At 39.2% G+C, this 118,304-nt stretch overlaps 3 protein-coding genes across 7 annotated transcripts in view; 2 read left to right on the top strand and 1 right to left on the bottom strand.

Moving 5' to 3' along the window:
- TMEM192 (transmembrane protein 192) overlaps positions 1-14,398 on the bottom strand; it is a 16,163-nt gene extending 1,765 nt beyond the window's left edge. The window contains exons 1-5 of one of the 2 annotated variants that reach the window (XM_069855824.1): positions 14,263-14,398; positions 11,446-11,592; positions 7,266-7,530; positions 5,046-5,180; positions 704-806 (exon numbers count right to left, since the gene is read on the bottom strand). In XM_069855824.1, coding sequence (XP_069711925.1) covers positions 704-806; positions 5,046-5,180; positions 7,266-7,530; positions 11,446-11,592; positions 14,263-14,310 — 698 coding nt within the window. In that variant the 5' untranslated portion in view covers positions 14,311-14,398. Of the gene's footprint in view, positions 1-703; positions 807-5,045; positions 5,181-7,265; positions 7,531-11,445; positions 11,593-12,837; positions 12,871-14,262 lie in introns of those variants that run through there. The other variant, XM_069855825.1, reaches the window with a different exon arrangement.
- Positions 14,399-33,227: 18,829 nt separating this feature from the next.
- Positions 33,228-97,054, top strand: KLHL2 (kelch like family member 2). 4 transcript variants are annotated; one of them, XM_069855806.1, is made up of 15 exons: positions 33,228-33,390; positions 35,727-35,852; positions 40,219-40,325; positions 44,836-44,957; positions 69,032-69,194; positions 80,607-80,716; positions 81,880-81,996; positions 82,988-83,137; positions 84,062-84,179; positions 84,824-85,021; positions 90,340-90,441; positions 91,392-91,520; positions 95,706-95,846; positions 95,991-96,134; positions 96,754-97,054. In XM_069855806.1, exons 1-15 carry the CDS (start codon positions 33,368-33,370, stop codon positions 96,780-96,782), a joined length of 1,779 nt encoding a protein of 592 aa, XP_069711907.1. In that variant the 5' UTR covers positions 33,228-33,367; the 3' UTR covers positions 96,783-97,054. The 4 variants fall into 4 exon arrangements, with proteins under 4 accessions (XP_069711907.1, XP_069711908.1, XP_069711909.1 ...); XM_069855807.1 differs by lacking the exon at positions 33,228-33,390 and adding an exon at positions 34,678-34,696; XM_069855808.1 differs by lacking the exons at positions 33,228-33,390; positions 40,219-40,325.
- Positions 97,055-101,761: 4,707 nt separating this feature from the next.
- MSMO1 (methylsterol monooxygenase 1) lies at positions 101,762-110,045 on the top strand. Its single transcript, XM_069855800.1, has 5 exons — positions 101,762-102,102; positions 103,070-103,218; positions 104,086-104,212; positions 105,938-106,092; positions 109,106-110,045. Exons 1-5 carry the CDS (start codon positions 101,848-101,850, stop codon positions 109,308-109,310), a joined length of 891 nt encoding a protein of 296 aa, XP_069711901.1. The 5' UTR covers positions 101,762-101,847; the 3' UTR covers positions 109,311-110,045.
- Positions 110,046-118,304: the final 8,259 nt, after the last annotated feature.

Here is a 118,304-nt window from a genome sequence, read left to right as displayed (position 1 = left end):
CATTTTAGCAATTGGAAGACATTCAAGCAGTAGGAAGGTGCAAAAAGAACAAGAAGCAACAAGTCTGTGTTTGTGAGGTTAATGCTGGATAATTTCTCTGTTTTGCTGAGAACTTCGTTAACTCTTAATTGCTCCACCCACCTTTAAAGTTTCTTCCCAAACTGGAAATACATTCCAAATCTCTTGCTAGAATCTCATATCCAACTGCTGGTGCAGAACAAAGCTGCAAAGTTGTTTTCTTCATTTATCAACTGTCTACAATGTATTTCCTTCCCTGAAGGGATTGGTGGAAAAATCTAGGCTTCTGGAGACATACTTTAAGTAACAGTATGAAACACCAGTATCTTGCTTCAAACTCCTACAGAGTCAGCTAAACCAGATTAAGCACAGTTATTTATAGCACTTTAAAGATTCATGCAACCAGCCATAAATGGTCAAATCATTTGTCCTCATGTTTCAGGATTTCTGTATCATTAGGAATTGCCATTACTACACTGAAAGTATAAGACTTTGCTGCTTCTCATCTGTGTGTGTAAAACGGCAGCCTTAAGTTCTGCAGGAAATTAGGCTATTATTCTCACCTCTGCTTCAGTCGACTGAATTAAGATTGTATGTAAACCTACATAAAGTAATGCAGTTACATTAGTCAGTATTACCTATATATCATGCCTGAACATAGCAAGATTAATACAGAAAATCTTACCTGAACCCAATCTCTGAAGTAATGTGACTAGGGTAGGCATACAATTTTTCTTCTTCAATTATGTCAGGTCTTGGCTTCCCACGATTGAAGTTGCTTATTTTCACTGCAACAAAGTTTTATAAATTAGAAAGTAACATGAAAAAGCTTTATCACCAGGCTCCAAGTTAAAAACAAATCTATAACTTGATTGTAAGATTGCCTTAGGATCTGAGATGGAAAGACAGTATGGGAATCCAGGGGTGAGGAGAGAGGGGGGCGGCGGGGGAAAAAGCAATCTCTGCTCATTTCTGGAATGGCTTTGATTGTAACCTAGTGGTGGTTTGGTGGTTTTCTGTTTGTTGCTTTTTTCTTCAGCCCCACTGCTTAAAAAACCCCAGTGAAGACCTGAATGGGGAAACTTGAAAACACAGCTCAACATCTGCAAAGTATAATCTGTCACCTAAGAGAGGATGAGTCCTTAGTTGCCTTTGAGAGAGTCCTGAGATTCAGTCTCCAAATTCAGGCTATAAAGCAACATCCCATTACAAAAAATGTTAATACTAGTATCAGGGTCAGAACTTGTAGCTTGAAATAGGTTTTCTGAAAGAGCTTAACTAGACTACCTGCAATGAGGCAGCAGCTTGTCTGCCTGCTCTAAAACTAGGGCAAACTTGCTACAGGAAGTCACTAAGTATTCAACCCAGAGCAGCTCTGTAATCACCTTCATATTGCGAACCTTGCAGTGTTGGCTATCAAACCCAGAAGTCATTCCTGGGCACCTGTGAGTTTAACAGATATGGAATGGGGATGACTGCAGATGGGAAAAGCTGTAAGCACCTTCTGCATTACTTCTGGAAGGAAGCTAAAAAAAATATTTGAAGCCATACAATATCAGATCCTGTTTAAGGGAATGAACCAAGAGATCCAAAGTACGCATTCGGGACTCTGCAACAATACATTTAATGCCACATTACAGTCTGGCTCTGTGAGAAATCCACACTAGTGCAGAGAAAGACTGTCTTTAGAAGTCAATAATATGATGGGGTTTATTACAGGTCACCCTGCTAAAACAATGCTAAGATCCTCCAGATGTTAACTACAAGTTAAGCTCAAAGGTTAGTTATTTCTGTGACTGTATTCCTCCACAAAACCAAGAAGGAATGGATGTGGAATTCCCAACATTCATTATTTGTGGGAATGTTAGTCTTCTCCTCAAGTGATGTTAGAAGTATGCAAGGAAGTCATTAAAAACATATATTTAGTAAACCTTTTAAAGCTTGACTCCCTATCCTATCAATAACAAACTTACAATAGTAAGCTGACATTTAGAGTTGTCTATTCTACTTCATTCCATGCACATTTACCTCACTTGAGCAATTTATATGTCAAGTCTGTTATAGGTCAATCACAGCAATTCCTTGTAGATTTTGAAATCCCTCCCTCTGCATCCTAAAGCCATATATACATACACTGCCAAGAAAGGCAGTAGTATTTCACAGGACACAGGCAACATGTATTTCATACAATAACTCCAACAAGCAAGAAGAAATACCTAGAATTACAATCAGGTATTCCATGGAATCACTTTCATTTAGCAGTATTATTTAAATCAAAATAAGTCAAGTACATAAACCTTCTACAGATAAGCATTTATGCCTCATTCCAGTAGTTAAGAAATAATTATTCAGCCATGAAGAAACAATGTATGAACTGGTGCTACCTTCCATGCAAAACCTAGGAGTAACATACTAACATGAGAAAGGGTCTGATCATGAGTTGCTAGTGTAAAGTGACCCTAATCTCCCCATTGTTTCTCAGCTTCATTAGCTGATACTATCTTAACAGCAAGTGGTATGTGCCAAGTGCTTGCCTTGGAGAGGGGCACTGTAACCCTGAGTGGAGGACAGCCCTTATAACTGTCCTACTAGAGAATACTAGAGAAGCTTTATTCTTCCATCCAGTCACATCCTTTGCTCTGCTTGAGAGAAGAAAAAAAAAATCTGCATGCTAGTAGATCTACATATTCTCAGACTATTTTCAGAACTAGCCAGATAACTAATGCTTTGCCTCAGCAGCCCTTAAGTTCGATGCTTATAATGTTAAAACCTAAAAAAATAAAAATAAAAACACCAGACCATCACTACAAAAAAGCAACATGCATGCAGTCCCTTATCTTACCTCAATAGGTATTGGGATGGAAGACAAGAAAACAATTAATACTGCCCACAGGAAAAGGCAGCCTAGGGTGACTGGAACTCTTCCCTAACTTGAGGCAAGTTACGTAAAAGTTAACCCTGAATTCACACACCAAGCTTTATAGAATGAAGCTTAAACTGTTGTTTTGAGGGTGCTGAGGAAATAAGGTACTTGCCAAAATTAACTGCCTTATTCCTTCCTAGCAACAAAGCTCTGGGCTTCCTCCAGCTTGGTTCCAGGACTGACTGGACCCCTTCAAGCCTCTTTCATCTGGAAAGCAAAACATCACACCCCACCGCTTCCTAGCATATGGTTAATGGATTGATAGGTACATGAACTGTCACAGTACAATCTAGGAAACACGATCCTTTGGGTGACATGAGTAGAAAGAGTTTGAGAGCCCTCATGGAAGTCCAGGCTCAGATCTTACTCCTATGAAGGTCAATTTTCTTGCAGTTGCTTATCCTTTTCTGACAGGTTACAAGACACCATGTGACTCTTCAAGCTTCAAGAGGCCTCTGGGCAAGAGACAGCATTGCACTGGAACTCCTGATGTTCTATTAATGTTTTGCAATTCATCTCTTATTTCCCAAGCTTCCCAGGAAAGTAAGTACACATATATGAAGAAATTGTAGTCTTCGGCATTCTTGGAATAGTTCTCTAGGACTACCATGCTCCTGTTCCCCATTATTCCTCCAGAAGACAGATAGTGTACTTGAGCCATGCAGGTCCACTCAGAGAAAAGCCTGACAAGCCTACAGCATTCAGGCCTCTGTAAAGTTCTAAGACGAAGACATAGTTTAGAGCTGGGACCTTATTTCTTACTGCATTTTTATTTCACTGTTGTTGCAGGACAGTCAAGATCAGGTTATACTTCCTAGGCGACCAGTCTACAGGTAGTATTTCTCTGTCATTATATTGCTAATAACAAGTTCTCTTCTGAAAGAAAAGACATCCTAGATTAATTACTAATTACAAAATCACAAACTAAGTCAGACTAGCACAAATACTGACCACCACAGAAATGGCTTTCTCTTTAAGTTTCAAGCTTCATTCAGTCCTGAAGGAGGTATTTCCACTCTCCTTCCTCCTGTCTGATTAGGAGTCAGGAGCAAGCTAAGTTTTGCCCATTGGTTTTGTTCTCCCCACCCCAGAGAAACTAGTGCTCCTGAAGCTACTTAGCTAAGATGTCACCTCTGTTTCTAGCTTTAAGCAATCAGAAAACAGTATCTCAGAAGCAGGAGTATAAACTAACTCAAGAGCAGGAACCACATGTCATATAAACATACAGACTTAACAGTAAATATCTCTAGTGTTCTTTAAGCAACCAAAGTAACTGCATTTTAGTGTCTTGTGCCTTCAGTGTTTGTTTTTTTTTTTTTTTAAACCCAGTTATTTTCATTTGAGTCAATGCAAGTCATGAATCCAAGTAGTTTAAGGCAAGATCAGTGAAAACTATTTGGTTGAAGCATTTTTCTATCAACATTATAGATAGTTCTGCAATAGTTTAGTGGAAAGAGGTTTATCAAGTTTTGTTATGTTACACCAAAGCTAAAAGCAGTTAACCTTACAAGCCAGCAGTGACAGTACAAAGCGATGCCTCACAGTTCTACAAAACAGTATTTTAATACTAGCTCAGATTCCAAAAGCCATAAATTTTTAGAGGGCATCTTCCACTGTACTGAAAAAGAGGAACTAAAGTTTTTGGGGTGGGACCCCAAAAGAGGGTGGAAAAGAGGAAGAGCTTGGAGAGTAAGGCACAAACATACTATCAACTATGCAAGTCCCACGTGTTAAACTCAGAAGCAGTTCTGATTAAGCCAGCTAGTAATTACTGCTTCACAGCTTGTGGTGCATCCATTTGAGAACACACTGCTAAACAGACAAGCCTGTTCACTAGACATGTGCAAAACTTATGCTTTTATTGCCACTTCACTGGAACAGCAGCTTTGAGGTAGCATGGAGCTTTCATTTAGCAGCACTTGGAGACCAAATCAAGCCTGACAACCTCCCATTTGTTTTGGATTTGCCCTAGTTGTTCTACAAGTTCAGAAAAATTCTGTATTTATAGTTGCAGTTAAATGTCTTGGGGTATCCCAAGTGATCTAGTCTGAGGGCAAATAAAAACAGCTGAGTCTCACTCAAGAAAGCAATAATAACCTCTCACCTGTGTAAATCACTAAGCATGTCAGGGAGCTAATCAGCTCCAGGCCCAGGACTCCAAGGATAAGATACAGGTACACTTTACTGTGATCAGGAAAGGAATGCTGCACTGACAGGATCAAAAGCAGGGCTGCATTACCTGGAAAACAAGTGTTACATTTTACAGAGGTAAAAATTTAATTAGCTGTTAAAAACAACTTTGTATTCTCTCATCCCCAGTATTTGTATTAGGCTGCAACATTTCAGTAATGCTTTTCCATACATAGCTTAGTTGTCTCTTTCACTACTTTCCTTAAACATAATACAGGCTTACAACTGCTGGCAGCAAAATGAGGTTTCACTTCAACAATTGATTGTAATTGTAGGAGAATGAGTTTTCTTAAACATTTTTCCAACTTAAAGAAGAAAGGGAGAAATAGCTAATATACATGTACAGACTTAAACAGTTCCTAAATTTGTTACTGCTATGCATCTCCAAAACTGCCTGGAGACCAATAATTTCCTTCCAGTCCTATGAGATCACATCAGTTAATTCAAACTAAGAGAGCGTTTTCCTTCAAGTGGTAGATTTAAGTATTTAAATAAGACTAACAGAGCAAGAAACTCAAACACCTTCCTCTCACAGGGAGATACTTGCAAGTATTGAATTACAGACATAACAAGCACTCTTAGTTCTTTATACAGTATGGAATGTTTCGGGTTTTTTTTCTTTCCTGTTTAAAAGCTATGTAGAACTAGTGTCTGGACAAAGCACTTAAGCACATTAACACCATTAAAGTAGCTAGGGGACTGTATAATTCTCTCACACAGAGTTAGGCAACTGAACTGTCAGGATAGAATTGGTATCAGAAGTGGTTAGTATGGCAGGGAGTTTGCAGAAACTGAGCCAGCCACCTTCTGAACCACAGCAGTTGTACATCAAAAGTCTACAGCACACAACTGATGGCACCTGAACGTTTACACATGCTTAGTTTGTCTGGCAGGGGAGAAACTGGCTCCATCCAAGACTGATGGCAAGTCTAAATATTCCAGATTACACTGCAATGAGCCGAAATAGTTCTTTGCCTCTCTTCTGAAACACCCTTAAACCTGCAGCAGCCCGATTTTGTCACTGCACTAAAAACACATCTTCACAGCTCCATCTAGTGACCACAATCTGAAGTTTTGCATGTTCAGCAAGCTGACTAGCGAACTTCTATTGATTGGATGGAAAGAAAACTAGGGTTTTATATAAAGCAGGGCCATCTAACAAGTTCTAGTGAAAAAAAGAAAAAATTCACTTCATTTATTATAGAAAAGCCGTGGATGCCCTATGCCTTGAAGGGTCTCAAGGCCAGGATGGATGAGGCTTTGAGCAACGTGGTCTAGTGGGAAGGTGTCTCTGCCCACGGCAGGGGGTTTAGAACTAACTAGGTGACCTTTTAAGGTCCCTTCCAACCCAAGTCATTCTATGATTCTATATAGAATATTTACAGAACAGAGATGGGACTATAAGAGGCAGGAACACTGTAAAAGCCACTACCGTTCCCTTTTCCTCTGCTATTTCTGTGTGAAAAAATTCTCTCATGTTAGATGGATTTTAGATTCATTGAAGTAGTTTGTCAGAAAAACTATACCAGCTAATAGAATAAACACTCCTTTTCGCTTCACTGGCCAGTGATGTAACATGAAATATAGAGTTAATCCACTCCCATACACCACCCTTTGCCCATACAGTAGAAAAAAGCAGTCAGAAGCAGACCTGTGTTATACAGCCCCACTGAAGATCAGAAAATAACTTACTTGATTTCAGGCAGTTGTCAAGCAACAGGCAAACCACCTGTCTCAAACAGAACTGCTGAGCTTGAACAGAAGAGAATAGCACACTTTGGAAGGACTGCTAGTCTTGCCACATGTCCTACTAGACAAATGTGCATGCAAATCATGATCACTAGCAACCAAAAACTAGACCTTACCGGCTGAACATTATGTCTTAAGACTAAATGCAACTAACTAGATGTTTTACTCAACTTCATGCTTGTGGGCATTTTTCCACTACAAAGTTCTTTACAGCACGCATCTGGCAAGCTAGAAAGGTCAGTTCACCTGACTAAAATAAACTATAAATGCTTATAGGCAGGTTTTTAGAAATTATAGAAACATACATTTATATATAAACTGTTCACTCTGTTGTGTCATAGTTCAAAGCTTTAGAATAAAAAACAGTAAATCAAGTTCACTTCACCTGTGGAGTGTATCAGCAGTGGAAGTCTTTTTAGATGTCTTGTTGATCGGTATATTGAGAAGTAACCTCTGCTTCTGACTTTACTATGGTGATGCTGGACGTATCGTTCAAAACAAACATGCAGAATCCACAGAATTACTTTTGCAATGATTATGACAGTCTGCACTTTGAGTGGGTGAGTATAGTTTCCAGGGCACTTATCTTGATTTGGATTAGGGTAAGAACAAAACATAGCTGCTAAAAATGCTAGAACAACAAAAGCAACCTGGAAGAAAAAGGGGAAGAGACTCTTAAAGTCAACATTTAACCATTAAAAAACAAGCTTCTGTAATTTATTCATTATGCATTACTTTCCAAACTGATTTTATTAGAGTTGAGGTAATGTACAAAGCACCAGACACTTCCTATGAACACTACATATCATTCTGGGAACATACTTATGACAAATCACTAAGAAGTGTGACTGAATTCAAGGTGGACAGCCAATCTCCACCTGAACACAGCTACAAATCACCACTCTTGCCAGAATTTGCTCTAAATCCATTTTATTGTTCCCCAAGCCTCCTCTTCATAGTGAATGTCTTACTTCTGGACGCTCTTCATTTTTTTTTTTTTTTTTTTTTTTTTTTTTTTACTTTGGAGTATAGATCAAGTTCCCCTTAAAAAAAAAAAATCACATTTTTTTGACTCATTTTATTACACTTACTACTCTGCAGAACAGCCTCATGTGTTATTGGTACAGTCTACACGTCTTTAAACTTTAACTTCATAATTGAAAATAAACCCTTTGCTAAATCAGTTAAAGATTATGTCCAGGTTATAACACGAGAAAAAAGTTAATCATCATAGTAACTTATAACATGAATTAACCCTGGGTAGGCATCTCTGACAGTTGGTAGTAATTCTTTAGTATATTTACTATCAGATTTTTCCATTTTGCTCAGAACTCATATCAGAATGACCAGACTACAGTCAGATTATATATACTTATTTCAGACTAGGACCATTATGCCATAACTTTTCCTGTTTCCTATACTTTTCTCCAAATTTTCAGCATCAGCAGTGAGCATCTGCACTCTTTTGGCCAACTAGTAGGCAGTCTTGGCTGCATGTTATCTGGAGTATATGCATACACACAGGGCTTTTCTTTAATACTTATAAAATGTTTGTCATAGAAAATACCGTCTCTACTGTTTCCATTCAGAGAATAAGAAGATATGGTACTTCTTCATTCTGGTGAATTCTACAGAATAGGAATATTTTAAAACAGAACTGAAAACACAAGTAACTCCCACCAATACAGAGGCTCTCAATTTACTTCCGTTTCAATTAGCTTCAAGTTTGCTGAAATCAAATACCTCAAATATACTTACCTTAAAACAAGTGTCCAGTGTTCTGCATCTCATAAATACAACACATCAGAACGAACTGAAGATGGAGGGAAGTGTCTGATGTTCACTTGCTACCTTCTTTTTCATACTCAATTCTATAAATATCAAAAAGAAGGCTGCCCCTTCCCATCCCTTGAACTCATTTTTCATATTTTTGTCAGTTGTCAAGCAACTGTCTTCACAGACATTAGCCTTTCACAGCCACTTAACTATTGATATGAACTGTCCTTATCTTGCTGTGGCTGTGAATAGAATAATTGGGAAGGGAGGATGAAGAGGGAATAATTTGCACACAGTCATCAATACCCATGACAGTAGAGGACAGACAGGACAGGAGGTGGGAGGAAACAAAGGGAATGTGTTTTACATTATCCATAAGACTATTACTTCAAAGGCAAATTAAATCACAAATTATCTTGAGATAATCTTGAGACAAATTATCTTGAGCTAGATTAAGTATAAAACAAGGAGGATTATCAACAAAACATTTAATTATTTTACTACCTTTTCTTACAAAGCTAAGAATAATCCATCTAACCCATATTTTATTTAGTCCATTTACTATTTGGTTGGCTTCTTTAAAACAGCAGCACATTTAGTTCTACTCCCACCACGTATTAGGACTTTATTTCAGCACAGATAAAGACTACGTTAGACTGAGTCTAACAGGAATGGCTGAGCATTGCAGCTCTAATCTACTACAGCACTGTATATAAGATGAAACAGGCAGCTGGCATTCAGAGTGGTATTCATTGAAGATATTTCCCTTGCATTGCAGGGCAGTCCACCAGGTGCTTCACCCCAGTATAGGGGACTTTTGTATACAAAAAGTTATTCTTAAGAGTAGTATTTAAGTTCAGTTTTGTGTATGTGTATACACAGAGGGGATTAAGGAAAGACAGGGTTAATATAAAGGAATTCATTTTAACCTGTAAACTTTACACTGCTCTCCAAAGTATAAGAATAGCCAGAAGCCTGCAGAAAAGCAAGGCTTGGCAAAAGGAAAGCCACTCAAAAACGCAGTCCCACCTTTCCTGCATATCCTACCCATATATCCCAGAATTGTATTTGACTAGGCAGCTGTACCTAAGCTACTAAGCAACTATTTGCTGCCTAAGCCAATTTCCTGGTATAGGAGAAGAAATATCTCCAAGTCACATGCAAATTACGTTAGAGATGGATTACAACTCTACCACATAATATTATGATGGCTTGACTTCTCCAGCATACTTGCACCTTTACCAGGCTTTGCATCAGAAGCTAACCTGGTGTCACCATGTCACAGAAGGTTTGCACACACTTGCAAAAGCAGAAGGAAAGGAAATCCAATAAGCTTCTTTTCCCCATCCACCTTTTCATCAAGGGACAGCACACACCATTAAGTGGCAATTAAAATGCTATATTTAACCAATATAAAAGGATAATTCTTTTTGCTCTGAGTACCAACCAGCTACTGCAGCAGATTAAACAACAGTGGAAGGACTTCACCTGGAAAAGTGTGTTGATAGAGGCCTCAATAGTTTTCTCTTCACCTCCCCACTAGTAGAAGGGAAGTGATGGGGGCAGAAGAGGCAGAACATTCCTAGGATCCAGGTGACTGACATTTGGCTACATCAGTTATGGCAGTAAGGCCCTAAGGCTAGATGGAAAAACATTTACTGCTCTTCTACCTTACAAAGGTAAGCTTCCAGAGTTGTTCTAGGAGGGGAAGGGAATAAGACTGGACACAGTTTCCATTTGCAGTTTTAGTAGTTTATTCACTATAAGAGCAGAAGTCTTTCCTAAGTCTACTTGACAGACAGATATTTCCTATTACTAAGAGGCCCACAAAGCATTTACTTCTGAAATTAGAAAGCCAGGGCACAGTTTGAATAGCTTAGTGGAACTGCCATGAGACAGACCTTAGAAGCTGGTACATGCTTTTAAAGTTCTGTCAGAGACAATGTTTTGCAGAGCACTGGGCACAGTATTTTTTGTTCCAGATCAAATGAGGCTTTAAAAAGTCTAGAGCTACACACACCTTGTGCACTCTCTAGCTTTACACACACACTAACTTCAAGTCAGTTTTAATGGCATAATGCAAGTACCATTTCAATTAGATCTTGGGATCAGAGCTCTTCACCCATCCTTCTTTTCATTTGGTTTCCACATGCTCACAAGCAACCACCACGTTCAACTTACCAAGGATAAACACACAAATAGGCAGGAGTGTCTCTGCTTCTGTCTACCAGCTTCAAAAAGGCCTTCATGCTATTAGGTACAAGATCTGTCCTTCATCTGCACTTTTCACACTTAACCCCCAGAAGTCAGAGCAGGAAGAAAAACATTTGGATTCCTTGATCTCTCCATTTGCTATCATGAAAAACCTTGGAGCAAGTCCACTTTTCCTTGTTTAGTTATCATAAGATATACCTTGTCTTCCCTGTGTGATTAAGTTGAGCCCCCAAAAGACATCGCATCAAAGTTATCTTAGCCCCCTATAACTACTCTAAGCACTTGCACAGCAGTAATATTTTGAAAAGTACATTTCTAACAGCATAGAAGAACTGAGACTTAAGAAGCTTTTCTTCCTAACAGGATGTGTCACAGCATGTTAGTGTGGGCAGACAATCAGAACGAGAAGACAAGTACCATGTAGCATATGTTAACAAAATTCATTGGTAAATAAGGCTTCTCCGGTTTGGAAAAACATCATATGCAAGTCTCAGGAGATTTTTGTCCACCTGAACAGTAAATTCAGAATAGACAGCAAATTTTCAGAAGGAAATCATGATTCTTGAAAAACTTACATGTATCAGCAACAGAAAATTGGCAAGGAGCACTGCTGGGATAGCACGAAATTTTGGCCTCAGTTGGGAGTGCAATGTATGAGATGAAATAAGTGGTGCATCCAGTAGAGGATCATCTTCCAAACTCTGTGTTATTTCCAAGGAACCCTGGAACAGAAGGGAAGGGCAAAGAGTAGTAACAGATACGCTCTAAAAGTAAAGTAAAAAGTTTTAGCTATTACCTGTTAGCAAATCAAGCTTTAGGAAAAAGCTAGTTTAGTATCTTGAGACAAGCTCCTAAATTTTAGGTAAACTCTCATCGCATGTTTATGTAATAACTTAATCCCTGAGGCATTCAACACTGATCCACTTCCCAACATCACACTGAGTCTTCAGGAACTTCAGTCTTTCAAATACATAGAAGTATTTGAGCATCATTCCTAGGAGGCCACAAGTACTAGTATGTTTATGTGAAAAGGTGGAAAGAGTGACAATTAAAGTCTCTCACATACGTTAAACAGGTACTCCTAAAATCCTTGATTATTCTTACTTCTGAAAGGCAATAAAGCTGCAGCATACTAGTAACAGTTTCAAGTGACTCAGCCACCAACACTGACACATCAAGAGGCTTGCACAGTAATTCAGACTGAACCCAGGCAAGCAAGAAGCAGCAGTTCACAGAGGGAAGGTGATGCTATCGAGGGCTGGGCAAGATATTCTCTGCCTTCACTAGACAGCATCAGCCCTTACTTTTCATGTTGGCATCTAGTATTGGGGCTTGGACTTCACATTCATCTCAGATATTTTGGCGAGGTACGTTTCCAGAAGTACCTCTTACTTTTATTTTTCCCCAATTAAAAGGTAAAACTAAGAATGGGAAAAGCCTTTCCTTGTTGACAAGGAATCAGACCCACTGCTATGCATTTCTGTTGCTTCCAGGCCATGGTCACTCAATACATCTTAAGCTGAACATGCACAGCCACTATGAATGCTAACATTATTCAAGTCACGCTCTTACACTTCTGTTGTATCTCACACTATGACTTGCCTACTTAAAAAGATAACAGAACTCAAGATCCTCAATCAAATTGTGATGGCTCTTCTCCTGAGCAATACCAACAATAGCCCAGAAGAAGCAGCAGACAAGCCAACCACTTCAGATTTCTGACTATTCAGAGACACACGCAGGATTCAATGGGATATTTACCATTTTTGAACTGAAGAATGTCACTTCTAGATACTAGGACAAGATGACAGAGATAGAGTTTAGAATTACAGCCAGGTTATACTTTATATTAACCGTGACAGTGTGGATTTGCTCTCCAGTGTTATTTCACATATAGACAGAACTAGTCATCAAGGGTTATTGCAGTCAGCAACCAGTTTTGGTTCAGTACTGTAAATGACACTTACCCAGCCATAGAAGACCATGCACAGGACTCCCTCACTGATCTGACACACTCTAATACACCTGGCCTTTGACTGTAAACAAGCCTTGCTGAAATACCTGCCTAGTAAGATGACCTTTTACTGCAGGCCTAAAAGTTAATAAAAGGCAGTCCCTCTTACATCACCGATTTAAAATCCAGAAGCAAGAGTACAAGGATGCCGTTTGTTCCTCATCCCCCATTTTCAGGGGCCAGGTATAATTTTAAGCTCTGAAAGCAAGTGTGCAAGACCGACACTCCAGCAACCAAAACATCTTGCTTCATTCCTCCTCCACACAGATTTAATAGCAGAGTTAATAGCTCACACCTCTCACAGAGATAGTGATCCTCCTTAAGACAATATCCTTTGTGTCATGGGAACATGCAACCTCATCACTCCTGCAGTATCATGACAAATCAGCACTCCTTCACAGACAAAGCTTCATCAGAACACGTCTGACCATGTCATTTGCTGTGAGACCAGCTACAACCCATCCTTGAATCTTGAAATACAGCTAGCATTTGGAAGCACTGGGTGATAACCTCCCCAAGTACATATTACCGAAAACATGGCAAGGAGGGGGACTAAGGTAAAAGACATGATGCCATGCAGTCAACTCGACAGTAAGAAAACCCATTAAGTGTCCTAATTACATCATACACAGGTTTCATTTAGAATCACAGATTAGTTTGAGTTGGAAGGGACCTTAAAGATCATCTAGTTCCAACCCCCCTGCCATGGACAGGGACACCTCCCACTAGATTAGGCTTCCCAAGGCCCCATCCCACCTGGCCTTGAACACCTCCAGGGACGGGGCAGCCACAGCTTCCCTGGGCAACCTGTGCCAGGGCCTCACCACCCTCATGGTGAAGAATTTCTTCCAAATACCCAATCTAAACCTTCCCTTCTCCAATTCACAGCAATTCTCCCTAGTCCTATCACTACGTAGCCTAGCAGAAGGACCCTCCCCAGAGGGGTGGGACTTAAATAAAATGAACTAACCCCGGAGCTGTTAAAAACCAAAACACCTTTCCAGCGCGCAGCTGGTAAACCAAACGTTACACTTACAACAAACTCCTGGGGGGAAAAAACTCCAAACAAATAAACCAAAAAGAGCTCCACAAGCTACACGAGCAGCCTCCATTAAGTTCGTTATCTTGATTAAAAAGAGCCCCCCGCCGAAGTCACTCAGGGGTACCCGAGGCACGGCCGGGGCTGGGGGGGCGCCTCCTCGCTTGGAAGCGGCCGCGGACGGGACCCCTGGGCCAGCGGCTGCCCTGGAAGAAGCGGACAGAGCCTTGGGAAAGAACGCGGCAGAGAGGGGGAAGGAAGAGAGGAAGTAGCTAGTGAGGCGCCCTCCCTGCCGGGCGGCGCCCACGGCTAACGCGGCGGCCCCAGCCCCGCGCTCACGTTGTCCAGATCCTGCTGTTGCCGCCGCCTCCCCGCCGCCAGCGCCATCCCAGCTTGCCGCCTACCCGCCGCGGCTCCGGCCTTATTTAAGCGGCGTCCCCGCCGCGGCCTCCCCGCAGGGTGGCCGGGAGCGCCCTCCGACCCGCCTCCGACCCGCCTCCGACCCGCCTCCGACCCGCCTCCGACCCGCCCCGCCGTTAAAGTGTACTCGGCCCTGGTGAGGCCGCATCTCGAGTCTTGTGTTCGATTCTGGGCCTCTCACCACAAGAAGGATGTTGAGGCTCTGGAGCGAGTCCAGAGAAGAGCAACGAAGCTGGTGAGGGGGCTGGAGAACAAGTCTTACGAGGAGCGGCTGAGAGAGCTGGGGTTGTTTAGCCTGGAGAAGAGGAGGCTCAGGGGAGACCTCATTGCTCTCCACAACTGCCTGAAAGGAGGTTGTGGAGAGGAGGGTGCTGGCCTCTTCTCCCAAGTGACGGGGAACAGGACAAGAGGGAATGGCCTCAAGCTCCACCAGGGGAGGTTCAGACTGGACATCAGGAAAAAATTTTTCACAGAAAGGGTCATTGGGCACTGGCAGAGGCTGCCCAGGGAGATGGTTGATTCACCTTCCCTGGAGGTGTTTAAAAGATGAGTAGATGAGGTGCTCAGGGACGTTGTTTAGTGATTGATAGGAATGGTTGGACTTGATGATCCAAGAGGTCTTTTCCAACCTAGTTCACCTTCTGTGATAGGAGCCCACTCAGTTTCAGTTTCTGAGACCAAATGTTCTTTTTTTCCTCTTCCTTATCATGCTTCCTCTTTTTTCCTGCCTCACAAGAACACAAATCCTACTGGTCAGCAGTCAGAAGAAAAGGGTTTTCTGTGGCAGTGAGGTGAAGCCAGTAATTACTGGGCACTGTTCAAGTGAGCAGTGTTCTTTGTATAATGCAACTTACCTTGTACTGCCTTTGTCTGAGCTTTTGCTCAGCTTAAAAAATATGAAGTCTTTAACTTTTGTTTGTTTTGCAAGGAGCAACAATGTCTATGTTCTGGTTAACATGTCTGTTCAGGAATAAACAGAAATGCTACTGCATGGTATGTTGTATCTTATCCCGCAGCAAAGAAGCTAATAACAGTGCCACTTAATGGCAATGGCTAGAATGTCTATTTTTTTAAACTATAAATACATATATATTGATTAAAAATACTTTATGGTGGTTTATTTATTAAAAAAATTAAAATAGCATTAAGCTTTTTTTAAAACTGAAAAAAACCGCAAACCACCTCAAAAAGTCTTTTACAAAAACTAGCCACATATCATCTTGAGCTGTTTAGCTGCTATTGCTTTCCTTGATGACTAAATAAAATGCTGAGCTGCACATTTATTTCTCTTGTTTCCCTACATTTTGTTTGCTTGCTTACATGCAAATTCAGGATGGGAATGATGTGACTGAGAGCAGTCCTGTGGAGAAGGACTTAGGGGTGCTGGTTGATGAGAAGCTTGACATGAGCCAGCAATGTGCGCTCGCAGCCCAGAAGACCAACTGTATCATGGGCTGCATCAAAAGAAGCACAACCAGCTGGTCAAGGGAGGTGATTCTGCCCTTCTATTCCTCTCTTACAAGACCCTGCCTGGAGTACTGTGTACAGTCCTGGAATCCTCAACGTTAGAAGGATATGGAGCTGTTGGAACAGGTCCAGAGGAAGCTACAAAGATGCTCAGAGGGCTGGAACACCTCCCATCTGAGGACAGGACTGAGAGAGTTGAGGTTGTTTGACCTGGAGAAGAGAAGGCTCCGAGGAGACCTTGTAACAACCTTCCAGTACCTACAAAAAAGCTGGGGAGGGACAGCTTACAAGGGCAGCTTACACAGGACTAGTGTCAATGGGTATAAACAGGAGAGGGGCAGATTTAGACTAGACATAAGGAAGAATTTCTTCACAATGAGAGTGGTGAGGCACTGGTTACCCGGGGAAGCTGTGTCTGCCCTGTCCCTGGAGGTGCTTAAGGCCAGGCTGGATGGGGCCTTGGGCACCTTAATCTAGCAGGACATGTCCCTGTCCATGGCAGGGGGCTTGGAACTAGATGATCTTTAAGGTCCCTTGCAACCCGAACTATTCTATGCTTCTATGCTTCTATGCATGCTTGCCAATGCATACATGGGTTTGTCCTTTACTATGGGGGAGTTTGGATTCTGAATTTGGCAAGGATGATATTTGAGGGGAAGCAGTAGGGGGATAAGAGGTATAATTTTAAAAATGAAGTGATTTAGAACAGTTGTTCAAAGAGTCAGGAACCAGGAAGACTAAAATCAGGGATTTGATTCGTCACTTGGATGCACAAGCTCAAGTAACTACCAGTTTATTAAGCACATTAATTTCAGTTGTAGAAGTACTCCTCCTTTTGCCATTCTCAGTAAAATACTACCGGCTAGTGATAATCTTGATTTTAGCCTGTTTGTTTAGCTATCCAACACAGCAAGCGAGAAAACCTACTTTGCCTACACTATATCAGCAGCACACTATTTTAAAGGTGAACACAGTTGCTGCTAAGTAGTTGCCATTTCTTTGAGCTTAATCAGAGTTAATTTTCCATCAGTCTCAAATTACTCAGAGCTCTAGAAATTTGGTATAATGTATAATCCATTATTGCAAACTACTCTATACTTACAAAACACATCTGCTCAATAGTTTGCATACATGTATGCAGTGTGCATGATGCATGCCGTTAGAAAAGTTTTTGAGATAAAATCAAATAAATAAACAATTCTCAGTATAATTTAGAATCCTAAAGTCCCAGGAAGTGTATATTTATCAGCACTCATTTGAATATGTATAATCCCATATATAATTGTAAGTATTGTTTCTGCTGAATAGAAAATGAAGTTTTCTTAATGAGTCACTGAAGAGCACAGTTGCAGACAAACTGCAAATTTAAATATTTGAAGTGCATAAATATTACCATATACAACATGATTTAGCATTTTTAGAAATACATAACTGCCAGTTTCATAGAATCATGGAACGGTTTGGGTTGGGAGGTACTTTTAAGAATCATGGAGTCCAACCCCCTTGCAGTAAGCAGGGATGTCTTCAATTAGATCAGGTTGCTCAGAGCCCAGTCCAATTTGACCTTGAATGTTAGCAGGGATGGGGCTTCTGCCACCTCTCTGGGCTACCTGTTCCAGTGTTTCACCAACCTCATAATAAAAAATTTCTTCCTAATATCTAGTCTAAACCTCTCCTCTTTCAGTTTAAAACCATTACCCCTTGTCCTATTTCTACAGGCCCTGCTAAAACATTTTTCCCCGTCTTTCTTGTAGGCTCCCTCTAATAAGCTATCCCTGGAGCCTTCCCTTCTCCAGGCTGAACAACCCTACCTCTCTCAGCCTTTCTTCATAGAAGAGGTGTTCCACCCCTCTGATCACTTCTGTGGCCTTCATCTGGACCTGTTCCAAAAAGTCCATGCTTTTACTGTGCTAGGACTCCAGAGCTGGATGCAGTACTCCAGGTGGGGTTTCACCTGAGTGGAGTAGAGGGAGAGAATCACCTTCCTACTTTCTGGGCTGTGAGTGTATCTCACAGTCTTGTGTCCAGCTTTTCATCCATCAGTAAGCACAAGTCCTTCTCGGCAGGGCTTCTCTCAATCCCTTCATCCCCCAGCCTATATTGATATCAGGGGTTGCCCTGAACCAGGTGCAGAACCTTGTACTTGTCCGTGTTGAACCTCATGAAGTTTACACAGGTCCACTTCCAAGCTTGTCTATGTCCCTCTGGATGGCATCCCATCCATCAGGTGTGTTAACCCTACCGCTCAACTTGATGTCATCTGCAAACTTGCTGAGGGTGTACTCAGCCCTGCTGTATCATTGATGAAGGTATTAAACAGTAGCAGTCCCAATGTGGACCCCTGGGAGATACCACTTGTTGATGATCTCCATCTGTTTTCTCACAAACAGAGTTCATTACCCAATGTGCAATAAGCCTATCTCACACACTGAGACAAGATATTGTTGCATTCCTGTGCAGAAAAGGCAATAAAGTAGTAAATCCACAAAGACAGCACAACTGAACATTCCCACATGCTTTGTTTACGCGTAGTAACTCATTTGCCAAGTACAACCTGTGACTTCTGATTGGTCAGTGATTTACATACAGTTACATCATTACAAAGGATCTTCCCCTAGGACAGGATTCCTTATTCTGTGAGCATGATTTTTAGCATTATGATGACATTAAGATGAGGATAGTTTACTCTCCGTCACTTATGTGGTTGCTTAACTTGTTGACTTGCAAAATGTTGTCTCCTTCAAGGTTGGCCCATTCTGAATCACCAGCCACCTGTGACAGACTTCAGGATGTTACATCCTGGTAAATGTGCAACCCTTTGTTTAAGCAAAACCCTGTAATTTCTGTTTCTGGTACATTCTGCATACTTGCAAGATTTTAAACAATAGAAGCCTTAAGCAAGCAAAGGACACAGCAGAAACAGATCAACAAGTAAAATCAACTTTGAAACTTAACATAATCTCCTACATATTGATAATGCATCGGGACATAGAGCTGTTGACCGCTACCCTTTGGATGCGACCATCCGACCAATTCCTTGTCCACTGAACAGTCCAACCATCAAATCTGTATCTTTCCAACTTAGAGAGAAGAATGTTGTAGGGAACTGTGTCAAAGGGTTTAGAGAAGTCCAGACAGATTACATCCACAGCTCTTCCCTTGTCCACTGATGCAGTCACTCCATCACAGAAAGCCACTAGGTTGGTAAAGCAGGACTTGACCTTGTTGAAGTCATGCTGGCTGTCTCAAATCACTTCCTTATCCTCCATGTGCCTTAGTAGCTTATAGTAAGATCTGATCATGATCTTCCCAGGCACAGAGGTGAGACTGACAGGTCAGTAGTACCCAGGGTTCCCCTTTCTACCCTTATTAAAAATAGGTGCAGTTTCCCCTTTTCCAGTCACCAGGGACAACTGGCTTACCTAAAATAGGTATATAATCTTAATAGTAGTAGACTACTTTTGTTCTTAGTAGATTACCCAGTCTGTGTTTTGGTCTTGATATATTGTTTTAATTACTAGATTCACAGGTAATTTTTATAGTGAGAGGTTTTAATGATGTAAGTAAGGTTTTAATGAATTAAGATTCTCTTCTGCTGAACTCCTGTCCCATCTTCTGTCAGATTTTGCAGGCATTATCATTTTAGTTCACATGACTTGAAATTCTGCACCTGAGGGCTGATCTAGTGCTGGGAATTCTAAAACAGATTAAGATATGGCCTGTTCTTAAATTACTTCCTCTGCAACTCCATCAGTAACAATGAAGGTATCCAACAAGGGTAAGGTAAAAGCCCCTGAAGATAAGGTAAAGCCCCTGAGATGTCTAATGTATCCACCTAGACAGAAGTGGCAAAGAAGGAAATTTCAGTACAGGCAGTAAGTTGCAGCGAGTGCCCATGCCCTTCTTCTAGAGAAAGGCTAAGTACCTGCATAAGGTGCGCACAGGATGATGATCTGTTACATCAGGTGGCTGAGTTGCACAAAACAGTTATGAAGCTGCACAATATTAAAGGAGCTGAGATGGAAATAGATAGATGGTTTCATAACCATGTTCCTGTAATGGACACCACTGACAATGAGGCACCTTGGACCCTGGTGACCCACAAAAGGAGGACCTTGCTTCAGTCTCCACCCTCCAACATTGCAATCAGAAACAGGTAGGAAGCTTCAACACCTGTAGACACCCACTAGCAAGGTGTGCACAGAGAAATTTTACCAGCAGCCCACAGCAGAAAAAGAAACAACAATGGCTCATAGTGTGTAACTCTCTGTTAAAGGGCACTGAGGCATCTATCTGTTGCCTGACAGGGAATCACGTGAGGTAGGCTGCCTTCTGGGAGCTAAGATTTGAGAAGTTGCTGAGAGGCTGTCATAACTTATCAAGAGCACAGACTACTATCCACTGTTACTCTTTCACGTGGGCATGAATGACACCACAAGCCAGAACCTAGGCAGAATCAAGGAAAACTATAAGGCCCTAGGGATGCAAGTGAAAAATATTGGTGCCCAATTTATCTGTTCCTCCATTTTACTAATTGGAAGAAAGGGGTATTCAGAAATAGACATGCATATTGACTTCTGGCTGTGTGGCTGGTGCCATCATGCAGGTTTTGGCTTTTATGAAAATGGGACATTCTTTGATGACTACACCCTGTTAGGGACTGATGGAATCCACCTTTCTAGAAGAGGAAAAGGAATTTTGGGCAGCAGGCTGGCCAGCTTGGTGAGGTGGGCTTTAAAATGAAGGACTCAGGGGGTGGGGGTCCAAAATGACAATGCTCATGCCATTGCATCCAACTACGGAGTAAGCCAGCACAACCAGGACAGTGACAAATGTTCCTTAGCTGCCTCCCATGGTGGGAACCAGAAGGCCAAACATCTCAAGGGTGTGTATGGTTATGGTGGATCCCCCTGCACCCCTCCAGGGAAACCTTCACTCACAATTACCTCTCTGAAACGCCTGTATACTGATGCACACAGCATGAGGAATAAACAGGAAGAAGTAGAAGTCAGTGTGCAGTTGTAGGGCCATGATCTCATTGCAGTTATGGACACACAGTGGGGTAGCTCACATGACTGGAATGCTGTCCTGGATGACTATGTACTATTTAGGAAAGACAGGAAAGCAAAGCAAGGTGGTGGAGGTGCTCTTTATGTGAGGGAGCAACTGGAATGCGTCAAGCTTTGCCTAGGGATGGATGAAGAGTGAGTTGAGAGCTTATAGGTTAGAATTAAGGGACAGACTAATATGGGTGACACTGTTATGGGTGTTTATTACAGATCACCTGATCAGGAATAAGAGGTACACGAGACCTTCTACAGGTAGCTGGAAGTAGCTTCATGATCGCAGACCCTGATTCTCATACAGGACTTCAACTATTTTTGCTGCAATATAGCAAACTATATTTGCTGCAAAGGCAACACAGCTAGGCACACACATTCTGCGAGTTCCTGCAAAGCACTGATGATAACTTTTTGACATAGATAGTGGGAGAGCCAATGAGAAGAGGTACACTGCTAGACCTTGTACTAACAAACAAAGAAGGACTGTTTGGGGATGTGAAGGTTGGGGGCAGCCTTGGCTGCAGTCACCATGTGATGGCAAAGTTTAGGATCTGAGTGGTAGAAGCAGGGCAGTTAAGTAGAATTACAGCCCTGGACTTCAGAAGAGCTAAATTTGTTCTCTTCAAAGACCTGCTTGGAGGAATCCCATGGATTAGGGCTCTAGGAAGTAGGGCAGTCCAAGACAGCTGGTTAATATTCAAGCACCACTTCCTCCGAGGTCAAGATTGATGTATCCCTAAGAGCAAGAAATCAAGCAAAGTAGGGAGAAGGCCTGCATGGATGTGCAAAGAGTTTCTGAAGAAATTCAAATGGATGAATGAAGTTTGCAGGATGTGGAAAAAGGGATACTTGGGAGGAATATAGGAATGTTGTCAGAGTATGCAGGGAGGCAACACGGTAGGCTAAAGCCCACTTAGAATTAAGTTTGGCAAGGGATGTCAAGGACAACAAGAAGAGCTTCTTCAAGTATATCAGTGGCCAAAGGAAGAATAGGGAAAATGAGGGCCCTCTGCTGAATGAGATGGATGCCTTGGTGATGAAGGATACAGACAAGGCAGAACTACTCAATGCCTTCTTCACTTCAGTCTTTATTGCTAAGACCAGCCCTCATTAATCCCATATCCAGGAGTAAAGAGAGAAAGCCTAGAGAAAGGAAGACTTCCCCTTGGATGAGGATGATCAGATTAGAGATTGTTTAGGCAAACTGGACGCCCATAAATCCATGAGCCCTGATGGGATGCACCCACGAGTGCTTAGAGAGCTGGCAGATGTTATTGCTAAGCCACTCTTTATCATCTTTGAAAGATCATGGAGAACAGGAGTGGTGCCAGAGGACTGGAGAAAAACCACTCCAATCTTCCAAAAGGGCAAGAAGGAGGGCCCAGGAAATGACAGGCCGGTCAGCCTTGCGTCCATCCCTGGAAAGGTGACGGAACACCTCATTCTGGTTGACATCTCCAAGCACCTGGAGGAAAAGAAGGTTATCAGGAGTGGTCAACATGGATTCACCAAAAGGAAATCATGCTTGACCAGTCTGATATCCTTCTATGGTGGCATATTGGTGGATGTTTTCTGCCTTGACTTTATCAAGGCTTTTGACACTGTTTCCCGTAACATTCTCGTGGATAAGCTTAGGAAATACGGGCTAGAGGACCAGGCAGTGAGATGGATTGAGAACTGGCTGGATGGCAGAGCTTACAGAGTTGTGATCAGTGGTGCAGAGTCTATTTGGAGGCCTGTGGCCTGCAATGTTCCCTGAGAGTCAGTACTGGCCCAGTCTTTTTCAACATATTCATCAATGACATGGATGAGGGGACAGAATGTACCCTCAGCAAGATTGCTGGTGACAAAAAATTGGGAATGGTTTATACACCAGAAGGCTGTGCTCATTCAGCAAGACTGGGACAGGCTGGAAACCTGGGCAGAGAGGAACCTAATGAAGATTAACAAAGGCAATTGCAGTCCTGCACTTAGAGAGGAATAATGTGCCAGTACAGGTTATGAGAAAGCAGCTCTGCAGGCAAAGACCTGAAAGTCCTGGTGGGCAACAGGTTAACCATTAGCCAGTAATGTGTCCTCATGGCCAAGAAGGCCAATGGTATCCTGGGATGCATTAAGACGAGTGTAGCCAGAAGATCAAGGGAGGTTATCCACCTCCTCTGCTTTGCCCTAGTGAGGCCCCATATGGAGTACTGTGACCAGATCTGGGCTCCCAGCTCAAGAAAGACAAGGAATTACTGAAGAGAGTCTGGCAGAAGGCTGTGAAGATGATTAGGGGACCGGGGGATGTTTCTTATGAGGAAAGGCTGAGAGACCTGGGTCTGTTTAGCCAGGAGAAGAGATGAGTGAGAGGGATCTCATTAATACTATAAAGATCTAAAGGGTAGATATTAGTAGGATGGAGCCACTCTCTTCACTGATTCCTAGAGACACGACAAGGGGCAATAGGCACAAAGTGGAACACAGGTAGTTCAACCTGAACTTGAGGAAAAACTTCATTACTGTGAGGGTGTCAGAGCACTGGTACATGCTGCCCAGAGAGGTTGTGGAGTCTCTTTCTCTGGAGATATTCAAAATCCACCTCATGTGTTCCTGTGCAACTTGCTCTTGGTGAACCTCTTCAGCAGGAGGGTTGGACTAGATGATCTCCAGAGGTCACTCCCAACCTGGATCATTCCATGATTCTGTGATTCTATGTGGTATAGTCCCACGATACCATGCTACGATGTCCTTATTTGCCAGCTGCCCTTAAGGAAAGCTAGCAGAGATTAGATACCCAAAATGAAATCCTATACTTAGGCATAACCTTTTTCATATCAGTAATAATTACAGCATTCGGGGACCAACTTTCACAATTGTATCCTCACAAAGAGGCCTAATATCTACTTTTCTTCTTCTCAGTTTTGTTTAAATTTTGGCATGAATGGAAACAGGATTGGGTTCACAACCTTTTTCACATTCAATTATAAGGTATAATTATTATTACTGTTTATTATTCATATTGCAGGTGCAATTAGTACTTAAACTGTATTCAGCCCTATGTAAAGAATACAGTCTCTGCCCTGAGACTATGGGGTTGTGACAGATACCAGCATGACTAAAAATACAAATGGGAAGTGAAAAAGTAAAAATAACAGTAAAGACATTTTTATTTGCATGAATTGGTTGTAATAGTCCTGACAATCATCCTGCAGTAAGTACAGTCTATATTCTAGCTTCAAATTACAGATGCTTCACTGGTACTTGTTTTATTTCCAGCTTCTATACATTTTTTAAATCCTATGGAGGTTAAAAAACAGTTCACTGCTGAATAATGTTTTAAATAAAGGAACCTTTCATTCCATGTATAGTTTCAGATGCTACCATGTAATCAAAAACTCTCACTTGCTATGAAGCTTTGGATTCATAAACAAAATGCCCATCAAAAATTCAGTGGCTTCAAATGGAAGCTATTGAAAAGGGAAGAGCATAACGTTGGTAATAATAAAAACTTTTTCAGTCTTCCACTGATTGATATACAAATTTGAATACTGGAGGCTTAGTGGGCCATTGGTTAATTCAGCTAATCTGTTAGTACAAATCATTTAGCAATATGTCCCGTAGGTCTGTAATGAAGTACAGAGATAGGGCTGATGAAAATATGTAGGTAAAAGTTGATACAGCTGTAGAAGGAGGATTTGGACTACTTAATGCAGATGAGAAGGAGGACATCATAATGGTTGGACTCAATGATCCGGTGGGTCTCTTCCAACCTGGTTATTCTATGATTCTATGATTCTACGATAACAGTAAATGGAAGAATTGTGAACAACAGAATGGGTGTTCTAGCTTACTTTTTTAATTTTACTGAATTTCTAATTATATTCAAAAGCAAATAAATTGAAGTTAAAAAAGGGATACAGTTCTTGGTTTTGTATTCATTTTTAGAAACATAAACTAGAAGTATAAATCAAACATTGAAACAGTGTATCACTATGAATCTTATTTACTTTGCACTAAAGTTGAGTTTTAATGGTTTTAAATGGTTTAGGGCTTATGCAAATGCCTAATTTGCAGAGCAGAAGGTTTTCCATCTGCGGAGTAATTTTTAACTATGGCTTTTATCAAATTTTTGTTTATCTTGTCTTATAAATCCATCACAATATAATAAGCCTTTACTTCAACTATATGAAGGGAAATGCAGAGCTGTTTCTGAAAATATTTAGGTTTAGATCATATACCATCTAGGATTATTTTCATTGAAAAAGAGGAATATTTGAGGTAATCTGCCTTGAGAAAACTACTGATAAAGACAGAGGATTACAATTCGAGGAAAAATTAGGGTTCCCCCCCAGTTTCTTACATTTTCTAAGTATTTTGTCTGAAAATCATAAAATTAACATTCCAAGAACTAGCTTGCATAAACTGACTTTTTAGGCCACATGGTTAAATATTGCCATTCTGACAAAGGGGTCTTCTGAATATTTTAGATTCTGAGGACACCTGTTTTTTCCCCTGGCATATTAATCTATATCATAATGTTCTTCTTTTGCACAGAAAAATTGGCAAGAGACCTTCCCTGATGCCAGTGAAAACTGTACTCCAGTAATACCATAATAAACTACTCATTGTATGAGCATCTGCTTGTATCAGAATTACTGGACTAAACCTTTTCATACTTCTGTCTTTAACTTATACTTCCCCTTCCTTTTTTTTTTTTTTCATTTACTAGGAGTCCAGTTTTACTATATATTCTGCATAGTTAAGTGTACTGATCCTGAGCTCTTTTGTTAATCTTTACAATGACTTTGCAACAACTTCTAGTCTTTCTTACTAAAAAAAAGTTTATTCCAAAGAAGGATTTATTAAATTTCTTGAATAGCAGGATGATATGCTTTTTGATTTCTATAAACAATTTATCTGTGCAAAATTATATGCAGTAACTATACTTATGTGATTTTATTGTTATGACTCCCTGAATACAATCTTTTAATATTTTTACATATTTGATCTCATTGTCTTTTTGTACAACAAAAGAACTGGTAAAATGTATGAACTGTATCCCACTTGCTCCTTCCCAGTCTAGAGTACTTTTCATTTTTGCTGAATGCCCCTTCAAGTGCTGTAGACTCCGCAAATACTGTTCCTCCAGTCCTATTTATATGCATATGAAACAATATATATACAGATTGATTCTTTCAGCATACTGTATCACTTTTCACAGTATAAATAGCTCCCGGTTACTGTCCTTAGGTAAGCTCTCTATATGCATGACTACATGCAAACTGGTGCGTTACCTATTCTTTTGGTATACGCCAATCACAGAAAATCAAGAACTATTGAAGTAATATGATTTCTCTGCATAGTTGTGTATTCAGTAAGCACTAGATGGCAGTATGTAAATTTTTAAAATGTAATTTTAATTAATTAGCTGCAGCTGTTTTCTTCTCAAAACCCCCCCTGTGTAATAGTTGATTGAATTGGTTAGGACTATCTTATAACGCTGTTGTTAGCGTGGAGGATAATTACGATGGAGCATGAGTACACTGACTTTGACAGACTTGCACTGATAGGTATAGTACTACACTTTACAGTTATTATCTATAAAGAAAACTCATTTTGCTTCATATTTCAAGAAAATGGTGTTTTGACTAGTTAAACAAGTATGACTGAACATAAGAGTAATCTACACTCTTTTTAAGTAAAATAATTGGGAAAAAACCACCAATGACTGAGATTATTTCTATGATCAACGAGGCTACCATAAGTCCTGCTTATCCACATGATAATACTGTTTGCTGAAGACTGTATCTTGTAAATCAGCTTTGCCTGCAGCTGATTGGGATGGTCCAGCTTTCTCTGAGAAAACCCTGCTGCGAGTTTCTGCTGCTACCTTTGCATCATGTTGAAGTCGTCACATAGCTACAAGGTGAAATCTAATAATTTTTGATTGGTTTTCTGATGGTTCAGTGAGTAGAACCCACTCAATATAGAGAGCTGATCGCCTTATTCAGTGCACAGTAAGCAACAAGAGCCTACAGTTATGAGAGTAGGAGCTGGTCTATCTCTTTCACAGCCATCTCAAGGACACACCATATATGAAATTTAAACCTTCACAGTACTGGGCCTCAGCTCTGCTCATTGAGATCTCTACTTTGTGTTTTAGTAATCTGCAGTACTAGTATATGCTTGCTTCCATTCATAATGTTTGCTTGAACTAGGACTTGCTCCTTCCATGGCACTAAATCTACAGGAACACCACACTGTTTGGCATTGACCACAAAGATATGACTTCTCCACTGAGCAGAACTCAGAAATTTTGTACTATTTCCTTTTTATTTGACCCTTCTTCTTCAAGACTAGGATTGGAGTATTTAAAGCCTGTTTACTGCACTGCATGCCATACCAAGTCTTTTTTGAAATTACACGATATCTGGTTTTGAACACCAAAAAGCCAGTTCTTAGTTATTAATTTTCATATTCATATAAGGTCCATGAACTTTACAGAGGAAATCTTACTGTTCATCTATTTTCATTCAGCAGGTATCATTCTTAGTGCTCCAGCAACTGCTTACACACAAGAATAGTGCTAGAAAAGACTAAATATTTTTATCTATGCTTAATTGTATTTAACTGATTTTGGTCACAGTACAATTTATTTTTTGATAGCAGCTGCTTTGCTATTCCTTATTTCAAATTCTGAATTTACACGCCTTATTTTTTCTCTCTCTGCCTACTCTCCAGTACATATTCCTCTGCAATCTGGTCCCTTTCTCAGTCTGCTGCATGCACTTTCTTGCCTTTCCTTTACCATTACTTTTCAATGTAATTCTTATCAACTGTGTTCATGTCCTTAGCTCAATGTTTCTCTGAAACTTTAAATATTCCTTTTTTGGGGGGTGGTGGTGGTAGTGGTGAATAGTGTCTTACACTACAGTAAAGGTTTTTAAAATTAGTAAATGCTGGATTAATGCTGATATTAGTGCTTAGACAAAAGAATGCAGCATAGCTAATATCTGTGTAGACCTCAAGTCCTGTCATGAACTTCACACAGGTCCTTGTGGGTCTATTTAGATGCAGGGGCTGGATGGTAATGTTACTGTGTTGAAATGCACAGGAAAAACAGAGACGTTTGCCCTGGATGGTTTTGGATAAAAAGCATACTTATTTTTACATAAATTTTATAAATAAATTACCCACAACTAAAATCAATAAGATACAAGCATAATGGATAACTGCTAACAAAGCGAGGAAGGATCTTGTTTTTCTGTTTGAAGCGTTAGCAATACAGAGCGATACGTAAGTCTTCCATTCTAGCCCCTTTCCTTCTTCTTCCTTTTTCATAAAAAGAATCCCAGCCTTAGCAACATCTTCTCATAAGCATTCAGCCCAAATAATTAAGAAGCTATGAGTTCTAATATCTTAAACAGGAGTAAACATTCTACCAAATGTATTTTTTGACCTTGGAGAAGTCTTCCTAACCTGCAGTTGTCAATTTAAAATACTAGCAAGAGCTTTTTTCAGTGTTCATTGTGGCTAAACCTAGCACAGATTTCTTCCCATAGGACAATGTCATCACGGTGCAAGACAGTGTTACTTGTGGAACTTCCTTGCTAAAAGGCAAGCGTATGTATGCCAATGTATAGTATCACTATTTCTGCACTGGTAAACTACTTCTAGTGTCAATATATTAGAAGAACTGTGCAATCATTAGTAAGCCCTGGCAGCATTCTTTTGGAGCTCTCTAACACAAATGGGAAAAGACTGAGAGTTGTTGCAGTGGCGGTCCTAAACACAACAGCGATTTTTCCCAGTAAATGTAGTGATTTAGTACAGCTACAACAAAACTGGCAGCTGTTTCATCATAGCTGAAAAATCTTATTTCCTTTCAAAACTGTATATATATACCCCCAGAAATACACAAATATTTTTTTTCTCTAAAAGGTCTTTTCTAAGAAAAGCTATCAGATCAAGCAGAATCCCATAAAAATCCCAACATTGTATTTATAGGATGTATTTTCTCATGGTTAGATAAACAAGTTATTTTGCCAAAGCCACATAATGTATTTTGGACATAATAATTATGGCTTCAGATGTTTATGATCCTTTCAGAATTACTGAAGTACAAAGACATAATTTGAGAAAAAAAGTAGAATCCTGCCCTTTTTGTGCTTCCTTTTGATGTTCTGTATCACAGTAGTTACTTCAAGTACTGTTATACATTTGGCTCAAATGCCAAACCAACACTGCAATAAAATGACACAAGTCAAGGATTAGATATGCTTAATGTTCATTTAAGAACTGATGTCATTAACAGTTCTGACACATTAACAAGGGACAGAATCTGCAACTGCCTATGTGCATGCAGGATCTACATGTAAACAGTGTACAAAACCCACCATCACCTTCCAGACAATTTTACATTTACTTAATAGTCTAATGTGGACCCTTAAACACGGTGCATTCTGTAACTACTCGGCACTGGTGAGACCGCTCCTCGAATACTGTGTTCAGTTCTGGGCCCCTCACCACAAGAAGGATGTTGAGGCTCTGGAGCGAGTCCAGAGAAGAGCAACGGAGCTGGTGAAGGGGCTGGAGAACAGGCCTTATGAGGAGCAACTGGGAGAGCTGGGGTTGTTTAGCCTGGAGAAGAGGAGGCTGAGGGGAGACCTCATTGCTCTCTATAACTACCTGAAAGGAGGTTGTGGAGAGGAGGGTGCTGGCCTCTTCTCCCAAGTGATAGGGGACAGGACAAGAGGGAATGGCCTCAAGCTCTGCCAGGGGAGGTTTAAGCTGGACATTAGGAAAAAATTTTTCACAGAAAGGGTCATTGGGCACTGGAACAGGCTACCCAGGGAGGTGTTTAAAGGGCACGGGTGGATGAGGTGCTAAGGGGCATGCTTTAGTGTTTGATAGGAATGGTTGGACTCGATGATCTGGTGGGTCTCTTCCAACCTGGTTATTCTATGATTCTAAGTAGTAACATCCACTTAAGCCTTCTGGATCAGTAAAAGATAGGATCCTCATCTTACGAAGTAACATGTATACGAGTTTAGTCTAGGGTACAAAAACCCGCTCTTCTGCCCTAGAAAGTAACCTAATAAGTTTTGCAGAATGCAAAGTAATTTTTCTCCCTGAGGCTGAGGATTAGTCTTGTTGCCAGGATGATGCCCACTGCCTGTGGTCTTACACTGGCACTGGGTGTGAACCTGACAATGCCTGGGCTGGTATCTCAGCTGCTTTCTAGCGTCCCTGGGAAGGTCCAGGTGCAGCACTAGCAGGTAGGAATGGTTGGACTCGATGATCCAATGGGTCTTTTCCAACCTGGTGATTCTATGATTCTATGAATGTGACAATTATCAGCAGCTCTCTGATCTACCCAAGCCAGACCTGCTTATGAACTCATAATTCACTGACACTGTTAAGACATCGAGCCAGCTGTATTTTATACCTTAATTTCAGAGCCCATTATGGCTAGCTGGCTCTGTTGGAGCAGACTGCCCTGTAAGGAGGTTTTCCTGTGTCCTTCAAATCTATAATAAGTACCTTGTCTTCTCCAATATAACCCAGAAGCGATTCTAGTTGCAAAGCACACACTCTGTAAAAACAGGCAGTGACAGTTGTGATTATTTAATTTAGAAAATTCCCCAGTGGAAAGCTATTGAAAAAATTTTGAAGTGTTCCCCAATCAAACATCACAGTGCAGTGAAAAAGAACCGGTAAACTGAGAACACTAAACCAGCATTTTTCAAATGAGGAATATCACTAGAGATGAGCAAACATGAAATAATAAATTAAAATACATTCAGTTTTAAGAATCTGTGATTTTATTAGAAATATTGATGAAGGATTTATGTATTCATCTATAGTACTCTTCACCCAAAATGCACCTGCAATTTTCTGCTTTGCCTTCTACTTAAAGTTTGCTGTCCTCAGACTCCTCTCACTCTTAGTCAAATGGTTTTGGTCAGTTGGTGAGAGATTTATTAGTTTAAGATTAACTTCCTCAATGTCATATCTCTTGTGAAAAAACATTTTATTTTTACAGACTCTATCACTTAAATACTCAAATTGTGTTCAGCTTGCTAAGCACATCTTCCACTAGACAATCTTTGGAGATTAAGAAGTAACTTAGTACAGTACATTCTCCTCAAATGCCCCAAGTCAGAAGTTGCTAAATGTATTTATTACTGTTTAATCTGTGTTGCTTACAAAGACATGTGAAACAGATCCTTGATGTCTTTCTGGTTCTTTTTGCCATACTGCGTCATAGAAGCTGCTTAAGCAAACATTAAAACATGAGTCAAGTACCTAGTGCCAAATGTCAGTGATGCTGTGGCTGTACGACTACAGGAAGGCAGCTGTTCTGAGCAGCACAGTCCCCGTTCTGCTGCACTAGAGCAAACCAAAGCGGTTGAGATCCAGTAGGTGACTGTGAACTGGAGCAGCAACGCTGCAGCCTGTTTAAACTGAGCACCCACCTTTTCCATCCTGAACTGGTTTTGGGCTCTGCCTTGGTCCCTTCTCCCTGCTGCAGCCATCCATCACAACCAGGTGTCAGGCCAGATCATGGACCACCTGGGTTGGCCCTCCACAGAAGGTGGGTCTACTCATAGAGTACACCTGGGATACCTTTTATTCTCTTTTCCCCAAATAGAAGGAACAGCCCCATTTCCAGGGCCTAGAGCGCATCCAATCCCTCACACCGTCCTCCCTGGTGCCGTGGACACCCTGGCCTGGATGTTCCATGGGTCACAACCCGTGCATGATGGCTCTCTGTTCTGCTGCCAGACCCTGCCCTGAGCCCTGCTCTCCTGGGATGTGGGAGATGCACACTCGAGTGTCCTAGTCATACAAGAAGTAGTTACTATTACAAAAAGTGGAATATTTTTTATTTAAGCTAAAGCAGAGTTAAGTTTCATCTAACTAATTGTGTTCCTTGAACGTTAGACACAGCGTCCCTCTCATAGTGTGCTTTCTTTAAAACAGCGTTTTTCAAGACAATGTTAATTCTTGGAAGATGATAACATCTTAGGTTTGGTATGATCTGTGCTGAATAGATGTCACTTCTTCTGTAGTCGCCTGTTTGCAGTATTTCCCTATCTCAAAGGCAAGGTGAAGCAGAGAGATGGAGCCAGCTCCAAATTAGCAAGGGTTTTTACTGTTGCAGTTTCATAATAGCATTAAAATTAGACCTTGGGAAGTAACAAAATATTTATAAGATTTCTGGGGAAATTTATACATATGCCTGTAAGCGGGAAATGGATACTATAACCAGCTTGTCTTGTTGCACATGATTGATGATCATTTCCGCATTTGTACAGGCCTGATAGAAGATGCTTGCTTTCTAAAACTCCAAAAAGGGTCAGCATTTTTGGTGTCACTAAGGCCAAGGAGGCATCGGAACCAGGCTTATGCCCCTCATAGTCATAGAATCATAGAATAGTCTGGATTGCAAGGGACCTTAAGGATCATCTAGATCCAATCCCCCTGCCATAGGCAGGGACATGTCCCACTAGATCAGGCTGCCCAAGGCCCCATCCAACCTGGCCTCAAACACCTCCAGGGACGGGTCAGCCACAGCTTCCCTGGGCAACCTGTTCCAGTGCCTCACCACCCTCATGGTGAAGAAATTCTTCCTTATGTCTAGCCTAAATCTTCCCCTCTCCAGTTTATACCAGCTCCCCCTCATCCTATCACTACAAGCCTTTGTAAAAAGTCCTTCCCTGGCTTTCTTGTAGACCCCTTTCAGGTACTGGAAGGTCGCTCGGAGACTTCTCTTCTCCAGGCAGAACAAACTCAACTCTTTCAGCCTGTCCTCATAGCAGAGGTGCTCCAGCCCTTTGATCATCTTTGTAGCCCTCCTCTGGACCTGTTCCAACAGCTCCATATCTTTCTTATGCTGAGAATTCCAGAACTGGACACAATACTCCAGATGAGGTCTCACAAGAGATGAACAGAGGGGCAGAATCACCTCCCTCGACCTCCTGACCACACTTCTTTTGATGCAGCCCAGGAGACAGTTGTCCATCTGGGCTGCGAGCGCACGCTGCCGGCTCACGTTGAGCTTCTCACCAACCAGCACCCCTAAGTCCCTCTCTGCAGGGCTGCTCTCAGTCACACCACCCCACTTCCTGTACTGAATCCGGGGGTTGCCTCGGCCCACGTGTAGGGCCTTGCGCTTGCCCCTATTTAACCCCGCGAGGCCCTCCCGGGCGCGCTTCTCCGGCCTGCCCAGCTTCCCGGGATGACACCCCTAACCCCCAGGCCCCGCGGGAGGCTCCGCCGCGGCACAGCACGTGGCCGCACGCCTCCCGCCCTCGCTACGGCGCCTGCGCGCTCCCGCCCCCGCCGCGGGCGGGAACCCGGAAGTGGGCGGTGCCGAGGGGCGCCGGGCGGTGGAGGCTCCGCGGGGCGGGCGCGGCCGGTGCCCGCGGCGGGGCGGCGGCTGGCATGGTGCTGGCGGCAGCGCGCCGCGCCCGCGTTTGCACCGAGGAAGCCCGAGCGGAGCCGCCATGGAGATGCTGCTGCCGCCCGTGTGAGTGCGAAGCGCGGGGCCGGGCCCGGGCGCGCCGCCGCGGCGGCGAGGAGCGCTGCCCGGGGGCGGTGGCGGAGGAGGGCGGGGGGGGAGGGGTCCCGGAGGCGGCGCGGGGGCGACCCGGTCGAGGAGCCCGCAGCCGGTGTCCGGGGCTCCTGCAGCGGGCTCGGCCGTGGGGAGTGGGCTCTGTACCCCGGCGCCTTCCCGCTTGCGGGGACGGGCGCTCCTCCCCCCTCTCGCTCCTTCTGTTTCCTCCGTATGTTCTCCCAAATTGCGCCCTGTTTGACTCAGCAGCCGCGCTCATCGCGTTCTCGGTTTTCTCGTTATTTAGTTTAGTCATCTTTTCTAGTAGCGGGGAGCTCGGCAAGCCGCGTATTTTCAGTTGGGTTCATCCAGTATTTTACATGCTCCGGTTCAGCGTAGCTTCATCCCGCACCTTGAGGAGTTTGTGCTTTCAGGTACGCTGCGGGTCACGGTCTTGAGAAAAAAATCAAAGGGAACCGCTTGCAGACAGCTTTGACCCATCTGGTGAAATGGTAAGGGAGACTCGAGTAACTCCAGGCAGAATAGCGGTTCTCAAAATAGAAGGCGTATGACTGACAGTTTTGTAAGGTTCATTACCTTAAAACTAAGTCATCCTTTGTGACAAACGAATGAAACTGAGCAGGTGAACTTACTCTTCATAGGAGCTCCTCCATCTATCCAGGTCACTTGGCAGCTTTTGACAGGCACCTCTTAGTGCTTTTTTTCTTTGCAGATCTGTTAGTGATGTGTATATAGTCTGTGATTGTATACACGTATGTACACGTTGCAGTCTGATGCATTGCTTTGGGATGTAAGAAAATGCCATAGAATAATTGTGTTTTTCTTGGGCTTGATGAGTCAGAGTTATAATTAAAAGCTGGGTCTCTTCCTCATGGTTAGGTTTTGGTGTTTTGAATGTTTCCTGAAGTTACTACAGTGTAGAAAGTTGGTCATAGTTTTGAGTTCTGTAGATGGACTTTACTTTTTTAGCCGTTATTTTGTAGACTTTCTTTATTCCCTTGTTGCTTGATGCAGTTTTGCTTCACAATTTTGTAGCTAGTTTTGGAATAATGAAAAGTAGAGCCAAATATTTTGCTTTGCTTGTTGTTGTAGTGCACAGAATATAGAGTTGTAGGTTAAAATCTTATACTAATTGTCCTTGATTTTTTCTTTTAAGCTTCTTTAGGCACGCCCAAGTAAAAAGTTTTAGGATTGTAGAAGAGAGGCTGGAATTCCGGGAGTCAATGCATACATTCAATTTGACTGTTCTTATCTAAAGTGAGTAAGATTGGGTTTTTATTTGAAATTAGCTCTTGGATGTACCAGGGTCAGTTGCTCTCTGACTTTGCTTATTTCCAGCTCAGAGGTTCAGGAATATAGTTATAGTAGTGTAGGTGAAAGCATAATTGATGCTAAAACGTATGGAAACGTAACTGATTTTCGGGACAATGGTGTAACTTTCCTTGTAAGAATAACATAGTGATTGTAAACAAACATCTTATTGACTTGGCATGAAAAAAACGCTTGTTGCTTGGACAGCTCTAGTGACTGAAAGGTATACATAGTTGTTTTTGTACAGAAAATAGTGTCTGTGGAATTTGGGTTTTTCTTACAGAAAAGTAATTGTAATGATTTTTCACACTGCTTAGTTTTTTTCTCTTGTTAATTTGGGTGGGGGCTTGAGAATAAGAAAAATGAAGAGGCTGGTCACTTAGGCTTCTCAAAACAGTGAGTAGATCTGCAAAACTATCCGTTTTTTCCTCATACTCACCCGTGTCTCGTGCTGTTGCTAGGGAAAACCTGGACAGTTACAGCAGTCATCCTCTCAGATGAACTGGGAGCTGTGTGAACCCAGTAAGGGAGGGCCTTGTGGAAAGTCAGAGAGTGGCTTCTATCTCTCAAGCGATGAAGGTGTTGAGAGACTGGGGTGATGTCTGGTGTGTTTTGCCATTGATCTATGTAGGCACCAAGCTAAAAGTTCCCAAACCTCTGCTTCTCCCTTCACTTTAGACCTTACTGGAAATGTTCTGGGGGCATTGTCTTCATGTTCTCTTTAGGGGAGATTGTTAGCTCTGAGCGCCTCTATCAGCCTCAGTAATGTTGGTCACCAAGTTATCATTTCCTCGGGAATTCTACCTGCTCCCCTCTACACTGTTGGTAATAGGCAAATCAAAATTGCTTGGGGTAAAGATAAGCTGTAGTGCAAATCTTCTCTTCCTTCCCAAGATGAAGGTGGAGAAAGTAAGAGTGACAGAACTGGAGATCAGACAGAAGTATTAACTCTTCTCATTTTTTTTCCTCATTCTTTCCAGATGTACCAAACTTTGCCATCAGAAGCCCTTGGATCTGAAAGATGATAACACTGAAATTCACTGTCCTGTTACAGTAAATCCATGGCACATGAAGAAAGCTTTTAAAGTTATGAATGAATTAAGAAGGTATTACTTCACTGTTTACATCTGTCTGCAGTCCATCATATATTTTTACTTTATTTGTATTTATTAGATTAATAATAGTTTATTTATTAAGAACATGCAATTCCAGAAGTGTATCTGCTGAGGAGGATTAAAAATATACAATGAAGTGATAGCTGAATCATAGTCACGCAATGATAGCTGTAATGCATATAATACGTTTTTGTCCTTCATAAGTTAATCAAAACTAAGCAATTACAGCTACTGATCCTGTGCTGTATGTTTTTGATCCTGGATAGATGAAAAGTGACTTTTTAGTTTAGCCTAAGGCTCTTTGTAAGCCTGTTGCTGATTTTTGTGGTGGGCTGCAAACTGGAAAAATGCCAAAATTTTCTAGTCCGGAGACATAGGTCACAGTCTAACAAATGTAAATCAACTGACAGTGTGCTTTATTTTCACCGTTATCTTTTGCTTGCCCTGGGAGAAATTGATGAACTCCCAAATCAAATGTTTAAAGTAACTTTTCTCAATAAAGGCTTCTAAGACCTTGAGTAATGTACTACCATCAGTTTCAGCAAAACTGGGGAACTAGTGCTGATGCTGTTCTTAGCTCCCATATTTGATTTTTTGATTTAAGCAAGTAGGTGAGATGGTGTTGAAAACTGTGACAGCTGGTAATTAGAGCTCACAACTGAGCTCTGATAATTAGAACTCTCAACTATCACTGACAGTAATTCAGCTTTATAACTAACAGCAACAATGGAGAAATAAAATAAATAAAATGGTTCTCTAGCATAGACAGTATGGGTGTGTGTGAAAATCCTCTAGTCTTTTATTATTTTCCATATAAGATTGAAAACTGGGAGACTTCACCTGAAAAAAAAAAAAAAGCAGCTGATTCCCTGTTAAAGCATAGCTCTGCCTTTGATCTTTGCTGTTACATGTGGCTAAATCTTAAATGCGATGGTAGATCCTGTGATCAGGTCAATGTATGTATGTGGCCATGATGATTTGTATTGGAAGACTGAAGAAAATCTTATGCTGACTATAAATGACTTAAATCCAGCTCAAAGACTCCCATAGTCTGAGGATCCTGGGATAAGAGCAGAGACTATTCTACTATGCTAACAACCTAATTACCCTATGCTGGAAGGACTGGTCCTTGTTGCTTCACTTTACTTACTCCCTTGGCTTTTTCATGGACCCCAGTAACCAAATTCGGTGCCTCAGGAGTGTAATAGGGCCTGACTAGAGCCAGTAGCTATGACTTTCTAAACAATGTGCAAGAGTTTAGATGAAGAAACAATTTCACAGAAAGTGAATGAATCTTAGAACAGTTTCAGAAGTCAGAAACCTTTTCTACATTTTGTTGTGTTGCAAATAAAATATACGTGGTCTTCCAGCAGAGTGCATTGTTGAAGCCTATGGATCATTTTCAGAATATACTTAAGTTTCCATGGTTACTTAAATTTGAATTGCTGTAGGAGCAATTTGAGCAATTTTAAACCTGTATAAATAGTTAAAGTTGGAACAGGATCAGTGCTGTGCAAACCTTAACTGTATTTCTTATTTAAGAAGGTAGTTGGTACAGCAATGTTGACTGTTTAGGCTGAGTACAGCTTTTAAAATTATAAGTGCTAATTATAAGTGCTCAGATTATAAACACAGTTGCATTTATTTATTTGAAACAATAAATTTAATATTAAATGTTTCAGACTTCAATACTATATATGAAGACCTAATGTTAATTGTATTTTTGATTTTATTGACTGTTTTTGAAGGGCTTTTTTTTCTCACTTCTTTTTATTAGTTTAGCACAAAGAGGTATTTGCCAGAGGCATACTCTCCAGAAAATGGATAACTAGTGAAGAAATTGTCTATTTACGTATCTAAAATGCATTGTGTTTTAGAATGCTTAAGTCTACGAGTTTATATTACATTTTTGGCTGCTATCAAGTTGCCTGATTCTGCTAGCTCCTAAGAGTTTTTCTGTGCCTACAAATTTTGACAGGTTTGAGTAATTTTGTCCTTGGTAGTTTTTGTCATTTCATTAGTCACCATCACCTCAACACTGAGTCAGAAAGATCATTAGGATAGCTAATTAGTTCTTGACATATGAAGAAATTGCCCTCTGATGCCTATCTTTCCTCTTCGTTATAGTTTTCTTCTTTAACAATGGAGTTTAACCTTACCTGTTTTTGTTAAAATTGTGGTTATTGTAAACAGGATTTACCAAAATCTTTTGAAGGTGTGAGTAATGACCTTTCTGTGTATAAACCAATGAAGAATAAACTGCTAGCTGGTAAACTGTTACTGTTGTTAAATTTATACTTTTTTGCCCCCCTCTGCCTTGAGATTTTTCTCATTTGCTTTACCAGGATGGTGTACGCTCTTCCGTTCATTGAGTTGCTCTGTACAAGCAAATTGTTACAATATTGCTCCAGAACACAAGCTTTTTTTAAAATACATTGATGTGCCCTCATGGGCTGTGGAAGCCACGAGATGCTTGGAGTAGAGTACATGTTTAAGTTTATAAGCTTGTTCCGTTATTTAGTAGCTTATTTATCATGTCAGCTTTGTAATAACACAAGGCATGTTCATTCACCTAATGCGGTTCCAGACTAGAGATGTGTCTGGGCTATATCTGTATACGTGCAGTGTAATTAGTTAGCTGGAGTTTTGCATTCATCTAATTCTGTTGCTTCTGGCTTCAGAGTTATCTTTGCCAATTTTGTGAAGCTAAGCATAAAACCATTTGTTCCTGCTGTCATAAGTGCAGATGTCTGAAAAAGTGGGGTGTCTGAAACTGAAAGCTGCATTTAAGAGGTTGATCAGGTTTTGTATCATGTAATGGTTATTCTCAAGCTCCTCTGGATTTTGTTTGATCTGGGTATGGTCATTACCTTATGAGACATATCTCTTTTTGACAATAACCATATTGCAGGCTGAACTTATGAGGGTTAGACAGTTGCTATAGATATTAAGAGCTAAAAGAGGGAATAATATTTTAAGTCCAGGACTGCAATATGGTTCCAAAGGTTAATTGTGGCCTCCAAATATTTTGGTGTGTGGTCTCTGCAAAGCCTTCTTACTTGAGGCTGTGCTCAAAGGAATTGGATGATTGCAGAGGCTGAGAAATTATGGTGTTTTCTTGGGACTGGGGTATCTGGGCAGTCTGAGAACTCGGGCTGTCTGCTTGAGCAAAATGCAACTCACCCTAGTCTTTACTACAACTCTGCATGGTAGTCGCAAATTATCAGAAAATCTGCTGTCTAACTGCAGTATGTATTCAGGAAAAGTAAAAATTTATCTTTTTAAAAGTGCTGAGAACAGAGATCAGTGGCTTGACATACAGCTCTAGCTCCATCCCTAAGAGATATGTTCTGTTAAGTAGTACTTTTTCCTCTTCCATGTGTTGCCTTGGCTTGAATTTTTTTTGATTGTATGCTACTAGTACAGGGACAGTGCTAGCATAAGGAGGAAATAAAAGGCAACCGTGACCGGCAATTTAAATGCTGGGAAATTGCAGTCTGTTGGTGTTGTGCTGGATTATTTTTTTTTATTTGTTTCTACCTTCACCCCCTTTCCATCTAGAAAATTGGATTATAAAGAGAACGCAGGGTGGTGGGTTTAACTGGAAGAGCTATATTCAGTTGCTGTAAACTGCATTGGAAACACCTGTATTATAAATGATTGAGACGCTACATTTTGCAACAAAAGAGGGGGGAAATATATATAATAGTTGCAAAGGATAAGAATGGAGGAGCAAGTAATGAAGATAAAAAGTCAGGCAAGATATGAAGTTAACTATAATAAATTCTAAACTAGTCCAAGTAGATAAAAATGCTTGTGTTGTGTGTATGGTCTGTGTATGAAAATGTTTGGAAAACAGTAAATATAGAGATGAACAAGTAGTGATTTTAAACAATTAAGTAGGCATGAGCTTCCAGTGTAGTGCAACACAGACATCACAAATGAAGATTGGATTTTTGTTATCTGTAAAGTAATATTTCTTACCTCAGTCTTTAAGGGTTTGTGTATATCAAATTCTTTTTCTTATCACAGTCACTCAAAGAGGCCCAGACTTCCAGTGAGAAGATTTATAAACTGAGCTGTTAAAAATTTTGGTTATTCGGTGCAGAAAACAGCTATGCAAGAAAACACAATTCAATTATTTGAGTTTTAGAAAGTTCTGTGTACCCAAGTACCATACCACCTGTAATCTGACTGAATAATAGCCGCATGGTTGTGTAATGCATTTAAAAACAATGCTTCATCAACATTGTCTGCCTGCCTCTTTTGAGGGTGTGGGAAAAGAAATTGTGATATTATTTGTTTTTGTGTTTTAGTTCACTTATGTGAAATTGCCTTCTCTGATATTTCTAAATAGTCAAAACTTGCTGTGTGATGTGACGATAGTAGCTGAAGACATGGAAATTGCAGCGCATAGAGTTGTGCTAGCCGCCTGCAGCCCCTACTTCCATGCCATGTTTACAGGTACCAAATGTTTCAATGTTTTCTGTGTTCTAATGCAACCATATAAAGCACAAAATTAAAATGACTTTTGCTTTTTAGTGTCTCATTTAATTTTTAAGTAAGCCAATGGGAGCATTTGGGTTTCTTAATGGTTTTTTTTTTCAATGTAAGAACATGCTAGCAACTTAATGCTTTGTTAGCATGATGAATGCTTTAAAAAGTCACCTTCATTTGAACAAATTTATATGTTAAGTAAGCTGAGAATTGTAGAGTTGTTATATCCTTTAAGATTCTAGTAATCTTACTTGTGCAAAAAAAGGTTAAAATAACTTTCATGTCAATTTTTGAGTAAATTATGTCCTTTAGCAACTACTGCTGCTACGTTTTTCAGATCCCAAGTACTCTAGGCTGTTAGTAGATGTGAAAGCTTTCTGTGGCTTTGGCAGCGTGTAGCTGGAGTGCATGTTTTGATATTTTTAGGGTAATTCTCTGTGACAGATGTACTCTGCATCATTGTCACAGCTTTTCTGTGCAGGCTTGATTCTGCCTCTGCTTGCTCCATGCTGGCCAAGTTACTGCAGGCTTGCAAGGCTAAGATAGGTTCAGGTTCATAGGAGCCTCCAGCTGAATTCTTGTGCTCTGGGTTTATTTCCATAATGATTATAAATAACATTAAAAACATGTGAAATTCAGTGTCTAAGTTGAGAATGCTACTACATGCATGTTGAAATTAGCTTCTGAAGTTTTGCTTGTTCATTCTCGAATCTTGTGCCAGTTTGGTAGCTAATGTTGGCTGAAATGACAAGAATTCTCTGCAATGTATTGCTTCTGACCACCAGCTGAGGTGGAGGCAGAAATGTGACTCTTGGCCTTCCAGTATATAAGCAAACTGGAGTTTTAATAACTTCAGCTGTAGGTAACTGGAAGATTTATGAAATTTGAAATACTTTTGTGTCCTAGGGAAGCAGCTGGTTGTTCTTGATTTTATGTTCAAGTATTTTTGACAGCAAGAAAGCTAGAAATATAGTTGCTACTAACAGCAACAATGTTTTAAAGCTGTGTGTAAAATTAAATGTGTGTTCATCTAGTAGTTCTTGAAGTTTGCATTTGTGGTTGAGACAAACGTTGCAGATGACTGATACATTCTTTCTTAATTTTTACTCTTTCTTTAAAGTTGGAATGAAAACAGCTGTTTCTACAGTTCCTTTCCATCACCTTAGTAACAGAGATCGCAAGCCTCTTACATTATTTCTGTATTAAAATTTACTGTTGTCTGTCACACTCAAAATATTCTCTACTCAGACTATTAGTTTTATGTTATACTTTGTGGCAGACAAGACATTTCTGCTTGACCTGACTGCCCTTTCTGTGGGAAGTTTGACTTGTTAGGAATACCAGTGCAGTGGAGTCCATAGCAGCTCTTCAGATGAAATTGCTGAAATCTTGGTCCTTTCCTTGCTTCAGTCCCTTTTAAAAATTTTTGCTTGTTTTATGTTTTTAAATGTAGGTGATCATTGACCCCCAGTGGTGCAGGAGGTGGGAATGCTTACCTGAGTAATGGGTGGAAAGTGTTTAACCCATACATCTGTGGCAACATTTGTGTAGTTGAACTAAATTGTTGAGAGTTCAGCTATGGCTATGAGATTTATCAGTAGGCTTTATACTACTATCATAGGCTGTTTTCAGCAGGGCCCACCTGTAGTATTGGTGCATTTCGGCACATCTTCGTGGGAGAAAATCCTGAGGTTCGTTGTAACTGTTATGTCTGTTAACCCTGCAATTCAAATTTCTCAAATTTCCCTCTGCAAATCAAATAAGCGAATTTGATCCCTTAACCAGCTACGACCGAATAGAAAAGTGTATTCCTCCATCCAGAATAAAAAGGTGACTGAAAAGATAGTAAAAGAATTGCACTTGATGCTTCAGTGTTACTTCTTGACTAGAAATTAGAAGCTTATATCAAGATGCATGTTTGCAGGTTACTCCATCTTTCTCCGAGTCATTAGATACTGACTGCTGTGACAGCTGGGATATGGCATGCTTGTGGGTTTGGGTTTTTTTTCCTCTGTTTGCACTTCTAATGGTAGAGGTAGCCCTATTAAATATCCAGAAAGAAAAAGTTACTGCTTACAAAATTTAGTACTGTGTGGAGTGTGGGATTAAACATCTGGGACTATGTTACTAGGGATAGTTCTTCCTTCTGTATGCAGTGGAATTATTTAGAAAAATGTATTGTCTTCTGAATTAAATACACCTAAGTGTTTGGAGGAAGGGATTATGAAACATCGGTGAAGGGACACTTCAGTGGTTGTAGGGTTTGGCTTGGGGTAAGAATGACCCCAGTTTTCATTTTCTCTTCTGCAGTGGCAGTTACCCTTAGGAAATTACCTGTTCTCTTTGCTTCTGTTCTCTGTTTGTAAAATTCTAAAAAAACCTCAAAAAACCAAATGAAACCAACACAAGCCAACCCCCCACCCCCACCCAAAAAAGCTTTCCTTACATTATTTATGAGGAACCATATGAAGGTTTTTACATAATATTTTAGGGACTTTAATTCAGCTGGTGCTGTAGCTGCCTCCTGCTTGGGAAGTTGGACCAGCTCACAGCTTTCCTGTCTATTAACGATATATTTTCCTGTCACTGACAACTTCTGTGGTGCAACTTCCCAGTCATGAACTGAGTTGTTCATTGGGTTGAAGTCTAGACTGAGACCTCCTGGTGAGTGAATCTATAGTTTCCAGTATATGGTCTGTCCGACAAGTCTGGATCACAGGAGGACTCATATAGAGTCATGGTAAGACTGCATGTCTGTTTAGAATGAAAGGTAGAATCAAGTCTATTTCATTTTTTTTGGGTTTTTGGGTTTTTTTTTGTCAGAATCTGGGCTCTGTTGTTAAACAGAGAGAATGCCTATCCATGGCTCCAGAAGACTTGACACAAAATCTGAAAACAGAACTAATGTGCTTGCAGAATATCAAATGCTGCCCTCCCACACATATGATTTTCCCAAAGGACCACCTCCACAGTAGCTTGCATAATAAATAACTTGCAGCATGCATGCTCTGAAGATCAATAGGTTTAATCTGTGTCAAACTAGAAATGGAAACTTAGTATACAGGGCCCTGCAGAGAACATACTGCAATCATCCTTCAAAGGTGTAGGGAAAGATTTTGGAAGAGCAGGTGAAAAGAGAAAGTTTGGGGCAGGGAGGGGGCTCAACTTTGCTGGTTTTGATATGGTTCTTAATGAGTTTTCCGGAATATTGGTGAACTACGTAACTGCTGTTATGTAGTAGTACATTGCTGTAGATAGTCTTCTGTACTTCCTGCCATTTAAAGGGTTGGTTTAAAATGCCATCCCTCAAAAAAAGGCATGAATAACAATAAATTTCTCAGTGACAATCAATTTGCCAAATGCGCTGGTGGGTAAAGTGCATTGCTTGGCACCAGTCCTGGACATCACAGGGTAAAAAACAGTGAAAATACTTATGTACTTCGTAAGGAGATATCGGCAATGATAAGCATCTTCTGATTCACTTCCCCATCCGTTCTGCTTCTGGTTTTGTTGATGTTGAATTTATTACCTCATCAATACTCTTATCTCTGGATGCCTGAAAGAAAGAAATAAGAATACATCCAATACAGAATAATGAGAAATGGATGTATCCAGAGGTTGGGATATACTTTTCCAAAGTCAAAGTTGATGTATCAATCAACATAACAAGGGTAATTTGCTTCCCACTACAAGTCAATACAAAAAGGGTTAGAGGTCTGAGATAACCACATGTGTGTTTGGTGATCATGGAGAAAGTTATAGTCGTTACTTCAAAATATATCTATGGGCAATTATTTTAGATATAAACAAAATGTTATATTTTGATAAACTTCATATTTTAGAAGGCAGAAGGTATTTTGCAGGCCTTTCAGTGAAGATCAGTTGTGGCATATGGCTAGTATGTCAGCCTCCATAAAATGAGATCCAGCAAGTTTTTGCTTGCTTACCACTTTGTCTTAGCTTGAGTTTAAACTGTTAAATCAGATCTGTAACAGAGATGAAATTGCTAAAGGAATAATAAGTAGGCAAGCAAGGAAACATGTATGTTAATTCTTCTGTGGGGATAAAATTTTTCTTGTTTAGATAAAATGATTCCAGACTGCATTTGGTATGCTTCTTTGATTAAGTAGTTAATAAAGCTAGAGTATTTTAATAGCTTGCTTTGGCTGCAAAATGTTTTTTGTATGCATTTGAAGAGTTTTATTTAGATCTGGTAATATTTTCCTGATTTTTTTACACTGGAGAAAATAGGTCACCTGAAGTAAGTGTTAACCCAGTTAGCATTCATGTGGTAGTAACAACAGTGTCTTCCCTTCTCATTGGACTATGGAAGGAAAGTGTATTATTTGAGTTGTTTTTCTGTCACAACTGATAGTACACAAAAGGTTCTGCTGCTGGTAGGAGAGCAATTACTGTTCAAGTTTTATGTATGTGCTGTATTTTTGTCTAATTTACCTGACTAATAAACTGTTTGCAGGTGAGATGAGTGAAAGCCGAGCAAAGAGAGTTCGGATAAAGGAAGTCGATGGCTGGACTCTAAGGATGCTTATTGATTATATTTACACTGCTGAAATTCAAGTTACAGAAGAAAATGTGCAGGTAGGAGTGAGAATTTTTTCTGCAACAAAAGAGATATAATATGCAGAGTAATTTATTTTATCAGTGTGGTTTAACGCTTATGTGGGAAATCTCATCTCCAAACTGCAGTTTTTTCAGAACTTGTACTTACAAAGCAAGTAGTCATATTTAATTTCTGGGTCAAATTCAAAGATGATTGAAGTAAATGAAGAGTCAGTAGACTTTAATGGGCTTTGCAACCAAACCTTATGTAATAAAATAAAATAGATGGTCTGCTGTGCCTAAAATTAAGGCTGACAGCCACCTCTATAACACCCCCTCTCTGATACTTTAGTGCAATTTGCATAAACAAAGTAGATTTGTTCCTAAATGTGAAGCATGTTCTCCAGTTAAGCCATTCTGTTTGAGTATTGTTTTTTTCTACTAACCTGCAGAATAAAGTACTTGGTCCTGCTCAGCCTCTGTACCTTGCCAGTGGCCAGTTATGCAGAAATTTTTAGCTACTACTGTTGTTTTTTAAAATCATCCAGTATCTAGCATGAAGGTTTTGCCCATCCCACACAGAGCTGATTAGTTTTTCTAATCAGCAGTATTGTAAGCGGAAAGAAACTTCAGTTAGAATAAACCAAGAACAAGCTTAGGAAACATAGCTTCCTGCCCTTAGTATTTTATAACCGCAGTCCTGAAGATGGGCAGAGTAGATTTTCTTTCCACTGTCTTTTGAGATTTGGCATATAAGTTAGGTAAGTTTAAAACAAGTTGCATAATAGGCGATGTATTTAATTGTCTTGGTTTCTTCTGGCTCCTATGCCCTGTTTCTGCTTTTCCCCAATGCCAGGTTACTAACAGTTATTTTGCTGCTTCTGCAAAGGATAAAACCACGCTGCTGTATTTGGCATTAAAAGCTTGTGTTGCAGTTGCATATTCTGAAATTGTCTTTATTGGGTGTTAGGTTGAAATTAATAGCTTCTTATTGGTGCTGACTCCAATGGGGTCACTGCTAGTTTTAGCTATGCTTGATTGAAGGCCTAGAATATCACCAACTTGAAACAAAATATCCTGCTGCTGTACGTTCCATATCTTCAGCTGTACCACAGGTCTTTAAATTCTACAAGGTTTTCTTGTCAGCTGCTTCTTAAAGGAGTTGTTTACTTCTAGTCTGATGATAGGTGTTCATAGTGACAAAACTGTCTGAAAATATGTTGTATCTTGCCACATCGCTGTGTCACTGTGGAAGACCTTGGACAAAATCCAAAGGTGTCAGAGATTCCCTAGAAGATCTCCTTTTGCTTGGTCGTGCTGGCTTTTCGTCCTTAAGGCAGAATATTCTGTCTTGCTGACACACCTGAGTGACCTTAATGTTATACTTTTGATGCGTAATAGCAGATTGGACTTAACAGGCAACCTATTGTGTTTTGGCTGTAGGTCCCGCCTAGGAGGATGCGTTTTAGCCCATCATTGGCAATGTTAACTTTTCTATGTTTATGGGGAGGAAAAGTCAGTGCTATATTTCTTCTTTGTGCAGGACTTGGTAAAGGCCAGATAGCTCCAGTTTTAAAGCACTTGAGTCTGATAGGGCTTTCATCTACACAGCCCCAGATTATCTGTCTGAAGGTATTTCTGATGTTGGTATATCTGAAGGTATATTGGGATAGTAAAAGAAGTAATGTGGTGTGATATTAAAGTTTGTGATTACTTGAGTACTGAGGATACAATCTGGCTTTTAAGTGGATTTAGACTTTTTACAATACAGTCACACTTTAATGTTGATACTGAATATATTTGTAGTGTGACTGTCAGTTTCATCCTTTTCGCTTTATTACTACTAGATATAGAATCATAGAATCAAAGAATGGTTTGGGCTGTAAGGGACCTTAAAGGTCATCTAATTCCAACCTCCCCTGCCATTGGCAGGGACATGTCCCACTAGATCAGGCTGCTCAAGGCCCCATCCAGCCTGGCCTTGAACACTTCCATGGAGGGGGCATCTGCAACTTCCCTGAGCAACCTGTTCCAGGGCCTCACCACCCTCATCATGAAGAATTTCTTCCTAGTGTCTAATCTAAATCTTCTCCGTTCCAATTTAAAGCCATTCCCCCATGTCCTGTCACTACGCACCCTTGTAAAAAGTCTCTCCCCGGACTCAAATGCAAATAAACACTATGTAGTCTTTACTTGCATTGTGGCAGAAGGAAACACTATGGATAAAAATAAATACACTGGTGTAAATCCTTTTCCTTAAGCTTGAAACCAAGGTGGGAAAATTGTTACTGTGAATTTCTGAAAACTTTGAAACCTAATACAGACTGTCAGACCTCAGTTAAAACTGTATTCTCTCTATAAACATGTTGCATGCTCTTGGTATTAATTCTAGGTCTTAATTTCATGTCTATATGACAGGAATAAGTATCACTAGAAGGTATCCTGAGATTTTGGTAATGGTTAAGAATTTGTCTTGTAGGAATATAGAACCTTGAAGACCTAAGGTACCATGCAATATTGTCTTTTTTTTTTTTTTTAATGTTTGGGCTAATGTACTAAACTGGAGCTTCAGCTTCAAGGTATCTGATTATGTTTCTTATTCAGATACCCTTCATTGGATTTCAAGTGCATTATTTTGTTTCTACAGGTTATACACAGTATTGAATTACTTACTAGTATGTGATACAATGTTTGAAAAAATCTTGAGTACTTCTTTTTGAAGTAATGTGTAATTGCTAATCCATTGGTATTAAAATAGCTACATTTATAATTAGTTTTTAATAAGTATCAAGTGGTATAGCCAAGATTGCTGGTCTTTCTCAAGGTGCAGGCTAACCATGAGCTTCTTTAATTAATATTTTACTTGAGCTAGATATGGGCAGGAGATTCCTCCCTTATTGTGCCTTTGCAACTTCTGAGTAAGAGCCATTCATTTCTGCTCCCCACTGTTGCATTCTCACTTGTCTGTTTGCAGGTGGGGCTGGGATGCAGGTAGCAAAGTCAGGGGTAATCAACAATTGAGGAGAAAACCATACTCATTTAGTGCATACAACGTCAAAATGGTAGGTCCTCAGCACTGGTTATTACTACATTAGTGAAATACAAAAGAACATTCGTTCTTTTCTTCAGCTCTTGATTCAATAGGTTTCTCCCAGCCCCCAACAGTAAGACAGCTGGTATATCAATGTGTACATTTGTGGGGTTTTTTTTTTAGTTGTGTTTGTCCTTCATTTAGAATGGGTTATTTTATCATTCATCTGTAATGGCACTCACTTTGCAAAAAGCTATACCAGTGTTTGTCATATTTACATATTATGTCACGTTTTCCTCTGCTCTCTATTCTCTGCTCTTCCTTCTTCTTTTCTTTTTTATAAAGGAAATTAAATGTCAGATTTAATGCAGTATCACTTTTTTATGTTTTAAAAGGGGAACATCAAAGTTAATATTTTCAGAGGGCAAATCAACTTTCTTGCACATCAGTTTTTTTCAATTTCCATAGAGCTATTAACTACACTCAGTGTACAATGTGGGAGAGTTAGTTACTATAAGAAGCTCATGCGTGAGTAACTCTCCCACACTATGCGTATGCATTTCAGCATGTATTTAGTCAGCTGTATACCTAAGGCCTCTAGTGAGCATAAATATATTGGGGAAGAAATTCCTGCAGTGGTTTGTGGACCGTGGATTTATGGGCTTCAGAGATCAGGCTATTACAGGCTGAGTGTGATGTGATTGGGGTAAACATGGGATAAAGTTGGCTGTGTGCCTTTCTGATTCCCTGCCACAGTTCTTTGTTCCTGTAGTTGTGCTGATACAAGTATTTGCTGGTATAAACCAGATCACTAAATGTACATACAAACATCCCACAACACTCCTTTTCCAGCCCTCCCTCACCCAGTAGTCTGGGTTAGTGTATTGAAGTGTGGGAACATACACCTGTGTTGGGAGGGGATGTTTCCCTCCTGCCTGGAGATAATATTACTGGTAGTAATGTTGTAATGTCCAACATTTTGGACATTACAATAAACATGGTATCTTGCTTTTGAACAGGAAGTGTGCACAAGAGATAGGAGAAGAAAAAAATCAAACACAATGATATTTTTATAAAGCTCTTCCTAGCATATTTTTCCCTTTAAAGAATTTTGTTAGGTACAACCAAAGCAAACTCAAAAATCTAAACAGAATTCTTTTTAAAATATATCAGTTTCTTTGTTCATTTTCTTAAATGATTCAAGAACAATTTTTGCATACTGATAAGCATATTATTAACACATGAGCACACAATATGGGTGTATCTTTCCTTTGTGATGCTTATGGTTTATGCATGGACTGCTATCTAAAATATTACAGATGCTTCTGTGTGTATGGTGTCATGGGCATAAGAGTTGACAGCACTCTTGACTTGAGGTGCCGTCCAAACAGAGCCTGAAAAAGCAGCTGATTTCTCTAAGAAATCTTCAAAAAAAAAAAAATAGATTCTGATGTTTTCCAAACTTTCTACTAAGGCAGTCCTCCTACAGTACAATACTTGGTAATATGGGCTTTGACTATTTGTGCTGCAACTTACGACTTGTAGGGTCTGCTGGCTGAATAACTTTACAGGGTTGTTATATCCTGAAAAGCCCTCTGGTTGGAAAAGGAATGGATACGTCATGCTAAAACCCAGAGAAATCCCATGGCTTATGAAAGCAGGCATATGCTTTTCAGGATGGTCAGCTTCTGAATTTTGTTTGCAGTGTGACCCGCAAATGGTTGGATAGTCAAGTCTGTGAGGGTATGTTAAAGGAGCACAAAGGAAGAAAGTTACATGGAGTACTATGAAAGATAATTGTTATTGAACTCAAGTGAAACGGTGGTTGCATGTATCTAGGCTTGGCAGAGTATCTTTAATTTGACATTGGAAACTTTATAACAAGGTATGTAGTTTGTTCCAGTTCCCTTAGTAGGTTTTCTAGTTAAGAATACAATATCTGACTTAAATCTTCTTTGGTCTGTACTAGACCAATTTCGGGTACTTCCTTTTGCTGTTTTGTAAAGCAACTTGATGCTAGTTTTGCTGTAGCACTCTTAAGTGTTGAAAGACTCTTCTCATTCATATAATTTAATTTTTTTCTTTTAGACTGAGTGTGGTAGACTTTTCTTTGGAGGCAAAGCTTTCTGAATCTTTTACGATTGTTTTTGCTTTTCTAGACTCTATTTCACCTATATCTACTTTTTTAACGTGATGGCAAAAATTAGACCCAGTAATCTATTGAAGCCTTGTTAATGCAGACTAGAATGAAATTATTATCCTGTGAGTAAAATACAGGGCTTATTACTTTGTCATTGGGTGGGCTTTTTTTTCCAGTAACAGCACTGATTCCAGCAGTCACTTTCTTTTTATGCCACTGGAGAGAGAGAGAGAGAGAGAGAGAGAATGAGAACATGAAAGTGATCATAATGCACTGGGAGAAGGGATGTGTGCTACCTCTTAATTTTGATAAATACCAATTTGAGAGATTTATTGTAAGTATTTATGCTTATTAGCATAATATTTCTCGTAGACCATAAATGGATGTGTGCAAGTTTTAAACATGTTTGAAAGAAATGTGTAGAATGTCTTTTGAAGGTGTTGCACGGAATAGGATGCAGAAGAATGAATAATCCAGACTTGTTTCTGTTGAGGAGAAAAAAACCCAGCAAACCACCAAGGAGTAGATATTAGTTCCAATAAAATCTACTAAAAATGTGGACCATCAACAATAAGAGGTCTGTGTAGGGTCTATGTTTGCCGTGCCTCAACTTTACTGGATACTAACTGAAAGGCAAAAATAAAATTCTGTGCAGCATGTAATGTTCCTTATTTGTTCTGCTGAGCACTAGGGTAAGCTCAGATCAAAAAATTCAGAATAAGTTGTGTTATATTTAGAAGTGGTCTGCCTATGATGCATCGTGTGCAGTCTTATGTGGGTGGGACATGTGAAATGACCTCTGTTTAAGGCTTCCAGTTTCTTCTGAAACTTTTATTATCAAAATAGCAGATTTGGTAACAAAGTTGGTGGTGTTTTTTTTTTTTCTTCTCTTATGCCTCCCGTGGTGGTTTCAGATTCCCTCCTTCAGTACCCTTTCCAATGAGTGATGGGTATACCAGTTTACAGGAATTTAATTAAAAGACGGTTTAGGATCATGATGGAATTACCAGTTTAATAACTTAATACAGCAGCAGCTGCCTGGGTGTGCTTCTAGCTTGAAGAAATAATAAAATGACTTATTATAAGCCAGTTTCTAAGACTTGTAGCTTTACTTGGTATTTGCCGCAGTCTTTAAGCACTTACATGATCAAATTATTATGGCTTAAATTCCAGTAATCTTCAGAGCCATAGTGTCTTTGTAGTTGAGCTGAGAGTCAAAGTACTCCTAGGAATATTTTGATGCTTGCCAGGCTTTATCCTCAAAAGAAATATTTTGTGTATACAAACTGATGACTAAACTATCAGTCTTTGTGTGAGTTAGCGACACTGTCATATGTAAAATGCCTAAGCGTGTTTTTTGAAACTAGCTTCATTTTAGATACCTAACTTGGAATGTTTTCCAAGAGTTTCTGAAGCCTACCAGTAAATAAATAATACTCTTGAACACTCACTGAAGAGCGTCTCTTTTCCCTTATTTGATCAAAACATGTCCCTAAACTTTCATAAGTATATATTTGGTTTTCTCATAAACATTGGAAATTTTCTGATTTAAATGGTGTAGACTTTTCTTTTGTAGAACCAAAGGCTGACTATCCTTTACAAATGATTTGGCAGAGTAAAGAGAGAGTTAATTTTAGTACTTAAACAGAGACATATATTCTGTGTCATGGAAGTATGCCTGCTGCTGTGTAAGTGGGTGGGAGAGATAAAAGAAATATTTATTCAACTGAAATGAATGCTGTGAAATTTTCACTGAATCTTATCATACAGTAGGTTCTGTTTTAAATATAACATCTTATATATTTTATATATACATATAAAAAATTACTTTGAGACAAAGTAATGCTGAAATTGCTTCTTGGAGAACTTGGCCTATGAAAGAGATGTCTGAAAAATTTGATTTAGGAACCTAAAAAGGGCAGGAAGGGACTAAGTTTGGTCTTGATGTATTTGCAGATGTGCCTCTCTAGGAATGTCTTCCTTAAGGACTTTTTGATAATCAGGAAAAGTGAAACTGGTTAAATGAAATTATATCTTAAAAAGAGAGTGCTAAGTAGGCTGGATCTAGGCAATTGCAGCCCTATTGGTCATTAATTGGTGATTAACACCTTTCAGGTCACTAAGAGACTGAAAGATAACTAATATAGGTCCAATGCCTCCCTAGCCTTTCACCCTGTCAAAATGCAGGGCTCCTTAAGAAGAGTTTATCCTGAATTAACAGCAATTGCTGAATGGTTTTCAAATAGACTAGTTTGCTAGCCAGTACAGTTTGACAGTATGGGTAATTATAGCAACTTTCTTGGCTAGAAACAGTCACAATCCTTCTAGCAGATGCAGGTAACTTATTAAAAGTACTACTGCCGTACCACAGGTTAAATTTGGTGTATCTTAATTTTGCAGGCTGGTTGTTGATAAAGGCCTTTTGTTTACTTTCATTTGGTTCTACTTACTGACTTCCCATTGAAGTCTTTGCCATATTATTTATTAATTGAATAGAAGTTTTGAGTTCCTAGAAGCATGTTTTAAGCTAGTGCGGTTTCCCCCCCGCAGTTCTTTGTACAGCTGTCCTCATGCATCTTCACAGTACCTGGACAGCCACTTCTTAGAACTTTTTCATCGTGGTTTAGTTTCTGATGTCTTTCCATGGCTGCTTGCATTTTGGTGATGGAGACAGAATCTTGGGCTATGTAAGTATCCTTCTGGGCTGGCTTCTTACTTATAAAAAAGAAAGAAGCCAGATAATACCCATGCTATTGAATGCAACAGTGATGCTTCTTTTTTTTCGTTGGCTTCTGGAGAACATTTTCTTGGAGTGAATGACTGAGTTGCTTTTCTTACTGTCCCTAAAGACGTGGAGCAGTATTGCTCTGATTTCTCTGTCAATAGCTGCAGTAGATTTTTTTTTTTTATGAAAATAATTCTGACTTTACATTAAAGCGTATAGATTTAATTGACCACATCTTTGAGCTGCAGTCTATGAATTTCTTTCCTATGATTTAAGTTTAACTTGCCAGAAACTCTCAGCAAGGTGTCGTGGTGCAGCACATAGTTTTTTAGACAGAATCTTAGGCCAAATATTCATTAAACCTGTGCTGTTCACATAATTTTATTTTTCTGAGCTGATATTGAATTCTGATATCCAAATCTCCTGTGAGCCTAACTTTTTGGACAGATTTGGCTGTGACAAATGAAATCTTGTTTTTATGTTTTGACCTGTTAAGACTTGATAATCACAGTCATATCTGCCCCTGCGACAAGTACATGTGTATCAATTTTTTTTCTAGCTCAAAGACCAAGTGTTAAACCATATACCTGGGCTCTTTATTACTTCTGTGAGATTCTGTAGGTGGAGGATAATTTGTCAAGATATGACAAATGAATTACAGGCACATCATTTCTCATAAGTTAAATGCAGGTTGTACGGTGACAGCTGCTTTAATTTTTAGATGAAATACCATTGTCAAAAATGAGTAATTAACACTGTTGTCTGTGACTGCTGCTTGAAGTATTGGACCATGCACTTAGAATTGGGGTTAAAATTTAGGAATGCCCCTATAAAATCTTTCTTCTATGACTTAAGTGTGTCAAGACGTTTGAAGACCACATGGTGCATCCCAGCATGTGGAGCCATGCAACTTTACTAGTGATTCTCTTTCGCTGCAGCTCACAGATTATGCGATTGTGAGACTGTTTCAGGAAGGGAGGGCAGAGACAGGTCAAAAGACAGCTGTATTGTAGAGGTCTGAAGGACAGAGGGTATCTTGACTGATGCTTTCACCTTTCTAATTGATGTGACAGCTATAGTTTTCCTTTAGTTATATGCTGTGTGATAGTTCTTGTAAAATGTTTGCAGACAGCTCCCTCCGTTCCCCCATAGTATATGACAAGTAAGATGTTAATTACTGAACCCTGAGGTGACAGGTTACACCATGCTTGATTTTGAGGGAATTAAAGTATTTGTCTTGACCTTTGACTCTCTCATCTTTCACATCTTCCACCAGTGGGTGTTTGCTGGACTTGGCTTGGTCCTGAAACCTAGAAGACTTTCTTATGTTTTCAACCATCATGCTTCACCCTAGCATCATGTTTTACGCTGCCTTCAAACCTAGAACCTTCTGTCCATAAACTAATTTTTTTTTCCCCTTGCAGTTTCAAGTAATCAAACTAATACTTTGAAAGCATTTTTTCTTTACAAGAAGTATTTTATGTAATAGAGATACTGAGTGTCAAAAGCTATGAGTAGTTTGTGATCTTATTTCCCTGACACAGATATTATTAAAGATTTAGGAGGAGATTGAGTTCTTTATTGGATCACCTCATAGAGCTGTATAAATAAATAAGCTTTTGGTCTTACTGCTCATCTCCATTGTGACTACTAAATTCTGGAAGTTCTCACAAATACTGCAGTCGTATCCAGAGTCATTCAATTTAAAATGTTTTCTAAAACTAGCTCATTGTAATGGCTTCATTATTAAAACTAAATTAAAAACATTGGTTAATCCTGATGTGTGTTGAAATCTCTCTTTACATGGTAATCCAAACTTTCATTTATATTTTTTATGCCAGAATGATATTAGGGGCTTGCTGATGCTGGAGAGAGGTACTAAAATCCAAGCTGACGTAAGTTTCATTACAAGCTCTACTCATGGAAACATTTAAGTCTTACTGGGCACAAATTTAGTGTTGGGCTGAGCAGCCTTACATTTGCTGAAAGAGTATCAGTTAAGTACCACTGTGCTTTGCTATTGTACATATTTTGTGTTAAGCCCCAAGCAACCACCTGGTTACCTCTTTTGACCCACTTTTTTTTTTCTGTATTTGTGACAGCAGCTTTGAGGATTTTAATAACAATTAATATGTGGCTTAGCTGGAGGAGAGGCAGTGACACACTTTTTCATTTTATGTACATTTTAAGACATGTCAGGCAGTGGTGAATGATCTAATTTTTACAGTGAAATAATCCTACTATGCTTTCTTCATTTGCTTATATATGCCTGCCTGTCAGGAAAGCAAGTGTAGGAGGGAAGGGAAAAGAGGAGTGTGATCTTTCTACAGGCAGATTTTATTACCAATACAAGCTTCATTAATTTGTGCTTTAAATGACTAAGCTTTGCATAAAAGAGCTGCTGACCAAAATACTAAGCAAACAGCTTTGTGGGGAAACTTATATTTTACTTTCAGTCAGTTTTTAATGCATATTGAGTAGTATGTATTTTTCTCTACATTTTTTTTCCCCCCTCATAGCTTGTCTTTTATGACTTTGGCTATTATGCATGTGCAAAGTAGAAACTGCCTTGGTTATGGAGTGTGATATGCTCTGCAGAATAGATATGGTTACTATATTGTCACTCCCCTTTCTATGTTTGTTTTTCTTAAGACTGAGAAACTTTTTTTTCTTTAGTTGAAGTTTTATTCCAGAGCTTGCATCTGCCTGATAAGACATTATAGTCCTGCATGATAGCCCTGCTAAAAGATTTCCTTTTCTTATTTGGCTTGCTTGGTAACGTGTGACAAAAGAAGATTGCACTGTGTGTTTAACATGAGGAAAGTGTTAGGAATTGCTGAATCTGGTAACCTGATAACAGCAAAGCAGCTGCAACTGTGTTCCCAAGCTCCAGCTGGTAGTGAGGCTGAGCATGTATTTCCAGTAGGTACATACACAATCACATGTATATGCACACATCAAGCAGCCAGCCATGCAGATCAGTGCAGACAGAAACACTCAGCTGTCATCTCCATTCAATCTTGAGGGGGATATCCTCCTAAAAAGTCTCTTGTGCATATCTGTTTAACACCTTGATTTGCTTTGTGATACTAGACCTCGAGCAGACCTTCCCATATTATGTTTTAAGCTAAGCTGAATAAAGATAGTTCATACTTCTTCATTTATGGATTAAATTCTCTGTGTTTTCACCTTGTTTATAGATGGTTGGATGAAGTTCCAGGAGGTAGGTAGCACAAGGAGTTTGTAAAGAAGGCAACTGCACAGCTATAGCTTTGGTTAAGGCAGAGAGAAAAATGGTGGTAGGAGAAAGAGCTGTTGCATAGGTATGACAGCTACTCTTTTCTGAGGTATTCACATTTTTACGTGCCTGCCTTTTTTTTCTTCTTTCCCTTTTCTGAAGTTACCTTTCTGCTATTTCTGTGTGTCCTCCCAAGTAATGCTTTATTTGTATTTTGCTGGCATTTTCCAGCCAAGGAAACTCTTTATGAAACCGCCCCCCCCCCCCCCCCCCCCCCCCCCCGCTTTTTTTCCTTTGGTCTTGCTGGATGGGGGACCCCAGGACTTTGTAAAGAAAACTGGGTAGGCAGAAGGATATGAGCCTTGTAAGAATGAAAAGATACCTGAATGGAAATTCAAACTGTTGTATACCAGCCTTTAGGTGCTAAAGAAAATTATGTGAAGAAAAAATAGGCACAAGAGTGAGCACTAGAGATAGATTAATCTAAAATGTGGATTTAAAGGTATGAGGAGTGAATTAAAGTTGTCCCGAGGCTGTCAAAGACTGTCTTGGATTATCAAGTGTGTATGGGACGCAAAGTCTTGAACCTCTTCTGGAGAGAGACTGAGGTCTTATGGACTGAATCACAGATTTTTCCCTATCTCAATCTTAGTTCCTTCAGAAGATGTTTTGGGGGGAGTGTGTTAAAAAAACACTTTTCTGCTTATTTGGAAGAGAGACTTCTGGGCAAAGGCGGTGAAGAGGCTTGTAGCTTGTCTGAGTCAGCATGATCTAAGCAAGAGCCAAGGAATGAATCAGAAACCCATGGAGGAGGTGATGGGGTGAGACAGGTGGGGTTGAGGCAGGAGTGCACTGTAGAAGACATACCGATCTGTAATGCTGCGCTTCAGAAGCATGTGATTCTGGTTATTGTGGGAGGTGAATGGGAAGTCACTGGGGGATTTAAACAGGCATGTTTAATTTCAATGATAAAAAGAATAAAACACTTTTACTCAGCACTGCAGCTCTAAATTTAACAGCTGTTCATTTCCTGCATATTGTTTCTTTAATGAGTGATACAGAAGAGCATGTAGGCTGCCAGAGCAAGGTGCCAAAAACTAATTAAGGTAGAAAGTCCCAGTTATGCCAACAGACTGTGCAAGGTTCATCCTCAGGTAGGGGGATTAGATAAAGGGTCAAAAGATGAGGTGCTGGAGCAAATGAATATCAGATCACTAGGGCAAATAGGATATTATAGACATGTATTTAAAAATGATACTTGCGTACCCATAAAGAAGAAACTTTTAAAGTTAGATGGCTGATGCTGTATCAAAATGTTATATTCTCTATCTGACTATTCCTTCTAGTTGTAGTAAATCAGTAGGATGTCACTAGTGATATTTAGTATTGGAGAGGCTGTCAAGGATTTTTTTTTTTTCCTTGGTATCAGGTAACATAAGGTAAGTTCAAGCTTTCTGTATGCTTTAGAATTCCATTTGAGTTGTGTATAGCTCCTAAAAACCTCCTGTAATTCTTTGAGTGGTTCAGAAATAACCATATCAAAGGCTTTTGAAAGTCAAGTTATAGTTATAGACCCTCCTAAACTGTCACATGATGAGCAATAAATAGATCAAAAATCCTTAGGAAGCACAGGAACAAACAGGAATAAATAGTTGGTTTTCACTGTATCAAAATGGTTGTAATGTGTCACAAGCTTCCAAAGAAGGATGGAATTTCTTTACTTTTGAAAAGTAGGTAGCAAGAGATATAGGTGCTAAAATTGTTTAAGGATCTTTTTTTCAGGACCAGACAGAAATAGGAAATTTCACTGCTTTCTAGCTAAGCTAGATGTCAGGCGAGCATGATCACAGAACAAATTTAATGTTGGAAAGTGTAAAGTAATGCATGAAAAGAAAAATCTGAATTACTCATACATATTGCTGTTTTACATTAACAGCTTTTATAGAATAGAATAACATACTGTATTCACCTTAGAAAAACTACTCATTGTGAAAAAGTGGCTTTAGAAAGGAGTGTAAAAAATGGCACTGCAGCATCTGTATGTCATTGTATAAATCTACGTTCTCACCTGTAACACTATGCTGGATGGTCTAAAATATGACAAGAATAGCATGCTTTGGGGAAAGGCTTAGAGCTGTTAAAGGCATAGAAAAGCTATCATTAGAGAGAGAGAGAATTCAGGCCTTTTTAGGTTGACTGAGAGATGACTAAAGAAGGACTCTATTTTCCTCCAATATATCTTTATTTAATATATCTTTATTTCAAAGACTCCATAGACCCCTTTTAAGGGTCAGAGGGTTATTTGGTTATGCTGAAAGATAATAAGCTTTTCTTTAGGATACCTACAGAGAGTAGCACACAAACATATGTGTGCATATGTGTAATTGTAGATATTAGGCATCCATTCTTTAAGTGTATTGAATAGAGCATGTCACTGCAAAATGCATGAGAGGTGAGCAGTGTGTTTTTCTAGGTGTACTTGTTAGTTTGGAAAGGATTATCTGTGAACTTTGGGTTACCATTAGATAGACTGTGTTTCAAAGTGTAAGGTTTACCTCCCTAATTAGGTGAGAACATATTGACATCCAGGTCTGGGCTGGGTTCACCTGCTCTACTTTCCTCCATCCTAGGTTTCCTCTTCCCCTTTTCCTTGGAAGGGGTGAAGACAGAGGAAGGGATGGTGCTGATAGAAGCAGAGCAGTCCTTTGAAGCTTCATTTCAGCAAATACTGTGTTTAACCATGTACTGGAGAAGGGAATTATGTCTCAAGCCAGCTGCCAAACTTCCTTCCAGTGTGGCTGAGACTGTTGAAGGTCCTTAGCTGTGGTGCAGGAAAGCTAGAGAAAAACAGTTGTAAGGGCAAAATTTTTGTTGTTTCTTCCTGTTTATCTTCTACCTCTCACCTACTCTTACACCTGCATCCCTGACCCACAATCCAGAACCATAGCTGTCACCACTAAATTTTACGGTCCACTTTCCAACCTGGAAGACTAGGCTCTTGTCCCATTGCATCCTTTACGTTTATTTACTTGCAGAGCACTGGACACTGCCAATTTTTCGCAGGTGAAGTCTGGTTTTAACTAACTATAAATGCTGTTCTGAAAGATAAAATGTATCCTTGTGCTTCAGGAGCAAGCTATTCCTTATGTTTCAAGGAAGTTTTCTCTGGTGTGGTTCGGTGAGGTTTCACACACTTGGGTAGAGTTTACAGACTTGAGTAGACTGTTAAAAAAAAAGAGAGAGAAATGGAGATATGATGACCCAGAGGTAATGAAGACTGAAATAATGAATTTTCTGATGTCTAAACCTAGTGCCTTCATCCTACCTTGCTAGGATCTGGTTGCCCTTTGCCTAGACATTAATGAAGAAGAACTTACGTACATAAACTGCCTTCTTAGACTGAACAGCTTGTGCAACTTCTCCAAGTCTGTGATCTTTAAAATCATCACGCTGCTAGGCTGTGTTAGAGACTTTTCTGTGAAGATGGATGAAAGCAACTACCTTCGTCTCAGATATGACCTTAAACTTAGGCATCCATGTATCTATTTCTGTTTATGACCGCAATACTACCTGTGGCAAAACCTGAAAGGCAACCCATGGCAACTTAAACAGCAGAGGTAGTTTGCTCATTTTTAAAGCATTTTATGCAAATGAAAGCATGTGTGCCTGTCTGTAAAATTACCTGCCTGTAAAATTTAAGGTGCTTATTATGAATAAATTAAGTCACTTAAAGAAGAAACTGTGTGTTTTACATCTTGCTTGCAAATAGATTCAGCAGTATGTTGCTCCATATAAGTTGAAATTTATGGAATCTGAATAAAGGCTTTCTTGAAAATGTTTGTTTTCTTGATATTGGTCATGCTTTAAATGATGAAATGTATGCATTAAAACTTCCTCTGGAAAAAATTTCAAATGAGAGGCTAGAGATACCATTTGTGAGATTTCTGCCCTATGTACCTCAATTTTATAAGCACAATGACTAGATTAAAGTGATTATGAAAATTGTTGCTAAGCCTAATGCTATCTTTTTGATGAGGTATTCCCCAGTGACATTTCTAGGAAAATATAAATATCGTCTGCAGTAGGAAACTGAATGATTAATAAAAGATTATCTCAATAAAATATAAAAACATAACTGTAATGCTAGAAGCTTGGAGTCCACTTAAGGGCCATTTATTGTTTGTTAGACGTTAATCTTGACACAATTTTGTGTTGAAGAGAAGCACTATGCACGCAAAGCATTTCTACTTCATGCTATTTCTGTTGTTCTCAGTTCCCGCCTTTGTATTAGTATACAACCTGATAGTATGAATGCATCTTCTCTACCAGAGAATTGGATAATAGAGAAAGCAGAGTTTCACAATCTACTATCCCAGTTTTGCTGCTGTTGTTTCCAGCATAAGCTTTAGGGTTTTGCAAATGCTGTTTCAATCCTTCTCTAAGATTGGCAGCAAATATGCAGTTATACTAGGAGAACAAGATTTGTTTGTTACAAGTTGGTTGTTCTGTAATGTAGAAGAAAAAAAAAGAAACAACAAAAAATTCCTTCCTCGGTGTCCTGCCCCTTAGAACCCCTAAAGTAGTCTCTTGTTCTTTAGGAAACAGAACATGTGAACTTCTAGATTATTTTGTCAGAATTTTGTCTTTAGTTTTAGGGGATATTTTTTAAATATGTCTATCACAGTAATCTTTGGTATAAGCAAATTCAGTATATGTCAGTGGGATCTGAATCTGAGGGTGGTCTGTTATCCAAGGTGTGAGGTATTACAAGTAAATCCTATAGCTTTAGCACACTAGCTGAAAGCATCAGCTGATGCAGCAGTTCTTTATGTTGGTCAGCCTTTACAGAAAGATTGAAGACCGCGTAGTGTGAGTTATGTTATCCTGCCTAATTAATTTTTCCAGCTTCTTTTAATCCTTCTTGCATGGGAGCTTTGTACATTATTTGACCAGTTAGCACTTCAGGCTCCAGTAGTTAAAAAATACATTGGTCTGCATGACAGAGTATCAGCAGCAGTATCTGGCTTTGTTCAGACTCTAGTTAGTATGGTTTAAATTATCTTGTCTGTAAGAAAATATGAAAGTATTTTTGTGTAGCTGTATAATCTTACAAGCACATTTACAGTGTGATAAGGGATTCTGAGCTTTTGTTTTAGATTACTTACTGTACTTATGCTTAAATTCAGTGACCAAACTTCAAATCAAACCGCTTTGTTTCTATCAAGTCTAAATGGCTATGATTTTTTCCACTGAAATAAAAACCTAAAGTTCGAACTAAAATTATTTTAGCTTCAAGAATGTTTCACTCAAAGTGAGACAATATTTCTGTTCTATTTCCAGTATCTTTTGACAGAAGTCAAGGATATAAAAGGCTAAGCTCATGACTGTTAACAAAAATAACCATCGGGATAGAACAATCAATCTCTTGTGTGGAGACTTAAGCCAAAATGCGCTGTTACATAGTGGTTAGGGCACTGTCCTGGTAGAGAAGATGTAAGAGAACCCTCAAATGAAATAAGACAGTTTGGTTCTCCCCTTTTAGACCAGATAGACGTGATTAATTATGGTGTGTTACTTGATGAAACTTAAACTTCTGCTACTTCATTTGCTGTGTGAGTCTTGCTTCTGCACTGCTGCAACCCGTAACTGCATCCTGTATCCACCTCAAAACTTCTGCACCCGCCCCCTTCCAAAAAAAATTATAAAAAAATCAAGAAATCAACAGAACAATCACCTTCACCCCAAATGTATTAACTAATAATTACTAGTTTGTTCTGATTAATCTTCTAAAGTGGTACCTCTTTTAAAGCCATGTTTTGAGGTAATCAGTTGCTTCCTATAAATCACATCTCACTGTAACTGAAGCGGATGCTTAAGTACAGATTATTATGCTGGCTGAAAAGCAGTTATGTTAAAGCAGTTACTTTTTCCTTTTACTCCATTTTAGTCTGTCACACTGCTTTTAAAGTTGGGAGGTGCTTAGTGTTTTGTAGGTCATGTCAGTCTTTCAAAATATTATGTTATCATGATTGTTTGCTTATTTTCAACTGGAACAGCGCTTAACCAGTTTGCGTTTAGTCCTAAGGGAATGTGAAGACTCTGTCTTGATTAGCAGTCTTATTCCTTCCTCCTATACTATAAAACTGCCACCTACACCTGATTTTTGATTGGATAGTTCTCATTAAGCTGAAGGATAAATTTACACATCTAAGTCTTCACATAGCCTATAAAGTCAAGAATGTTAACGTACCCAAAAGTGTATTTTTTTTAAGATAGGTTGTTATGTTCTAAACTTGCATCTTTAAATCCAGTACAGCATCTCATTTGTGTGTGTTTTAACACCGGAACAGTGTGCTTGACTTGTACATGTTTGTATAGAAATACTAATAGGGCACTTCTACATTTTATTCCATAGATGCAAGAGTTAAAATATTTGTGTCTACATTAGTACTTTTAGATGCATACAGATGATTGTAAATGAGAATAAAAAAACTAAGATAATTTGGATGGTCTTTGACCACTTCTTTAATTTCCTTTTTCTTTATGCCATGTCAATATAAACAGCAAGTGAAGGAGTTTAGTTAGCTGAAATGGTTATTTAAAACTTAAAAATAGAGGTTAAACTACTGTATTTCATCCAGATTTGCTTAATAACAGGCATTAACATAGCTGCTGCTCTCTGAAATTGATTAAATTTTAATATCATAACTGATAATATGGAATATCTGAAATTAACAAAGATGTAATTTGCTCTCTTGTGTGCTTCTACATTGCACTGTACTGTTTGGATTCTCACAGATCTTCTTTCCAGGGTAATCTGTTTCCTGTAGTTAATGATTTGTTTTCTTTCCCCTCTGTGTGGTAGAATAATTTTTTAATTTTTGATAGCAGATTTTTAATTTTTATTGGTATATACTGCTTCGATTTTTATTGGCTTATTTGCTTGCAAGGTACTTTAATGTTCTGAGAAATTTCGATTTTGTTTATGCTGTGGGATCTTGTTCCCAAAACCTGTAATAGGTTCTTCTGTTACTTTCATATTAGCATTATACTGATCTTAATATATTGCTGATGGGTGCTAATTTGAATTTGGGTAGGAATTCATAACAGTAATCTTAAAGGAATTCCAGGAAATTTAAAAATAGTGGACATGAAAATATTACCTTAACCATCTTCATACTGCACATAGCACAATATGTTCTGGCTAAGAGAATCCAGTAAAAAGAGGAGTGCAAAGATGGTAGCATGTATTGATGTAAAACTACCAAATTGATTTGATTTAAATCAGCAGGCAGAAAGCTATTTAAATATAACTTTAAAATGAGATTTTTAAAAGCATGTCCAGTTAAACAAGGTTGATGGGCCTGTCCAGTGAATTTTGACTAGGACCAAGCATGGAGATTTTACAGGTTCTTGAGGCAACTTGTTCCGGGGCTCAACGACTCTCATGTTTTAAAAAAGTAGAACCCAACACAAAATAACAAAAAAGCCACCTAAGCCTTTTTCCAGTAAAATTTTCCTCTTGACTCTTGTCCCACTGCTATACAACTTCAAGAATAGTCTGGCTCAGTCTACTCTACTCTCCCACTAGGTAGTTTTGGACAGCAGTGAGATCTCCCCTTTGTCGTATCCTTTACAACGGAACAAATGTGGGGTTCTTTCCTTGTTCAATCCCTCTGGTCATCTTGGTGGCCCCTTCTACTGGACATGCTCCTTCATTCTCAACTAGCAAGACACTTACTAAAAGCTTGTGTAGCATAAAGTGGTAACAACTTGTGAGAGCAAGGGTCTGTGTGGTGGGGAGTGTAGCACTGAATTTAGCAAAGCTCATGTGAAAAGATGCCTGTTAAGTCATCTAGTGGCCTTCAAGTAGAAGGAACTCCCTTGTCTGGTGTGGAGACATTTCAGGGCAGCTTCTCTGACCAGCTGCTTCTAAATAGTCCATGAGGAGGGTTTAATACTTGCTATAAAATTTACTCATTTGAAAATACGTGGTATGCTATATTTTGTTCTAGCAGAGAGATACAGCAATATAGTGAAATCGCAACACAAGCAAAATATAGCAATTGTTGTATATATCTGGATCACTATGCAAAAGTGATTCTCTTTAGTGGTTTCTGTATGCCTACTGTCAGGATGTTGGGCATCCACAGTTCATTAGGAAGTGAAAAGCGGGATAAAGCCAGCTCAAGGCCAGAACTCTCCAAAGAGAGTTCCTTCTTTTGGTTGCTCAGTTTTTATACTTTGTGTTGGGCTGAGCCACATATATGCCTGTCTCTGTAGTGGTCTGGCCAACTAAGGAAGATGTTACACTCTACCAGTTATGTCGAAGAAGGCTGCTTGTACAACCTGGTGACTCACTGGTTCAGCTGTGTATTGAAAACACAGGTTATACTCCAGTCCCCCTTGTGTTAAGTTCAGCTTTCTTTAGTTGGTGCTCGTTCCTTACATTTCTTCCTGCATTCATCTCTGAGCCATCTTCCATTGTGGCTACTCATTGGTTGGTCATACAGGCTGTATATCTCTGAGACTGTTGAAATCATCTTCCTTGTGAACTGATGGTCACACCTAACTGGAGATGTACCTGCCTCTACTAGCTGCTCCTCACCTTAGAGCTCAATGTGTGTATGTTTTGGTCACATGAGGTAAATATTTCCAGCTGCACAAAGGTGAGCAGAATCATGATGCTGACTGTAAAAAAATGGGGAGAAAAGCTACAGGCAACATTGGTACCCTCAGCCCTCAACATACTGTTGGTATGTATCTGAACCACAAGAGAATGCAGCAGTCTTGAATATGGGTTGACTATCTAGCCGAGTTATTCTGAAGGGCTTGAATCTGCTTCAGTGAAAACAGCACACAGGTTTAGGACCTTAAATGGATCCCTCCTGACTGTACAACTAACCCTGCAGGTGGATTTTAAAACAAATATTTGTACCTGATCATGGTACTTTTTGTCTTACTGGAGTTGGAAAAGTGTATTTGGCATGGCAGGTGCACACATCTTTGGGAATAGGATTGTCACTTCAGGGAATAGTTTTCAAAGACTTATAAGGGTTAAATGATCTGCTTTAGGAAGTGTGGCAGTCATTCAAAGGTTCCTTACTGCAACTTTGACAGAAAAAAGAGAATATGTAATTTCTTAGTTGCCATCTGTAATAATAATCTGTTCAGTTTCTTTGATTATAAAAACAACAACTGAGATGAGGATATGTTTTTGTAGAATTAGCTATTGGAGACTTCCCCTCTCCCATTTTTTGCAGTACAAAGCAGTATGCATATTAAAATATTTTTCATTTTTAAAGGGAAGTTATGGTACCCTCTGCTGGCTGGTTTTGGAAATAAATCTGATCTGTAGCCTATCAGTTTGGAGTAGCAGTGGTTAAGCTAAATCTGTACTGCAGTTTTAATACAGAATTTGTGGGTTTGAGAGGAGTTTGGGTTTTGGTGGTGTATTGCGTCTGGTTCCTCCCCTTCTCCCTGCCCTGCTTCAGCGGACTGAATCTGCCTGTGATGAAACCTGTATTTTTAAACACAGGTTGTTACAGCTTCCAGGCTGAAAGTTCTGTAGGTACAAAAGGAAATAGCTAGATGTTATTCCAGCTCTTGTTGCCTGGTAACTAAAACCCCGTGTATAATTTCAATGGGATTAATTTGGTGCACTTTGTCTCTCTTTTCCTTTTTAGTGTTGGAATGCACATAAATATATTTATATTTAAATATCTTATTGTCTAATAACTAAATTGTGCTGAAAATATAACTTTTCTAACTAAATTACAGTGATTTAAGAACTTATGTAATTTTCTCATAATGAAGTGATCTTGTAGTTCTCGTAACATGGGTTTACTGTTCATGTAAGTGAGCAAGCATTTCAGTGTGACCATTTGTGTATACAAACCTTAAATTCTTTTCTGCATTTCTATTTAGTTTACTGATTTGATAATGTTTTACATAGTTTTCTGCTGAATTCATTTAAGCATTTATAAGGATTGTTCTCAAAGGAGTTGAGGACTGTTCTCAAAGTTATTTGCTCAACTATACTGATAACTTGCCTAAAATTATCTAGGACTGTGTTTGAATTAGTTACTGAAGTTGTAAGCAGGTGTGAAATGTTTGCTTCAGTGAGACAAGTTATGTAAATAAATACTTGTATTAGATTTCTAGGCCTGATTTTTGGTATGTGATTTCATATCTTATCCTAGAATTCACTATCAAATGAATTATCCACTCACTATAAATAATACTGTAGTTCTAGTAATAGAAATCATATTACTAATATTATCTTCACATATTCATTAACATATGCTAAAGTAAAATTAGTTCACTGCACTGATTTAACCTTGTCTAATGTAACCTTTAAGCTTACTAAATTTCTTTTGAATTGTGTAACTTCGTCTGACACTTGTGTTTATTACATACAGATCTTATCCATTTATTTTGCTGCTTACTTGATACTGTCAAGGATTATCTAAGATATAAAATAGTTTTCAGATATTTTGTTTAGCAGCAGTCTGTGTTATCTCAGTGCAATCACATTTGTGGTTTTCCCTCACTTCTCTTTCATTAACAGTTCATATTCAAAGCACACTCTTGTTACATATATAACATATATAATAGTCATACATAGTAGAAGCAGGAACCAAAAAAAAAGAAGTTTCAAGCAGACATTAGCTTTTCAGGGTTGTATCACCTAAAGTCCTTTTTGTTTTAATAAAAGTAGCTCTTTAGAACCCAAGCAGATAGATGCTTAGGAGATGATGGCAAATATTTGATTCTACAGACAATTACAATGATTAAAACTGCTTCCAAAGAGTAATTATGTATCAGTATATTTTGCAGCTTTCATGTAGTGTTACACAATTTATAAATTGTTTTACTCTTGCTCTTTCAGCTCTTTTTATTCTTCCAGTTTTCTTCCTGTTTGACTCTTTAATTTTACCCAAGTAATTGTTTAAATGAAAAACACTAAAAAGAATGGTGCAGTCATTGTGTTTTATGTATTCTGTGCTTGCGTATTATTGATGCAGCTTTATAGTACATATTTTCTCTGTATCTAAGTGAACATTTGCTAGTCTTCTGTGTTAAAATCTTGCCTGTTGTCATCCAGTGAAGATGCAAGCTAATATTAATTTTGTACTTGAATGTTCTAAAATGGAGGTCTCATTAAAGTAACTGTCAAAAGCACAGAAAATTAAAATATTGTGAAGAAGAAATTGTAGATAGGAGTATGGAATTACACTCAAAGGCACAATTATAGTGAACCTAAATTTCACGTTTAAGTTTTACTGGGCAAAGAAAATGTACATTATACATTTTCTTAAATTCTTCTTTAGATTTTGCATGCTTTGTGAAAATTGGAGGGCAAATATCATTTACGCCAATTTCTTACTGATGTGGATTTTTTTTATGAGTTACAGAATATTCATAGAATCATAGAATTGGTTGGAAAGGACATCATAGATCCTCCAGTTCCAACTCCCCTCTTATGGGCAGGAACACCTTCCGCTAGACCACGTTGCTCAAAGGCCCCATCCAGCCTCTCCTTGAACACTTCCAAGGAGGAGGCACCTGCAAATTCTCTGAGCAACCTGTTGCAATGCCTCACCACCCTCACAGTAAAAAAATTCTTCCTAACATCTAATCTGAATCTCCCCTCTTTTAACTTAAAGCCATTACACCTTTCCCTGTCATTACACGTCCTTGTAAGAAGTCCCTCCTGAGCTTTTCTGTAGGCCCCCTTCAGGTACTGGAAGGCTGCTTTAAGGTCTCTCCAGAGCCTTTTCTTCTCCACGCTTAACAAACCCAACTCTCTCAGCCTGTCTTCATAGGAAAGCTGCTCCAGCCCTCTGATGAACCTTTGTGACCCTCCTCTGAACCCACTCCAACAGGTCTATTTCAGCCTTACCTTGGGGACCCTAGAGCTGAACGCAGTACTCAAGGTGGGGTCTCAGGAGAGTTAAGGGGCAGAATCTCCTCCCACAACCTGCTGCTCACACTTTTTATGGTGCGGCTCAGGATACAGTTGGCTTTCTGGGCTGCAAGCGCATATTGCTGGTTCATGTTGAGCTTCTCATCCACCAGCACCCCATAGCCCTTCTCTTCAGGGCTACTCTAAACCTCTTTATCCCCCAGCCTATATTTGTGCTTGGGATTTTGCAGGACCTTGCACTTGTTCTTGTTGAACCTCATGAGGTTCACATAGGCACACCTCTCAAGCCTGTCCAGGTCCCTCTGGATGACATCCCTTCCCTCTTACGTCAACTGTGCCCCACAGCTTGGTATCATTTGCAGACTTGCTCAGGGTGCACTCAATCCTGCTGTCTCAGACAGAGATGTTAAACAACACTCTCCTGATATGAACCCCTGAGGAATGCCGCTCATCGCTGATCTCCACACATTTTGTCTGTTGAGGCTTCTAGGTGCATGAGTTGTCATTCTTCCAAGAAGGTCACGGACTTCTTTGTAATCTGAATTGAGTCCTGACTGGAATCAGTGGGGCAAAGGTGCTTATTATTTATGCTAAAAAATGGCACGATGTCCAGTGCTTGCATGCAAACAAGATTTATATATTCTATCATGGTTTAGAAAACTTTGATTTAAAGAACTACCTAATGCTGAAGATTTGGAATTGTTATGTAATTATGGAATGGTGGGAACAGTAAGAAGAGAACTTGTGAATGATTACTGGGAAAAAACTTACATGAAATATGAGAATTATAGTCTGTTGAATGATTTCCCCCTGAACACAGCAATAGAGATGTTGCTTGTTACTTTGAATCTTAAATGGTATTTGCAGGGAGGTAAAATAAAGTTAGTGTGGGGTTTTAAGTTCTTCAGTTGTGTAATGCTGAAAATTTCCTCTCTGTTTTAGTATTTTTATTTTTTTTTGTAATGGATTATTTTGTTTATTGATATTGAGAATGCTCTTGCATAAGCTCAGAATTGAATTGGGATATTAACCACTTGTTGCTTCTTACAGGTACTGCTCCCAGCAGCTGGTCTATTGCAACTGCAGGATGTGAAAAGGACTTGCTGTGAATTTTTGGAATCCCAGCTTCATCCTATCAACTGCCTGGGGATCCGTGCTTTTGCTGATATGCATGCATGCTCAGATCTCCTGAACAAGGCCAACACGTATGCAGGCAAGTCATCATTAGTATAGCATATAGCTTGAAAAATGTGTGTGTGAGTACACACACGCAGGTTTCATGTCCATCCAACCCCACCCAAAGCAAACCAGATTTTACCTAGAATATTGCAGATGTGTCTTGTGGCAAAGATTGGTTTAGTATTTGATAGGAATGGTTGGACTCGATGATCCAATGAGTCTTTTCCAACCTGGTGATTCTATGATTCTACGAAAGAGTGCATTTGATACGAGTGTCTTTAAGATAAGAAAAGTCTCCTGCTTGGAACTTAGTTATTATAATAAGCATTAAGTGGCAACATCCTCAGGGCCATACAGGGTCTAAGTAGTTTGTAATTCAGAAGGTAGCTACCTTGATGTTTAAAACTTTACACTGATACTTAGAGGAGGAAATCGGGAAAGAAGGATTAAAATTCTGCCACAAGCCAAAGTCTGTAGGAAGTACAGGGGGGAAGAAAGAAGATGAGGGCATGGAGGGGGGTGCTATCTCTATCCACTGAGCTGTACTGGCTAAGAAGCAGTAAACATACCACGAATAGTGTGTTGTCAACTTGTATTCTGAAAATCCTATTCATCCAGCCTAAGACTTGAAATTTTTTACCATAAAGAGTACCTGTAGTCTCATTCGTCTGTCTTGACACAAAGCAGATAGAGCTGCATCTTCTAACTAACCATATATATAGCTCAGCCATTAAAATTCTACTTTCCTTGTAAAAAACACTTGCCATTGGATTGTTTGTCTTTTTTTTTTCCCAAAAAAATCAAGAACTCCATGAACTATTTTTATTACTAAAAGTGCATCATCACAGTCATCTTAGACGATGTTGTTCATATTGTAAGAGGACTGACTCATATCGAGTCTTGGCATTTTTGAAAATTAGGTTCTCTTTTTCCTTGCTGTTCTGAATGAAAAAGCAGTTCTGTGGTGAAGTAACAGTAGAGTTGTATGAGGGAACAAAGGAAAATAATTATTCTCTTTTTCTTGATGCTGGTGAGGCCTTAGGTAGAAAAATACTAAAACAAACGTTAAGAAAGGTGCAAAACAGTTGAAGTTGAATCCACGGAAGTCTAACATAAACATATTTGGACTTCAGTAAAGCCTTTGACACAGTTTCTCACAGCATTCTGCTTAGGAAACTCTGCCTCTGGCCTGGACAGGCGCACACTCTCCTGGATGAAAAACTGGTTGGATGGCCGGGCCCAGAGAGTGGTGGGAAATGGAGTTAACTCCAGCTGGAGGCCAGTGACAAGTGGGGTTCCCCAGGGCTCAGTGCTGGGTCCAGCCCAGTTCAATGTCTTTATCAATGACCTGGATGAGGGGATCGAATGCACCCTAAGTAAGTTCGCAGATGACACTAAGCTAGGTGGAAGGGTGGATCTGCTGGAGGGTAGGGAGGCTCTGCAAAGGGATCTAAACAGGCTGGACTGCTGGGCAGAGTCCAGTGTCATGAGGTTCAACAAGGCTAGGTGCTGGATCCTGCGCTTGGGGCACAACAATCCTATGCAGTGCTACAGACTAGGAGAAGTCTGGCTTGAGAGCTGCCTGGAGGAGAAAGACCTGGGAGTGTTGGTTGACAGCCAACTGAACATGAGCCAGCAGTGTGCCCAGGTGAACAAGAAGGCCAGTGGCACCTTGGCTTGTATCAGAAATGGTGTGACCAGCAGGTCCAGGGAGGTTATTCTCCCTCTGTACTGGTGAGGCCGCACCTTGAATACTGTGTTCAGTTCTGGGCTCCTTGCAACAAGAAGGGTGTTGAGACTCTGGAGTGAGTCCAGAGAAGAGCAACAGAGCTGGTGAAGGGGCTGGAGAACAAGTCGTACGAGGAGCAGCTGAGGGAGCTGGGGTTGTTTAGCCTGGAGAAGAGGAGGCTGAGGGAAGACCTTACTGCTCTGTACAACTACCTGAAAGGAGGTTGTGGAGAAGAGGGAGCTGACCTCTTCTCCCAAGTGACAGGGGACAGGACAAGAAGGAATGGCCTAAAACAGCACCAGGGGAGGTTCAGGCTGGACATCAGGAAAAATTTTTTCACAGAAAGGGTGATGAGGCCCTAGCACAGGCTGCCCAGGTAGGTGATTGAGTCACCATCCCTGGATGGGTTTAAAAGACATGTGGATGAGGTGTTCAGGAGCATTGTTTAATGGTTGATAGGAATGGTTGGACTCGATCCTGGAGGTCTTTTCCAACCTAGTCATTCTGTGATATTAGGAGAACAGATTGACCTATGACAAGTACTATGGGCGAAGAATCTCCTTTCAGGCAAGAAAATAAAAGGCTAGGAGGATGAGGAGGAATGCAAATCTTCTGTGCATAAAAATGACTGAGAATGATTAAGCTTGACTTGTGATTGATCTTTTAAAGTCACTTCAATATATTAAGAAAAAATTTGTCTGTACAAGTAACACAGATCAGGCAAGCTGTTTGTGGAAGTTATGGACAGCTGTAAAAAACCTGGTTAGACTAACTTCTGATTTAGGTTGTTCTAAATCACGTTTGTGTCAAAAACTTGATGATTTTAAATTTTTTCTAGTTTACATTTCTAAAATTCTGTAAAGGCTAGCATAGTTTTTAAAAAATTTATATTCCAAATGCATTTTGTGCTGTTGGAGGTTAATATACATGTAGTTTCAGAGATGGTATTACTAAATTGGTAATTTTTAACAGAATTGATTAGAACCTTGTTTGACTACTCTTCACACTGAGAAAGTTTCCATAATGTGGATTACTAAAAGGTAAACAAAAAAATTGTCTAACCTTTTAAGTTTTTAGCATAACATTTGTTAGGTGGCAATGATCTTACTGTTCTTTTGTGTGTAGAGTGCCTTGGACTTTTGATGTTTGAGTTGAGACTGAAGATGTTATGCAGGGGAATTACTTTTTGTATTGATCAAAAGGCCCCTCTTTTATGCGGTTTAACTTACAGCCAGCAAGGTAGTATCTTTTGAGTAGAGCTTTGGTAGTGAATGTTCAGAAAGTGGAACAAACCTGTTTGGGAATTCAGAGGTTGAGTGTGACAGTCAGGTATTCCTTTTTTGCACTGTCTGCCCAATCACAGGTTTTTTTCCTGTATTTGCAGTGTCTCTTGGATGTTTCATTTCTACTTCAGGTTCAGCAAACCCAGACTCCTTTCCATCTAAACATCTTCCCCTTCTCCCTGTCTTCCTCTGTCACTAGTGACTTCTGTACTCTCCCTGTCATCCAGGTTCGTAAATTTGACAGTTTTAACTCCCCTCTGCCATCATGTCTTAACTACTCAGTTGCATGTTCCTCTGTTTTGTTCCTTCCGTCCCTTCCAAATCTACTTTACATCATGTTTCTTTCCTTTTTGCTTCGATGTAGTTCTAGCTCTGCCATAAATTCCTCTCTGCCAATGTAATTTTACTACTTTTGCAGTATTCTTTTTCCCCTAGATCAAATTCCAACTTCTCATCCTTGGCTTTTCTACTTCAGCAGAATTACCCTCACTTGAATCTTTTATTTCATATCTCTCTCTCCTACTTTTGTGCTTGGAACTAACCTTCTCTTTCCTCTGTAACCAAACCTCCTTCCATTTCCGACAGATTCCTCCAGAAAGCACTTTCCTCGTCTATGCTTCCCTTTTTGTCATGATATTCTTGGAGTCCTGCTGGCCCATACCATGAGCTGCCAGCTCAACTCCTACTGTGTTTTTTCTGTATCTGTGTGGTGAATTTTCAAGAAATGCACACTCTGTTCTTACTCTTGAAATAAATATGCTGTGAGTATGAGCTACTTGACTGTGTTCCACTCTTGGTGCTGCCTTCTTTAATCCTTAGCACTCTGTCAGGCTTAGTGCAAAAGCAATACAGAAAAGAGAAGTAGAACCAAAATATCCTGATAAGGCTACAGAAAACATTTGTATGATTGTATTCCTTTTCATAACTTTTCTAAAATGTACAGTGATGAGTTAGCATCATTAACAATTAGTACAGAGGTAAACCAGAAGCTTTTCCTGAAATAGAGGACTAAGTGCTTCAGTTCTTCTGTCTAGGTCAAAATAATACACTTTTTACTTTACTTGAGTAAAGTAAATTACTCCTTAAGTAATTTTAGACCTCATAAAAAGAAGGATTTTGATGAATGCTTTGAATTGTATTAATTCCTAGAGATCTGTGTTCCAGTATAGATTTTTTTCTTTTTTTTAACCAATTCCAGGAGATTATAGTGTCTGTCAAGAATGGATGTTTCAGGAAAAGAATGGAAATGCAGCAAACTCATGATTAGGTGTCTGTCAACAGGATCCTTGGTTGCCTTCTTAAGTCTGAAACTGAGGTATACAAATCAGCCATACTCAGAAATTTTTATACTCGTGAAATCGTATTCAGAAAACTTAAAAGCTGTTCAGGTTGTTTTTGAAAGTACTAACTTTTGTAATGCGTGCCTTACTCCAAGTTCTAGTGTGTATGTGGCTGAATGACTTTGATAACTGTATTTAGGCTATTAAGCAAAAAGTTTTAATTAAATCTTTTTGTCTTTGAGTAATATAATAACAAATCCCAAAAAAGCTACCTTATTTCTGATCTTTTATGCATTAGGAAACAACGCTTACATTTATTAATTAGAATTAATTGTCAGATATTTAATGTTCTAGGGAACACGTTTTGATGTAGCGCTTATTTAATTTTGAATTTTAAACTGATCCGACATCTCAGTGTGTCTTAGTAACTCCAAAACTACTTCAGTTTCTTCTAAACAATCTTTGTTCAATTTAGTAGTTGAAGCTAATGCTTATATAGTTTACTTTATAGAAATATAAAATCTAAGAAAGTGGCAAGACCTTGAGTGCAATAATTGTTAAATGTGTTTGAGAGCACAGGAACTGTGTCTAACTTGTAGTCCTTCCTCTCTGGGTCATTTTTTTTGTTCAGGCCCCAGAGAGTCTCTGCAAGCAGCATGTAGACAAGTGAAAAGGATGAGGAAGCTATTTTTTGGCTCTAGCTGGGACTTGCTAGCTATTAGGCTGAGCATTGGCATGCTTAGTACTCCTAGTAAAAGCACCCAGGGAGGAAGGGTTGGTCTGCATTTCTCCTTGGAACAAGCTGATCATAGGTGCTGCTGGATTTCTGTCTGACTCCCTGATTTTCTTCTGTACAGTTTTATACCTTTTCAAGTCAATGTTTTTCCTCTCAGATTTTCAAGCTTCTTACTTGCCTGTATCTCAGCTATCATAGCTTCTTTTTCCTCTGTTCTTATCTCAAATGACTCTGTACTTTGTAAAGGCTCTTCCATACAACTGAAAAAATCTTCTCAAAAGTCTGAGCCAAAGATACATGGCTGGGCCATTTCAGAATTGGGCCTTGTATCACAGACAGCTGAACTCCCAGGAGCAGACATTTTGGGATTAAGGCTCCAAAAACTAGAATGAGTACAGAAGAGGATTATTATACTGAAAAAGCAGTGAAAATATTTCCCTTGAGAAAATGAAAAGTATTTGGATGTTTAACTCCTCCCCATTTTTATTTTGTTACACTTGTTTTTGCGTTTAGGAAAAAGAGGCAGGGGTATGCTTTTGCTAATAGTTAGCTAATAAAGGATGGTAAACCAAATATATGCTGGTGTAGATCAGAAGTTATTACTAAAGTGAAACTTTGAAACTTCTTCCCGTGGAGATAAACCTCCAACTTAAATTAAAACTGGAGTTTCAAAATCCGGTGGTGAGGTTGGTCCTCCTGTAGCAGAACATGAGATTTCTATAATTTAGGAGTCTTTTATATGTATTGGTGATGCCTATGGAGAGACCTGAAAATAGTGGACAGTTGATACAGATTGCTTGGACTGAGTTTCTGTTGCAGTTAAACTTTCTGAGATGCTACCTCTTCTAGTGGTGTTCCAGAAAGCAGTCCTGCTCTGAGCCTTGTCACACTTGCACAGGGACTACATAGAGCTGAGGCCTCTCATCTTTCTTGTGTGACAATTCTTACAATGAGTATGTGGCATGAGTGTTGCTAGTCCATCCTCAGTTTTAGCCAGGGATACATCTTATATAGTCTTCGAGGATGTTCACAAAATAATGATTTTTCCTGAGAACATGGTGCATTTTATAGTTGTTGTCAAGTTATGTACAACCAGAAGATAGATTGGTAAAGCCTTTTAATAAAGAGGGGTATGCATCCTTGGACTAGGGAGACACATGGGGAGTGCTTAGGCCTTGACATATTTCTTAGCTATAACCAAAGAATGATAACGTACTTTCACTCACTGTGTAGGCTGGTATGGGGTTTGGAAACATTGGATCTTCCTATGTCTTTTGACGGCAAGCTTTACACAGCAAACATTCTTGGCTTTTAGCATTGTGCTGAGAAGATGTTGAGGAAATGTTTGTTTGGGAACCTTAGCATGTGTTGTGTAGCAGGGATTGCTGCTTTTTACTTTGGGATACAGCATTCTTGATTCTGATGCTTCGAGTCTAAAACTTTGAGCCCTGACTAGACTTGGAAGCACGCATATCTTCTGTAGACTATTCTTGTGTATAGTCATGTATGAGATTGAAAGGATGTAGTTAGCAGAATTGTTCGTATGATTCTATTTTGAGTAGCAACGTCTGTTGCTACACTTCTTTTATCTTGGCTGCTATGAATTTCATGGTGTTCTCAAAAGCAGCTATTTAATCATAAAAGTGACAAGTAAATCAGACTTTAGAAAAAAAAAAAAGATTCTGCAATGTTTAGCTTCTGCTGGTTCTCCAGCAGCAGAGCTTGTGTCTATCCCCGTGTAATAAGGCTGGGGTTCCTGCTTGACCAATGCCTTATGTTAGGCCATTAGCAAAGACCTTTTGTCTCAAGCCAAAAAATCACAATGTGACATTGTGAATTGAAGCAAAAAATTTTGAAAAGTAGTTTTTGCTCAATGTTTTTGCTTCTTCTGCTTGAAAAATTTTTATTGTTCTTTTAAGGGAACATAAGGCCTAGATCTTTCCAAGCTCTCATGATCTTCACTACTCTAAAACAAGAGGTTGTCATGTCAGAAAGAAGCTACGCTTCTGGAAGGTTCCAGCTGTTTTTGTAGCATTATCTCATCAGAAAGATGCAGGTACACCATTTAGTTCATAATAAATATCATTATCTGTTTTGTGGGATAGGAGTAGTTGGCCTAAACCTGACAAAAGACATTTATGAAACTATGTATTTGATTGTGATATTTTGTTTCACACATAATATGCATTGGATTACTGCCCTGAAAAGACTTAGGCAATGTAAAGGTATTTTCCTTTTTTTCCAGCTGCAGCCTCTGGCACTGATAAGCTGTGGTCATCTTTTTCATACCTCTTAATGTGGCTTTAGGAAGATCTTTGAGGATTTCTGAAAGCATACAAAATGTTAAAAAGATTTCTGGAAATTGGTAGGTATTAAGTGTTATCAGCTGCTGGTGCAGCTCAGGAAAAAAATATTAGAAAATGACTGAAGCCTGTTAATGATGGAACAGACATTTAGGCAGTCTTCACCAATGTTGTACACGGAGACAAATGCTGACAACAGTCAGTATCATAAAACATAAAGGAGAAGATGGGTTACAGGCTTTTATTTTTGGCCACTGATTCTCTGGAAGGTTTTTAATCTGAGAGAACTTCAGCAGAACTTTGCATGTGTACTTGTTTATGCCATTTAGTAAAGGCAATTAAGCCAGAGAAGGTTTGACTGTAGTTAGATAAATGATTAAAATGGCATTTGTGAATTAATCCACAACGCCTTATAGCATAAAGTGTCCTGTTCAGATTTCATATGTTACCCCTCTTCCTATGTAATTGAAACATGTAAAATTAGTGTTAATATCTTTGTGGCCAGCAAGACTATGTGCCTTTTGGATAGAAGGGTAGATCAAGTGCTTACTGCTGCTATGTGCATGGATAATACGTCTCCAGATTCATAATGAAAAATAACAAAAAGTGGTACATTTACAGTTCCTTTCATCTTCCTGTTCTCTCTACACTGACATTGCTTATTGTACTTCCAAACATTTTCTTACTAGCCCCTTCTATGTTGTTAAGAACTTATTTTCCCCTTTTAATTTATCCCTGAAACTGAAGTCCCATCCTACTGGTACAGGGGGAAAAAAGGACAGATCTTCAGCTATTCAGATAGAAACTGTCTCTGTCACTTGAGAAAATGTGAAAATCTGCTTTTCATATGCAATTGGAACAGATACTTTGGAAATGTCCTAAAATGGAAAAGATTTATTTTTTTTTAAAGGCAGATTTTAGTTTTGATAATTAAGAAGTAGGGGTTCTGCTTGCTTAGGAAGTAGGGGTTTGGGAGCCAAGTCTCTGCGGATCCTAAGCCAGCTTGTTACCAGGCTGCTTGACTCTTGAGCCAGCTGGCTTCAACGTGTGGGTAAAGCGGCAAAAAGTGGGACAAGACTCCAATACAAATTTGTCAATGTCACACCCTGTGTGGAAAATTCTGATTTGGAAAACAAAAAAGAAGTTTGTTCTCTTGTGAAAGATTCCAGCCAGATAGTTCTGTCCCTTTGCTTATCTAGATGATGTTCCTGAAGAAAGTAGTATGTTACTTAATGCAGCAAATAAAAACCAAGCTAATTTGAGATTTTACAGGGGACAAATGCATGAAATATTTAGTCACGTCATAAGGTTCATGACATTTGATGGTACTATCTGGAGATCATAGAATGGTTTGGGTTGGAAGGGGTCTTAAAGATCATCTAGTTTCAGCCCCCCCGCCATGGGCAATGGCAAAGCTTTCAGAAGGTGAGCAATAATACGGTATAATACAAATCCTAACTCAGAAGAAAAAAAAAAAACTCACCCTCCAATACTATTTTTATCTCATAATTACTGGAAAAAGAGGCTCTAAGTGGGATTTTTGGAACTCTTAGTACTGAATTATGTTATTTCAAAGATGCTGATATGCTTCTTGTGAAAAGGAAGCAAAAAAAAATTCATTTATATCTAATAAAAAAATGACATATCTTCAGCGCTTCAACAGTTTTAGGTAAATTGTCATTGGTAGATTTAGTTAGTGGTTTTGCATTTCCTTGTTCTTTTTCAGTTTCTAATTATTTTAAATAATTCATTTAGCTGTAATTTCAGTTGACTTCTGCCAAAAGGTTATCATCCATACATCAGTTAAGATGGTCTCCTTGACAACAAGAGATCTGATTCTTAAGCAAATAGCGATTTCATCTTACGTCTTTTTTTTGGTGATTAAAATTTACATAGCAATCTATTCTACTATTTCTCTTTTTTCTGTAATTCATTCAGCTGAGGATTCATTTCTTAGCGTTGCTTGAGAACCTGAACCTATAACTATTGACTGAGTAGCTTAATTTCTCTTCCCACCCCCACCCCCCCCCGCCTTCTTTCTTCTCTTGGTCACATGCCTTGTTTTATGCTTTAAGCATACAGGCTGACATCCAGTAAAATAGTCTTAGTTTTTGTTCAAGTACTGTGTATTTTTTCAGCATTTCTTCTAGAGTTCTCTTCCTAGTGTGAAAACAGGAGACAGCCTCACATTTACTGTATCACTCTGAAAATTGACAGCATTTACTTTTTTGGTGTAGAGGCTGGATCGCTTCCTACTTAGAGCATGTAAATCTAAAGCAACTTTTAAAAAGCGAAACTTTTGTGTGTGAGTCTGTAACATCAACTGGATATTTCTAGTTTATGAAGTGTATCCCTTTGGATGTGAAACACTGTTGGATCAGTTTTCTCAAGGCAAGATTAACAAAGCTTCTAAACTTCAGATTTGTTTGAGATTTTGACGGGTGTTGCTTCTCCCTTCCTGCTTCTTAACTCACTTCTGAGAGAAGTCAGGCATGTTTTGTGGCACTGTCACTGGAAATTCAGAGTTTCTAATAAAACTAATTCATGCAAATTACCTTTCTCAATTTTTATTTGCCATATGCAAATAGTAAAATTAATCCAATACTTATCTCAATAAGCATACCTCAATAAATTCTGCTGCTTAAGGAACTGCATATTTGTAGTCTGAAAAACAAACAGACATAAAGATTTATAAGGGGTGAAAAAGTAATAGTGGTTATAAAAATCAATAGTATTTCTCCTCACCTCTTCTCTCCCATTTCCTGAAGTATGGCAGAAAGTACTACACTGGCATCATCGGAGAATGCTACAGAATTGGAGTGACCTGTAGTGACGATGATTGCATGAATTAAAAGATTGATAGGATGAGGGATTGAAAAGGTGAGGACTGTCTACTTTAGATAGAGATGAAGGCTAAAAAGGAGTGTAGAATAATGAATGATTCTGAGTAGATAGGTTGCAGGTATTAATTGAAAATTGATTAATAGTAAGCTGCATGTTAAGTTTAGATGTGAAGCTTTTTGTTTAATGAGACTGTGGTGTTTTAACTGTAGGAAGGTATTGAAGTTAAAAATGTAACAGGGTTCAAAGGGACTGGACTGTATCTCACCAAACTCATTGTTTAGTAGTGTGGTTAAGGTAAAATATCATCCTTCTGGCTATTTATCTCTAATCTTTCGTGCTTATAGTGAGACCTTCATGGGAGGAGGTTTTATCATCATACTTTTTATATATATTCAACTTCTGTCTGAAGCAATTTGTGCTAACTCTTTAAAGGAACAGGATGCCGAACTGGCTGTAGGACAAGAATTATACTGTGTTCAATTTATCTTTTTATTCTCTCTGATCTTCACTGCAAAAAAAGCTATTTTACCCTGCAAAGTTGACCTGAAAAAATGTAGACTTCTTGATCTGGAAATACTCAACATCGTTAAATTTCTTTAAACAGCTTAAGACAATTTGTGGAGTGTGGAGTCTTAACTATGTTAGCACTAGTGGAGTGATAGAAAAGGCTTGTTTGAATGTTTTACTTTTTTTACTTATTCTGAGTGAATTCTTAAATTCCCAGTAACAGCTGTACCTTCTAACTTCTGTTAAAAATAGCTGAAGAGGGGAAAACTAACAGTTAACTGGATTGAGATGCTTCTCAGCAACTGAATGGCTTAAAAAGCAATTTTAAGGAAGGAAGAGGACGACTGAACAAGAACTTGATAAAGATATATGCTCTATGTTACAATAAAACGTCTACTTCTACAATGAAAACATTGCATTTTGTCAATTTGGTTTACTTTAAGTTGAGGTATTTGAAAAAAACAATGAGGAAAAACTGTATATATTTTACACAATGTAGAGATTGTGATATGTAATATGCTGAAAATGATAAAGTGCTGCTTTTAGTATTTTTTAAATATTTCAATTCTTTTTAAGAAACTTTAATATAATGCTGCTTGTGAGATCAAGCTTTAACCTATATAAAATGTTTTAAATTAAAGTATTGCTTCTAGGTATGGCAAAATAGCATTGGCTTTTTTCTCTATTTTTCCTCTGCTGCTTTAATGCTTGTTGTGAGATATACTCAGCACTGTATGTTAGAATCCTGCTTTTCCTCCAAACAGAACAGCACTTTTCTGATGTCGTACTTAGTGAAGAATACCTCAATCTTGGTGTAGAGCAAGTATGCAGTCTTATATCCAGTGACAAACTCACCATTGCCTCAGAAGAAAAGGTAAGACTGTGTGTATCCTAGTATCCTTTTTATCCCTTGGGTTGAGAGAGCAATCTTTCTCTTACTGTTGTTGTATACTTGTTTGAGTACATTCTTTGTCTCCTCAGTGAAATTAGGCATGTATTGTGCTCATTTTTAAAGGATTTTTTTTCCAAAAATGTTGTCAGTTGAAAATTAATCTCAAGTCTTAAAAGTCCAAAAACTGTTCTGTTAAAAAGTAGAAACTAGATTAAATGGAAATTCCTTCTTATCTTCAAGCAGAACAAACAGAACACATGCTGCGAGTCACATACACATGCTGTTTCTGCTAAAGCCATTTTTGAAGCTCTGAGGTCTTCAATGAGCCCATTGCATCTCTTTGAACCTCTAATGGTTTTCAGGTTGTAGATGTCTGCATTTTTTTAATCCAGTTGTGATCAATTTCAGTTATGTTGGATTTCTTTTTTCCAAGGACTATGCAATTGTACTAACCCCTCTGTTTAAATAAGGCTAAATCATATTCAAAAGCATGTTTGAATACTGGTTTTATAAGTAGGTAGTGTTTTGCGTTAAAACCTTTCTGAAACATTGAGTATAAGAACTATTTGCTTAAACTGAAACTAGCAGAGTCGTGTTGCTGTTCCCGTACCCTGAAGGTCCAGTTTTATCATTTTGATTTGATACATGGGATCCTGCTTCTGTGAAGTATAATTAAGGTTTTAATGCTCTAGTGTATGATGAGTTGCTGTGCTACAGAGGAGAAACTAGACTTGGGATTGCTTCTCCTAGTAAGACTCAGTGATGATAAGTCATTTGAACGATGATGTGGGAGGTCAATTTTCCAAGAAAGGAAGAAAAGTATGTGGCTTGTAATAGCCCTGTTGCTGTGTTGTTTACCTAGCTTTATCAGATGTTTGGTATCAATGAACTTGTGTGCATTTTGTTAATGTAGTGCAGCTATCCTTGAAACACCAGTAGAGGAGTGGTGTAAAAAGAGACTGGCTACTGCATCATCAGTATTTTGTAGTGGGTAAATATGAAAATAATGGGAGCTGTAACTGCTGTTGTCTTTTCTCACATTAGGAATTTTAGCATAAGCAAAAACTGGTTTTGGAGGCACACTGATGTTTACATGCTACTGAATTTGTCAGTCAAGGGACTTGCATTTGTTTGTTTCCTGGAAGGTATTTGAAGCAGTGATAGCGTGGGTAAACCATGACAAAGATGTAAGGCAGGAGCTAATGGCACGCCTGATGGAGCATGTTCGGCTGCCTTTGCTTTCCCGTGAATATTTAGTTCAGGTAAGCAAAAAAGGAATACTAATTCTTCTGCATGTGGACATTTCAGTTTATCCATCTGGCATTAAAAAAAAAAAAAATTCAATTTAAACAACGGTGTAATATAATGTTACTGATAGTAAAAATAAACAGCCACCATGACATATGCACACGCACACAATGAGTCAAATGAGGGATTGCTACGCAAAGGATGTAATTTGTAAGTGATTTATTTGTTTGGCTGACTACTTGTCATGCTGTACTGGTAATCTGAATGATTTAATTAGCTAAGATCAGGTTAGCCTTCATTTTCAATATGATATCAAAAGAAGTGTTGTATCAAATAAGGGAATATAAATTTCAGAATTGAATTCATTGTTTAAGTTGTTTTGGAGTTGCTGATAAAGGAAACGTATTGTGCCTGAAACAGGTAAATAATTTTTTTTCAAATTGTATAAGATAATTTTTAATATTTAGTTGTCAAGTCAAATATTTAAGATAGAAAATATCAGTCCATTATTAGCATTGTTTAGTAGGTGTAGTAGCAGGTTGCTGGGTGTTTATTTTAGAAATTCTAGTTTTGTGATATGAATTTCCTCCACCTTGTGTAGGTTGTTTGTAGTTTTTGTTTTGCTTTTGTGGGCTTTTGTTTTGGTTTGCTCTTCTAGTTTCTTATTGCTGTGGGGTGGTTTACTGGTTTATTAAATTCTTTTCCCCCACCTCCCTTTTGAGGTGCTCTGTACTCTTTGTATTTGAAAGGTCAAGAAATGTGCTTGATTGTGAGGAAGTGATTTACCTTGCCTAACACTGTTTGTTCTATTTACTAATTAAGAGAATCATCATTTTTTTTTCCACTGACTGGATATTGCCATCACATAAATTCGTGTCTTAACTGTGGTTAAATTATAGTCATCTGCATTTGTGTGATATAACACAGGCTTTATTGTGTTTCAGATTATTTGTGTTTTAGTTCCTAAATGTGCTCAGACCTTGTTAAACTTCTATTAATAAACAGAGAGTTGAAGAAGAAATATTGGTGAAGAACAGCAGTGCTTGTAAAGATTACCTCATTGAAGCTATGAAATATCACTTGCTGCCAACTGAACAACGAGCATTGATGAAAAGCACTCGAACAAAACTGAGAACACCTGCTAGCCTTCCAAAAGTAAGACCCTTATTTTTCCAATGTATTTATTTTTTTCAAACTCCATTTTAACAGATTTCATGAGAACATGACCATGACTCGGGGTATTCCAGTCAAAATTTTCATAGCAGAATTATTTATCACAAAAATATAACAAATGATTAAATTTATACGCAGTACTACTTGTGATACGGACGTTTTAGTCTCTCACCTACCTTCCCCATGCCATGTCCCCTCCCCCTGAAAAAATATAAGTTCTTTTTTAATAAGTTCTTCAGCATTTGAGAAACATACAGTTGTAAGCCTGGTGTTAGAGAGGAAGTTAGCCTGTTTCTTACTAAAAAAAAACCAACAAAATGTCCACAGAGAAAAAAATTGGTGGATTTATTCAAGTTTTAGCTAAATCTCGTGTTCTGTTCATTTTAGAAGAAGAAAACAGAACAAACATCAGATATTATCTCTTTACCTGTGAAGTAAAGAAATTTCCTCTTAGTACTATTATGGCAACTGCAATAATGGAATAGGAGATTCCCTTCAGGAGATTTAGCACATTTCTCTCAAAGGAATCTGATAAAGCTGTTCTGTGATGGATGGTCACAGTGCCATTGAACATCATAGATGCTGAGTTCTCATGTCTGAGGTCAGAGTAGGATGTGAGAGCATAGCAGAACCCACCTGTTTCATGGGGACTCCTAGACTCTTAATTGCATCCTGCTTTTCTATCTCATATTTCCTCTGGATGTGATTAAAAATTGCATGTGTTTTTTTTTTTTTTTAAAAAAAAAATAATTTCGCCCAGTCTACAAGACTCAAATTTCTTATTTAGGCTAACTCTCTGTTGTCATTTCTCATACAGAAGCTCGTTTTATTTTTTAACCCATTTTTGGTCTTTCAGGTACTCTCATATATGCAAATAATTCATAAATATTATTATCTCCCTTTTAGTTGATGATGGTAGTGGGAGGACAGGCACCAAAGGCAATTCGCAGTGTTGAATGCTATGATTTTAAAGAAGAACGCTGGCATCAGGTGGCTGAATTACCTTCCAGAAGATGTAGAGCAGGTAAATGGTGCCTAATTTTTTGTTATGGTTGGTAATGCTTCAGAATTTAGGCATCTGTTTAAAGCATTGTGTGTTGTTTGGAACAATACTTAAGATACTTATCTGAGAATAAGTAAGTCAAGGCTAAGCCTTCAGTAAGCATCCTTAAAATTTGAATTATTTGCTAATCTGGAACAATACACACTTGATAACTTGTTCTTGATTTGTGTTTCACATTGTATCTATGGGAAGTAATAAAGCAGTTTATTCTAGAGATTGCGGAGGATAAATAAATTTAAATATTAATGCATTATAATAATGAGTAATTTTACTATTAAAATACCCTATTATTATTAAATGAGATGAAGAATGTGAAGAAATGACCAACTGATACTAGAAATGTAAAAATGTGATCATAAAGCAGCTGAGATATCCAAGTAAGAAGAAATTCAGCAAGCATATTATTTGGAAGTGGGAGCTATTAGCAATAAAAAGTATAAGAATTTCTAGTGCTCAATCTGAATGAAGCTCTAAGACTGTAAAAAATCTGATAGTGTAGCAAGTACTGTAAATTGTGTCAAGTATCTGCATACTTAGGGCAGTATGGAATAAAATTAACCGACAGATGAAAACGCTCATCATTCCTCCCTGTTTCCCTGCTGTAGGAATGGTGTACATGGGAGGCATGGTTTATGCTGTTGGTGGTTTCAATGGTTCTTTGAGAGTGCGCACAGTAGACTCCTATGATCCAGTCAAGGACCAGTGGACCAGTGTTGCCAACATGCAAGACAGGAGAAGCACACTGGGAGCAGCTGTATTAAATGGCCTTCTTTATGCTGTGGGAGGATTTGATGGGAGTACAGGTATTTTTTTGCCTTTATACACTGCTGATTAGCTTTGACTGCTCTTGACATAATTGTATCAAATTTGAATGCCTCTTTCCTTGTAGCTGTAATGATACCAAGCCTGAGGGTGACCTGCCATCTTGTGGTGTGGAATGTGCTTTGGTAGTCACAACCTTCTACCTGAACACTGGACTGTTTACTCTCATTCTTAATGTTCTAGGAGTTATTGACTAGTGCATCTTTGACACATTCCCTTTCAGTATTCCTTCTGTAGTCAGAGCCTTTAACTCGTGGAAGGTGTGGACAGAAAAATTACCTGGTCTCTTTTGTCCTGTTTGCATATGAAATATACCTCTGCATTTTCATGTAGTGTAAGTAAGATTACTAACAACTTTCTCTGATAAAACTCAGATGAAACTTGTGTGACTTGATAGAGTTTGATGATAAAGTCACTGTATTACTTACTACATGGAGGAAATACGTGGAGAGAGGATTGGTTTACAATCTGTGTGGTGTTTTGCACAAGGACTGGGATTGAGGAGAGGTAAGGCAGACCCTCCCACCAAGTCATAGTGTTCAGAATGGACTCTTTTACTTTCTGAACTCCTTCTCTGAGAGGAGCCTACATGCAACTGGATCCTGTCCTAGTCCCAGACTTGGTCAAGAGTTTATGGCTAAGAGATACAGAGGGTAAGGATTATATGTGTTTATAGTTAAAGGATTACGTGTCCACACACAATTCTTTATACCACTTACATAAGATTTCAAAGTTTCAATGTGCTTTGCCACTCAGCTTCTCTCTGGGCGTCCTGTTGACCGCTGCCAGGTGTCAGATCACTCCAAAGTCCAAATCCAAGGTTTTGCAAAGCAGACTCTCGGACATCAAATTTCATACAAAATAATTTAATGGAAGGATACAGCAGTATGGTCAGCTCCAGAGAGAGAGAGGCCATCATGAATAGAGAAATCAAAGAACGAATGAAGAAATTTAAACATGAATAAAAAATTTGGAACTGGATGATCTTTGGGGTCCCTTCCAACTCAAACCATTCTATGAAAGAAATCCCCAAGCAATTACAAACTTACAGACTATTTGAAAGCATCTCAGGTGATGATTTGGTCCAGTAGTAATATTTAAGTCTGAGATTTTTTGTTTCTCATTGGATTCCTTTGCTGTCTTTCAGACAGGTCATCATCTTGTCTTAGTGCCGTAGGTGTTGATGATCTGTATCATTGAAGCCTCTGTATTTTCTATTCTTTGTCAGCTCTAGAGGCCTTGTTTTAACTGAAGAGTTTGTATGGGCTGGGAAAGTTTTTAAGTCGAAATACCCAGCTTGTGGCCTAATACTTCATCAAGTCTAGCTGCTCTTGAACTCTAAATGATTTGTCTATTATTGTTACTTATTTAAGCTAAACAACTAATCCCTGCTAAAGGGGAGAGTTGCGTGCAGTCTAGCTGCTGTCCAGGGAGGATTCAAATGGGGCTCATCAGCAATCTGTCATTGGTAAAAGATCTCATTGTTTTGAGGAGCACCCTTGAGAGGCATCACAGCGCAAGGGGAGATCATTGCCGTGCAGCCACACTGCCCAGCAGGGAGGGCTCAGAGAAGGCTCACTTAGGCTGTCGTATATATGGTATAAAAGTGGTTGCCTCAGAGTCAAACCAGATATAATAGAGGTATGCATTAGGCTCCTTATAGCCACAACTTATTGGTGTTTACTGTGTCTCTCTGTTCCTTCTGGGTTTCCTGGAGGAGTTTTTGGTCCTTTACCTCCTCCTTTACTGGTTTGCTTGGGAGAGGGGTGGAGTACGTTCATCACAAATGCCCCCCCCCCGACTATGGTCAATCCACTTTTATCAGCCTCTTGTCTCTATGTCATAAATATGTGGCATTCTGGCACATCAGAGGTATGAATCCAATTACTTGATAAACTGCTTGGTTTGTGTCATATCAATGTGATTTATATACTGTGTTGACAGGTTTGCAGATTCACTGTAATCAAATAGTTTTTAGTACTGTGAAAATATTATTGTTACTTGCATTATTGGGAGATTCCTTGTGGAGAACAGGGAATATTTGTTGAGTCACATAGAAAGCTTTAACACACAAAATGACAGAAAGTAACAAGCATAACTTGTTAGAGCTAACAAAATCACAATTAAATTAAGCTTTATATTCAGAATTCCTGTTGCTGTTGATGACTATCTGAATAAGGTGTCCCACTGGGGGATGTGCCAATTAAGTCAGGTCATTGTGTTGCAGCAGGTGTTTTTTTAAATCGTGATATAATGTATAATTTGATTGTAGTAATTGATAGGCTGTGACAGGAGCTGAATAGTTTATGTCACAGCCCATAATTCATTTTGATTAGCATAAATAGAAGTAGTCCACGCTGTATCTTGAGCTTGTTGATGTATGAATCCAGTGTGGTTCATGCTGGCAATGATTAGTATGATTTGTATGTTTTCCTACATCACAACTGCAAAGTCACTTGATCATGTTTTATTATACAATTCCTCCCCACCAGTCTTCCATTATATTCCCATATTCCACCCCCTCACTCAAGCAACCACATCCACTGGGTGCTGGCCAAACTGTCCATTTGGGCTTGTGAGATGTATCGCGCAGTAATTTATAGATTCATGCAATAAACACATATGTAAAAAGGAATAAACACATTTCCACAATAATGCTTTGAGCCAAGTGTCACACGCCAGTTAAACCAGTCAGTCAGCTAGGCACCGTCAGGTATGTTGAAGTAACACATGCCTTCAAAATCAAAGCAGTACTTATGGTGTCGAAGGAGGAAACAGTTCGCTGACAATCAATTTTGTAATGTATATTGGCATACAGCTGTTACCTACTCAGAAGAAATAGCAATCAGAAACATTAATATTGAAATCACTTAGCATAATATAATTCTGCAATACAGCTTCTGGATTTGGCACACCCATGAAACATGTTGTCTATAGACTTGCATTTTCCCTTATTTAAAAAGCAGGTGATTTAGACCTGATTCTCCTCTGCTGTAACTAAGTATTTACATGTTGATCTTGTGGAAATGTGCCTGTATAACCACATTACAAGGTGCAATGAGCCACCCTGTGATAGTAGAGGAAAACAGGAGTGTCATCTCCCAGTGATACTTAAGTTGCTCCACATTCTTCAGTTAATATTACTTGGAGTTTGGTAACTGAATGTAGGGTAGTTGTCCACAGAGATTGGAGAGCTATTGTTTTACACTTTTTCAGACTGAATTTCAATTTGGTGTTGAGATGATGACACAGTTGCAGTGCTATCTCCTTGAGATGAGGCACAGGTATTTGTCAGAGATGCCCGAAATACAAGAACTCAAGAATCTAATATCGGATAGGGATGTAAAATAAGAGCAGATGTGAGGGTATAATGCAATGGAGCCTTGTAATGCTGTGGACAAAAATCCTACAGGTTCTGAGTTTTCAGCTCAAATCATCTGCCACAATCTCCATGAGACTATATTGCTGAAATTGTTACTTCTAAAAGAATATTCTTGCCTAGGCATGCGCAATTGTGCATGCTGAATCAAAGCATTTTTGTGGGCATCAAAGGCTTCTTGTTGCTTGGTTCTCTGTCAAACAACCTTTTTACCAGTTAATCTCTGCAAATGGTGCATTAGTTTCAACAGATGTGGGATGCAAGTTCACCAATACCCTAGAAGTCTCAAAAAGGTCTGTAACAGGAAATTGCTGGACTGTTTACCATATTTGATATTTCTCTTATCTGTCCATGCCAAACTATTCACAAAACTTGTACAGTTGTACTAGGACCTTGTATTTTCTTTCGATAAATCAGTCTTAGGCCTGTAAATGTGCTTTCAGCAGTTTGGCAGCTGCTTCAGTTTCTTATTGTTACTCAGCCATAATCAATAGATCATTAATATAATAATAAACAGTATCAGTACCCGGCCACAGTGCTACATCAGCTGCTGTCCTTTGGTGGCAAAGGGAGGGGACGGCGTTTGAATCCCTGAGGCAATACTTGGAAAGTATTGGTAAAGGCAGTAGGTAAAGGCATTCTGGTCTTGGCTTTCTGAACCAGTTGAAAGAAAGCATTAGCAAGATCCATCACCACTCTCCAGAGCTACAAACCTTTGCTAATGTCTTCCACAAGAGCAATCTTGTGCATGCCGGGTGTGACTTCATTCAGTTCTGTACAGCCCATAGTCATTCTCCCAGCACTATCTTGTTTTTGAACAGACCAAACAGTATTATTAAAGCAGTCATATCTTCCCTAATGATTCCCGTTTGACGTGCCTGAGTGATGTAATTTCCTCCACCACTTCTCCCTCCCTGGCCCTGGGAAGGGGTGGCTCCTTGGGCCCCACTGGCTGCTGGTGACTCCTGCTCTGCTCGCCAGCCTGGGGTGCTCCCAGCGCCTTTCCTTTCCTTCTACAGGAGTGCAGTACTGTTTTATAGTTACTGCTTGGGTGGGTATGGGCAGCCTAACAGGATTCCATTTCAGGAATCCACTCAAGAGCCTTATAAATTGAATGACAAATTCTGTTTGCAGAAGCAACCATTTAAGGCCAAAATGTATGGGCTGTTATCACTTACACACTGATAAGCTTCTACTTTTTGGACACACAGATGCAATTATCTTCCAGACGCTCCAAATTTTCTTTTTACTTTATGCGCTCCTAAAGAGGGTCCCTTCTTAAGGGGGAGAAAAGGGTTAATGCTCCTTCCTGTAGCAGGCACAGGAGGAGCTGAAATTTGCTCTCTCTTTTTGGTCTGACTTCATATTCAGGGAGATTTGAGGGAAATAAAAAAATCATCCTTCCCCCAGTTTGCTATCATTGGCATCACCCCACATATTTCTACCCTGTTCCTTGGGGAATACAATTAAGAGTTCTGATCTGCAAAATGTCAAGGGGATGGAATGCTTGCACAAGTGTACTTTTGAACTTTCCTTCCAAGTTTTGCATTTTTTCCTTTTCCATTTGCAGTTGTTTCTGCAGATGTTTATTCTCTTCACAGATGCATTAAACCATTTGTGCAGAGTCCATTATTTTCCTTAATAACTATTACTAAAGCATATGTAGGAGAGGGCATGATGACTTAATTAAAAATAAAGAAAAAAAATCCAGAGAAGAGCTCCACAAAAGCTTTTATTAATTTGCCCACTTTCAGACACTAAATATGGCTTGACTGTAATTGGCCTTGTGCCAATTTGCACAGTAATTAACAGTCCTTAAACAAAATAATTTGAATTTTCAGATATGAAGACTTTTCTGGAAGGCAGACAGTATGTTACATCTAGATTTATAGAGACAATAACTTTATATTGTCTTCATAGGTTTATCATCAGTCGAAGTTTACAACCTCAAGACTAATGAGTGGTTTCATGTAGCTCCAATGAACACAAGAAGAAGTAGTGTTGGTGTAGGTGTTGTTGGAGGTAAGTTGAGAAATGATGTTAAAAAGAAGAGAGAGTGGAAATGAATTACTAACCTTACTACCCTTTCTCACTTTTGAAAACATACTTCAGATTTATGGGTTTGTTCAGTCTTGTAATTGAAATGGCATGAAAAACAAATAATCATTCTGCTTGGTTTTGACCAGCTTTTAACATACTTATTTAATTTTTTTTTTTCAGAGCTTCAGTTGTGTGTGAGGCCAACTGAGCAAAAGCTTGCTAGGCATGCAGCTCTCACTTATGCATCTTGGCAAAGCTAGAGAGGCTGATTACTAAAATGATGACCTTACAAATTAATTGGTCTTTAGTGATGTAGCACTGTTGTATTCTCGACTGTTGTCTGTGGCTGACTTTGCTGGTTGTGTGCTGGGGATGATCTCGAGGACAGTGCCAGGAAAACTGCTGACTTTTGAGCCAGCTTGGTGGTGAATAGTGGGGATGTCACTTGCACAATGTAGATGTGGGCTGACTCTTGGGTCTTAAAACAGTTATAGGTGTGTGTTTTAACTGCATAGGAACCAGTGCTGTTTCTGATACGAAAATGTAGACTATACAATCAATTTTCATCTGAATTTTTGATATTTCTAGGAAGGCTATTTGTGAGCTCCAATGTGGACATACTAGAACTAGCTTGCTTTTGAGCAATTCTTAATTAAAAATACGTCAAAGTGCCTTTATATCCCAGCTAGGCAATTTAAAATCTTTTTACTTACGTTGTTCTTGTTAGAGAGCGGCTGCCTTTTACATCCTAAAAATGACAAGAACTGTAGTGTGCTATCTTAAATTATTTACAAACTAGTAACTCAATAACTGATTGACAACAAGTATTGATTAGTAGCTAATTCAGAGAATGGTGACTTCCCCTCAGCCTGTGTACTAGTACAGTCTGTGTGTATTAGAAATTTGTAGGTTTCTATTGGTTACTTTTCTAGGTAAACTGTATGCTGTTGGTGGCTACGATGGGGCGTCACGTCAGTGCCTTAGTTCAGTAGAATGCTATGATGCTAATACAAATGAGTGGACCTATGTTGCAGAAATGAGCACCAGACGGAGCGGAGCAGGTGAGTGGACAACTATCCTCGTAAAACTGAAGCAAATTTGTGGTTTTAAAATATATCTAAAAATATAAAAGGTAAGATAAAGTCTGAGATTAATACAGTGGATTAGTCTTAGATGGCTGATATATTACAGGTTATAAATAAGGACATGTCCTACAGAGTAAGAGTCAGTCTCTTAATAGTAAATACCTTTCCTTGCTTTGTCATACTTTTCATATTCCTCTTCTTCCCGTAACTTCTGATGTTTTTAACATGCAGACTAATATGCATGGATTGTGGCAATTAATTTCATATCACCTAAATACTGAAGTATTAACATCTAGATGGCAAGACTGAAAAAAATTGCATTCTTTGTCTCTTTGCCAGTGTGGGGCTGATTTTTCCAATAGCGTTTTCAAGTTGAGTTTATATGCGAACTTTGACTAGATTTCTACCTCTCTGGAGGACTTGTTCTGCATTCTGATTCACCACTGGAAATTTTGTTCTTGTTCATTCTGAATTTTGTATTACTAGTTTCATCCTATTAATTCCACTTATGTACCCTTTGTTTCATCTTCAGTAATTCTCATCACCTGGTGTTTACATCCTTTGGATATGTATAGGCCACTACATGTTATCCTTCCTTATTGTTTAGCCAAGAAATATCCATTTATTTCTTTCTAATCTTAAAAATCCCTTCTTTTTTTTTTTTGGAATTTTTTCTTCCTCTCGCCATTCTTACTATGTATATTTCTCTTTAAAGACATCAAAAGTGCCTGTGGTATTTTGCTTTTGTTTAATGAAATGATGCTTCCACAGCTCCAAATTGACTTCAGCATTTTCATTATCTATTTATTATTATGGACTCAAATCTCATTTACTGTTCACTATCCTCTATTTGTCTTTTGGTATTTCAGGTTTTTTCAACTCGCAAAAGTTGGTTTATTTCTCTAAACGCATTCCAATGGACTTTCCAAGTCAAATTGCATTATATTATTTTTCTACGTTAAGTTTTCTTAGTTGTTTAAGTCACTTTTTGCCAAATACTCAATGGTGCATTTTAGCAATGCCCTTCAGATATCTACTGGTGATAGCATTAATTTGCTTCATAATTGAGAGATGTTGCTACAAATAAAATTGGATAGATTTCCATTATGCTCAGTTAATGAAAAGTTGGGATAACTATGAATCATCTTGTCTCCCATTATTCTTTATTAGCTCTGAACAGTTTTTAATCTGTATAATGATGTTTAAATTCAGTCCCAAATATTTCAAAAGAAATAGATTAAAATCATTACTAAAATTAAGATATCTAGTTTGTGATACTTCCATTATACTAGTAGAAAATCAGCAAGTCAATATGTCTCTTATTGCTAAATGTAAGTTTTGATTGTGTTTCTAAACTAAAACTATGAGGTTAATGAAAGGAACATGATACACTGTATCTTAAAAGAACAGTTGTCTTGTGAAACTTCCAGTTAGTCTGTGCACCTTGAAGGAAATTCTGGATTAAAAACTGGCCAGAGTTGCAGTCAGGATACTGTTAAATACTCCTGTCTAACATTGGCAAGTTTTGAAGAAAATATTTCTATGAAGTGGGCAAATTACAAGTATCATTATAAAGACAGTGTTAGTGGGTTGTGACAAAGCTTCTTTTTGCAATCTGCCTGCACACCCATTTTATCTCGGTGTTTGGTTTTTTTAAATATTCTGGTTTTGCAAACTATCATTGTGCTTCTGGCCTATTTATAATGCTTGATATTTTCAGTCTTTTTTTTTTTTTTTTTAAATGTTGAATTAATTCTAAAATTTTGAAATTTAGAGCCTTAGATACACTAACTACTGGGATCTTTCTGCCCCTCTCCCCCCTCCCCTTGTCACAGAGTTCAGGACCGTGTTTGTTTACTCAACTGTCTGCTGCCTTTTACCTTGTCCTGTGTTTTAAAAAAAGTTGGAGAGGGAGGGAAGATTTTATTTGTGCATGGGGGAGGAGTGGGCTGTAACGTGAAAATCATGACTGTTGATTGAGCTTGGCTGTAGTGGCCAAATATTGAAAACCACTGGAAATGTTTCAACTGGCAATCGGTCCTGGTGGCGTTATGGGGGCTAACTAAAGAGAATTTTGTTCCTGTATTTAATCTTTTGATCTCTGGTCATGTCAAGGAACTTAAGCCCACCTGTCCTGTTCCTACTGCTTCAGCTTCAGAGGTTAACCCTCAGTTACTCTTCTTTAGTTCTAACCGCTTCTCAGTTGATCATTACGGGGACAAATCTGTTTCCAGCAACATATTGGGATGAGGAACTTCAGAACCAGATATAGGCCATTTGGGAGGGATGAGAGATGTAAGACAGGGTCCTGAAAAATGGGCAGGAAAGAAAAATAACAAAGAAAGGAGAACTCAGAAGACGGCAACAAGAGGATACAGACGGAAGGAGCCAGAAATAAGGTAGGACTTGGAAACTGGGTGTGGGATTAAGGGAAAAATGAAGCACCAAAGAGGAATGGAGGACTTTGATAGCTCCTTATTTTTAGTAAAGAAAAATGGCTGTGTGGCAGAGGGAAAATGTTACAAGGAAGGTCAGTAGCTATATAGAAAGCCTGGGTTGGGGGTTTACATCACATCATATATTTAAACTAAATATCTTAGCCCTCCTTCTAGCTCCGTAATGTTTAATGCTGCAAAAGATGATTGTTTTATTATCCTGCCCAATAAAGTATGATCAGAATGGGAGAAAGAAAAGCTGTCATGCTGTACTGTGACATGATAGCTAGAAATAATAGCAATAAAAGAGGAATTAAATTAACTGGTAAGGTTATTGGGACATGTTAGAAGTGAATATCACTGATAAAGCATTAGATAGCATGATTTTTTAGGCAGTGTCCTATTAAGAAGCTATTTTTCAGACTTGCAGTACTAATTAATTCTTCCAACTCTTCCCCTCTTCCTTTAACTATTAAAATTGGTCTATTTAATAAGAAAATGTAGTTCTTTCAGCAGGAGTTGTTTCTTTCCCCATATAGGAATGTCTATTATGTACAATATTACTGATGTGTTTTCAGAGATATTTCAGCTGACTAATAATGTCTCAGGATTCTTTTTTTTTTTAAACCCAGTATGTTTTTTTTTTTGCTGAAGTACACAGGTGATCTTTTGCATTCATATTTGCTGTTTTCCTTTAACAAAGATTTTAAACCGTGCCGTTCCCATGGAAGCTTTTAAGAACTATATTTACAAATCCGTATCTTAGCTTTGATTTTTCATAACCTTAAATGTGACAATATATAAGATTTTCCAGTGTACTTTCACAGTAGTGTTTTTCCAATTATATTTATGGTTCACTACTTACAAATTTTAATGCAAAAAACACCCTACATTTCTGAAAGCTATTATATTTGGGCTCTGATAGTGCATTATAAAGTGAGGAATTAATGAACAGGCTTTTTTTCCTGCTTCCCCTCTTACCACCTTTTCAATACGTGCAGCCCAGTTAGCAAGTAGATCTAGACTAGCTTTATTCCTTTATCCCAAGCTCAAAGATTTGTTAAACTTTTGTTATAAAGGAGACCCTAGGAATAAAGGAGACCTTTTATTATCCTTTTGGACGTTTTGATAACTGAAGCTTGATTCCAGGGAACTTGGTGTTCTCCTCCAAATCCGGGAGGAGAAAGGTGCTCACTGCAACTCTTAACTTTATTTCATGTATATGATGACAAGGTATTCCAGCACTTCAGTGGAAACATCCTTATTGTGCAATGTCTATCCATTCAGCTTTTATCTCCCATACTGCAGTTTTTTACTTTCTAAAAATTCACTTGCCTTATCATCTTGTCAAGATTTCTGTTATGCTGGCTGAGCGCACTGTCTCATCTACTGTCACATTTACTGTCACTTCTAATAAATCCTAAATTTCAACAATCCTTACTTTCCTGCGCATCATTTTTCATCCAAGATTTTCTAAATCTTTTGTTGCAGAAAAGCTCTGGTCTTTGTATGCTGCAATATGGTAGATGGGCATGCAAGACATTTTATCCTCGTCTTGCTCTAGTTACTGTCTTTTTGCTTTAATGCATCCTGACCCAAATGTTTTCTGAAATAGTTCCTAACTGTATGATGGATTTTTGTTAGTGGACGTAATAACATTTGTTGTTTCTCCTTTGCATCAGTCAAACCATTCTCATTAATTTTGAGTATTTTCATATCTTCACAGGTGTTGGCGTGTTAAACAATTTATTGTATGCAGTAGGTGGTCATGATGGTCCTTTAGTAAGAAAAAGTGTTGAAGTGTTTGATCCTGTCACCAGTACATGGAAGCAGGTTGCAGACATGAACATGTGCAGAAGGAATGCAGGTATATGCAGCAATTACTTTAGAACAGTGGTAATATCATTTGGTGTAAATGGAATGTCCCTGGATTTCTGCTGCTTTCATGATGCTTTTATGGGGTGAACAAGCCTATTGCTAATTTTCGTATTGGTCTCCTGTCTGGTTTTAGGTGTTTGTGCTGTAAATGGTCTCTTGTATGTAGTTGGAGGAGATGATGGTTCCTGTAATTTATCAACGGTGGAATATTATAATCCAACAACTGATAAATGGACAGTTGTATCATCTTGTATGAGTACAGGAAGGAGCTATGCAGGTAATGTGTATGGATAATTATTTTAACAGCTAGGATAAGAAATTTGACAAAGCCCTGTCTGAGATAAAACCTAAGATATTAGAATGAGTATGAAGCATCTGATGCTATGTTTTGAAGTGTGACTTCAAACAATTATTCAGTACAAGGGAAAAACTGGTATTAAACTGTACTCAGGAGGAATTCAGCACGTAAGCAATGAGTCAGAAAGGTGATTCTGGTATGACAAGTCCTAGGAGATTTGTGTATCAATCTACAATGGTTCAATTCTGAAACTCTTTGAGATTTGATATTTAGAAAACAAGCTGTTTCAGGAATCTTTTCTTTCAATAATTGCAGTTTCTCAGATGATTTATTTAAGTGAATGTCAAAGATATATTTCACTGATGGCAAAATTAAACTAGAGTAATGAGAAATTTTTTCGTCACAAACTTTCATAATTTTGCACTAATTCAGACAACTTTGTCAGAGAAATTAGGGAAAATATGAACGCTGATGCTAGTGCACAGGTTTTTGATTGTATTCTAGTTGCAAGGTATTATATTAAAACCTGATTTTCGTATTCTTGATTTTATTAAATACTACCTAAAGATTTATGCCTTTTCCTCCCCCCTCACTCTAGGTGTTACAGTTATTGACAAACCGTTATGATCATTAAAGGAATTTTCAACTTGATTATGCGCTAGAAGCAGCCTTCAACAAGTGTATTTGAAGTGACTGAGTATCTAAGCACTTCTCTACTTGTAGCTGCACTTTGAGTCACAGTGGGAGATGTGACTGTCTACAATTACAGATGACAGATGATGAAGATTACTCTAGGCAGATGCAGCGAGTAGAATTATCCTGCAGTTAAGCAGAAGCTGTTTGAATTTTTGAAGTTGAGTGGACCATTTCTTTTTCATTGCAAGGTCTTCAAAAATAAAGCCACTTTCATAAGGACCGACCTATGTCAGTCATGACTGAGGAATGGATTGTCAGTGAAGAATGGTGTGTATTCTGGTGAAAGTAAATTTTTGTCTTATTTTTTCCAGAGACTAATAAATATATTTACAGAAATGAACTCTCAGTCTTCATAATAGGTATTGAATCCCACCTCAGTAATTCAAGCTGGCATGGGGTAAATGTTTCCTTTTATAAAACTTTTGTTACATAACTATAATATGTGCATATGTTTGTGTGAGCATAAGTTGCTTTCTATTGAAATACTTTAAAACCTGATTTTACTATTTATAATTTGGCACAGTACTTTGAATATGCCAGTACTATGTTGTAAAACAGAGTTGTATTTTTTGATATGTAACAATGCTTAACACTACTAATTCCCACTGAAGGAGGAGAGATCAGAGATGGTGTAACACTTCCTGAACAGGTGTAATTTCAAGATCTTTTTAATAAAAATGTTGTCTGTATTTATGATTTTTTTTTCTGTTCAATTTTGGTCACATTTAGGTGTTACTTCTTTCTTACCTTTTATCCAAAAGGTGAATTGGCATGAAAATAACTGAAAATTTATAATGTATGAAATTGCGTTGAACTTGCATGGTACTAAGGCCTATATATGCGTGTAACCTTAGCTTCTATTAGCTAATATCTGAATATACTGTATGTGGCCATGCTTATAAAGCAGCTCATTTTTATTCGTTCTTGGATGGCCTCCTTTTAACATGACCAAAGTTATTGTCATATTTGAGACATTTTCTTCAAATAAAAGTTTGTATATTGTTTCCTAATGCCAACAAATCGCTTAAAACGTGTTTCTCAATGCAAGTCTCAAGCTAAATTATCTTGACAGCAATGAAGTGATTCTTTTGGGTGGTGGTGGTGGGGAGGGGCTGAGCTGGTGTTCTGAAGATCTGAATGCAAGCAAGTTTGGAAAAAAAAAATTAAGGTTTAGGAACCGGTCATGTTAATATGACTGGTTTATTGCTGAAAGCTTTGGTTTTCAGTAAATTAAGGTAGTGGCCACCTCCAAGTTCCAGTGAATCTATTTGAGCTGTGAAATCAGGACGATGGTTGAGAGTAACATACATTTTTTTTGGAATTAAATGGATTTAATGGCATTTTAGTGTTGATGTATGACACGTTGTTGGGCAGTAGGTTTCACTAGAAGCATTTTCCTTTAATTGTACGTTTATATTATTTGTAGAATTTTACCTGTGTGTGATACCAAACTCAATGAATGGGGTTCTGGTCCCTTCTTATGACGCCCATACCCTTGTATTTCACTCCTTTTCTTTCCTCGAACGTGACTTTTACCCATGTCTGACACCAAGCTCAATGAATGGGGCTCCGGACCATTCTTACGATGCCCCTACCCTTCTATTTCAGTGCTTTTCTTTCCTAAAGCATAAATTTTACCTGTGTCTGATCCCAAACTCAATCAAAGGGGTTCTGGTCCCTTCTTATGATGCCCATACCCTTGTATTTCAATCCTTTACTCAAGCGTAACTTTTACCCATGTGAGATCCCAAACTCAATGAATGGGGTTCTAGTCCCTTCTTACAACACCCATACCCTTTTCTTTTCAACCCTTTTCTTTCCTCAAGAATAAATTTTACCTGCCTGTGACCCCAAACTCAAGGAATGGGGTTCCGGAGCTTTCTTAGGATGCCCTTACCCTTCTATTTCAGTGCTTTTCTTTCCTAAAGCATAAATTTTACCTGCATGTGACCCCAAGCTCAAGGAATGGGGTTCCGGACCTTTCTTAGAATGCCTTTACCCTTCAATTTCAGTGCTTTTCTTTCCTAACGCATAAATTTTACTTGCACAGAAGCATAGAATCACCAGGTTGGAAGAGACCCACCGGATCATCGAGTCCAACCATTCCAAAGCATAAATTTTACCTGCATGTGACCCCAAACTCAGGGAATGGGGTTCCCGACCTTTCTTAGGATGCCCTTACCCTTCTAGTTCAGTGCTTTTCTTTCCTAAAGCATAAATTTTTACCTGCGTGTAACACCAGACTCAGTGAACGGGGCTCTGGACCATTCTCCCACCTCCCTGTACCCTTTTATTTCAACCCTTTTACCCCAACCCTTTTATCCAGCCCCCCAACCCCAGCGCGTCCCTGAGGCGCCGCTCCCGCCCTCGCGGGGTGGGGCCGAGGGGCTCCTCCCCGTCACGTCTCCGACGTCACGCGGCCTCCCTCCCGCCTCACTGGCCGCGCGCCTCGGTCTCACTATCCTCACTCCACCCCTCCAGCCAATGGGAGCGCGCGAGCCGCCGCTCCCGCCCTCCCCCAGCCCCAACGCCTGACTCCCCGCCGCCCCGCAGCCTCTCGCCGCCGCCCGTGGGGAAGGGGGCGCGCTCGGAAGGAGCCGGTGCCGGTCGCTGAGCGCGCTCGGAGCCGCCGCTGCCAGCCCAGGTGAGCGGGGAGAGGCGGGTGGGTAACGGCTGGGGTTGGGTACCGGGCATTGGAGGTTGGAGCATCGCGCCCGAGGGGTGGGGTGCCGTCCGGAGGGACCCGGGCAAAGCAGGGAAGGGGGCTTGAGGAAAGCTCGTGAGGTTCAGCACCTGCAGGTGCTGAACCTCACGAGCTTTCCTCAAGCCCCCTTCCCTGCTTTGCCCAGGCAGGCTGAGGGAGGGAGAGGTTGATAGCGGCTCTGCTGCTGCCACACCTGGAATCCCGTGCCCAGCTCTGGAGCCCTCAGCACGGGGAAAGACATGGACCTGTTAGAGCGGGTCTAGAGGAGGTCACAAAAATGGTCAAAGACTGGGGCCATGGGACCACCTCGCCTGTGAAGAGAGACTGAGAGGGTTGGGGTTGTTCAGCTCGGTGGAGACCTTATTGCAGCCTTTCAGTACTTAAAGGGAGCTTGTAAGAAAGATGGGGAAAAATGGTTTAGCAGGGCCTGTAGCAATAAGATGAGGAGTAATGGTTTTAAAGAGTAACCAAGCTGGTGAGGGGGCTGGAGGACAGGCCTTATGAGGAGCAGCCGAGTGAGCTGGGGTTGTTTAGCCTGGAGAAGAGGAGGATGAAGGGAGACCTCATTGCTCTCTACGACTATCTAAAAGGAAGTGGTGGAGAGGAGGGTGCTGGCCTCTTCTCCCAAGTGACAGGGGACAGCACAAGAGGGAATGGCCTCAAGCTCCGCCAGGGGAGGTTCAGGCTGAACATTAGGAAAAAATTTTTCACAGAAAGGGTCATTGGGCACTGGCAGAGGCTTCCCAGGGAGGTGGTTGAGTCACCTTCCCAGGGAGGTGGTTGAGTCACCTTACCTGGAGGTGTTTAAGGCACGGGTGGACGAGGTGCTGAGGGGCATGGTTTAGTGTTTGATAGGAATGGTTGGACTCGATGATCCTATGGGTCTTTTCCAACCTGGTGATTCTATGATTCTAAACGAAAGAGGAGAAGTTTAGACTAGATATTAGGAAGAAATTTACACTGAGTGTGGTGAAACACTGGAACAGGTTGCCCAGGGAAGTGTTAGATGCCTCATCCCTGGAAACATTCAAGGCCAGGTTGGATGGGGCTCTGAGCAACCTCATTTAGTTGAAGATCTCCCTGCTCAGTGCAGGCAGGATGGACTAAATGACCTTCATGGTCCCTTCCAACCCAAATATTTCTATGATTCCATTATTATTTATGTCAGACCTAGTCTGAGTGTATCAGCTGTGGACTAACCAGTGTTCTCAGGCCCGTGAATTAGGCACACGTTTTAGGGTGGGAGATGGACCTATGAGAGAAGGTCCAGAGGAGGGGCATGAGAATTAACAAAGGGCATGTTGCTGGTGGAGGGAGTCTGAGAGAGTTGGGGTTGTTCAGTCTGGAGAAGAGAAGGCTTTCAGTATATGAATGGGCTTATAAGAAAGACTTTTTGCCAAGGCCTGTAACAATAAGACAAGGAGCAATGGCTTTAAACTTAAAAAGGGTAGGCTTAGGTTGGACATAAGGGCAGTGTTTACTGACATGAGGGTGATGAGGCAGTGGTGAGGAATCAGATGCCCAGAGAAACCTGTAGATGCCCCAAAATTGGGGGTGTTCAAGATCAGATTGGATGGGATGCTGAGCAACATGATGTAGTGAAAGTTGGCCCTGCCCATGGGAGGGAGGTTGGACTGGATGCCTTCCAACCCAAGCCAACAAGCAGTCTGCTCTGTGGAAATGGCAGCAGTTCTGGTCACTGCTGCCCAGGAGTTCTGGGAATGCTGTGTCTATGCTTTTGGGAGCTGCGATGAAAACTCCCTTAGTTATGGAAAGATGGGTTGGCTCAAGCTGGTTGAAGTCTAAAAGCAGTCTGCTGTATTGATGTAGTTCTCTGTGGATTCTGGCTCACAGCTATGACAAGGGTGGGGCTGGGTAATCAGGAAATCATGATCAATTTAGTTTCTGAATCTGTTTTGAACCTTTCTGTGCTCCTTTTGCACAGAATACAATCATCCTGCAAAAGGCTTAGACTAAAATTGGGTAAAAATTAATATTTCTGTAATCGTTAGCTCCCCTAACTTAATTTCAAAACTTGAGAGCTGATTGCCTCCTAAACCAGTTTGCCTCTTAAACCAAGCTTAATCTTTGTTCTTTTACACTCATCTGTAGAAAGAGAATCTGTCTTTCCCTTCCCTATTTTTGCTTTAAAATTAGGTAATAGCAAAGATAAGTAATGTGGGTTTCTTTCTGAAGATAACTGCTGTTTAATCACTTTTCTTCTTCAAAATTTACAGGTTACTTAAAGACAACTGTAGAAGAACCGTAATTTTGTTGCTTTATGTTTGAACAATGGCAGTGAATGACAGCATTAATATCTTGAACTCTGCTTATCTGGCAGTGGAATATATAGACTCTTTCTTGCCTGACAATCCCCTACAGCAACCTTTTAAAAATGCCTGGAATTACATGCTGGATAACTATACGAAGTTCCAGATCGCGACTTGGGGTTCACTTCTAGTTCATGAAGTTTCATACTTCTTGCTCTGTGTGCCTGGATTTGTCTTTCAGTTTATACCATACATGCAAAAGTATAAAATTCAGCAGGTAAGACAGAGTTATGAACTACACACTTCCTGATTTGTCTTTCAACACGTGGAGTGGAGAACACATACTGCGGTATCCTAGTTTCCAATTTGTATGACCTCCTTTACTCTATCACCATGGATATCCTGGAAGCTATAGAGCAAAATTACAATATGTGAGGAAAGAAACAGAACTGGATTTGAGGGAAGGAAAGGAGTTATTTCTGAGTGAGGGTATCCTTTCCACCATGGTGATACAGAGAGAAAAGGGTATGTCAGTCTATTTTAGCAAAGTTAAGTTTTCTCCATTTAAGTTTATATATCAGCGGGGAAGGCGTAGTAGAATCGCAGCATTTGGTGGTAGAGATCTGTCTTAGTATTATGAGGGAATTAGGTGGTGTGCTTATTTAATGGCAAGTGTTTCAAAATATTTTATCAATGGAGAAAGCCTACGATGGACTGCGCACTCCTAGTTGGTAGCAAAGGCACATCTAGTATCTAAAGATGATAGTTTTCCCACAGTTCCTTGTGATATGAATTAGAAATTAATAGCTTCTATCACAGTAAATGCTAAAATGTCTCTGCAAAACCCAGCTGTTTTCTAGACAACTTAATTCTTCACATTCTTATACCTTCAGCTTCTCTTTGTATTGTTTTAGCTATGAGATTGCAAAATCAGATGTTTTCAGCTGTTGACTGTGAAATGTTCGTGCTAATTACAAACACTGAAATAACAAGAAAAATTTGGGGCAACTGGCAAAGTCAACCTCTTGTAAGAGCAACTTCCTTTAAACTTTATGGAAAGCTAGTTTAGAAATCTAAGCAAGAGGTTTTGATGAAGCTGAATCCAATTCTGTGTAATTTGTATTATGGGAGGGCCTGTTATCTGTCTTCCTAGGTGAAATGAAACAGCCTCCAGAGTACTTTTGTAGCACTTCTGTTACGTGCAATAGGAGTATGTAACACAACTGATTCTTTTTGCTTCTTAGGATAAACCAGAAACATGGGAAAAACAGTGGAAATGTTTCAAAACACTCCTCTTCAATCACTTTTTCATTCAGCTTCCTCTGATTTGTGGCACCTATTACTTCACAGAGTATTTTAACATTCCATATGAGTGGGAAGAGATGCCTCGATGGTAGGTAGATTTTTCTTGTATGTTGATGCCAAATCATTTACAGCTGGAGGCAGAATAACAGATAGTGTCATCAACTCTAATACATGATAAGTTTTTGGTAATGTAAACTGTGTTTGTTAATCTTGCTTCTGTTGATGCTAAACTGCTCTAAGAGATAGTTAGAGCTTTCCAGACTTTTTTCTAAATAGACCCAAGTTGTTCTGATTCTTAGAAGGAGGAAGTTTGTGAAAGCAGAGCAAGGTCCAGGATGGCAAGTGTTAAACGTTGGACTTTCTGGTTTTCTTTTAATCCAGCATTTTTTGATTCCTCCCAAGTGTTCCTTCCCTCCACCTTGTTTTATATCGTAGCAGCAGTGTGTTCCTCAAGGGAGAGAATATACCACCCTGCTTCACATTGTCCTTTTTCGCGCTAAATTGGTAGACTTTTAAACAACACAGAATTCGTTGAAATGCTTTTTTTCTTTTTTTTTAACTCTTTTTTTCTCCTGATTGTTGTTCTTTACAAGAGAAGCTCATATTTCTTGGAAATTTATTTTCTCTCTGGGATAGATAGCTGATATAGCTCTATGTTTTCATATCTACATCTTAGGCCGCCTATGGATGTTTTTATAGACTGTAATATTGAAATCACAGTTTGTTATACTGCATCTAATTCACTTCAGCATATGAACAGATCACCTGATAGGTACAAGGACTAATGTGCTTGACAATTAATGTTTTTAGTATGTTAAAAAGGTAGTGTCAGTACACTGTTATTCAATCAGTAATATACATAAACGTTTCCCAAGCTTACTAGTATGTAACTATCTTTCAAGAATGTGTTTCTGCTAGTATAGTCTGTAACTAATAGCTCTTCTCCTTTTTAAAGGTATGTCGTGGTTGCCCAGTGTTTTGGATGTGCAGTGATTGAGGATGCCTGGCACTATTTCCTGCATAGATTGCTGCATCATAAGAGAATATACAAGTATATTCATAAGGTTCACCATGAGTTTGTTGTATGTATTCCTTGATTATTATTTTTTTACTAGTTTTGAGTATATGTGGTTTCTTACCTTATTTGAAAGACTTAAGAATTTTGCATCCCTCTGACAGGGATATAGATGTCTTCTTGAGCTCTTTGTCATTAACAGTCATCCATTTTGTTTCTGAGAACACCAGTAATTTTATTTCATTTAATGGGAATGAAAGGTCACCCTCAACTATTTTGAAGTTTGGTCATATATGTTGAGCTAGAAAGTAAGCTTTTAAAAGTGCACTATATGCTTGTTTGCAAGGAGAGAGAGAAATGGTAGGTTTCTGATTATGATTGTTTGTCTGTTCTCCACTACTTAGTGTTATCCAGAGCATACTAACCCCTAGGACACTATCTAGAGATGTGGCTTCTACGTAGCTTAGATGTGTGCATCATATGTGATTCAGAGAAGGATTATATCCTTGAATAAGGGCCTTTGGAATCAGTATAGCCAGTTGTGTGGTACTGCATCAAGAGCATAGTGCCATGCGGAGATATTTTGGGTGGTTCTGCGTTTAGCAATGTTGAAGCTGATGTTCAGTATGAGGTAATGAGATGTGCTTGACTGGAGGCAGCACTGTTCTGAGCCACGTAGGGACCAGCAGTGATCAGATGCTATAGTTGGTATACCTGTGTTTAGATGGCACCGTCTCTTGATCACTGAAGTCAGTGCTGCTGTGTTTGTGTACTGCTGCATGTCAGTGTATAACCTATACTGTGCCTAAGGTAAGCTGCAGGCTGCTGTGTGTGGGGTGGTTTATGCAGGCTACAATAATAGAGAGCCATGTTATTGATTGGTGCATGCATATGTATGTACGTCTGCAGGAGCTGCTGGTTCCCTCTTGCTCTTGGCAGCCCCTCAGCTCTGTAGCAGGAGCAAGTTCTGGCCTTTATTCTTGAGTGGCTAGTAGCTCACACAGAAGTGTTCTGTAGGCTAGTGGTGTTTCGCTAGAAACTTACCCTGATAGCAAAAGGTGATGATTTTCAAGTCGTCCTTTGGCCAAAGTGGAGTTTTGTTATTCTGATAATCAAACATATAACCTTGAACATTAGGTTAAAGGTCTTTTTAATCATTATCTTTCTACGATGGTCTGGAATTTTACTTTTTGCAAACCAAATGAAGGAATGACTGGTGGTTTTGCATGTGTGTGTGTATATATTCAGAAACGATATATGCATACATTTCAATCTCATAATAGTATTTGAATAGTAAGAGTTTGTCATGAAAACTTGTCAAAGATGAGGAGATCTCTTCTTAATTTTTTTAAAAATAAATTTCTAAGTGAATCTGAACTCTTGAGAATATTTTTGGCTTCCTTCTTTCTTTTGCTTCCAAGACCAGATTTATAGCAAAGCTGGTAGGAGCTTCCCAAACACTTTTATTATTCCTCAGGTAATGCTTTGGCTTTGGGTAATGGCTGGCGTAAATAAAAGTTCTCAATTTTTCAACAAGTAGTGTAGTGTTTGGACTCACTGATGGAGTCCTAATCCTTATGACCTTGGAATACTGTTTTCTGTTTTCCCAAAGAGGACCTGAACACATATTAAGGCCTTTCTCAATCAGACCGTTCCTTTACCCACAGCATCATTATGTTTGTCCTATTGTAGTCTTGAGAGTAATGAGAAGGGGAGAGTATCACAAAATGGTGATTCTGATTTGGGGGTATATAGAATTGAAAACACTTTGCTGTCTGTTATCTCTTTCTAGTCTCCATTTGGAATGCAAGCAGAATATGCACATCCTCTGGAAACACTAATCCTTGGAGCTGGCTTTTTTATTGGAATTATTGTTTTCTGCAATCACGTGATTCTTCTGTGGGCATGGGTGATATGTCGCTTGATGGAAACCATTGATGTGCACAGGTGAAATCCTCATTACTTTTTAATAATTACTTTTTCTATTCTCCATAAGTCTGTCTTTCATGGAGCTTCACTGTGTATTTTGTACTGAGATGCTTTTATGCATCTTAAAAAGAATGACACAACTTGAACGGTTAGCACTGTTTTCTGTTTTGAGGTACTATTAACAGTGATTCTGCCCTCCTATTCCTCTCTTGTGAGACTTCATCTGGAGTACTGTGTCCAGTTCTGGAATCTTCAACATAAGAAGGATATGGAGCTGTTGGAACGGGTCCAGAGGAGGGCTACGAGGATGATACAAGGGCTGGAGCACTTCCCATATGGATGGGCTGAGAGAGTTGGGCTTGTTCATCCTGGAGAAGAGAAGGCTCAGAGGAGATCTTATAGCGACCTTCCAGTGCCTGAAAGGGCCCTACAAGAAAGCTGGGGGGGACTTTTTATAAAGGCTTGTAGTGACAGGATGAGGGGGAATGCATATAAACTGGAGAGGGGCAGATTTAGGCTAGACATTAGGAAGAATTTCTTCACCATGAGAGTGGTGAGGCACTGGAAGAGTTTGCCAAGGGAAGTTGTGTATGTCCCATCCCTGGAGGTGTTTAAGGCCAGGCTGGATGGGGCCTTGGGTAACCTGATCTAGTGGGATGTCCCTGCCCATGCCAGGGGGGTTGGAACTAGATGATCTTTAAGGTCTCTTCCAACCCAAACTATTCTATGATTCTATTAATCACAGAATTGTTTAGGTTGGAAAAGACCTTTCAGATCATTGAGTCCAACCATAAACCTATCACTGACAAGTCCGCAACTAAACCATGTCCTTAAGTAGCCATCTGCAAATCTTTTAAAATCCTCCTGGGATGGTGACTCAATCTTAAAACTCCTCAGTGCGGCTTGAGGCCGTTTCCTCTGGCCCTATTGCTTGTTACTTGGCAGAAGAGACCAACACCTCTACCTTTCTACAACTTCCTTTAAGGTAGTTGTAAAAAGCAATAAGATTTCCCCTTAGCCTCCTTTTCTCCAGACTGAACAATCTGAGTTCCCTCAGCTGTTCCCCATAACACTTGGGCTCCAGGCTGTTCACCAGCTTCATTGCCCTTCTTTACACACACTACAGCACCTCAATGTCTTTCTTGAAGTGAAGAGCCCAGAACTGAACACCGTAATCAAGGTGTGGCCTCACCAGCACTGAGTACAAGGGGTTGATCACTTCCCTAGTCCTGCTGGTCATGGTAGTTATGATACAAGCCAGGATGACTGCCTTGGCCACCTGGGCACACTGCTGACTCATGCTGAGCTGACTGTTGACCAGCATCTCCAGGTTCTTCTCCACTGGACAGCTTCCTAGCCGTTCTTTCCTGAGCCTGTAGCGTTGTATGTGGCTGTTGTGGCCTAAGTACAGGACCTGCTTGGCCTTGTTGAAATCCATGCTGTTGCCTCAGCTCATCAATCCAGTCTGTCCAGATTCCTCTGTAGAGCCTTCTTTCCCTCAAGCAGGTGGTGTCTGCAAACTTACTGAGGATGCCCTTGATCCCCTTGTCCAGACCATTGATAAAGATATTAAACAGAACTGGCCCAGCACTGAGTCCTGGGGAGAGCCACTTGTGACCAGCCTCCACCTGGATTTAACTCCATTCACCACAACTCTTTGGGCCTGACCATCCAGCCAGTTTTTTTACCCAGCAAAGAGTATGCCCATCCAAGCCATGAGCAACCATGTTTTCCAGGAGAATGCTGGGGGAAACGATGTCAAAGGCTTTACTAAAGTCTAGGTAGACAACATCCATGGGTTTTTCTCTCATGTTCTAAGTGGATGACCTTGTCATAGGCAGAAATCAGGCAAATCAGGCAGGACTGGCCTTTCCTAAACACACTGACTGGGCCTGATTCCCTGATTATCCCGTATGTGCCATATGATGTCACTCAAGGTGATCTGCTCCATAACCTTCCTTGCATCAAGGTCAGGCTGATAGGTCTGTATTTTCCCAGATCCTCCTTCAATCTCTTCTTGTAGCTGGGCATCACATTTGCTAATCTCCAGTCAAGTGGGACCTCCCTAGGTAGCCAGGACTGCTGATAAATGACAGAAGTGGCTTCACGAGCACTTCCACCCGTTCCTTCAGTACTCTCATGTGGATGTCAACCACCCAATCAACCTGTGTGTGTCTAGGTGAAATAGCAGGTTGCTAACCACTTCCTTTTGAATTGAGTGCTCCATTCTGCTCTCTATCTCTCCAGCTCAGGTGGCTGAGTGTCTAGAGAACAACTGGTTTTACTGTTAAAGATGGCTTTTGATATCTGGTGTACAAGGGACCTTATGCGTATTAGAACACCAGAAGTTAATGACAAAATACAATATTTTAGCCAAGAGTACTTCCTACTTAATACTTCGTTCAGCCAGTTTTCCTGGACCTTGCGCTCTGCTCACTAGGTGGTGCTAAGATGCTTTCCAGTGCTACTAAGCAAAAGACTTGAAATCTCTCCAAAGCTAACAGTTCTGGTTTTAATATTACTTTAATTGTAAATTTTTAATTTAAAACAGTTGAAGAGCTTGAAGTAAGCTGAAAATACAAGTGGAAACACTATAGTTGTAGTTCATTTGAGATGCTGTTGGATGAGCAGCTGAGCTGTTAGCTGTTGAGGAAAGTTAGCTTGTTGCTAAAAGATAGTGTTATTTCTTGTTCCTTGTTCCTAATGTCACTCTTGAGTCAGTTAAAGCCACTAAGTCAGCAGGAAGAAAGCAACTGTGATTTTTTTTTTTAAGTCACTTGCTTAAACTCTTCTGTGTTGCCTAATAAACTGGGATGAAAGATCAGTGAGTGCCAAAGCATTTGGCTAAGATAGGAGGCATCTTGTCTTCCTATTAAGCCAGTGTTAGGGTGATTACCTCAGGGCCTTGTAATAATACCAAAAAAACCCTTTTATATTATAAACCAAACAAGTTAGTGTGTGTATTTTGTGATTTATATCTGGGAGAAATCCTTACTGTAATTGCATTTCTTTTTTTCCCTCTCCCCTGTAGTGGCTATGATGTTCCGTTAAACCCTCTTCATTTGGTGCCTTTCTATGCTGGAGCTCGCTTTCATGATTTCCATCACATGAACTTCATTGGCAACTATGCTTCAACCTTCACATGGTGGGACAGAATCTTTGGTACAGACTCTCAATTCATTGCCTATAGAGAAAAAGAGAAGAAGCAAAAACTCATGACAAAGAAAGCTAACTAAATTTCCAGTGTAAAAAAAATGTGATGCTAATACTGATAGTCAACTTTTGCTTTTCTGTAAAGCAAAATAGTGATCAGGTAAAGCATAAATCTTGTTCCTTGGCTACTAAGTGGTAGGGAGAAACGGCTAATTACACTGCAGTATCTTCCTAATGGGAATGCTTTCTATTTTATACGTAAGTACTGCATATATTTTAACTACAGATTTAAAGATGATGCAAAAAAAACCCCACAACCCTGAGATGACTCGTGTCTATCCTTTTTTAAAAAAAGAAAAGTAATTCAGTTTTTATCTTTAATGTTGCCCACTTTGAATCCAGGCAGAATTACATATGTACACTGAAATTGGACTTAGATTTTTTTTAAATATATATTCTTAAATTTGTAATATCAAATAGCAGAACATATTACCTGATATCAGCACTGTATTATTTAAATATTGAGTAAAAGTTGCTTAAAACCAAAACATCTGTTAACAGGAAGTTTGAACAGGCCATTTGCACACTGTATAATGTGAATTGTTAATAAAAGAATATCTGGCTAAATATGAGTGAGCAGAGACATTTCTGATCTAGATTTATTATGTTATTTTAGATTACAGGTGAGTAGAAGTTTTTATTTGAAGAAACTTTTTTTGCTGCTCTTTTGAAATTGCTCTGTCAGTGTACGTAGCGTTTACATTCTTGTGTTGTAATTTGCTGAACTGACTTGTTGCTATATTTGCACTTGTGACTGATTAAATAAATGTGGTTTGGTTTGATGTCTGTATTATTCCTTTTGTATGTGTTTTCAGACAAAGCTGATAAACATGTAGGATATAGCATCTTACTCTGTTCATCTCTGTAATGAAAAGGCATTATTTTGTTAGCATGTCTTCAACAGATCCATCTCTTAGACTACTTACACAGACAACAGTAAGAGATGGAAATGGAGAACATCACGTACTGGTTTGTGATTTGAAGGACTTGGGTGCATAGCTGCTGCTCCATGTAGTAGTGACTTCTGGGCCATGTGCACGCAGCTTTCACAAATTAGAATCTCAAAATGTACTGCTTGAATTGTACTAGTAGTAGAAGCAGTAGTCTAATACTGTTGAATCTAAACATTTGCCTATTGCACAGGAAGTAATGATGGAAGTATTTAAGAAGGGCTTAAACCCTTATAGACATCTTGTATTTTGTATTTTAGTATCAGCTGCTCTTCAGACTTCATCTACCCTGCAAGTCCTTTAGAGTTGCTTGCAGGGTCTTCCCTTACTCACGACCACCTGAATTTTCATGCTGCTTCACATGCAGTCTGGTGTAATCCTCAAAACAGGCACTCCTATGAAAGTGCAGATGAGACTGAGCTTCTAACAAAAATCCAAGGCATTAATGATATTCAGAGTGAATCAGATATTACTTGAGTTGTGGGAGTGGTTCAGGTTCCTCTTCTGCATGTGTTTTGTAGAAGCTTTTACTTCTCTGTGTCCCCATTTAAATTTGGTGTCCTTCCTCTTTCTGTTCACTCTAAAAGGAAGTAAAAATACTTGACTGTGGCAGGTGAATGGAAGCTGAAATCCCTTTATTCAATTTTTAGTGAGGACTGGTACTTAAGACTTCCTGAATCCATATGCGCTGCCAGCCTGAACTCTCCATGGTGGAAGCGACCTCTTTAATCAGATTTCAAAGCTGGCCATTATCCTCTTTGCTTTGTCAACTCCCACTCTCATCCTGCAGCTGCATCTATACTTAGATTCATTTTACTGAACCCCTAACCTAAAAATATAAGAAGCTTTCAGGGCTTCAGATTTGCCCTGTGTATATGATTCTATTCATGGGTTCACAGCCCACTGGTTTGTGCCTATACACACACTGCCTCAAAATTGTGTACAACTGTGAGCCAATTGCTTAAATACTCCACTAAAGATATTTGGAACAGCTTGGTGTCCTCAGCTACCGCTGAACACAATCAAAGTGCTGAAAGTTTGATAAGATGACCTAACAAAGTTATGATATATCTTCTATTCTTCAAGAGGTTTTGAAAGTCAGTAATGTAATTTAATGCATTAATTATGTCATGTTTTTAGGGAGAGTACATATGGGGTTTTTTAATTCTTTTTTCATGCCTTGAATCCATATTTCTCACTATTTCAATTTTTTGGGTTATTTTATGCATATCCTTAGAGTAGTATATGATCACATCATGGCTTTTGATCCTCTTTCTTTAACAAATCCATAGAGAATAATGCAAGCTGTGCTGCTTTTTTTTTTTTTTTTTCCTAAAAACATGTGCCCACTGCCCCCTCTCAACACAGGAACATAAAATTGAAAACCAGAGGTTTGGGTTGCTGCAGGACTTTTACCTCCATTCCCCCACTCTTTCAAATGGAGAAGCTTGTGTTTATTACTGAAGGTGCTGCTGGCTAGTAAATGACCTCCCTGATTACTATGTAACTTTTATGCATATCAAGAGCTGTGTTAGGCAATTACACTTTTGACGGTTTTGGCTTTTATTAAATAAGACTTCACTGATACATTTACTGAGAGGGACTATACAGTATATGTAGTTCTGAGAATCAAGAGTTTTTTGTTCAATAGCTAAAATTGAGAGCAATGCATCAGTGATAGCTTTTGGCTCCTGACAAGACACAGCAAAACTTCATGCAATCTGTCGTCCTTTATCCTCTTCAGCAAGAAGTCAGATTTAATTTTAAAAGTGGTACGACAGGGGAATAAGTGGGTGAGCAATGTTTTTTACAACCTAATCTTTTCCTAGAAGTCCAGTTTCATTTAAGTAAAGGCTCATCTGTGGGAAATAACAGTTTATAATGTCCCTTACGGTATGGCAAATAAGTTCTATGAAAGCAATGAATTAATTTCTTGGGTTTTCTGTCAAAAAACATGGAAACTTGAAAAGTATAATAATTTGTTAAGATTAGAATTGCAGAATAATCAACTGCTTTTGGCTGTTGATGTGAAGTACTAAATAAGGAGGTTTATATTACACTACAGCACAGCTTGCCAGAGAAGATTAATAATGAATGATTGATACTATATTTGTAGATTATATGACCTCATTTATTTTCCTGAGTTTATAATAAATGACTGCTGGGTGATTTAAGATCACTTCAAAGAAAAATGTGATATATTTTTAGATTTTAAATATTATTTTTTATTGAAAAATGATATTGAGACCTATGTGATGGCTGCAGATAGTTGCTGCTAACTAGAGTGTCTGGCTCATTGCCTCCAAATCTTCATCCTCTTACTGCTGCTGCCTTTCTCTCTGCCAGCTCCAGCCTTCTGGTAAATCTCAGTTGTTGAAACCTTCACTGGCAGGTCCAGGGAGAAGGCAACTCTTTGCCATTGGTTCTTGCTATAGTTTTCTTTCTGTGAAGGTAATAAACAAAAGAGTCAAATTGCTTTTCAGTTGTATTTTTCACAGGCTAACCAGATTATATCATGTGTTCAACAGCAAGACATTTTCTCTATTTCTCAAACTACTTCTGTGGTTTGTGTCTCAACTTTTGATGCTTTGTTTTGGCTGTAGATATCAAAGTGTGTGTCCAGATCATTCTTCCCTAATACCACGTTGATGGTATAATCACATCCTCCCTCTTAAGCATTGTCCTTCTGTCTCAACATTCAAAGATAAAATTAGCTGTTCTACAGCATTGCGCTGGAAAATATACTCAAGTTACCCACCTATTTTGATCTCTTGATGCACCTAGCAATGCTGCTTGCCAGGCTGTTACGTGTGTGTTTTATATTTCTTGCTCTTAAGCATAATTTACAATGTGCTGCACTGAAATATTTAAATGTGCTTGACTTATCAAGTAATCTAAATCACTTTCCAAATCTGCAGTATCCTTATTATTCAGCATTGTTTGTCATCTGCAAATTTTCATCAGTTTTGATTCACATTTATTTAATCACTGAATAAATTAGCCCCCAGATTTGAAATACCAGTCTCCACGGAAGACCAGGAGAACGCTCCTGTTTGTTAGACAATGACTCATCACTTTTGAAAAATGGTGTCAGCGTATTTTGCAAACTCTTACCATGATCCTGCATGGAGTTTCTCTGTATGGGAGTGTTTGGCAGTATAGCCATGACATCTCTCAGACACAGTATTGGAGTTTGGTGTCCAGAACCACCCCAGGAGCAGTGATTACTCCTGCAAACTACAACAAGCAGCAGAAATAAGCCACCACCGCTTGTATAGGGATACACTGTATAAGTGTGACTATCAGGTATATTACGTGTGAAATTTAAGCTGCAGAGGCTCTATAAAGAGCCTCTAAACAGAATTGTTGCACTTACAGGATATTCACCACCCCAGCAAGAGCACTGTGAGCACTGAAATACCTGATACAGTTGAGTTTCAGTAACATGGATGAGTCATCTAAAAAGCGGAGACAATAAAAGACTAAGTCTTGCAATACGTAACTGGAAGGTGTGGTTTTTTTCCTTTCCCTCTCTGTAACGTCTTGCATAACTGCCTTGTCTGCATTTGGGATTTTTAAAATTCATTCTTAATTTGTTTATATTTCCTTTGACCTGCCTTACATTAAGCCTTTCTCAAGGTAGTGGAAAAGCCACAACTTCCATATCTTAACCCTGTTCTGCAGGTGTGGTGTAATAGACTTGCTAGGGCCTGTGGATGGCAAAAAGCTTGATTTTGCAAAAGAGAGCAGTTGGCAAGAGGCAGCAACTGGTAATGGACAACTGCATCTGTTTTGGGTGGTGGTCTAACGCTTATATCGACTAAGTCATACCTGGGGTGGGACAGAGGCCTCACAGCCTGGTGCTGCTTCAGTTAAGAGCAGAAACACCCTCAAAAGCAGATACTGAGCTCCCCGCCTCAAAGGCCTGGCAAACAGCTGAGGCCGTGCTTCTGACCACGCAAGCAGCCTTGCCAAGTGGCGATCAACGCATACTAATTGACTTAGTCCCACCTCACCAAGAGGCACCAAAAAGTTTTCAAAAGATATAAAATTGATACCTGAAAACCCTTTTGTCTAGGGAGAGGAAAAATGACCGCATTACTTAATGGATGGGTCAATGGGCCTGGACCTCTCTTCCCCTGCCAAAACGAAATATATATTTTGGTAAGAATTGCATGCCTCTGAATCTGTCAGATGTTTTCCTTGGAAAATAACTACTAACTCAAGACTTTATTGTTACTTGTTTTGTGTGTATATGTGTGTATATATATGCTAATTGTTAACTGGTTATATAGGCGTTCAAGGGCTAATGCAGCAAGTGTATTTATCAAGGCAATCCACAATGTGTTTTAATCTGTCACTTGAACTCAATTACTCCCTCCAGCACTGTGAAATTATCTCTCTGACACTCATTGCTGCAAGTGGCTGCCGGCTGCTCCTTCTGGGCTGTGAGCCACTCTAAATCTCTAAGGAGACTATCACAGGTAAACAGATTCTGACTTGTGGCAAAACCATCTATTGCCTGGTCTTCTAGGACATATGTGGTCTATAGCTGTTCTTTTTTTCTGAACAGTTATACTGTGTTAACATCCTAATTAGTCTTTCAGAATTTTTCCAAGGCTTGAAAATCTGTCATAACTGAATATTAGATGGCCAAAGATAGACCTTCCCAGAGGTGGGCTGAAAGACCAAGCAGTGATTTGGTCTTGCTGATCTGAATGTCCTTCTACCTTACATATTAAGTTCAGCAACCTACTCAATCATTTGTCTGTTAGAAAACAGTTTTCCTCATGCAATATGGTGCAACCTTTTACTTCTTTTCAAATACAAACCACAGAAGTTTACTGAGTATTTCCATGGTGTCACTATTACCAGCACTTTGTTATTAATAGTGCAAAGATCTGATCTTGATCATAGGCAGTTTTCAGGATTTCTGTTGTTTCTAATGTACTTCAGTTGTTCCCAGTGGACACAGCTTAAGGGTTCTTATTTTGCCTTATAAAAGAAAACAGTTACCTCAGCTTGCTTGTCTTGCCACACAAATGAAAAAAGTTAAGAGTTACTTAAGTCTCACAAACAGAACTCTGTGAGTATGAGAGGGTTTTTTGGTTTTGGAAGATTTACTTAGATGCTTGCTGGTGAATCATGATTTGGTGAAGAACACAGATTCAGGCAACTCAAAAGTATTTGAAAATCTGAATCACATTCAACAAATTCTTTTAGCCAAAGTAATAGAGTGATATGAATATATATATATGAACATTATATATCTGTTTATGTGTATATATATATATTTTTTATTTATAAATTTGTATTTTTGTAAATGTCAATGAAATTTTTTCACCATTACCAAATTACTTGGGCTGCTTCTGTTAGTGAAATTTAATCTACTGTTTGGTGTCATATACAGACATAAGAGAGCGGTAAAGCAGATTTGAAATTGGTTGATGAGAATATTTTCTGGACAGGGAGGGAGCACTTGAGCTTTACTCCCTGTTCTAATTAGTATTATTAGCTTACAAGGCCATACCTAGGAGCCTAGTTATGCATATAGCCTGGGAATGCCCTTGGGATTGGAATATTCCTCTGAGACTAAGGGAAGTGCAAAACCTTTTTCCATATTACAAGGAAATTTGGCCTTTGTCTGTGATGATAATCATCATCACTGAAGTATTGAAAATAGGAGGAGGGGTTGGATAGAAAGGAAGTCATTGATTTATTTTTCCTGCTCAGTTACATGAATGCTCCTAAATTCTCTGAGCATCTAAGAGTTTCTTAAGCCCTTATTAAAAATGAATTAGTACACCTGAACTCAAAACAATACCTATAAAATGCCTTGTTTTACACAAGATGTGTAGGTGCAGGTGTTTTTATAAGTACTTGTTCTCAATTTTTTTAGGGGTGGGGAGTTAGTAAGTATGGAAATCAATGTAAATTCATTCAGATCTAGGTATGAGACTAATTTTGTGTAGTGAAATGATAATTCACTGCTTGAAGAGATGAAAAGTATCAGATGATTTCTGAGCCTATTTATATCTTTTAGTGATATGATATTTTGGGCAAATAAATTTGAAGGGAAGCCGATGCGAATTGCTGCACAGCACAAAGGTTTTTTTGACTGATCAGAAAGTTCTCACAAAAAATGATACCATGAGTCTAAAATCATAGCATTAGCATATTTGTTTGCTATGTACATAAATGGAAGGGAAAGTGATGAAATAAACAATGAATATTTAGCCCGTGATAAATATAGCCAACAAAACTGATCAAGAATGTGAATCTTGTGAATTCTAGGTCAGCTACCTTTACTTGCAGTTCATGTTGGAGCTCTGCGAGAATTGTACATATTACACATAATTCTAAAGTGTTGTGAAGTCATAAACAAATTCAGAATAGAATTCATGCTGTAGTGGAGGATAGAAGTCAGAGGGATGGCACTTCTGTGATCCTAAATCTGAACAGTTATCCTGGTAAGAGAAAACAACATATTGGGGAGTCTCTGTACATCCAAGTCTTGCAAAATACTTAAAGCAGTTTGCACTTGTATTGTCACAACTCCAAAGCTAATGTGAGGTAATATAATAGGCATTTCCCAGAGTCCTCTAGAACTGAAGACTAACAAGAACTGAAAGATAACAAGTATATGTGAATATAGATGAATAGATACGGAAGTATTTAGATATTGTAGTCGGATTTTCAAGCCTGAGTTTCAGATGCTGGATGAGTATCCCAGCTGGTGTTTCACGAAGGCTCAACAAAGGCTCTCCTAGAAGACATTGTTTCAATTATCTTCTTGGCTAGAACTAGGCAACCCATCATTTAGGAAAATTTCCTTAGGATCACACAGGATTCTTAACAAACCTTCCTGAAAATTGATTTAGTATAAATTGGCAATGGAAGGGGATATTACAGAGGCTCACCCTTTTAGATTATAAAATCAAGGTAAGACACGTATCAAATTACCGAGGACAAGATTCTAATTTAAAAGGATGAATTGGATGTGTGATTTTCAAACTTTTCAAAATTTTGAACCTCTTGAAATTTTCCAGTGAGGCTTTGTGTCCTTTAAAAATAAGAAAGAAATCCCCTGATATATGGAAGCTACTCTTCAGCATTTAGCCTTTTGCTTTTATCACTCATCCTTCACAGGCTGTTTCCGTGTTGTTTAAATACCTATGACTATAAAAACAAATTGAGAAAAAAAATCAGATGGCTTCAGAAATTCTGTAGTAACTACAGACAAGAAAAGACTGTGTTCTGTTGATCTGTTGTGAATGGTTCCTCCTCACAAGAGCATTCACATTGAATATAACGGGACATGCTCTCTAAGGAGGTATTCTCAATAACAGAAGGAAGTCTTGTTTTATCCTTTATCACAGAATCATAGAATCACTAGGTTGGAAAAAACCCACTGGATCATCGAGTCCAACCATTCCTATCAAACACTAAACCATGCCCCTCAGCACCTCGTCCACCCGTGCCTTAAACACCTCCAGGGAAGGTGACTCAACCACCTCCCTGGGCAGCCTGTTCCAGTGCCCAATGACCCTTTCCATGAAAAATTTTTTTCCTAATGTCCAGCCTGAACCTCCCCTGGCGGAGCTTGAGGCCATTCCCTCTTGTCCTGTCCTTTGGTTCCTATGATGCAGCAAAGCTACATTACAGATGTTTGTTTATGGTTTTTCCTGTGAAGTCAATCAAACACATTTGTGTTGTTCTGCAATGGTACTATTGCTCTCATCGACCTCATTTCTCTCTACAACTACCTGAAAGGAGGTTGTGGAGAGGAGGGAGCTGGCCTCTTCTCCAAAGTGACAGGGGACAGGACAAGAGGGAATGGCCTCAACCTCCGCCAGGGGAGATTTAGGCTGGACATTAGGAAAAAATTCTTCACAGAAAGTGTCATTGGGCACTGGCAGAGGCTGCCCAGGGAGGTGGTTGATTCACCTTCCCTGGAGGTGTTTAAGGCACCAGTGGACGAGGTGCTAAGGGGCATGCTTTAGTGTTTGATAGGAATGGTTGGACTCGATGATCCGGTGGGTCTCTTCCAACCTGGTGATTGTATGA

This window comes from Phaenicophaeus curvirostris, chromosome 4, assembly GCF_032191515.1.
Source record: "Phaenicophaeus curvirostris isolate KB17595 chromosome 4, BPBGC_Pcur_1.0, whole genome shotgun sequence".
Taxonomy (NCBI): Eukaryota; Metazoa; Chordata; class Aves; order Cuculiformes; family Cuculidae; genus Phaenicophaeus; species Phaenicophaeus curvirostris.
This window is presented reverse-complemented; position numbering and strand designations above follow the sequence as displayed.

What these genes read in the sequence shown, in the direction of transcription:
- KLHL2 (XM_069855806.1), top strand. Translation starts at nt 33,368, where the DNA reads ATGGAGATGCTGCTGCCGCCCGT. An exon ending in CTTCCATGCCATGTTTACAG is followed by an intron (nt 40,326 to 44,835) that starts GTACCAAATGTT and finishes AACTGTTTGCAG; the next exon opens with GTGAGATGAGTGAAAGCCGA. An exon ending in TGGTGTAGGTGTTGTTGGAG is followed by an intron (nt 90,442 to 91,391) that starts GTAAGTTGAGAA and finishes TTACTTTTCTAG; the next exon opens with GTAAACTGTATGCTGTTGGT.
- MSMO1 (XM_069855800.1), top strand. Translation starts at nt 101,848, where the DNA reads ATGGCAGTGAATGACAGCATTAATATCTTGAACTCTGCTTATCTGGCA. An exon ending in AAAAGTATAAAATTCAGCAG is followed by an intron (nt 102,103 to 103,069) that starts GTAAGACAGAGT and finishes TTTGCTTCTTAG; the next exon opens with GATAAACCAGAAACATGGGA. An exon ending in TGGGAAGAGATGCCTCGATG is followed by an intron (nt 103,219 to 104,085) that starts GTAGGTAGATTT and finishes TCCTTTTTAAAG; the next exon opens with GTATGTCGTGGTTGCCCAGT.